This window comes from Oncorhynchus kisutch, linkage group LG14 (assembly GCF_002021735.2).
Source record: "Oncorhynchus kisutch isolate 150728-3 linkage group LG14, Okis_V2, whole genome shotgun sequence".
Classification (NCBI taxonomy): domain Eukaryota; kingdom Metazoa; phylum Chordata; class Actinopteri; order Salmoniformes; family Salmonidae; genus Oncorhynchus; species Oncorhynchus kisutch.
In genome coordinates, this window is record NC_034187.2 from 55,555,701 (window position 1) to 55,670,948 (window position 115,248).

At 43.9% G+C, this 115,248-nt stretch overlaps 2 protein-coding genes across 4 annotated transcripts; both read right to left on the bottom strand.

Moving 5' to 3' along the window:
- Positions 1-5,567: 5,567 nt before the first annotated feature.
- Positions 5,568-55,139, bottom strand: LOC109904450 (POU domain, class 2, transcription factor 2). Its single transcript, XM_031788561.1, has 15 exons — positions 53,951-55,139; positions 23,549-23,614; positions 22,806-22,840; positions 22,011-22,067; positions 19,319-19,432; positions 16,416-16,643; positions 15,922-16,030; positions 15,614-15,711; positions 15,189-15,383; positions 14,687-14,977; positions 14,226-14,417; positions 13,717-13,765; positions 13,211-13,358; positions 10,924-10,997; positions 5,568-9,778 (listed from the first exon to the last, which is right to left on the bottom strand). The coding sequence occupies exons 1-15, from the start codon at positions 54,048-54,050 to the stop codon at positions 9,480-9,482; spliced, it is 2,055 nt and encodes a 684-aa protein (XP_031644421.1). The 5' UTR covers positions 54,051-55,139; the 3' UTR covers positions 5,568-9,479.
- A 29,904-nt stretch (positions 55,140-85,043) lies between these two features.
- Positions 85,044-114,405, bottom strand: LOC109903622 (sodium/potassium-transporting ATPase subunit alpha-3). Of its 3 annotated transcripts, none has more exons than XM_031788564.1 (22): positions 114,137-114,405; positions 113,803-113,874; positions 104,518-104,649; positions 101,798-101,857; positions 101,383-101,586; positions 100,403-100,516; positions 98,459-98,593; positions 97,982-98,099; positions 95,930-96,198; positions 91,679-91,877; positions 90,996-91,240; positions 90,484-90,676; positions 90,060-90,372; positions 89,634-89,784; positions 89,303-89,471; positions 88,563-88,717; positions 88,210-88,333; positions 87,932-88,077; positions 87,410-87,540; positions 87,126-87,227; positions 86,805-86,896; positions 85,044-86,240 (listed from the first exon to the last, which is right to left on the bottom strand). In XM_031788564.1, the coding sequence occupies exons 2-22, from the start codon at positions 113,806-113,808 to the stop codon at positions 86,212-86,214; spliced, it is 3,087 nt and encodes a 1,028-aa protein (XP_031644424.1). In that variant the 5' UTR covers positions 113,809-113,874; positions 114,137-114,405; the 3' UTR covers positions 85,044-86,211. The 3 variants fall into 3 exon arrangements, with proteins under 3 accessions (XP_031644424.1, XP_031644423.1, XP_031644422.1); XM_031788563.1 differs by having other exon boundaries at positions 114,046-114,405; XM_031788562.1 differs by having other exon boundaries at positions 113,803-114,405.
- Between the last annotated feature and the right edge of the window lie 843 nt (positions 114,406-115,248).

The window sequence follows — 115,248 nt, forward strand, 5'->3', positions numbered from 1 at the left end:
TACGGGTTATGACACTGCCAGGACAGTTTAACAGTGATTTTGGGGAATAGCGTAGCATCCTGCCTGTCATTCTCAAGTCAGGAATGCAAGGTACTCAACTTCCAGTACATTTGTGTTCTTTGTCATTCTCATGGATTATTTTTTTGTACTCAGTTCTATATTGGTCTGAATAAAATACTCAGTAAGGTTGTCTTTGAATTAGGTCCTCTTCCAAAATTATACATGAAAAACACTTCCACGTTCAAACGGCAACATGGGAGACATGATTGGCTGTCTGACAATTCTAAAATGTAGCCTACACACAGGCCAGCCAGGCGTTTCTCAAATTATGTTTTCGCATTCTAGTGTATGTGTCCATCTAGTGGTGGCTGTGGTTAGCAGCACCAATGTATCAGATGCCAAGGCATTGGCCAATGACAACAGAATGTGTTGGGCCATGCCACACTCCATTATAAATAGGCCAGTGTGGGCATGGATGTGGCCTTTCGCTAAGCCCACACCAGTCTGTGTGGTGTCTGGTTGGGAATTTTATACATACCGGCAATAAACATTAGAAGAAAATTGCCAATAGCCTCAGCACGGTAATAAAAATGAATATGAGCCAGTCAAATTTGCCACAAAATTTGTTGTTCTTGTAATATCAAAATGTTGTTTCCATTATATTTCGCCCCTCCTTGTATTCAGCTCTGTGTGTCAGAATATGTTAAAGCGTGAACAGGGAGTGTTATTCATGGTCACTGAACATGAGGATGAAGTTAGGGTGTGTGTGTGTGTGTGAGAGGGAGGGAGGGTCGTGTGGGTGTTTTTCTCACCACACCAGGCAGTGGAACGTGTGTTAATGGCCGACACACACAGACACTCTGTGAAACAGCCCAGCAGGCTCTCCAATCATTACTAGGCCTTGATGGATTCTTTGGTTAACACATGTAGGATAAACAAGAGTTCCCAGAAGAGAGGAGGAAGGACTGGGCTGGGACTGACTGGAAAGATCCCTCGTCGCCCCCCCCCCCCCCCCTTCCTCCTGCTAGGCCACCCAGATCTACCACACCAGACCAAAAGCATCAGCAGTGTGTTACCCGCGGTAACGCTCAGACAGACACTACGCTGTCTTGTGAAAGGATGATTTAAGATGAGCATTGTCACTCGATTAAGATGACGCAAGTGTCCGTTTGGTTTTGGGTACTTGGTATCCAAGTAACCAAAACACACACACACACACACAATCTCACAGAGTGGGCTCTAGTCCTATTATTTTAATGTACCGAAGAGGATGATATTTTCTCATTCACGTCATGAGGGAGGCTACATCTCTTTACGAGTTTCTCATATGAACTGTTTGCTTATCAGAGACACTAAACATGGGCGTCTTTGACACTGACCCCGTTTCCTTTTATGATGACGTTTCCATTGGTTGAATGTGTGGCTGACGTACTAAATACGTTTTGACGGTAGATGTTTTACCGTGAGGCTTCTTCCAAGCTTCTGGAGAGCAGCAAGTCGAATCTCAATGAATGAATGCAGCAATCATGTAGGATGAGTATTGTAAATCACTTCAAGAGAAGGATCCGTAGAATATCCTTGATTTAAATCTTAACACTGTGTGGCCCACATTTGCCACCAACTAATTTACTAGAAAGTCTGACCAAACTCCAAACCACAGTGTGGTTATAGCATACTATAGCTGAGTTTGGGTTCATCATGACGATATTATAAAATGATACTATATCATCTTACACCCATTAAATTAACAGTAGCGTTTATGAGTGGAAACAGTGGAAAGCAGTTGAAAGTGTCTAGAGACAATGGACCTCTAACTTACTTTTCTTTGTGTACCTACTGTGCTGATCCCTCTTATCAAGGTCTCTATTTTGCATATAGACAGATAGTCTTGAGTTTACCAATGTAGGACTCTCTTGATCAAAACCGGTAATAGGGTTTCAGGGATAAGACATTCATGCATTGATAAGACAAAATACAATGCATTCAGAAATTATTCAGGCCCCTTTACTTTTTCCACATTTTGTTATGTTACATCCTTATTCGTAAATGGATGCAGTTATTTTTTCCTCATCAATCTACACACAATCCCCCATAATGACAAAGCAAAAATAGTTTTTTAGAAATGTATTAAAAATAAAAAAACAGAAATACCTTATTTACATGATTTGGAAAGGCACACATCTGTCTATATAAGGTCCCACTGTTGACAGTGCATGTCAGAGCAAAATCCAAGCCATGAGGTTGAAGGAATTGTCCTTAGAGCTCCGAGACAGGATTGTATCAAGGCACAGATCTGGGGAAGGGTACCAAAAAATGTCTGCAGCATTGAAGGCCCACAAGAACACATTGGCCTCCATCATTCTTAAATGCAAGAAGTTTGGAACCACCAAGACTGTTCCTAGAGCTGGCCCCCTGGCCAAACTGAGCAATCGGGGGAGAAAGGCCTTGGTCAGGTAGGTGACCAAGAACCCGATGGTGACTCTGACAGAGCTCCAAAGTTCCTCTGTGGAGATGGGAGAACCTTCCAGAAGGACAACCATCTCTGCAGCACTCCACTAATCAGGCCTTTATGGTAGAGTGGCCAGATGTAAGCCACTTCTCAGTAAAAAGCATATGGCAGCGACTTGGAGTTTGTCAAAAGGAACCTAAAGGACTCTCAGACCATGAGAAACTAGATTCTCTGGACTAATGAAACCACGATTGAACTATTTTGCCTGAATGCCAAGCTTCACATCTGGAGGAAACCTGGCACCATCCCTACGGTGAAGCATGGTGGCAAAGTACACCGAGATCCTTGATGAAAACCTGCTCCAGAGTGCTCAGGACCTTGGACTGGGGCGAAGGTTCAACTTCCAACAGGACAACGGCCCTAAGCACACAGCCAAGAAAATGCCAAGGGGCTTCGGGACAGGCCTCTGGATGTCCTTGAGTGGCCCAGCCAGAGCCCAGACTTGAACCCGATTGTACATCTCTGGAGAGACCTGAAAATAGGTGTGCAGCGGCGCTCCCCATTCAACCTGACACCGCTTGAGAGGATCTGCAGAGAGGAATGGGAGAAACTTCCCAAATACAGGTGTGCCAAGCTTGTAGCGTCATACTCAAAACGACACAAGGCTGTAATCGCTGCCAAAGTTGCATGAACAAAGTACTGAGTAAAGGGTCTGAATACTTATGTAAATGTATATTTTTCAGTTTTCTATTTTTTATAAATGAGCAAAAATGTCTAAACCTGTTTTTGCTTTGTCATTATCGTATATTGTGTGTAAATTGATGAGGAAAAAAACAATTGAATCCATTTTAGAATAAGGCTGTAACGTAACAAAATGTGGAAAAAGCCAAGGAGTCTGAATACTTTCCGAAGGCACTGTACTATATTCTTCCCTTGATGCCGAAATACCCATTTGTATCCTTTTTGGTCAATAAAACAATGTTAGCCGTGAATTATGATCAAACTCAGCTTAAAATGGAGTTCAAAATACGGCTTTAAATCTACATACTGGCACTGTAAATGCATCTCTTTAGTCAAATGCTTGATATTCAATCATTGGTTTTGATAGAATGAATACCTATTTGAAAACACAAAGAGGGCGAATAAATAGAAGACATAGAGAGATTGGTCTAAATTTGCACTTTATTCCTAACACTTACTGTTTCATTTGTCCCCCTCCCCCCAAACAACAGGCACACCGATAGCGATGAGTAAGGGGCAGTTTAACAGTTGGGAACAAAATAAAAAAAACATGTTACTAACTCAGAGAGAGCCTTGAGGTAAAAGCAGGTTACTCACAAACAGAAAGGAAATGGGCCGTAACAGATACAAAGTTACAGAGCAGTGTTTTAGTTATCATCAGCATCATAGTTATCATCATCATCAAACGTCGTTGTTTTAAAGAGAACTTTTGCCATTTTTATCGTCAAAAAGAAAAATGCAAAGTTTTGACTTGTAAAAGAAAGAATGTGTGGTGGAGCTCTTTGGTTTTCACTATTGAGGTTTTCATTAGTAAAATCTTTCTTTGCCATCCTCCATTAAATGACCTTTGGATTTAAGCTGTATTGTAGAAAAAAATGTTTAAAAAATAAACAAAGCATATGGGGAAAATTGACTTTGTTCTCTCTTTTACTATATCCACTTGATTTGGGCAAATTGAGTATGTTTGTTCTCTCTTTTACTATATCCTCTCTGATTTGATGTGACGTTCAGACATATTTGTGTTCTCAAGGCCAAAGAAATATCTTAGTTGATGGAGACCTATAAGTTGAGGACATTCTTAATAAGCACATAAAACAAACATTCATAGCCACTTATAACTACTGTATAAAATGGTCACAATTCAAGGCGCATAGCTTCATAGCATTAAGTGCTCTTGAAGACAGTAGTATGTCTTTTGATATCAATGAAGGGTAAATAAATACCATTATGTAGCATTTAGTCTTCATGAAGACTCCTGAATGTTTATATACACATGGATTAACTGTGTGTGTGTGTGTGTATGTGTGTGTGTTCTCCGTGTGTGTGTTGTGTGTGTCGGGTCTCACTGTGAGGGTTTAACTTTGGTATCATTCTCGGTCCACCACAGGAGAGCCCTTCACAGGCACACATACTGTACAGCATCATCATCACGCTAATACCCCACACACACCTTCTCAGAAGAGACATTGCCATAAACACCTCCAGTACCCTCACAGCATTGTCAACAGAAACCAAAGACCCACTTGAAGGAGAAGACGAGTGGTGCATCTATTTCTGAGGAGTGAGGTCATAGCACGTGTTACCTATAAAACCCAAGGAAACTGCTTACAAACTGTTATTTTAAAAAGTTTTGGAAAGTCTTGTTCATCAAACTCAATAGCCAGGCCAGTTATTGTATCCCTCTGCTGAACCAAGACGACCATGGTCACATTAAAGCTTCTGTCTATTTGGTTTTTCATCAAAGTACATGAGGTATATATGACGTCGCTCTCTTGAAATAAAAGACGGGATCAGAGAGCAAGAGAGAGAGCTGGAGATCGTATGAACATATAGAGGCATCTAGATGTGTTTGAACTCCTATTGGCACACACAGGTTTAAGTAGAAAAGTGAAAGGAGAAATTTCAGGGGCCACTATTACTCTAAAATGGACCCATTTCATGGATCTGTTTGAATCTCTCTCTCTCTCTCTCTCTCTCTCTCTCTCTCTCAGGTTAGGGCTTTTATCAGTTGAGACGGGCTCTGAGATGACACCCAGTACAAGAACAGTCTTTACATTTGGTTTTTGTTTTAAAGCTTGGCCTTTTGTCTTTGTGTTTTAAAGCATTTTGTCTTCTTGTCTTAATCCCAAGAACGCCTCTCTTCAAAATACAACCTCACAATCCCCAACTATTACAAAGGTCTGAATCCAGAAATAGAAAAAAAAGAATTTACATCATTGAAATAAATCAATAAACAAACAAGTGAGAGTTCGTAACATACAAATCTTTTGCAAAGAAACTCATCTTCCACCTCACATGAATAGATATACACCTTCAAAACAAAGATCCCCAGAGAGATAGTTTAAAGCTTTTGGTCTAAAATCAAGTCATCGTTATCATCAACATTTTTTTTTTATCAAGGATCATTTCACAGCCTTTTATACATTAGCAGTAGAAGATATAGCTTTTTTTCCTACAAAATCTATTGAAGCACTAACAGATACATTCCCTATAAAGGGTAGGTCAACTGGTTTTCAGTTGATTTCCCGCCCGCCCCTCCCCACAATATTATCATTGGTTGCCTTTAATATCTGCCTATATGTGCCCAAGTATGCCTCGTTTCACATGTGTAGTTTCATGTGTTTATCGAACAGTATTCTGTGGCACACTGGACAGAAGAGTGTGTACTGAATCTTTATGGTTTGGTTCATATATGCGAGAGAACAGCTCTTTCTACACACTCATTCGGTCTCTCTTTTGCTCTCCTGTCACATACACGCCATCCATATCTCACACACAGGTATGTGCGCAATCATGTATGGTAGCATGCCTGAATACACACACACACACACACACACACACACACACACACACACACACACACACACACACTCAACCAGTCTCTCTACATATCTGTCCAGAAAACCCTAGCACAAACACAGTTATCCAACTGTTCCTCTCCGACAATTGTGCATTGATTTGGTTGTTATTTGGTATGTCTGTGTGTCAAACAGTTTTGCTTTTGGTATTCAGTTTTGGCTTTTTCACAACATTCTTGCTCAAAGAAAAAAATTTGGAAGCCACATTTTCACAGTATTATTTCCAACCACCGAATGAAAAAAAAAAAAGCCAGAGCACGCCAATAATAGCCCAGACCAGATATGAAAATAGGCAATAAATGACCCCATCATCTCCATTACAAGTAGAAAGCAATGAGACAAAGTCATACAGCAATCGACAGACCAACCATAAAAAGCAAAAAAAAAGAAAAATATATATTCTTAAATTCAGTTCCGTGAGGTCATTAGCTGTTCCTCCATCCAGGAAAAGGGTGAACAAAGTGAGGTCACAAATGGAGGAGGGAGGAGAGAGTGAGAGAGGGAGCCTCTCAGGCTGTGACAGACTCTAAAGCCTCCTCCTCTTCCTTATCTTCCTCCTCCACTTCTTTGTCCACAACGTGTTGTATTTGGTTTTTGGTTTCTCATCTGTTCAGTTAAGTCGCTCATACGTAGGTTTTGGTAAGGTTATTTTTTGGTTTTGGTCCTTCGTTCCAGCTTTCTCCTCCGTTTTCCCCTGCAGTTTCCATCAGATCCTCTTTTTGCCTTTGACTCCTCTGGGCAGTCTTTTTGTTTTCTTCTCATCTTCTTTTTTTTGGCTCTTTGACCCCATCTTTCGAGGCTAAGGAGAGGGGCAGAAGGGGTGGAGGGCAGGGGGTTGGGGGCTCGGAGGGATGCTGTCCTTTTTTTTGGTTGGTGTGGAGTCGTCCTCTGTTATGGGGTGTTTGGTTTTTGACACGGCTGAGGTCTCTGTCTGAACACTTGTTTTCCCTGCTCTTCCGGCTGGGCGAAACAATGCTTTGGTATCCAAGAGTGACTGACTAGAAGTGACTGATATGATGTCAGTGGAATGATATGAAAAAAGAATTATATTGAGAGAAAAAAAAACAGGCAAACGAATATAATGAAAGGCATTAAAGATTATTTAGCTTCAACATCCCGATACATTCTAGAGTAGTGTGTGTGTGTGTGTGTGTGTCTGTGTGTGTGTGTGTGTGTGTGTGTGTGTGTGTGTATGCATGCGTGCGTGCTTGAAGCAACAGCCATTAGAGTACATTTTGGTGTTCATATATACATTGATAAAGATTAGCAAAAAATACAGTATAAAATAAATTATACAAATACTTTTTGTTTGCAAAATAAGTGGGGAAATTATATTATTTTATACTAATACAATTGCTCAGAGAAAAAGAAAGAAAGAAAAGATAAGGATCAGAATGATTCACACCCCGGGTTTTTAATACTCTAGCACCCTCCCCTTGCAAGGATAACTACACTGAGCCTTCAAACAACAGGTAGCCATTGCAAAATTGAGATTTTGTGGTCAATTACCCATTTCTTTGTGGATTTTGATTTGTGTTTGGGGTTATTGTCTTGCTGGGAGATCCACTTGTGGCCAACTGTCAGTCTCCTGGCAGATGCAACCAGGTTTTTGGTTAAAATGCCCGGTTGGGATTTGGTAAAGTTAATGACGCCGATGACCTTAAGAAGGGCCCCGGGATCCGTGGAAGCAAAATAGCCACATAATATCAAAGGTCCACAACCATATTTTAACATTGGCATGAGGTACTTTTATACATATTCTTCTGTTTTTCAAAACCAAACCCACCACTGGTGTGTGTGGCCAAAGAGCTCTATTTCCATGTCCTTTGACCATAGCACCCGGTTCCAATCTAAGTGCCAGTGCTGTTTATAAAACTCCAGACAGTGCTATGATCAGATGACATGAAAAATATATATATTTGGCCATGCACACGAGTGGTGGGTTTGCCGTTGAAATACAGAAGAATATGCAGAAATGTACCTCATTCTGGTAAAATATGGTGGTGGATCTTTGACATTATGGGGTTATTTTGCCACAAGTGAATCTTCCAGCAAGACAATAACTCCCAAGCACTAATCCAAATCCACAAAGAAAAGTTTCATTGGCCACAGAAATCAACATTTTGCAGTCTCCGGACTTGAACCCCCATTGTCGTTTGAATTGAAGAAGGAAGTCCATAAGGGCAGACAAAGGATCTGGAAATATTCTGCGTGGAGGTACGGTCTAACATCCCTCCCAGTGGGTTCTCTCCAATCTCATCAAACCTTTGAGAAAAAGGCCCAGTGCCCTTATCTTCGCAAGGGGAGGGTTAAGAAAGAAGAAGAGGTTAAGAAACAAAGGAGGTAACAAGATCTCATCATATTAAACAGATGTTGAAGTTAATAGCCCTTAATGACGAGGGTGGTTATTATGATGATCATGACAATGAGGATTCAATCAGCAAAATGTGAAATAAACAAAGGAAATGGAATAGGAAAACATACCACAAAATAAGTTGTAAAGCTACTAATTCGAGGTGACTGCTAAATCTACAACACGGCTTTGTACTGTAAATAAGTTGAAACTGTACAGCCACTAGAGGTAGGCAAAGATATGTGGGAGGACTGACACTACTAAGATATCTATATCAATAAAGATATCTATATCAAAGATATCAAAGATATCTATATCAAAGATATCTATATCAAATCATCAAATCATATAAAATACAAAAATAAGTGTTGAAAACGTTTTTTTTTTTATTAAATAAAAATAATAATAATATTACGATGAAATCATACATGCTTTTGAGTGTGGGTGATGTGCTGATCCTGAACAGATCAGAATCATAAGTCTTTTAAGTAAAGCTTTTCTCTCCGTTTTTTTTTTTTTGGTTTCAGTTTTTGGTATTTCGGTTTTGGAGATTTTGGCATGTTTGTCATTGTTTATCTTTGTGTGTTTTTCCCTTCTAGGTTTTTTAAAATGTGGTTTTCTTTCCATCCATCCACTGAAGCTTGTTGAAAGTCTTTCCTGTCCTTGCCACCCATCTCTCACACAAAGTCTTAGTTCAGTTGTCATCCCTGCCCTCTTTTCAGCTGTTTGTTTTTAGCTCATTTGTTCTTTTCCATAGAAAGGAGTAAATGTACATTAGCATTCACTGCCGACAAAACGTTCCACAATGCCACCTCTCCAACTGTATAGATCATTTTTTTTGGTTTAATTCTCCACCGTTCTCCTGTTCTCTCCTCCTCTCCATTCTTCCTCGCTCTCGTCTTCCTCTTTCAATCTGTGTATTTTTTGGCTTTGAAAGACTCCGGCAGAGAGAGCGAAGGCGACAAATGGAGGGAGAGAGAGATGGCTTTGGTTGAAAGGCGAGGTGTTTCTGTAAAGCTCCACTAAAACTCCTCCTCCTCCTCCACCTTCCGACAGGAACCTTTGGGTTGTGTCGTCGTCACTCGGCCATGGCCCCGCCAAGCGGCGGCGGTGAGGCTTCGCTGAACGAGCAGAAGGAGGCAGGGCTGGAGCAGGGAGAGGCGGAGCAGGAGTCGACGTCCATGCCACTGGCGCGGGGGGGCGGAGAGTCGCCCCTGGGACCGCCGACCAATCCCACACAGGCTTGGTGGGACGCCATAGGCAGGAGGGTGTGGCGGTTGAGGAATAGGGAGGGGCGAACCCCAGCCCCGCCCAGGATCATCTGACCTCCGGCCTCAAGACTGGAAATGGGCAGCTGCCCACCACTGGCAGCCAGAGCTGAACCATGATAGAGTTACAGGGGACGGGGTGAGAGAGGCAGGGGGAAGGGACGGGGTGAGAGAGGCAGGGGGAAGGGACGGGGTGAGAGAGGCAAGGGGAAGGGACGGGGTGAGAGAGGCAGGGGGAAGGGACGGGGTGAGAGAGGCAGGGGGAAGGGACGGGGTGAGAGAGGCAGGGGGAAGGGACGGGGTGAGAGGCAGGTGGAAGGGACGGGGTGAGAGAGACAGGGGGAAGGGACGGGGTGAGAGGGGCAGGGGGAAGGGACGGGGTGAGAGAGGCAGGGGGAAGGGACGGGGTGAGAGAGGCAGGGGGAAGGGACGGGGTGAGAGAGGCAGGGGGAAGGGACGGGGTGAGAGAGGCAGGGGGAAGGGACAGGGTGAGAGGCAGGTGGAAGGGACGGGGTGAGAGAGACAGGGGGAAGGGACGGGGTGAGAGAGGCAGGTGGAAGGGACGGGGTGAGAGAGGCAGGTGGAAGGGGCGGGTTGAGAGAGGCAGGTGGAAGGGAAGGGGTGAGAGAGGCAGGTGGAAGGGACAGGGTGAGAGACGCAGGGGGAAGGGGTGAGAGAGGCAGGTGGAAGGGACAGGGTGAGAGAGGCAGGTGGAAGGATTGGAAGGGGAAAAGAAAGGTAGAGGAGAAAGAATATAAGTTAATACACCTACCAGAGATACGTTGGCATCGATTTGGGTGACACTGTAACTGATTACACGGTGAGATGAAGGATGGCGATGACGAAGGTGAGATGACGGATGGCGATGACGATGGTGAGATATTGCAACAGATGAGAGAAAGTAGTGTGACTAAAGCAGGGAGAGCTTAGTCAGCCAGAGCTTGCAGGAAAGCTAACTCGTACTTGGCACAAACGCACAGACACACACAACACTCACAGTATCTACTTGGCGGCGATACGGATGGGATGGTGTGAAGACATGCAATTTCAATTGATTTGAAATCCCATGTTGAAATGATAGCAAACTGAGGCACATATTCCTTTCTGCCTTGAGATCTGCACGGTTAACTCAACATTTTCTCCTCTTGGCATCAGAGCTTGATGTAGGTGAGAGTCCGAGTTGCGCGCGCTTATTACAAATCAGAATACTAATCCATCATCTGGATAGACACTGATTTTGTCAGACTAACACACCTTGCATTGTGGCCAGGGGATTGCTGCTGATGAGAGCCTGGTTCATCCCTGTGCTTACTCCCATCATTGTGTTCCTGGAATATGTATGGATCCATATTCATCCATGTGCACATACACACACATTAAAATACACACACATTCAAACAGACACACACATGCAGAGATGGAGAAAGGACCAAGAGGGTTAATCGAGAAAGGACCAAGAGGGTTAAGTGAAAGCTCATTAATCAAACGGCCTCATTTATGTCTGATATGGAAGCACAATATGATTTGATTGTATGCATTGGCCTGTTTCTGAGTCTGGGTTGACTAGCACGTCTATGCCTGCAGACAAACACTGCCGTTCAAAAGTTTAGGGTCACTTAGAAATGTCCTTGTTTTTTGTCCATTAAAATAACATCAAATTGATCAAAAATACAGTGTAGACATTGTTAATGTTGTAAATGAATATTATAGCTGGAAATGGCAGATTTTTTTATGGAATATCTACATAGGCGTGCAGAGGTCCATTATCAGCAACCATCACTCCTGTGTTCCAATGGCACGTTGTGTTAGCTAATCCAAGTTTATCATTTTAAAAGGCTAATTGATCATTAGAAAACCCTTTTGCAATTATGTTAGCACAGCTGAAAAACTGTTGTCCTGATTAAAGAAGCAATAAAACTGGCCTTCTTTAGACTAGTTGAGTATCTGTGGCATCCGCATTGTTACCGGCTCAAAATGGCCAGAAACTTTCTTCTGAAACTCATCAGTCTATTGTTGTTCTGAGAAATGAAGGCTATTCCATGTGAGAAATTGCCAAGAAACTGAAGATCTCGTACAACACTGTGTACTACTCCCTTCACAGGACAGCGCAAACTGTCTCTAACCAGAATAGAAAGAGGAGTGGGAGGCCCCAGGGCACAACTGAGCAAGAGGACAAGTACATTACAGTGTCTAGTTTGAGAAACAGACGCCTCACAAGTCCTCAACTGACAGCTTCATTAAATAGTACCTGCAAAACACCCGTCTCAACGTCAACAGTGAAGAAGCGACTCCGGGATGCTGGCCTTCTAGGCGGAGTTGCAAAGAAAAAGCCATATCTCAGACTGGTCAATAAAAAGAAAAGATGATGGTCAAAAGAACACAGACACTGGACAGAGGAACTCAGACAGTTTGCGCTGTTCTGTGAAGGGAGTAGTACACAGCGTTGTACGAGATCTTCAGTTTCTTGGCAATTTCTCACATGGAATAGCCTTCATTTCTCAGAACAAGAATAGACTGACAAGTTTCAGAAGAAAGGTCTTCGTTTCTGGCCATTTTGAGTCGGAAATCAAACCCACAAATGCAGACGCTCAGATACTCAACTAGTCTAAAGAAGGCCAGTTTTATTGCTTCTTTAATCAGAACAACAGCTTTCAGCTGTGCTAAGATAATTGCAAAAGGGTTTTCTAATGATCAATTAGCCTTTTAAAATGATAAACTTGGATTAGTTAACACAATGTGCCATTGGAACACAGGAGTGATGGTTGCTGATAATGGGCCTCTGTACGCCTATGTAGATATTCCATAAAAACCTGCCGTTTCCAGCTACAATAGTAATTTACAACAACAATGTCTACACTGTATTTCTGATCAATTTGATGTTATTTTAATTGACAAAAAAAAACGTGGTTTTCTTTGAAAAACAAGGACATTTCTAAGTGACCCCAAACTTTTGAACAGTCTTGTAATTGCATGTTCCTTCATATGTGTGAGAACTTGCAGATTTGCTGCAAAACAGGTGGGGTAGCTTGACATACCACATGTCGTCGCATACCATGAATTCCCAGCAAGTCAGTAAATACCACCAATTCCTGTTTATTGTTTGCGTTCACAGTTTAGCAGATGTTATAGCAGATGCAGCGAAATGCTTGTAAGTCTCAGAATGTCAGTTCCGCTAGGTACTGTAGCTTGTCATTGCGTGCATTCTGCTGTTTATTTAATCAATCTATTCAACCTGAATCTAACTAGGTAGGTCCATTGGGAAATTATTCTAATTTGAAATGACAACCTGGCAAAGTGGTGAAACACAGAAAAGTGTGTTGAGGATTCAGTGTTTAGGAGTCAGTGTTAGATTGAGCACATGTGCAGTAGTCGTTGACTGTGCAAAGGGTAGAGAGAGGATAGAGGAGATCACAGGTTTTGAGTTATATAATCAGGGGACACTAACCCAGCATCTACTATCAAAGTGTATTTGTTTGAGTATGCGCGATTGTTCAGTGTTAGATTGAGTAAGTGTAGAGTAGTAGGAGAGAGAGAGACTCACCCAGCATTCAGGCTGTGGGCACTGAGGGTGGGAGGGGCGTTGCTGGCTGTGCTGTGTGGAGGCGGAGTCACAGAGGAGGCGGCGGAGCTCATAGTTGCAGAGCCACTGGGGGTCAGAGGGCAGGTTGCCGAGGGCGATGGGCTGGTCACTGAGAAAGAGAGAGAGAGAGAGAAACATCAGTAATATGAATGGTATACAGTACATTTGGTTACATTGATTACAGGAGGTTGGTGGTACCATTATTGGGGAGGACGGGCTTGTGTTAATGACTAGAGCGGAATCAGTGGAACGGTCTCAAATACAATCAAACACATATGGTCTCCATTATTATGAGCTGTTCTTCCCTCAGCAGCCTACTGTGGCATCGGTACGTTGTCCCAATGCCCATTGGTACTGGGTTTGAGAACCATCTGAACTCGCCTCTGTCTTAGTCCACTAAAGGGAATTTAGACCTCTGGCACTAGCGTCACAAAAACACAAATGTATCCAAAAATCAATTTCCTCACCGGTTGTGCTGAGGCTGGTGGCAGCCTGGTGCAGCCCCTGACTAGACATCTGGAGAGAGAGAGAGAAAGAAAGCAAGATAGAGAGAGAAAGAAAGAGAAAAAAAAGGCAGAAAGAGAAAGTGAGAGAGAGAGAGAGAGGTGGATAGGTTGTGAGCAGGAGAGAGACAGAAGAAACAGGCTCTCGTGGCGTAACTGTGATGACGGGTGGGTCGGGTGTGTAACGTATCACACCTCATACGACACTGTGTTTGCACGGCGCTGAGAGTGGAGCAGTGCTGGATGGGTTAGGCAACAGGGTCATACATGGGGTCGTGCAGAGGGAGGGGGGCATGTCCATAGATACAGAGAGTCAAAGATCTATTCCTCTCACGATGACAGGCTTGTATTTAGACAGAGTTTGTTTCCAAACTAAGGAACAGAGAGGCAAAGGACCAAAGGCCTGCCAATGACAGGCCTGGTGAGGGTTGGTGGGGAGGGTGGGAGGGGGTGAGGTGAGTGCGGGGTCATACCATGTGTGGGTTGTAGCAGGGGGGTTTGTGCGTCACAAGGGAGGACTGGCTGGGCAGGGGAGGGGTGGCACTGCAGGGGTTGATGCGTTTCTCTTTCTGGCGCCGGTTGCAGAACCAGACCCGGATCACCTCCTTCTCCATGTTGAGCTGCTTTCCCATCAGGAGGATCTCCTCTGAGTTAGGCTTCTGGTTCTGAAGGGAACACGGTCAGAAATCATGATCAAACATGTTGTCATGGGCCACAAACATTATATATCGCATAAATCAGACATGTTGTCAATGTTACTTTCAATAGTGGTATTTAGATAATGAAATGTTCATAAAAAAAGGGAAATAAACTTCATTAAACTGTTGTGGACAGAATCGTTGGTTTATGTACTCTACTGCGAGTGCAGTGTAGAGTACTATGTGATTTGAGTGGGTTCCCCAGGGGTCTGGTGTGGGACTTCTCTCTTTCTCACCGAGATGAAGTTGCGCTCTAAGGCCACGCGGACGTTGGTCTCAATGCTGGTGCGTTTCTTCCTGCGGCGCCCCGTCATGCCCTCAAACCCCATCATGGGGGAGGAGAGAGAGCTGGGGCTGGGAAGCATGTTGTCTATCGCCATGGTCTCTGCATCGTTTAGCCACTTCTCAAGCAGAGGCTTGAGCTTGCACATGTTCTTAAAGCTCAGGTTGAGGGCCTCGAAGCGAGAGATGGTGGTCTGGCTGAAGTCATTCCCATACAGTTTCCCCATTGCCATGCCAACGTCACCCTGGGGGGGGGAGATCATTTGTGTTAAACATTCATCTTCATTCAGGCGTCCAGCGCCTCCTGACCCCCGTCACTGCAAACACACACACTCCGACACCATGTGCCTAGCTTGATCAAATTGCTCACGCTCCTCTTGACCTCTATCACATTTCACATTTCATTACACACACACACACACACACACACACACACACACACACACACACACGTACCTGTGTGAAGCCCAGTTTGATGCGTCTCTGTTTGAAGGTGCGGGCGAACTGCTCCAGCTCCTCCAGGTCACTTGGCTCCTCGCCGTGCGGGCCAGAGGTCACCGAGGTCATGGGGGCGGCCGAGGCCCCGGAGGTCACACCGCCGTCCCCGCTCTTGTCCCTCTGTAACGACGTGAGGCCGTCACCGTGACGACGCTACAGTGCGTGAGACATAAACCTATATCATTGCTGTCGAATGGCAAAGGGTGGCTGGCACACCGACATTAGCTATTGACGGCTGATGAAAGATCTATGGCGAGGTTGTGAAGATGAATTTTCTTGACTTAATTTATTTACTTACAAGTATGTAGTACAAGTATGTTATAAAGTGTAGTCTCAACACACACACACACACACATTCGAGGTGATTTTCAATAATACTATACCTGTGCTTGCAGTCCCAGCCTGGGTGGAGTAGTTAGAAGACTCCCCTGGCTTTGCTGATGCTGAGGTAGCGAAATTAAATTTGGTGTCGAGAGCAAACCTGAGGAACACAACGGACAAGGAGTTAACACTATTGGTATTGTAATTATATGAACACTATTGTATTTTAACTGTATTCTAACACTTTATTCTAACTTGTTTTAGAACTAAGCAGTTAGATCATAATGCCAAGCTATACATTGTTTTGTGGAAAGAGTAAGTCACAGTGTTGATGATGGTGGTTCCCACTTACTTAGTAGGTCCCACTTACCCTGCTGCCCCTGTTGTCCCTGGGCCTGAGGCAGGAGGAACTGAGGAGACTGCAGGTGATGGCCGGGCATCAGGACTAACTGCTGCAGCTGCAACAGTTGCTGGATATCCTACAGGAGGGAGGGAGAGGGAGAGAAGGGGAGGGAGGGAGGGAGGGAGGGAGGGAGGGAGGGAGGGAGGGAGGGAGGGAGGGAGGGAGGGAGGGAGGGAGGGAGGGAGGGAGGGAGGGAGGGAGGGAGGGAGGGAGGGAGGGAGAGAAGGGGAGAGAAGGGGAGAGAGGGAGGGAAGGTCAACAAGTCTTGTATGATTTCTGAAAAGAGCAACACACACACCCTTGGAGGAAATATAATGCAAGGAAATGAGCAAAGCCCCAGCCTTTAAAGTAACATCACCCAAGAGTATATGGAGAAACCCTTCTGACATAGACAAGTGTTGGTTAGTGAGTTAAATTGGCTTAAAGCTGGTCATATCTGATCCGTGACTGGCCGCTCCTACCTGGGCGGTGAGCTGGATAGGTTGAGAGAGCGTGAGCTGAGGCTGGGCATGCTCTTGTTTGGTCAGCTGCTGCTGCTGTTGTTGCTGCTGCTGCTGATTGGCTTGGGCTGCTGCGTGGGCGGCATGAGCAGCGTGAGCCGCGTTGGACTGCTGCACGGCAGCGGCCAGGAGTTGAGCCTGGGCCTGCTGAAGCAACAGCTGCTGCTGCGCAGGCAAGAGGGCAGCCAGCTGAGGAACAGGGGGAAGGGAGGGGGAGGAAAGGGTAGGGTTTGCCCAAAGAGAGGAGGGGGAAAAAGCAAAAGAGGTAGAGAATAGTGTCATTCAGAGTTTGCGCAGGCAGGAAGAGGCAGAGGTGGGATCAATTCCATTTTAATTCAGTCAATTCAGGAATGAGGAAAATCTGAAGACAGAATTGAGTTGAAATGGAATTCGCCCCAACCTTGGTAAGACGCAAGCAAGAGCGAAGCAGAATAAGCCTACCCTAACCGCCTACACACTACACTCTTAGAAAAAAAGGTGCTATCTAGAACCTTAAATGGTTCTTTGCCTGTCCCCATAGAAGAACCCTTTGAAGAACCCTTTTGGGTTCCATGTAAAAGCCTTTCTACTAGAGGTCGGCCGATTAATCGGAATGGCCGATTAATTAGGGCCGATTTTCAAGTTTTCATAACAATCGGAAATCTGTAATTTTGGACACCGATTTGGCAGATTTTTTGAAAATTGTACTATTATTTTTTATTTTTTACACCTTTATTTAACTAGGCAAGTCAGTTAAGAACACATTCTTATTTTCAATGACGGCCTAGGAACGGTGGGTTAACTGCCTCGTTCAGGGGCAGAACGACAGGTTTTTAGCTTGTCAGCTCGGGGATTTAATCTTGCAACCTTACAGTTAACTAGTCCAACGCTCTAACCACCTGCCTCTCATTGCACTCCACGAGGAGCCTGCCTGTTACGCGAATGCATTAAGAAGCCAAGGTAAGTTGCTAGCTAGCATTAAACATATCTTATAAAAAACAATCAATCATAATCACTAGTTAACTGCACATGGTTGATGATATTATTAGTTTATCTAGCGTGTCCTGCGTTGCATATAATCGATGTGGTGCGCATTCGCGAAAAAGGACTGCCGTTGCTCCAACGTGTACCTAACCATAAACATCAATGCCTTTCTTAAAATCAATACACAGTCCTGCATATTTTGTTAATATTGCCTGCTAACATGAATTTATTTTAACTAGGGAAAATGTGTCACTTCTCTTGCAACAGAGTAAGGGTATATGCGGCAGTTTGGGCCGCCTGGCTCATTGCGAACTGTGTGAAGACTATTTCTTCCTAACAAAGACAGCCAACTTCGCCAAACGGGGGATGATTTAACAAAAGTGCATTTGCGAAAAAGCACAATCGTTGCACGTACCTAACCATAAACATCAATGCCTTTCTTGAAATCAATACACAGAAGTATATATTTTTAAACCTGCATATTTAGCTAAAATAAACCCAGGTTAGCAGGTAATATTAACCAGGTGAAATTGTGTCACTTCTCTTGCGTTCATTGCACGCAGTCAGGGTATTTGCAACAGTTTGGGCCGCCTGGCTCGTTGCGAACTAATTTGCCAGAATTTTACGTAATTATGACATAACATTGAAGGTTGTGCAATGTAACAGGAATATTTAGACTTATGGATGCCACCCGTTAGGTAAAATACGGAACGGTTCCGTATTTCACTGAATGAATAAACATTTTGTGAGATGATAGTTTCCGGTTTCGACCATATTAATGACCTAAGGCTCGTATTTCTGTGTGTTATTATGTTATAATTAAGTCTATGATTTGATAGAGCAGACTGACTGAGCGATGGTAGGCACCAGCAGGCTCGTAAGCATTCATTCAAACAGCACTTTAGTGCATTATGCCAGCAGCTCTTCGCAATGCTTCAAGCATTGCGCTGTTTATGACTTCAGCCCTATCAACTCCCGAGATGAGGCTGGTGTAACCAAAGTGAAATGGCTAGCTAGTTAGCGCGCGCTAATAGCATTTCAAACATCACTCGCTCTGAGACTTGGAGTAGTTGTTCCCCTTGCTCTGCAAGGGCCACGGCTTTTGTGGAGCGATGGGTAACGCTGCTTCGAGGGTGACTGTTGTCGATGTGTTCCTGGTTCGAGTCCAGGTAGGAGCAAGGAGAGGTACGGGAGCTATACTGTTACACTGGCAATACTAAAGTGCCTATAATGACATCCAATAGTCAAAGGTATATGAAATACAAATCGTATAGAGAGAAATAGTCCTATAATTCCTATAATAACTACAATCTAAAACTTCTTACCTGGGAATATTGAAGACTCATGTTAAAAGAAACCACCTGCTTTCATATGTTCTCATGTTCTGAGCAAGGAACTTAAACGTTAGCTTTCTTACATGGCACATATTGCACTTTTACTTTCTTCTCCAACACTTTGTTTTTACATTATTTAAACCAAATTGAACATGTTTCATTATTTATATGAGGCTAAATTGATTTTAGCGATGTATTATATTAAGTTAAAATAAGTGTTCATTCAGTATTGTTGTAATTGTCACTATTACAAATAAAATGAAAAAATTGTCCGACTAATTGGTACCGGCTTTTTTTGGGGGTCCTCCAAAAATCGGTATCGACTTTTTTTTGGTCCTGCAAAAATCGGTATCGGCTTTTTTTGGTCCTCCAATAATCGGTATCGGTATCGGCGTTGAAAAATCTAAATCGGTCAACCTCTACTTTCTACTATGGGTTCTACATGGAACCCAAAAGTATTCTGCCTGGAAACAAAAAGGCTTCTCCTATGGGGATAGCCGAAAATCCCTTTTGGAAAAAAAATTCTAAGTGTGTACATTCAGGTAGTGTGTCTGTGCCAGTGCTTACCCCTGCCAGCTGACTCCCTGCCAACATGAGTTGTGTGTGAGGGTGAGGTGTCTGCTGCTGGGAGGGAGGCGGCACATGGGTGGAGGTCATCTCAGGGCCAGCCTCACTTTTACTCTGCAGGGGGAATTATATCAAAACATTGAATAGGGTGAAAACTCTAACTCTAAACATGCAAAAATAATAATTGTGAAGATATATGTTTTTTTGGCATCTGGTACACAGGCCTCAGTCTAGTTGCCAAAATGGGTCCCTTAAATGGACAGAAATATGGTGCAAATGACCTGATTAGAGCAAAATTATATTTTTTTGCCTAAAACTAAGGATTTGGGTGGTTTCATGAGATAAAACATGGATTAATATCAGAGGATCATCTATATACTGTATGAACCATACAACCAACATTCAAGAAAAATTTTGACAAAGACAATTAGCAACTTCCACAATTGTTTACTGAATTACATATAGTTGAAGTCGGAAGTTTACATACACTTAGGTTGGAGTCAAAAATTTCTTGTTAACAAGACAAAACTATAGTTTTGGCAATCGGTTAGGCATCTACTTTGTGCATGACACAAATAATTTTTCCAACAATTGTTTACAGACAGATTATTTTCCTATAATTCACTGTATCACAATTCGAGTTGTTCAGAAGTTTACATACAGTACACTAAGTTGACTGTGCCTTTAAACAGCTCGGAAAATTCCAGAAAATTATGTCATGGCTTTAGAAGCTTCTGATCATTTGAGTCAATTGGAGGTGTACCTGTGGATGTATTTCCAGGCCTACCTTCAAACTCAGTGCCTCTTTGCTTGACATCATGGGAAAATCAAAAGAAATCAGCCAAGTCCTCAGAAAAAAATTGTAGACCTACACATGTCTGGTTCATCCTTGGGAGCAATTTCCAAACGCCTGAAGGTACCATGTTCATCTGTACAAACAATAGTACGCAAGTATAAACACCATGGGACCACGCAGCCGTCATACCACTCAGGAAGGAGACGCATTCTGTCTCCCAGAGATGAACGTGCTTTGGTGCGAAAAGTGCAAATCAATCCCAGAACAACAGCAAAGGACCTTATGAAGATGCTGGAGGAAACAGGTACAAAAGTATCTATATGAACAGTAAAACGAGTCCTAAATCGCCATAACCTGAAAGGCCGCTCAGCAAGGAAGAAGCCACTGCTCCAAAACCGCCATAAAAAAAGCCAGACTACGGTTTGGAACTGCACATGGGACAAAGATCATACTTTTTGGAGAAATGTTCTCTGGTCTGATGAAACAAAAATAGAACTGTTTGGCCATAATGACCATCGTTATGTTTGGAGGAAAAAGGGGGCGGCTTGCAAGCCGAAGAACACCATCCCAGACGTGAATCCCGGGGGTGGCAGCATCATGATGTGGGGGTGCTTTGCTGCAGGAGGGACTGGTGCACTTCACAAAATAGAGGGTATCATGAGGCGGGAAAATGATGTGGATATATTGAAGCAACATCTCAAGTTAAAGCTTGGTCGCAAATGGGTCTTCCAAATGGACGATGACCCCAAGCATACTTCCAAAGTTGTGGCACAATGGCCTAAGGACAACAAAGTCAAGGTATTGGAGTGGCCATCACAAAGCCCTGACCTCAATCCTATAGAAAATATGTGGGCAGAACTGAAAAAGTGTTTGCGAGCAAGGAGGCCTACAAACCTGACTCACCAGCTCTGTTATGGGGAATCTTATTGTCGGAAGCTTGTGGAAGGCTACCCGAAACGTTTGACCCAAGTTAAACAATTTAAAGGCAATTCTACCAAATACTAATTGAGTGTATGTAAACTTCTGACCCACTGGGAATGTGACAAAATAAATAAAAGCTGAAATAAATCATTCTCTATTATTCTATTATTCTGACATTTCACATTCTTAAAATAAAGTGGTGATCCTAACTGACCTAAGACAGGGAATTTTTACTAGGATTAAATGTCAGGAATTGTGAAAAACTGAGTTTAAATGTTTTTTATTTGGCTGAGGTGTATGTAAACTTCCAACTTCAACTGTACATGACTGATTTTCTATGCATACTGTATCACCAGTCACGCAATACTATACAACTACATCAAGAGTACTCTTGAATAAAGAAGTTAAAGTAAAAAATGTAACCTGCAATAAATCAAATTAGTCAACCGATTTTTTTTCAAGTCTCCTGCTCTTGTCAGTAAACGAGTCTAAACCCTAGATATATGAATTGGATCTCCATTTTAGGCCCTAATGGGGTCCCACAACATATAGTAAGAAATATATTACCATGCATGACATGTTGATCTCTGTTGTGTAAAAATCATTTTAAAATATTCCAAGTTGCCTGATGATTCCTGACCTGAGGAAGTTCCTATCCATCCATCTGCCCATAACTCTCTTTTTCCTCCATCTCGATATTCATGTCTATCGTCTCCCTTCTGCAGCATGTCTTTATAAAGTGAATTGTGCTCGTTCTTACGCTCTAGTTCTCAGGAGTTGATGGGCGTGTCAGCAGTCGTAATGGCCCAAACATCCTCATTTGCATATTGGCCAACGTCTATGCAGCACCTGAAGGTATGTCTGTGGGGTCTAAATAGATAAGCCACTCACACACACAAGCACACACTCTCTCTCTCTCTCTCTCTCTCTCTCTCTCTCTCTCTCTCTCTCATGTGAGTGCACTAATTCACTCACCTTGGTGTTGCTCAAGGAAGGAGAAAGACTGAAGGGACTCGTTTTCATTGGCTGAACCTGCGAGGAGACGAACGGCAACTAACTCTTTAAACAGACAACGGACACAGACCTTTAAATCTACTCATGTGCAAAGCCATTAGCACAGTTGCCATTCCAGGTTGATAGAACTCATCAGTTTAATCCACGTGTCTCCTAATCATTTTCATTTTTCAAACCTATCCAAAAAAAAAGTACCATTCTAGGACCTTAGAGATAGGACACCTTGGGGAATTGAGGTGGTCCTGAACACTGAAATATCAGTAACAGAAAAACATTTTGTCAGATACTGTAAATATCAGATATGTTTTTAGCAAATCTAACCAGCATTTATGTTTCTCTGTAGACTACAGAAGTTTTTTTTGCATGTAATAGGCCTACATGTCACAGGTTTAATATTGCCCTTTCGATGACCGGTTGCCCGAACTCTGACCTTCGGGTCTTTTAGGTTCTACCGGGGCGGCAGGGTAGCCTAGTGGTTAGAGCGTTGGACTAGTAACCGGAAGGTTGCAAGTTCAAACCCCTGAGCTGTCGTTCTGCCCCTGAACAGGCAGTTAACCCATTGTTCATAGGCTGTCATTGAAAATAAGAATTAGTTCTTAACTGACTTGCCTAGTAAAATAAATCAAATACACTTATTCAAATAATCATATTACAACCTTAGAGCAAACAACAAGAATACATCAAAAACAAATCACAGTAAATAAACAACAACAAACATCATTTTACGTTCAATGAAATTAAATTGAGATGACAAACCTGATCATTTGCATCGGGACTGTTCCTCTCTGAGTCTGGTGAGATAAAAAGAGAAAGACATGGGGTGAGAAAAGAGAGAGAAGAGAAAATGAAAAGTGCAAGATTGAATTCTAATAACCCCGCAATGATCTACTGCAAATGCCTCAGGCTGTAGTTTGAAATAGGTTACTTCAAATGTCAATTACTAGCATTCCGCATCCTAGCTGTCAGCTAAATCTACTTAGAAACATAGGTGTGCCACGATATGACTCTGAGCAGTGACCTATATGGAGCTATAGTGTCATGTGCATAAGTCATACAAACAGGCTGACTAAAACATTCTCATTTTCTGTTCGGAAAATGTGAGAAACGTGATCAAAGTAGAAGATTTGCGGTCTGTTATTGTGGGTGTTTTCTGTCATAGGGCGGCAGGTACCCTATAGCGGTTAAGAGCATTAGGCCAGTAACCAAAAGGTTGCTAGTTCGAATCCCAAAGCTGACTAGGTGAAAAATCTGTTGATGTGCCATTGAGCAAGGCACTTAACCTGTATTGCTGCTCTAAGTCGCTCTGGATAAGAGCATCCTCTAAATGACTTAAATATAAACACATCCAAAAACAATTCATCAGATTAGCCCACTCTTACCAATCAATACGAGAACAGAGACATATGTAGGTACAAACAACATACTTCGATTCAAACATTCATATAAAATGATGATAAATAATATCAAAGCAACACATAATGCAGTCTCAAAATGGTTACCTGTGCTCTCCCCTGGAAAGTCTGTCCCAGGCTTCTCATCCTCTGCTGGTTTTGACATCCTGATATCTGCAGGGGAGAGAGGGAGGCAGGTCAAATATAACATGTTTCCAACAGACGAACATCCCCAGCCCAGCGTATATGGAGGGATGAAGATGAGAGAGTCACTGGAAGAAAATCTCCCTCGTCCTTTTTTCCCCCTTCCCTCCCTCCCTCCATCCATCTCCTCTTCTCCTTGGCTCACACAGTGGCTTCCCGAGTCAAGAGTGTCACAGGGCCATGTTCAGTCTTACGCAGTAACGCATGCTATGCACCCAAGACGAGAGAGAGAGAGAGAGGCCAAAAACAACATTTCCATCCGACTGGATTAATGAACACAAATGAAATGGTTAGGAGACCTGGCACGAGGCTAGGTGGCACAGACAAGTCTATTCAAATCTCCCCACCATAAATCCAACTAATCTGTTTGTAATAAAAAATCAGCGTTGGTAACGGAATGTGATTTTCTGGAAGGTAAATTGCAGCATGAATAACAGTCATATGTTTTTACAGAATCGGACAAAATAAACGATTTCATGTCAAACATAAATGTGAAAGTGGTGTTCCAGATTTCCAAATATATTACACATAATAAATGCACAATACAAATGATAATAATACTTGTTTCACATAATTGGAGATAGGAAAACTTGAACTCATTTACTTTAGAATAGGTCTACATATGTGGGAATGTCTGTCAAAAACCTCGATCATTTAATTGTATGTCTAGGCAAATGATTACAACAAGTGATTTTTTTGTAGAACATACATACACGCTTTTAACAGAAATGGAGAATGCTCCAAAATTAGCCTTAACACCTTTAAATACATTTTAATTTTGTTTTAATCAAAACTATACTTCAAAATTTGTCTTGAATAGATGAAAAAACAAAGGTTTCGTTTGACCTACAATGAATGACACAACACTTGTTCAGGAATATTTGAATAATTATGTATGATGGAACGCATGCCATTTAACAAGCTAATAGGCTATGCTTTTTGCATGCATGTCTTCTAAGATGTAGTAATAGTCTATCTACACTTGTTTTAATTGCAGAATAGGCCTACCTATGTTATAACAGCTGCAGCAATTATGTTTCAAATAATCATTAATTTTAGACCTTATGAACCTGAAATGAACCTAGTTAGTGTCATGGAAACCAACTCTGAGATTTTCCATTCGATGTTTTTTACCTCTAATCTAAATATCTACATTTGAGTAGACAAACGTTTAACCTAGCTGTTACGAAAGCATAAAAACTTGAACAACAATGATACAATTGAAGAGTTACCTGGGTTATCGACAATTCATGAGAAAATACAAGTATTTATCGGAAGCTCTTGTATGGTAATGTCCTTCCTAACATCAAGTCATTGTTGTATATTTGCGCGACTCATTTTGCATACCTGCAGATATCCTCAAGCCCGTTGATTAATTTCTTGCCATTTATTGGGCCAAACAAGGAGCCTAAATTGTTTTCACAAGGCTAAAGTGAACGCACTGTTTCATTACATTTTCGGGACCCCAAAAAAAGCCTACTTAAATAGGAGGTCAAATAGATTGTCTACAGTAATAAGCCTCTATGCATATAAGCGAAACTTTGAGTATCATCCACCCACCCGTTCATTCTCTGTAGGCCTACCACTTCTAGGAGTTTTTTCTGGATGTCAACATTCTTCCACTCTCAACACTAACACCATGGTGAGTCACAGGTTTAGCCTTGTTACAATTCCAATGGCTCTAATTACAATTATAATAGACTTATAATTATACGAAGCAAAAGTTGAGCGTGCTGCTCTGAGAAAACACAATCAAACTGCAAAAGAATTCCAGTAGCCTAGCCTGAAATCGATCTCGCTGATTCCTCCCCATGTTTAAGTGGAAACAATTTATGGCAGTTGGGCAAATTGAGCCTACTCTGAAATGTTTATTTGACTGATAACAACCTAAAATAAATAAAAATCAGTAGGCCTACTTTCTGATTCCTCCCCTATCTGTAGGTGAAAGGCATGCAATAGGCATACTACTGTATATGGCTGCCTGTTAATAGCTCATTTACTTTTTTTGAGAATGTGACCAAAGCATAGTCCTGATTTGTGCTTTTACCATAATGTCAAGCCCTGCCTCTGACCTGCTGTGATTCAGTGTTATGGCATATCCTACTACTTGACATACTTGACTTTCCATCACTTGTCTTCATATTGTATTGCCTCAATCCCCAGAAAGAGAGGGGGTATTACAGAATATCACAAAGACATGCTAATACACACTGCCAAATACACAACGCCTAACAATGGTTATACACATCTAGAAGTAGCTGTGAAATGTTACCCTGGTAGCCTGTACATACATGAGTCTATGCTTTACGTGCGTATATATATATATACACACACACATACACACACACACACACACACACACACACACACACACACACACACACACACACACACACACACACACACACACACACACACACACACACACACTTTGGTCTTCCTCAAGAGAGACAAACTGACATTTCACTGCAACTATGAACGGCAGAGCTCGTTTTGATGTTCACTAATTAGCTGTGCTTGTTACTGACGGCAACGCTAATTAACTCCCAAAGCCTCCACCCCAGGAGAGACCATTAACCAGTAATTGGTACAAGATGAAGAGCGTAGTACTTACCTGGGAGTCAGACATTATTGTTCACCATAGCCACCATCTTACAGCACAAAAAGGATTCTTCTGTGCTGACCTCCCTGCTTGTGCTGACCTCCCTGCTTGTGCTGACCTCCCTGCTTGTGCTGACCTCCCTACTTGTGCTGACCTCCCTGCTTGTGCTGACCTCCCTGCTTGTGCTGACCTCCCTGCTTGTGCTGACCTCCCTGCTTGTGCTGACCTCCCTGCTTGTGCTGACCTCCCTGCTTGTGCTGACCTCCCTGCTTGTGCTGACCTCCCTGCTTGTGCTGACCTCCCTGCTTGTGCTGACCTCCCTGCTTGTGCTGATTCCCTGCTTGTGCTGACCTCCCTGCTTGTGCTGACCTCCCTGCTTGTGCTGACCTCCCTGCTTTTTGGGGTCTTTTTTCCACATTCACGCGAGGCCTAAGATGTAGCTCACACAAATCATGCAAATTGAGCATTTAAATCTATGGATATGAATATAGCTATAGCTGAGCTTGAATATTCAAATGGGAAAACAAATCAATTCTACATGTGAATATTAGGTCTCTTGGGGGGTCAGGTTTGAGCTCTAGTCTACATGCTAATATGTGAGTTTAAAAAGATGGTGATGATGAGCAGTACCTTATCACCGCACTCTTAATCCTCCCTCCTCCCACTAGGACTGCCTCCACCCTTTCACCCTCCCCCTCTTACACCTCCTTCCTCCTCCCCCCACATCCTTTAACATAGGTAGTGCATGAGCGAAGGAAAGAACACTAGAAAGAGAGGGGGATATTGGAAGAAATATGACAATGCAGGTTGAGTTTTGAGGGGGGAGCGGACAGGGAGGAGGAGGGCACATTGTTCGGATGTAAGTGGTATATTGCCAGAACTCTAATGACAAAACTCTAAACTGATAGAACTTGTAATGCCTCCTATCTTATGTCCAGAACCTTTGATTGTGCATTCATGGAGGGTTTCACACATCTTTCACCCTTGAGTCATTCATGGAGGGTTTCACACATCTTTCACCCTTGAGTCATTCATGGAGGGTTTCACACATCTTTCACCCTTGAGCCATTCATGGAGGGTTTCGCACATCTTTCACCCTTGAGTCATTCATGGAGGGTTTCACACATCTTTCACCCGTGAGTCATTCATGGAGAGTTTCACACATCTTTCACCCTTGAGTTATTCATGGAGGGTTTCACACATCTTTCACCCTTGAGTCATTCATGGAGGGTTTCACACATCTTTCACCCTTGATCCATTCATGGAGGGTTTCACACATCTTTCACCCTTGAGTCATTCATGGAGGGTTTCACACATCTTTCACCCGTGAGTCATTCATGCAAAATCAGTTTTCTGTGAAATAGCATGAGCACACAGGCTCATCATTTAGTCATTTTAATACCATTTAAATGAGAAGAAACCTGCACACTGTTCTTGCTAGTTTCACTGCTCTTTATTAAGCTCTGAGAAAGTCTTTGAGGCCGATACGTAAAAGCTTATTAAAGAGCAGTGATACTATCAAGAGCAGTGTAGGGGTTCCTTCTTCTTTCTCATCTTATTCAACTGTTACCATGCACCTGCAACAAAGATAGCTCAGATGTGCGAGTGCCTTTTGAATTGACCATTTAATCCAATAGCAAAAAACACAAGATACACATTTCAAAATTGTTCTTTTTGAATTGCAATAGAAAGAGTAGTAGATGGTAAATATAATTTTCCATCCAGTTCTTGACTATAACTTGACATTTTTTAAATAATTTCTATCCAAGGGCAGGTTGTAAGCATGTTGAGAAATCTGTCAGTCTAGCAGTTTCATTACCCTTATACGGTACATACGTAGGGCAAATAATCAGAAATAGGGGTATTGTAAAAGCTACTGTAACAATGTATCACGTTGTTGTATGCCATTTCTGCCCCGTGCAACATTTTACAAGATCAGCTTTTCTACCTGATTTTCTGATACAGTATCGCCTGTCTCTCTGCTTGAAATTCATCAGCTTACAATATATCAATGAAATTCAGGTAATGAAAATATTGTTATATACGAACCAGGTATTTCTGCAGTGCATTTTACACTACACTATAATTCCAAATTGTAGCATCATAGAGAGTGACTCTTTCCACCTTGTACTATTGAAGCACACTGGCTGACGGAGAATGAGGATGTCGTATTTACTGCCACATCCATACATGATTTGGTTGTACATTCCAACATAAATTGATGTCAAATTGATACAGTGTTCAGCAGCTATCAAACTACACACGTTAACGAGGCACTAGATCCTTTGTGTTCAGCAGTTTCGAGCAGTTTGATTAAGGGATAGTTCATTCCATAGTAAAGAAATGTCAAGAAGATCCTATAACAAATTTAAAGCAGGCGCCACAAAAAAAGATTGCCATTTTGAAACTGTAACTGTGGTATCGACTGTGGTATTTTCCGACGCAGTGATTGCAGAATAACTGCAGTGTACAGAATAACTGCACTTTAACTGCATTTATACTGCAATATTACTGCAGGGAAGAAGTGTGTTATTTTGGACACAGTATTTGCAGCCTACTGCAGTTATACTGTATTCTAACTACAGTTAGACTATAGTGTACTGCAGTTATACTGTATTCTAACTACAGTTAGACTATAGTGTACTGCAGTTATACTGAACTCTGACTGCAATCTTTTTCCGTATGAGGTTACTTACAGAGCATTCGGAAAGTATTCAGACCCCTTCCCTTTTTCCACATTTTGTTACATTACAGCCTTATTCTAAAATGGATTCAATATTTTTTTGCGTCATCACTCTACACACAATACCCCATGATGACAAAGCAAAAACAGGCACCCCAGCAAGCACAGTGGATCAGGACCGATTCCGGCTGAGAGTCGGGGCACTCGGCTGAGAGTCAGACTCGGCCGACATCATGTGGCCCGAGTCTGGGCTGCCTTCGGCAGTGTTACTTATGGCTAGGATGCGGGGATTGAGTTCGGGCCGATTCCGGTGTGAGTTATCTGGCCCAAATGTATTACTTGGGGCTCAGGCCGATTCCGGTGTGAGTTATCTGTCCCAAATGTATTACTTGGGGCTCGGCCGATTGGGGCTACTCTCTGCCAGATGATTTCACGGGCTGCTTTATATAATTAACATTTCATTTTTTTAAATCTCCAGATTTTCTCATTGTTTCTGTGATAAAAAAAAGTGCAATTGACATTTAAATGAAATTCTTTAAGAGTCCTGTGTAGTATTGTAGTATTTTGTTACCTTGTGCAAGGCAATTGATAAGCATTAAAAACTTTGTGGATGGAGCCTCCCGAGTGGCGCAGATATTGCATCGCAGTGCAAACTGCGTTGCTACAGATGCTGGTTCGAGACACGTGCCGGCCGGGACTGGGAGACCCATGAGGCGACGGACAATTGGCCCAGCGTCGTCCGAATTAGGGGAGGGTTTGGCCGGACGGGATGTACTTGTCCCATCGCGCCGTAGCGACTCCTGTGGCGGGCCAGGCGCATGCACACTGACATGGTCACCAGGTGTATGGTGTTTCCTACAACACAAAATGTTTTTTGTGAATGTGTATAATTTGTATGTATAAAATGTACAATAGTAATATTTAAAATTACTAAATCGGGTAATTTTGTATACATTTATTTAAATTTGCATCGGGCCGCTTCTGGGGGATTCTGGTAAGATGCTGGCAAAGTCGGCTGAATTCCAGTAGACGATTCAATCAGTTCCGCTCCCTTGTTCCGCCAAATTCTCATTACTAGCTGGGACAGATTTGGTGAAGGATGCAAAAAAAATCTGCAGCATTGAAGGTCCCCAAGAACACAGTGGCCTCCATCATTCTTAAATGGTGCAGCACTCCACCAATCAGGCCTTTATGGTAGAGTGGCCAGAGGGAAGACACTCCTCAGTAAAAGGCACATCACAGCCCGCGTGGAGTTTGCCAAAAGGCACCTAAAGGACTCTCAGACTATGAGAAACAAAATTCTCTGGTCTGATGAAACCAAGATTGAACTCTTTGGCCTGAATGCCAAGCATCACGTCTGTAGGAAACCTCGCACCATCCCTATGATGAAGCATGGTGGGGGCAGCATCATGCTGTGGGGGTGTTTTTTAACAGAAGGGACTGGGAGACTAGTCAGGATCGAGGGAAAGATGAACGGAGCAAAGTACAGAGAGATCCTTGATGAAAACCTGCTCCAGAGCGCTCAGGACCTCAGACTGGGGACGAAGGTTCACCTTCCAACAGGACAACGACCCTAAGCACACAGCCAAGACAATGCAGGAGTGACTTCGGGACAAGTCTCTGAATGTCCTTGAGTGACCCAGCCAGAGCCCGGACTTGAACCTGTTCGAAGATCTCTTGAGAGACCTGAAAATAGCGACGCTCTCCATCCAACCCGACAGAGCTTGAGAGGATCTGCAGTGAAGAATGGGAGAAACCCCCCAAATACAGGTGTGCCAAGCTTGTACGTCATATCCAAGAAGACTCAAGGCTGTAATCGCTGCCAAAGGTGCTTCAACAAAGTAAAGGGTCTGAATACTTATGTAAATGTGATATTTCAGTTGTTTTATCATTTTCATTTTTTTTTTACCTTTATTTAACTAGGCAAGTCTATGTTTATTTTTAATACATTTGCAAAAAATCTTAAAACCTGTTTTTGCTTTGTCATTATGGGGTATTGTGTGTAGATTGATGATAGGGAAAACAATTGAATCCATTTTAGAATAAGGCTGTAATGTAAGAAAATGTAGAAAACGTCAACAGGTCTGAATACTTTATGAAGGCACTGTTGATTAAATACGTATACAAATTAAAAGAGTGATTTGGTGCAGTGAACAATTGCCTTTGTGAATTAGTTTGTTGTACTCAGTCAATTGAAACTGCTTAGTTTTGAAACATGAGCCATTTTGATGATCTGTGTATATTTTTGTGCTTAGAGTTGTGAAAATGTACCACAAACTGTATTAGGGCCAGTATCAAGTTCAAGGTCTCAGAAGGAGGACGAAGGGAGAGGTGGTTTCAGAACGTACAGAGTGGGAGAAAGAAATTGAGAGGCTGGGCAGAAGAAGAGAAAACAGCAAGCCGAAAGAGGAAAAGGAAAGTGTCGCAGTTGGAAAGTGCTTGGGTGGCTGCTGGAAACTACTAGTCATACAATGAGAAATAGCCTGCCGCCCGCCTTCACTCACCATGCGCTCTTTCTCTCTAATTTTCCAATTTCTTACTCTCACAGTCGCCTATGTAGGCAGATATGTGTGTGTGTTTGAAATTTGGACCAGAAATTCAGTTTCGTTTGAGAATCTGTTGGATAAGATTAACAGGGCTTGAGGAAATTGCAGTAGCTAAAGACCGCCACATGGTGGCAGCACTAACCTGCTGATTCTGAGGAGGGGCTGAGTGACTGCTGTAGGCCTGCTGTGGTGCTTCACTCATCATCATCACACTATATTTTCTCATAACAGCAGCACATAAGCTCTCACCTTTCAACTACCTTAGATTAAGTTGTATTACATATACTCAATATTGCCTGCTTCTAGCATGGTAAGAGCCCGGACAGTCTGTAACTCTGAAACTCTCAAACACAGCAAAACACTGCTCACTGTTCAAAATCTATGATGCCAAGCATATGGTTCAAGTTCATTGCATCTCCACAAGATTTATATAAAAAGAGGAGATAGAAATACTGGAAGATGACAGATATAAAACTGCTTTCATGCACACTCACCATTCACACCTCATCCACATAATACATGAAAAGAGTCCACGTAAACAGTGTTTTTAACAGTCATACCCCATCATCACTCCTCTTGCCAGGGGTCCTAGTCCCCCCCCCCCCCCCCCAGCCCATCTCTATATACCTCGGCCAGCAGGCTGTGAGGGTCCCCAGTCTATCAGTGCTAATGGGAGTGGGGGGCCTCTCGGCAGATGATGTATCTGTCTTTGGGCAGTGCGGGGCTCTGACAGGGGACGAGGCAGGGGAGGAGAGGGATGCTCAGGGTCACTGTCAGGGAATTAGGAGGAGAGGGGGAGGGGATAGGAGGGAGGGTGGCTGTAGGGGGTCTTGCTCCATCTCGCTCACGCCTGTCAGGGGACAGACGGCGCGTGGGCTGTGTTTGTGGGGGTGGAGGGGGTCAGTGTGAGGGGGTTCAGGGGGGACTTTTTGGGGAGAGGAGGAGCCAGGCAGGCGTGTGGATGTCAAGAGGTCAGCCACATGGCCCCGACCAACAGCAAACACCCTATACCACCCGCGCCTCCTGCCTCGCTCGGCCCTGGCCCCAATCCCCCACCTCTCTCTCTCTCTCTCTCTCTCTCTCTCTCTCTCTCTCTCTCGCACACACTCGCGCACGCACACACACACACACACACACACACACAGGACTCATCTGGTGGACCCTCTGGGGGGCCCTGTGGTCTATGGGGCTCTAGAGACCACGCTCACTTGTGCCCTTCCCCCACAGGACCAAATGTTACTGCTAACTGCTATTCCCCATGTAAGCACTATCACTGTCCTGGGGACGTATAGAAAACTATAGGACCTGTGTGTGTTCTAAGAATTTCAACAGTCAGAGAGATCGGTAAATCAGTGTAGAGGCTTACTGAGTTGCATCTGAGCAGGCCCAATGAGGAGATGGAGAAAAAGACGTGACCGTTGCATTATCCACTGACAAGAACCTATACCGCTACTGCTGTACTGCCAAGCTGCCTCACACTGACACACACATGGCCAATGCAACTCGGTACATGTTTTTCTTTTCAAAGTCCCTCAAGGAGCTGGACCACTACCTGGTTATATGTTGACCTGGTTTACAGACAATGGAATGGAACAATGGCTGGTTTTGCAGTGGGGCGCTAAAGGTTTGAAATGAGACCGTAGTCTCTTCTCAAGACATACGGTCAACCACACAGACATACAGGGGGGAGTTGACCGTAAGTGGTCAGGTTTGTGAAGAGGTGTTGTTGGTGGTTGATGACCACACACGCACACATTCAACAATTTCTACTACTGCTTTTCACATCTTCAGCTGTAGGCAATTGCGGATGTTTTATATTCATTTCTGTACAAATGACGAATTTCTGTAAATAGATGAATCTCTGGAAAAAAATATACGAATTTCTGAGGATATACTACTGGACAAAGATTGATGCTGCATTAAGGCCACTTTGTTGCAGACTTGATAAAGTTAATCCAATCAGCTTGGATTGTAAAGCAACATGGACAGCTGCTCATGTTTCACTTTCTCCCCTCTCAATCTGCACCTATCACTGCTCTCCTCTGCTACGTTCTCTCTTTTATTATCTCTCGATCCCCATACCTCTTTCCATATCTCCTATTCATCCCTGGCACACATAACTAGAGGGTGCAGCATCTTTGGTCAGCAGCAGCGGTCATGACATCACTGGTCAGCAGCGGCGGTCATGACATCACTGGTCAGCAGCCGCGGTCCAATAGGACACATGGGCCCGTTGCCAGGCAACAGCAGTGAAAGATCACTGTGTATGCGTGCGCGCGCGCGTGTGTGTGTGTTAATCATTAAGTATAAGTATGTTTTTCCACCCTATAGCCCAACTCATTGAAAGGCTTGAATAGGAAGAAAACATAGTGCTGAAAGGCATAAATGTTGTTTAGACTTTCTGAGACCTTTGTAAGGTGTCGTCACATACTTGAATGGCATTGAACACGTCCTTAAGGACCAATACAGTTTTATCTACAGTTAAATAACTGCACCCTTCTTTTGTTTGCCTCTGACAGCAAAGTTGAATGTCTTTCAGAGTCTTTCAGTGGCCCTCAAGATTGAGTGTGTGCAGATAGGCAATTATTTGTGCAGATGTACGTTTGTATGTGTGTCTAAGTGTGTGTGTTTGTGTGTGTGTGCGTATACGAGTGTGTGTGTGTGCGAATGCTTCTCCGGAGTGTTTATTATATCCGATACAGTACCTCTTTCTCGCACCACATATGTCTGGGCCGATCGATCCCTCTGACTCCCGACAAGACAATAATCGCAGCTCCCTCCCTCACTCCGTCTCCACTGTTATTACTGATCTCCCCAGGGAGGGAGATGGAGGGATGCAGATAAACAAAGAAATGGAGGGAGAGGAGATGGGGGAAATAGCCACTGCGTGTTACTTTCCTCTCTTTATCCCTTCCTCCGTTGGGGTGGATGACTGGACGCAGAAAAAAGATAGAGGAAGATAGAGCGAGGAAGGAAGGCTGGTGTTGGGGCAGTGGCGGGGACAGAATGGAAGATAGAGCGAGGAAGGAAGGCTGGTGTTGGGGCAGTGGCGGGGACAGAATGGAAGATAGAGCGAGGAAGGAAGGCTGGTGTTGGGGCAGTGGCGGGGACAGAATGGAAGATAGAGCGAGGAAGGAAGGCTGGTGTTGGGGCAGTGGCGGGGACAGAATGGAAAGAGGGATGACCAGAGTATTAGAGAAAGAGAGAGAGAGAGAGAGACAAATAAAGAGAAAGAGAGAGAGAGAGCAGGGGACTTGGGATGAAGGGATAAAGGGACAAATTCATAAGGATGGAGGGGTCTATGGAAAATGGAGGAGAGGAAGAGATGGAAAGGACAGTAGTGGAAGTAGTGCATTGGCCTTTTCCAATAAAAGGTGGAATGACAAAAGGAAGAGGGAGTGACAATGAGAGTAACAAAGACACAGTGCCTCTTCCGAATAGAGAGGGAACAGATAGGACTCAAGAGAATAAAACGACAAGACAGACAGACCGACGGACATACAGTCCAGAGACAGCGAGGGAGGGAGAAAAAGAGATCTGGATATGGCCAAAATGAAAGCCTAAAGGCTTTAGGTACAAGAATGTCTCGTGAACTTGAACAACACGGAACATAAACTTAGACATAGAAGGGCCAGAATGAATAGAACACATTCCATTTCTATGGACATAAACCGGGCTAAACGGCTGTGAATATCCATCTGAATGAAAAGTGTGAATGAAAGCGCGGACAGACAGACAGCCATTCGACATGACAGCGCCTCCTCACTAACCAAACAACGTTCTCTACAGTATATGCGTTATGGTCGGCGTGAGATTGCTCGCTTTACAGGTCTATCGATTAGCCTAGACTTAAATTGGCTCTCAATTAAAGAGAGCGGTTATTTGACCTCTTTATCCCTCCTGCCTTCCTCTCTTCCTGTCCTGTTAAATATTCCCCCTTTCCGCCCTCCTCCCTCCCTCCATCCATCGGCACATCCATCTCTATCAGTGTAATACCAATTTCCTCCCTTCCCCCTTCCTCTACGACCATCACTCTATCCCCTCTCTTCTTTCTTCATACACCTCCCTTTAAAACCTCTCATCTCTCTTCGCTCTCTCTCCTTCCCTCCGTCCCTATTTTCCCTCTGCGTTTCACCTTTCCTTTGGGCCCACACTTCCTCCGTTCCTCTCCTTCTTCCTCTTAATCAATCTCTTTAAAATAACAATGATGAATTGTTGAGTCTATTTATTCCAACGCCATTAATGATATAATACGGGATGTAAGGTGCACTTGAAGAGCCGTGGAAGAAAACAGAGGGGAATGGAAGGGTCTGAAAGAAAGAGTGAGAGAGAGAGAAGAAGGTGGTGGTTTGTGGTTGGGGTTAAAGGGGAGAGGGGAGGGATGGGGGGTTAGGAAATTGGTCTGGCTAGCGGAACAGCTTTTCACCCCTCTCACCCCTCCCTCCCTCCCTCCCTCCCTCCCTCCCTCCCTCCCTCCCTCCCTCCCTCCCTCCCTCCCTCCCTCCCTCCCTCCCTCCCTCCCTCCCTCCCTTCCTTCCCCATTCTGCTTTGTATTCTGTGGAGATGACAGGGAGAAAGCTTTATTGCTCTGAGTTTGTATCGATCGGGGCCCCTCACAGGGGTTGCACCGACCCGCACGCTCCAGAGGCACTTTCGCAATGGCCGATGCCTCCGCTCTGCACCCCCCCCCCCCTTTCTTCCCCTCACCCGTCTCTCCTCTCCTCTCCTCTCCTCTCTCTTTGGCTCGGCTCGCTGGGGGATTCAAATTCGCGTCTCCCTACTTTCAGAGGTTAAGAGGCAGAGCGCCCAGCTTTTTATTTACCTAACCGCACTCCAAACACTACGCCCGAGTCACACACATGAACCTCAGACGCCAGAGAATATAAATGTGAATGAAAACACGAGTATAAGTCTCCAGATATTCCCCCCACTGGTCTCCCATATTCTCTCTGTTCCGTCCCTCCAGTCAGATTGTTGATAGTCTACCAAGTGCCAGTAAAAAAGAGCCCCAGCAAAAGCACCAAAAATATATAGAAAATAGAAAAGTTAGTTCTAACACTAAATACATATTTTTTATTTTATTTTGTGTATATTTTTTTTTTTTGTGTAAACAGATACACAGATTCGACCAGTCGCAACAACACAACACACAACTGGCATCCTGACGAGAAATTCAGCAGAAATCCCTGAGCTTGAAGCGTGACCACTCACGGTTGGACAAGGGATAAGAGGAGCAGATTCTGAATTTGGGGATAAGAGGGGATTCAATCGGCGGTCCAACAAATTCCCTGGGGAGTGTGATTAGACGATTGGGCCTCTTGCAATGTCGCCGTGTGCCCTTGGGCCTGGGATTTGGACCCACGGTTCCCTGAGGCAGACTCTAGCCCGAGTTACGCAGACTACACCGTCTCGTCGTTCAGTTAACAAACTCCATTTTGTGGAAGGTGAGGGTGGGGGTTGGCGGGATGGCTGTTTCTGAGGGCCATACTTCCATTTGTGGCTGTGACAGTTGCTGCCCCCCCCCCCCCAGGCAAATATGGCTCTTATCTCTCTATTTTTACCTTCTCTCCATCAGTGGACCCTCTGACCGTCTCGTGACCACTTATGTTCCCTCACCAAATGACACACGCAAAAAGGCCCTTCTCCCCTTAGATGGTGAATGTCGTGTTGCCATGTCGGCGCTGTATGGTCGTCAAGCACAGCAATTTTTAGCCAAGGACAAAAACAATGCGTCTGAGTGTGCGTGAGTGTGTGTCAGCTCGGATTCCAGATCCTATGGAAAATACACTGCTTTGTTCCATTTGGTCAAATCCTCAGACTGGCAAATTGTTTAGAGAGCAGGCTTGTGTACTTCTTAAGTTTTGACCATATTAATACTTACGAGGTCAAATGCAAATGTATCAGACAAACCAAAAAAATCTGTTTGAATTATCAAATATAATTGATTCAATTATTTCTGTCGATTCAGGCTCTTACAGAGCCACCTAATAAGCACGATTATATAGTTACAGATGTAGGATCTTAATTGGATCACTCTGTGGAGAAGAACATTCCTGCAATTCAGGAAATGTTCTCAACTTGTCGTGTATTTGAGGTTTAAAAAGGCTTCTGAAGTTTGTAATTTCCACTTGATTTTCCGTTTCAAAAACTGTATCAACTCCTACAAAAATGTCCATGAATTATAATCCACATAATAATTCCCATTTCCTTTTGCTTCAGGATTATTTTTCTGCTGTAGCAAACGGTCTCAAATTAACATCCTATATCTGCAATGACTCATGCAATAGGAGAGGATGTAGGAATAATCTAGCTAAATTCCCAGATGATGTAAACAATTACTAGTTATAGCTTGAAACAACGACAAAGACATGTTTGAAGCATTACTATAAAGGCTTCAACACGCTTACGAGATATAAACATTATACCCGCAGGCTAAGGTAAGGTAAGTAAAAGTGTTACCATGGTTTTTCAAACATATCGATGCATGTATTTTCATCTCTTCAATTCACATCCCTGGAAATCCATTTTGTCAGGAAGAGAAATTGTCAAAGTGGAACATAATTGTGTAAGAATGAAGCAACTGCCCATTTGAGCAATCATACAATCGTACAATTACCGATTGTGCGACTCAAAAAAGGTTTCCTTATATACCGGTAGTCTGTGTACTGCTGCAGCAATTGTGTGTGTGTGTGTTGGTCTTTTGTACTAGTTGAAACCGCAGGGGAGACTATAACAGTGATAACGTTGATGGAAAAAAGAAAAAACAACATCATATATAAGACAGAGGATTGCACTTTTTATAAAACAACAGCGGGGGGAGGGACCATATACAATACAGGAGTATAGAGGATTGAAAGATCTGTGTGTGTTTGTGTTTGTGCTTGCGTTCATGTGTGTCTCCTGCCCATGTGCCGCGGCTCTAGGCATGCTGGACCAGCACAGTGTCATGTTCATCTAGGACCATTTAAACACCGCTGCAATGAGGCCCGAGTGGCTGGAGAGTCCTTCGCGTCCCCGCCTGACCGCCATTTCACACCACTGACCAGTATAAATTGGATCAGGGTTCCGTTCACATCGCAAGGCGGCAAAACAAGAGAAACAAAATGGCCGCAGTCGTTCTCCATCGGGTCTCTCTGTTTCTCTTCACTCAAGTTGTTGAGCGGAGTGAGAAGAAGCAGAGATCACAACAGCTGGGGGAGAGAGAACAGGATAGGCTTTGGATTTGAAATTGTGTACAGGAAGTACAACCTGCAAAAATGCGTGTACAGACATATCTACAGTACGTAAATAGATTCCACTCTATAATGTTCCCTGAGGTAGTTCTTTTCCATTCATGCATTTGTGGATATAGCTGCATAGTTGTAGTTCCATATGACATTTCTATAGGCCCATTCAAACCAAATATGCTAATAGGTTGGCGCGTAGATTTGTCACATTTTCCACTGTGCGTTCATATGTGCTCTCGCTCTGTATATTTTGGTCTCGCATGCCATACCTAATGTATGTTTGGAATGTCCATAGCCTTTCACATTCTGTACAGACGCCCGTTGCATGCTATTGGTTTCAGGGTTTTGTACGTATGCGTGCTGGATCACATCACTGCCCAGTGTGGAGTCTAGCTCTTTTGACATGATTTGAGGCGCTTTGTGTAGAAACCATGTAATTACAGTGTGGCCTTGCCCCTACTGTATAAAGCCAGCTAGGTAATCCTTCTAGTGCATGATTGGGCCCACGCTAGTCGGTGTATTATGCGCATTTAGTCGTACTTGCAACACAGCACGTGTCTTGCCTTTGTCAATGTGAGCAAAGAATACATCAATTCGATCATTTTTTTTTAGGACTTATATAAGATATTATTGAATTGTAATGCAACTTGTTCAGTGAATATGTGTGTAGCTGACAGGGAAACGTTTATTGAAGGGCACAATGCCGAGCCAAGTCCGATGAAAGAAAAGTCAACAGTACACATGCGAATCACGGCAGAGTCCATTGACACGTACCAAAGCAGTCACGTAGTCTATTAACATGTTCTAGGTTTGCCGGGGGGCAAGCGTGCAGAGTAACGGCCGGGGCGGCGTCATGGGTGTGTGTGTGTGTCCACGTGTGTGTTTGTACTCACAAAAGCCACGTGTTCGTTGTGTTTACATTCGTAGAAGGGGCACACGGGGCAATATCTCACGCCGATCAATGAACGAGGGAGCCGGGGGGGGAGAAAATCGGTAAGGAAAGCAGGTTATCTCCTGTCATTAATGGAGGGATTCCCAGGCGAAGGGAGGGGGAGGGAGGGGTGCGGAGGGGAAAGACCTGGATTCATTGAGAAAAAACACAGACTGTTTGGCATCGGGAGAAAGCAGACAATTATCTGTATTGATTAAAGCCAGCCAGCCAGCACAGTGAAGACGGAAAACTATGACTAGATCAATAGAGAGAGGGGGGAGGGAGGGAGGGAGGGAGGGAGAGCGAGGGGGAGGGAGGGAGGGAGAGAGGGGGGGGGGAGGGAGGGAGAGGGGAGAGAGAGGGGGGGGTGGGAGAGGAGAGGAGAGAGAGAGGGGAGGGAGGGAGGGAGGGAGAGGGGGAGGGAGAAAGAGGGGGAGGGAGGGGGGAGGGGAGAGAGGAGAGAGAGAGAGAGGGGGAGGGAGGGAGAGAGGAGAGAGAGAGAGAGAGACAGGACAGGGGAGTCGGAAACAGGGAAGGTTGAGAGTTTGAGGCGCAACAGTTGCGTCGGCAGAGGGAGAACAAGTTGAAATGGGAGCAAAAGAGGGGAGGGCACAGGGGGAAACAGTGTCAGAGTTTGTAAAGCTGATCCAACACGGATAATGTTGTCCTATTTCCACTCCTCGACTCCACCCCTGTTGATGGTAAATATACAAGACCCATCCCAACACAGCGAATCAGAAAGCAGTGAACTTAACACATTGAGGTCTTTTTTTCGGGTAGTAAGAGAAAAAGAACACGGCAACGGCCCAGGGTGAGGCTGATGTACTACAGTACCCATAATGCTCTGACAACGTATCCGTTGTTATCGTAGTAAAGATGAAGCTGGAATGAACGGAGTCCTGTCTGCTAAGAGGTGGGATGATCTTCCTACCAATATGCAGTGAAATGCCTACTGAGGACCCTGGAAAGGAAGTGCAAAACAAACACTATCGTAGTAAAATAAATAGCAATAAACACATTGATAATGGAGAACGTGACCAAAATGAATCCTCTTTACACTTACAAATATTTAGCACTCAGAAAACAATTATTTTGTGCTGAGTTGATGTTCGGGGGTTATGTGGTTATGAGACGGACCACTGTAAGCTGGAAAGGAGGCTGAGCACCGAAGCAGAGGGATACAGGTTGGTAGGGATGAAGTGGCAGTAACTACAGGTGTATAGTTATGCATGCCTGAAATCACAAGTCTCCTCCTCTGGCAGTCACTAAGGGAACAGACGGGCCTGAGAGCAAGTTGTAAGAGTGTGTGTGTGTGTGTGTGTGTGTGTGTGTGGTGGTGGGGGGTGGGGGGGGGGTGTTATCGAGGATGAAATTAAAAGACACATAGAAACCTCATGAGTGTGTGGGGTGTGTGATGTGCTTGTGTGTTCCCATAAACTACAGATTAACACACAGTACGTATATATTATTTTGCATAACGAGACAGTTCTATCCACGCAATTCATGACTTGCATTCACACCCACACACACACACACACACACACACAGACACAGAGCCATCCCCTGCAGTATAGTGTTAAGACAGGCCGTGCTGTACACCTCCATGGTTCTAATTGGGCAGTGTGTCACAGGGAAGAGCTGTAGGGCCTGAGAGAAATGGACCTTAAATGGCTCTCACTGGCTCTCAAACTTCAGTTGGCTTTACTGATGCCTTGGCCCGCTGCCAACCAGACACATTTCCACTTCAAACGGCCCCCCCCCCCCCCATTCACCAACATGCATGCTGCACCTGCGTGGATTGGACGTCTACTTATTGGCTTAGTACACTCTGCATTCTCAGGGACGTATGTGGACCCTACTCTGCTATTGACATTATCTAGCTGTGGATACCGTCCTCCCAATGTGGTGAACACACAGCTGCGCACCACATGCACACTTGCAGTCCCACCACATACATACTATATGACATTACACTCGCTCCAACTCCCAAGTGTCCTAGAAATTCATACGTCCAACCTTCACTCAAATATTCCTCTCTTACGATGTTCAAGAAGTGTACGCACAACAACTCTCTCTCTCACACACACACACACACACACACACACACACACACACACACACACACACACACACACACACACACACACACACACACACACACACACACACAGACACGCACACACACACGCACACACACACACACAGACACGCACACACACACACACACAGACACGCACACACACACACACGCACACACACACACACGCACACACACACACACACACACACACACACACAGACACGCACACACACACACACACACGCACACACACACACACAGACACGCACACACACACACACACACACACACACACACACACGACACACACGGTCATATTGAGTTAGCTGGCTCATCCATATTCTGACTGAATATCCGGTTCATTTCTTCAGTTGATGCTGGCACCTGAGTGTGAAGAGAGAGGGGCTATACATGAACCCAACCCAGAACACACCACCACATGGGCAAAAATATCTAATAACGATCAATTATTGATTCAAAATGTATAAATACTGTTACTGTAAGTTAATCATTAAAGAAAAAAAGAAAAAAAGAGAAAGATGTAAAAATATATATATATTTTCCAGCTTTTGTATGAAATGTTCCAACGGGTAAATATTTGACATTTTCTAAATATTATGCATATGCCCTTCCAGTTGCTTTGGGATCCAATTCATGAGTGACTGAACTTAATAAACTCTTATCTACTCTAGTTGACTTGTTGAGGAAATTTCGAATGCAAACGTATGTAAATGCAAAACACACGTGTGTGTGTGCAGAGACGATCCTTATGAAAAATACATTTTCAAAAAAGCCAATATTACCCAACATGCCAGAGGTGCACCCGTTGCATTTCAATGTGGATCGGCTCCCTCCATTATTTATGACGGTTTACGCCTCAAAACCACTGGCCCTAGCTCACACCTATCGCCATAGTAACCACCGATCCTCATCCTATATATATATATATATATATATATATACGCAGCGGAGATCTTCCCTCTAGCTCACCACTACCACCACTACAGTACAGCAAGGAATGCATATATACGCTCCTCTGTCAGGGTTGCGGGTTCCAATGGAGGGTGGCTGGATTTTTTTCCGGTGTGTGTGGGTGCTATTTTGGTGTGTGTGTGGGTCCCCTGATGCTTGGACAATAGGGCCCGCTGTGCATCCAACACTGTTGGTCAGACTTAATGAACCCTTGGTCTCCCTCCCCCACCATTGTCCAGCCCTATTTTTACCTTGGCCTGCAGTGGCTGTGTCACTGGTAATATTGACGACCCCACCCACCCTCCCCCTCCCTCCACCCCTCTCTCCCTCCCTCCCTGGCCCGCAACCACTGTTGTCCACTGTTCACCTCATCCATAGTAGACAGTATTGATTTTCAGCACAGAAAATAAAAAAGGCTATGAATTTTAATGCCTTCTGTCTGTCCCCCCTCATCCGACCCATCCCTCCACCTCTCTCTTCTCTCCACTTCTCTCTTTCTTTCCTGGGGGAAGGATAAAGGAGAGGAGTGTTGGAGAGGGGGGTGTTTGGGGGGGGGGGGGTGTTAGGGGTATGAGGTTGGGTCATTTCTCATTTCCTAGCCTGGTCTCCTACCTACACCCCCTGTTAACTACAGTGTGTGCAAGAAATGTACAATTTGTCTACGGAAAATGTATGATAATAATTATGTACATGCATGTGAAAAACCTAATTCTCCGTAGTCAATAAATATATAGTGATAAGATGGAAGAGTAAAGGCAAACTGCATACTATTAGTCTTAGTGAAAGACTATTAGTCTATTACAGTCATTTCAGCACCCTGTCTCTCTAGTCATTTCAGCACCTTGTCTATCTAGTCATTTCAGCACCCTGTCTCTCTGGTCATTTCAGCACCGTCTCTCTAGTCAGTTCAGCACCCTGTCTATCTAGTCATTTCAATACCCTGTCTATCTAGTCATTTCAGCACCCTGTCTATCTAGTCATTTCAATACCCTGTCTATCTAGTCATTTCAATACCCTGTCTATCTAGTCATTTCAATACCCTGTCTATCTAGTCATTTCAATACCCTGTCTATCTAGTCATTTCAATACCCTGTCTATCTAGTCATTTCAATACCCTGTCTATCTAGTCATTTCAATACCCTGTCTATCTAGTCATTTCAATACCCTGTCTATCTAGTCATTTCAATACCCTGTCTATCTAGTCATTTCAATACCCTGTCTATCTAGTCATTTCAATATCCTGTCTATCTAGTCATTTCAATACCCTGTCTATCTAGTCATTTCAATACCCTGTCTATCTAGTCATTTCAATACCCTGTCTATCTAGTCATTTCAATACCCTGTCTATCTAGTCATTTCAGCACCCTGTCTATCTAGTCATTTCAATATCCTGTCTATCTAGTCATTTCAATACCCTGTCTCTCTAGTCATTTCAGCACCCTGTCTATCTAGTCATTTCAGCACCCTGTCTATCTAGTAATTTCAGCACCCTGTCTCTCTAGTCATTTAGCACCCTGTCTATCTAGTCATTTCAGCACCCTGTCTCTCTAGTCATTTCAGCGCCCTGTCTCTCTAGTCATTTCAGCACCCTGTCTCTCTAGTCATTTCAGCACCCTGTCTCTCTAGTCATTTAGCACCCTGTCTCTCTAGTCATTTCAGCACCCTGTCTCTCTAGTCATTTCAGCACCCTGTCTATCTAGTCATTTCAGCACACAGTCTTTCTAGTCGTTTCATGCAACCCAGTGGTGGGAGTTTGATCCCCGCTTACACCTTCTCTCTCTACTGTAGTCTATCACCCCCCTTTAGTAATTCACAATAAAGCATCTAAAAGATGTGTAAAAAATATATATATATAAAATACAGTCGTATTGTCGGCCAGAGACGTTGCGGACACCAGGCTTTGTGGGATTTGTAGGATACGGTGCAATACTTCCACCACGAATGGAAGCTCTTGAACACGGACCGACTGCAGTCATACAGCAGGAGCACAACCTCGAGGTTACCTTAATAATCATTCAATTATGTCGCTTCTAAAAGAAAATGGCGCTCGGCGCTCCATTATGACCAGGAATGCCATGAACACAGTCATTTGCTGACGCTCGGAGGGGCCACAAATTGCTTCCCGCAGTGCATTCAGACGGGCATCCTTGGGAGTTGTGCAGCTGAAATGTCTGCAAAGAATGCACAATGTGGTTTTACACAATGTGAAGCTTTTAACCAATGGCCATTTCCTTGGACTTATTCTACCTGCGTGGGTATAACGGTGTGGTTCCACAATAGAGGCGTTTCCTCAGATTGGTTTTATGTTTAGGCCTCACGTTATGTTCAATGACAATGAGAGCTACCTTTCATAGAAGCACTTGCGTTGGCAATGGGGTGTGCGTGATGCGTGTGTGTGCGGGCGTGTGTGCGTTTGTGTACGCATGCATGTACACGAGTGTGTGTGTGCACAAGCGCTTGTATGAGTTTGTATGAGCTTGAATGAGCTTGTATGAGTTTGTATGAGCTTGTATGAGCTTGTATGAGTTTGTATGAGCTTGTATGAGCTTGTATGAGCTTGTATGAGTTTGTATGAGCTTGTATGAGCTTGTATGAGCTTGTATGAGTTTGTATGAGCTTGTATGAGCTTGTATGAGCTTGTATGAGCTTGTATGAGCTTGAGCTTGTATGAGCTTGTATGAGTTTGTATGAGCTTGTATGAGCTTGTATGAGTTTGTATGAGCTTGTATGAGTTTGTATGAGCTTGTATGAGCTTGCATGTAAAACATTGTCAAATCTAATAAAGAAATGACCAAACTAACCATTTGACTGAGAATTGTATCCCAAGACAGACAAAATAGCCTGAGTAGGTATCCAACCGATCTGGATCATATCTGATCCATCTGTTCAGAAAGCATTTTCAACATCTAGTACATTTTTATTTCATTTTAGGGGAGGCAGGTAGCCTAGAGGTTAAGCCCGTTGGGCCATTAAGTGAAAGGTCGCTGGCTCGAATCCCCGAGGAGACTAGGTGAAACAAATCTGACGATGTGCCCTTGAGCAAGGTACTTAACACCGAATTGCTCCTGCAAGTCGCTCTGGATACGAGTGTCTACTAAAATGTAAATAACAAAAATGGAATTTCGAGGCCCCCTTACACAAAGATCACAGCTTTTAACCCCACTGTCTAAATATCTTTGTCAGGGTCTTTAATATACAGAGTAACCAGGTAATCCACTTAATGTCATGGCCAGTCTGGCCCAGCTACCCCAGAGCTCCGGGCCTTGAACTTGAGACGTGACACAACAGATAGGCCAGGCCATGGACAGATGAAAGAGAAGAATAGAATGGGGTTGATGGGCCGGCTGCATATGAATTAGCAGAAGGGGGAACAACAGAGGGAGGGCAGTGAGGAAGGATAAAGGTCAGGGGTCACCCCCCCCCCCTTGCACACCTCACGGCGAGACAAAGGAGAGCAGAGGGGTAAGGGCCACGGATTGTGCTCCAAGAGGGGGGCTGGTAAAAGCCTATTTCATCCGAAGACATACTCACACCTCAGCTCACATAAATGAGGCACATAACATTTGAGGATATTGGCATTAATATTTTAGCATAGCTGCATTTAAATGCTGACATTTGTGCATATTTAACATGGTGCAGTGGGTGGGTATTGAAGCATATTTAGGGGACATCTATATGGATACAATTGATTTCTCCATTAAACATTTAGCATGTTTAGCACAATCAAATATGAATTCAGATATATCATGTATATAGACTCATTATATATTGTAGGGAGACATTTTCAAATAGACCCACCTATAAAATGTAAAGTGTGAGTGGTCAATAATTTGATACTCAAATCTAATTCCAGCGGATATGTTGAGAATGCAAAAGATCTCTTTAAAATCAAGCCTGACCGCAGTCTTTGGCCTTTACAAGGATGGGTCGTAAAAACCTCTGAGCTACACAACCACACATGGTTCATCACAGATAATTTACTGCCTTAGGGCCAAGCGGCTAAACGTACCTTGCTACAGCTAGCTATCTACACAGAGGCGTAGGGAGGGGGAACGACGGCTGACAGAAAGCCATGCATGGACTGAAGAAGATAGCACTTCTGGGTAGTAGGTGAACACTGGGCCATCCAACATCAGCCTTAGCTTTTGAGTGCTCGGCTCTGTGTTCTATTCTGTGTGCAACACCTAGACAGACAGACAGACAGACAGACAGACAGACAGACAGACAGACAGACAGACAGACAGACAGACAGACAGACAGACAGACAGACAGACAGACAGATAGATAGATAGATAGCCCCCAGAAAAAAAAGGAGAAGGGAGAGCTAGCCTAAATATCAGATTCTCCTTCGGGAAATCCCCCTTAGGAATACCGGTATACTAGGACCCATTTTCTATAGAGAATTATGCCACTGAGCGGACTGGATTTACCATATTCATACAGTGGATGAATGGTGGGGGAGGATTCAGCTTCACCTGTCCTACCTCAGCACTATGTGTGCAGGCTTGCACTCCTAAATCCCTGAGGGGTGCCATTAGGGAGAAGGGAGAAGTAGCTCTCTCCCGGTTCTTTATGTAATGCAGGCTCCTCGCCATTCAATACACTCCTCTTAATAAGGGCTAGGTTCAACAAAGGACACAGCCCAAATAGGCAACAACAAAAAGAAGTGTGGAGGAAAAAGGGCCTCTAAATATCTCCATGCTAGGGGCCTTCAACACGATGCAGCCTTTAAAACATGTTGCTGCTGCATTGGTGAGGCACACAGATTCATAATAATGTGTTTGATTGACCCCCCCAGAGAAAGCGACAGAGGACGGTTTGTCGGTGTGTCAAATGTGTCTGTCTGTCTGTCTGTCTGTCTGTCTGTCTGTCTGTCTGTCTGTCTGTCTGTCTGTCTGTCTGTCTGTCTGTCTGTCTGTCTGTCTGTCTGTCTGTCTGTCTGTCTGTCTGTCTGTCTGTCTGTCTGTCTGTGTGTGTGTGTGTTTGTGTGTGTGTGTGTGTGTGTGTGTGTGTGTGTGTGTGCGCATATATGTGTGTGTGTGGATTAGGGCAGGGAAGTGTTGCTGCGAGAGTGAGGCTGGCTAACAGATTCACATCCAATATGGAGAGGTTAAAGTGACGACTTCAATTCTCCCCATAGTGCAAAGAGAGAATGAGATTGAGCTGGGGGTAGGGGGAGAGGAGGAGGGGGCAGGGGGGGGGGGGTACTACAACAGATTAATTTCATTTTAGGACGGAGCACTCCTCTCCTGGAACAAAACGAGAGGATGAAAAAGAACAGAGGGAGACGGTGATAAGGAGGTGAGCATGGAAAATAAAAATATATTTTCCCCCTCTGATAGGCAAATGTTAAAGGGGGGATACCCTTGTAATGTGTGTCTATTGTGAGCACACACAGTAGGGTTTAAAACTCCTCAGTGGTCCATGGAGATGTGTACTGGTATCTGATTATTCATACACTTGGGTTTGGTGAACCTGTACCATCTGTGTGTCTGTACTCTTGTCTATAGCCTGCAGGCACTTTGGTTCAACCCAATGTTAATAAATCCCTGTGTACGTACATACATACATACTGAATGTGTGAATGCAAATGTTTGAGTGTGTGTAAAGTGCATGTATGTATTTGAGAAGGGGGGGGGGGGGGTTGGATAGGGGGCAGGTGGGGGTTGAAGCGCCCGAGCACTCAGATATATTAAAAGCCGGACCCCGAGCATCCGCTGGCCCCCGAGCCGCTCCATTGTTGTCACGTTACTTCTGTCTGCTGCACGCACACATTTGTGGGTGCATGATATTACATTTTTCACTCGAACCCCTGGCAGTCACCCCTTGCACTCACAACGGCAGGAGGGAGGAAGGAGGGAGGCAGGAGGAAGGAGGGAGGAAGGACAGAGTGTCCCTGAGGTATATAAGGGAACCCCCCCCTCCCCACACACACACACCTCCCATCTCATCCTTTCATTATCATAACTCCCATCCGCTAAATTAAATTGGGGGGGGGGGGGGGCTAAATCTCTCCCAAAACTGCACTAGCCTACAACCAGTTGAGGGAGATGGGAGAGGGGGGCAAAATTCAACCAAACAGGACCAAGTTGTATTATCCCATTTTATTGCTTAAATGTATCAACACACACACACACACACACACACACACGTGAAATGGCCACACAAAGGACACGTTTCTGGTGTCTAGTTAATCCAACTACATGGCTTGTTGTTGCCAACACATCTCTATGTGTGTAGGGGAGTGGGATTACATTGCACACACACACACAAACGCACACACACACACACACACACACACACACACACACAATGTGCATCGTTCTCTTTCCCTTTAATCTCACCTCGACTAAAGTTACATTCAACAGCAAGGGGCTTTAGCCCGGCGCTACTATCTTACTAAAATAGAAAAAAAGTCACACATTCTTCCTCGTTATGATAAGCCCCCCCCGAAATCAAAAGAGCGGGTCCTTTTTTCTCCAGGGCGCTTTCCCCTTCTTTTCCCTCGTTTCATACCAGGCCTCATTGAGAAGCACACAAAAGAGGGGATGGGATAACAGCCTGGCGTGTGTCACAAAAGGCCAAAGCGCCGCCGCTCCTTCCCTCCCCTTGCTCCCTGTGTTATGTTGCTGTACAGTGTGAAATCAAATTATTCTGCTTAATTAAGAGGTGGCTAACCTTGACCCCAGATCAGCAGCTAATCAGCAGAGAAGCCTGCAGGCTTTCCACTACTGGCGTAGCAGGCGGGGCTAGCTCGCTATAGGCTATTCATCTCCGTGTGCTATTGCAGGGCCAAGGTAATGTATTGTGGGAGGAAGTGGGGAATGTAGTAGGAGCTGTATGTATAGACATTGCTTGCTCCCCCTACGACGTGCCTGCTTGTACGCTATTTGTTTGTTCATTTGAGAAAAGGGGCCCGTGGCTAAGTGCATTCGATTAGGGGTTGAGAATGAGTTCCATTCCAGGGGTGTGCAGACACTGCCCATTGAGCACTGAGAGGTTTGTGCATTGGAGAAGGAGGCCCTGCTGTGCTTGGAGTCATCATTTGGGTGATGTGCGATGGACACTGGCACATGCACACTCACACACTCACAAAGATTCCACATACACTCGCGCGCGCAAAGATGTACAAAGACACACGCACAGACACATATACAGAGACACACAAAGATGTACAAGGGCATGCATACACACACACACACACACACACCAATACACACACTCACTCAGGCCAGTCAAATAGAGCATTGTGTCCTGAATACGGCCAATTTGGCTCCTAATGGTCTTTGTGACCATCAAGGCTCCGAAGGTAAGCTGAGTGGAGGACAGAGAGAGAGAAGAGAGAAAGTGTTTACCTGTATAACTATATGTGTCTAATGGCCTATGGATGTCTCCATGGTAACATGGGCAGTAGGTGGCGAGCTAGGGAGCAGGCGGGCGGTGAGGCCGAGCCGAAATCTGCCCTCCATATTTAGTTCTATTCGAGAGGACCATTTATAGTTCTCATCGCTACAGCTCGGCTACATCAGTGGTCTGCAATGAGTTCATTATCGGCGGACCAAAAAAAGAAGCGGCTGTGTTTAAGTGTCCAAGAGAAAAGGGAGCGAGAGAGGCAGAGAGAGGCAGAGAGAGGCAGAGAGAGGCAGAGAGAGGCAGATAGAGTGGGTCGGTGTTAGGGGCAGGGATGGGAGAGGTGGCTTAATGCAATAAAGCATGTTGTATTGACACCTCTGTTGTGTCTATTGATTCCTCATTATGTCCCTAACAAACCTTGGTGGACATATTGTCATTCGCAATCATGTTAGCACTGGGACTCGCTAACGCTCCCCCTTAAATTCGATCTATACACTCACTCACACACACACACACACACACACATTCCCTCACAAACACACGCTACGTACATACTGCACACACATACACACACACTAGACACACAGGCGGAGAGTATTCAATGAAACCTGATCAATATCAGAGCGAGGTTGAAACCACTCTGACAGTATGTACCTGTGAATTCATACTGGTTCAGATAAGATACATACACAGATCTATAATTGACCTCAATGTGCAATTATCGAGTATACAACCTGTCCGCCCTCTCTCGCAGACCTGAGCTGTCACACACGCAGGCACACACGCACACACACACACACACGCACATACACACACACACACACACATAACTGCTAGCCAATTAATCCAGGCCTCCAAGCCTTCACCCATCTACCCCCACCTCACTCCCCTCGCCAAGTCCAGGTACACAGCCTCATCCTGGGCAGAGAGGTGAGGAGTTGGGGTGTGGGCTGAAGGCAGTTATCAAGCAGCATGGAGGCAACAGTGTGTGGAGGTGGAGTGGTTAGGGAGCTGGACCAGAAAACTGCCTGTTAGATACTGTACCGCTGCCATTGAAACGTTGAACTAACGTGGAATAGACGTTGAAATGATATCAGTGCCCAGTGGGTAGTCCATAGATTTTTGTCAAGTATGTCATTGTTGAGCACTTTATCAGAGTTATCTTACCATGCTGTAACGAAAGTAAATACCAACCTTTGGTTGTGTTAAAATACAATGAGGAATCTGAATCTGGTGAATTAAAAACTCTTAAGTTTTGCCTGGATAGTCAAAACATGCAGTATACTTGGTAGCATGACCGCAAGTACCAACACAGCCTCAAACATTCACAGTCCCTCACCAGACAGAGTGCCGACTCACTCTGAATTTGTTAGCTTTTTATGTGCAAAAAGAAGATTTTAAAGCCAAATAAAACATGTATTTTTGAAATGATTTGTTCTGGCTGCGACCAATGTCAAAGCCTAAGGCGCTAACGGGGTAATGGCAGGTCCCAATACACTCAAGTACCTGAGTAAAGAAACGTTTTGCAGACTTATTCCTGACGAAACCATCCATTTCAACGGGACTTCAGTAACATACCTTTCCCTCACCTTTCTATAGAGATAACAACATATGTTATTACTATTAATATGGTATTACTTGCTTCTACTATTAATACTGCAGATATACCTCTAATACTATACTTCACCTTCTTTTCTCAACTTGGAAACGGAACCTGAAAACCATTTCCAAATGTATCTCAAACCATGTCTGAACCCTTGAGCCAATCCCATTTAGCCTAATGCCGTGTTTGCTGACTGGCCATGCACATCCAGACAGAAAAATCCAAGGTAATTTTACAAACCGCCATCAAAACGGTGGCCGGAAAAACCCCTTCATGGGGTTAGTGGGTTTGCCACAACACCATGGTCAACCTAACACATAAGCTCTTAGCTTAGATCCACTTGGTAGCCCAATAGCCCATCTTTGCTGACGTATGCTGTTTGTACTCTCTCTCTCTCTCTCCCTCCTTCTCTCGTTCTTTCCCTCCTTAACACCCTCACTTTAGCCTCTATCTCTCTCTCCCTCTAAGCATGCTGGGATTGAACCCCCCAGCAGCCCCCTCTCTCTCTCTCTCTGTCCATCATCTGGACCTTAGATCAGAAGGGGAAGTGTGGGTAACAGACTTAGCTAAACAGGCTTATGGGCCAGACCAAAACACCAGGAAAATCCAATTGAAAACCCACCCGGGCCCAAAGGGAACACAAGAAAGACAGACAGAATGAGAAAGAGAGAAAGAGAAAGAGAGAGATACTTCTATGTTAGATGCTCTTTATTGGCTGACCGACCATCTGTGTCTTTATGTTGTTACCCAATTCCTCAAGGGACATGGAGGAATGAAAGTAGAGAGAAGAAAAGAAGGGGGTATATTCACTTTTCTACCATTGATGTTTCATACCAGTATTGACTTATACCCTTCTATTCAAGCCTGCATATGGGAGTATGTTCACTTTATAGGCTACTCACTCACACCTCTATACTGGCATAGACTAGTAGGTGTGTTACCCTGGGATATAGGTGTGTTACCCGGGGATGTAGGTGTGTTACCCAGGGATGTAGGTGGGTCAACCTTGAACATTAGGGGTAAATAGGTGGGTAAACCCGTATGCAAATAAATTATTATCTAGCATTATAAGTGGATAACCCCTTTTCACAAAATAAAAAGGTGTAAACTGAGTTTACTTTAGTTAACCCTCAACTACATCACGAATGTTATACTTTGTTTATCCCATTTTAAACATTTTCCAAAATGTGTTCATTATCATTCACTCGTAACCTATACTTTACCTTCATTTCATTCAGTGACCCACCTATAACGTTTGTCCCCTCTTCCCACCCCTCTCTGTCACAACAAAAGCAATGGGCATACGTGCCCTGTCAACACGTCCTCCTGCATGGCTACCACAACCAGCGCTCATTAAAAATTTCAACCGTTCTTCTCCTGGTGACATGTAGTTAAGTAGATAGCCTGCATTATCATCACAGGCCTGGAGAGGAGCATATATTCGGCCCCATCTGTCATTTGAATTTTCCACTTGGATGGAGACAGGGACAGCATCATCTTCCCGCCCCCTTCCCTCTCTCCTAGTTGTTAGATAAAACCACCTCCACCAAAAAGTGACAAAGATCGTAAAAGACAAGATAGTTCATATACTCCACAGGTTGTTGCAACACTACAGTCACCAATCATTTCTCATTTAATTCATTGATAATTACCTAACCTGACCAGGCCTATCAACTTTACGCATCAACACTTTGACTGAGAATATGACAAAAGTAGAATGGCTTGTAATTCGTTCAATCTTTTCCACTCCCCACTCCCAGCCTTGTCGCAAGGTTTCTCACTCTCTATCCCTCTCTTTTTTCCGCGGCCCCGGGATCGATCTCCGCTGGGTCGATAAATTACCATGAATATTCCCTTAACCGTCCATGAGACGAAAGCGGGAGAGACGGGTGCATAGACAGAGGCAGACGGAGCGGAGAAGACAGATGGGGATGGAAGTGAGGAGAGAAAACGGTCTGGGAACAGCATGGGATACAGCACATAGGCAAATGTTTAAAGGATGTAAATAATGAACCACATTTTCTTGACAACATTTTGGGGATAAGATGTTGTTTTTTACACTTTGGATTTTTATACAAATATTCTAATGTTTTTTGGGGGAAAATTCGACTCGGAGAGAAATGTAACCTGTGTCTATAAACAATTCAAGCTAAATGTTCTCATCCTTTTTGAGAAATCAAGAGGTGGTCTAAGGACTTGCCAGTGCAGTGGACAGGTATTAGCTGACTGACTAAGTTTTTTTCATGTATGTGAAAATGTAGAGGAGCATGGCCAATGAAACAGCTATGGCGGGATAAGTAAAGGTCTTACCGGAGCTGGAACGTAGAGCCAGCGGGGACTTGAGACGCCAGGCGCTGAAGTCGGAAGCAGTTCTCTGAAAGACGAACGGCACCGGCAAGGGAACAAACATGATCCGCTGTCGTTCTTGGTTTTTATTTGCAGTTTTCTTCGAATTGCGCTTGTCTTCTCTTCTTTGTTGCCTTTCTTCGTATGCTTTCCAGGTAGACGTTTCAAAATATGTTTGGTAGTAAGAATATTTGGTTGAGTTTGTGTCTAGCCTATGCTACGTTCACATTTTTGGTTTTGTGCCTCTATCTATGTCATATCGATGTGGATATATGGTCCCTTAGTAGTTCAGTGAACGGTGCTCACTTGAGACTAACACACAGACGGATAGTCGGGATACCGGATACACAACGCCAGCTATGTAAAATAGGCTTCTGTTGATATGAGTCATTAACAGAATTAATAGACATTGAGTAACTCTCTAACGCTGGTATTCTCTCATTGGTAAAAGTTAGGCCTGTATGTGGCTACAAAATAGCCTAGATATGAACTGTATGGAATATTCTTTTTTTGATATATTCTTGAAGGTATTCCCATATGTTTTGCTTATCACGACAGGTGTGCGACTCTTCCCGTCACAGTGGCTTCTTTTACCTCGATCGGTTTTGCTTTGGTTTACACTTGTAAATAAATATCTCTCCAGTTTTACTTCGATGAAAAACTATTCTTTCTCGCTGTCTGTTGTAGCAGGTGTATGGTCGGATCAGAAAAGGTTAGCAGCTGCTGGTGTTATGTTGTTATTTTTGGTTCTCTATATTTGGTTATAAGCAGAAATGGCTATGGTCAGCTCACGAATACATGCACACAAGAAGCATTATGATAAAATATACAATTCAAATATTTGAAACATTTAAATAATCAAATAATAAGTAAGGCTACACAGGGACGCCTCTGGTTTTCGCTCCTCCCCCTCTCTGTCACAGGCCGGTAATTAAAACGCAATCAATCGATAAACAAAAGATAAATAAATAAACCAGCTTTTTTTTTTTTTTACTAAATGAAAGCTAAACGATAAACATAAACACGGTACCCGTTATGCGGTATCTTTTCTTTGGCTCTGTCCCGCCATCCGTCTGTGTGTCTGTCTCTATGTTCCCGTTATTTGGGAACCCCAGTTCGTTCGGTCCGACTCCCTCCAGTCTGAAAGCGCTCTGACAACGCTGCTCGCAACATTGAGGCGAGAGAGCACCCGCCGTATAGCCTACAGTCCCCCACCCCCTTTCTCCCCCTCTTTATTTTCCTCCCCCCGCTTCCTTCCACCCCTGCTCTCTCCCCTTTTCTTACTAATCCCATATAAAATGACCTATACTCTGCATTGATCTCTTGATTAAACTTAATTCACAATGATGCCAATAATCGTGGTGGTCTCCTAATCGATTGGTTTACACAATAGACACGTATTCAGTGTTGGTGTTTGGTGTATTTTTGTGCAGGTGATTTTTCGCATCGCTCCCTCTACATTTACCTTGGCTAAATCTATGCATTGCAAGGTCATAGGCAGCATTGCCAGCGTAGTAATACAGTAGTCTTATGGTATGAGTAATTGAGCTAGTTATATAGATACTAAATTGGTGTATTGGGGGCATTTGGACATCATTGTGTTGTGTGCGTAAAAAGCCCGTAACTGCAGGTGTTTTGGTCCGTTTGTGAGCTTCTACAGCTGTAGCCTAGCATGTGCACATCTTAGGATAGTCATCCATTCCTACACCTACACCCACGCCCCCTCCCATCCCTCCGCCGATACATTTTGTGCTGTCAGTTATAAAGCCACAATCTGTGCCGCGCACTTACACTCAAGATTATTGCCGACATAGATTTTTTAAATAGAAAAATCTATACGCTAAACATCGCAGTCAATATGGGAAAATCGAAAGCGCTGAGCCTGATCTCTCTCTCTATACCTCTGCCTCTCACTGCTTCTGTGGTGTTGTTAATGAGTTATCGATAAATTATGGGCCTATGTCATAAAAAGCCAGAGGCATTGACAATGCCAATAACCAAACTGGAGGGTGAAAAAAGTCATACAATAAATATCACCTCAGTTGTGGATAAACCATCATTAATATTGTTCAACATATCGGTTACCAAGTCTATTCTAACAATGGAGACTGGAATCTGTTCTGGACGTGCTTTTGATTTCAGCTTCGCATAGACACCACAATGGTGCGGTGAGGTTTATTGTCCCCGGTCTCCCCCTCTCCCCCCGCTTACGCCCCTCTCCATTTGACAGATGACATCCGCATGTCCAACGAACGAGAGAGAGGGACAGAAAAAAAGCGAAGCGACTAGTTGTCCTTCAGGAACCCCCCTCGCAGGAGAGGGCACGCGCTGAGAACCCCCCCCCCCCCCCCAAACTCCTTCCAGACAAAAGCAATTATTTATTGTAGAATATAGTGTGTTTTGCGCGACTGAGGAAGGAAGGTGTGTGGATTAGAAGGAGAGGAGAGGAAGATAGTGGTAGACCCATCATCACAGGCTTCCTTTCATTTTATAACAAGCATGCGGTTTGCCACCATGTTGATCTCCTGACCATGATCACACATGAGCACACAATGAAAAAATGGGCAAACATAGGCTACACAAACAGTACCCGCACACAATTACGCACTCACGCACACGAGTACACACACTCACACAATGAGCAAGGCAAACAAACATTGGCGCACATAATAGAGAACATTCCACACACACAGGCCTGAACAGACTAGTCTCATAGACTACACTTAACATAGTAAACATACATCCGAGACACTCAAATTAAGCGTTGTGAACAGAGTGCCCCATGGTGGCTGGTGAGGCTATGGTATGGGCAGGCATAAGCTACGGACAACGAACACTATTGTATTCTATCGATGGCAATTTGAATGCACAGAGATACAGTGACGAGATCCTGAGGCCCATTGTTGTGCCATTGGTCCGCCTCCATCACCTCGTGTTTCAGCATGATAATGCACTGCACCATGTGGCAAGGATCTGTACACAATTCCTGGAAGCTGAAAAAGGCCCAGTTCTTCCATGGCCTGCATACTCACCTGACATGTCACCCGTTGTGCATGTTTGGTATGCTCTGGATCGACGTGTCCGACAGCGTGTTCCAGTTCCCGCAAATATCCAGCAACTTCACACAGCCATTGAAGAGGAGTGGGACAACATTCCACAGGCAACAATCACCAGCCTGATCAACTCTATGCAAAGGAGATGTGTTGCACAGCATGAGTCAAATGGTGTTCACACCAGATACTGACTGGTTTTCTGATCCACACCCCTACCTTTAAAAAAAAAGTATCTGTGACCAACAGATGCATATCTGTATTCCCAGTCATGTGAAATCCATTGATTAGGGCCTAATGAATTTATTTCAATTGACTGATTTCCTTATATGAACTGTAACTCAGTAAAATCTTGTAAATTGTTGCATGTTGCATTTATATTTTTGTTCAGTGTAGTATGATATGTTATGTTTGGTATGGTTATATAAGATGGAAGGTTACTTTAGACGAAATCAAAAGTAATTTGTAACATATAGTATGTTGGGTTAATACTTACGCAACATAACATATCATACTAAATGAAGTGCCTCAGATGTACTTACAGAATAATCCGATATGCTCTGAGACCACGTTGGCCTGAAAGTGGTTCCATTGATTTCCGGTAATACTGGCATACGTGCATATCACGTCAACAGAGTCAACATCATCGGGAACAAAAGTAGGTTGAACCAATGACGGGCAGATATACACAGCCTACTGTAGTGTAGGGGACTATATTGCCTGCCTTCAGCCTTCAGCGCTTCCTTCACACAATCCCAGAGCTGGCTAGCTGGCGCACGTTCACTAACGCTGGTTGCTTGCACGGCTTGCAGGGAAACCGGCTGCTTTTGCGGTGGATCGTTTTCACATCACTAAAGAAAGAGCTTGGTAAACACAGACATTCCATGTTATTGTAAAAAGTTATTGGAGGGTGAACACCTAGGCATGTGTAGCCCATCATCATCATTTGACTCTTCTTCTCCATAATGTATTTCTTTGAAATCAAATCAAGATGACAGTATGACACTGAACCCCAATATGCAATGATAAGTATTATTATTGAAATTATAATAAACTATTGTTTATCCTAAAAATCTGTGAATCCATATTTTGGCACAGTTAAAACATGCTGGTATTTTTGCAGCAATGTTATATACATTTAGCATTTGTATAGCTTTGTTAGTCTTGTGAGAATGTAATGATAATGTGTGTGAGTGTGTGTAGGTGTGTGTGTGTGTGTGTGTGTGTGCGTGCGTGCGTGCATGCTTGCGTGCGAGCGAGATAAAGTTCATTGTTAAATGGCAATGTCATGTTGACAAACGAGTTGGTTGAATTAAATTCTCTCTCGTCAATAACAAGGCGCCCCAATCAATACCAGCTTACAATTATATCACCACCTCATTCGCCGCTCTAACAAGCCCCTAATACAGAGAAACAGAGCTCCACTGTCCCTGACACACACACACACACACACACACACTTTCTATTTAATACAATTCAATTATCACTCTCTCAAGCTCTTGTAATTTCCTTATTATCTGTCCTTTTGACATTTGATCTACCATGATGTCTCTCTCTCTCTCTCTCTCTCTCTCTCTCTCTGTCTCTCTGTCTCTCTCTCTCTGTCTCTCTCTCTCTCTCTCTCTCTCTCTCTCCTCTCTCTCTCTCTCTCTCTGTCTCTCTTCTCTCTCTGTCTCTGCTCTCTTCTCTGTCTCTCTCCTCTCATCTCTCTCCTCTCTCCTCTCCTCTCTCTCTCTCTCTCTCTCCTCTCTCTCTCCTTGCAGCTTGACTAAATGATCAATGCTGACACATTGTCAATAGCCCATCCGGCCCCTGCCAATAGTCACCCGACATGTCCATTATTATACTCACACCGGCGGGAGGCAGATAAAGATGGCCGTAAAACGTTAGCAGTCAATACGGCACAAATAAGATGATCATTGCCGCAGCAATGCCATGAGCACATCAGCATCAATACTTACAGTTTACAAGCTCAGCTGATCCCATGGAATACGTGGCAAAGTAAGAACATCTACCAAATGTGGGCTTTGACTCGGGAATTCATTTCACACATAGCCTCCGACTCTTCTTATCCTCCAAGTGCTGTACATTTCATAAATTATCTGAACACATCCGTATTTCACAGTCACACACACGCATTCTTATTCCTATTGAGCCTGTTTTCTTTCCGCTGTCTACATTTCACACATATTCTGCATCCTATTTCATCCTTGTACTGGGGTGTAATGGATTGAAGACATGTAAAGGGACTTTCCATTGCCACATCGGGTGGAGTCTTTATGCTGCCGGAGCCTATGTCTAGCCCTGTGAGCTGGGTTTCCAAATAGCTTAGCTTAGTGCTAACGCAGCATCAAGGCTCCATTTAATGCAATGACATGGAGGAGGCTATCCGGCTATCCGACCAGTGCAGACTGGCCTGCACAGGGAGTAGATCCCCCCTCCCTCCATCACAGCCATGGTGGGTGGGGGTATGTGAGCCTTAGCTACGCTCAGGGGATAAGAGCCACTACTGCCCGATCTGGTGGGAGACCGTGGCTATGTGTGTGTGTGTGTGTGTGTGTGTGTGTGTGCACTAGTTCACCAGCAGCACAGTGGCTCTCTATTACACACATTCTCGATACCATTGACCATATCATAACAAAGAAGACATCCAACTTAACATGACCAGAAACCCCCATAGCATGACGGACTAAAACCAAGCCGTGTCAAGTTATTTTGCCCTGAAAACGTTCTCTCGTATACACTCTTGCCTCGTTCAAGATTCTCAAATTTGGTAACATTCATTTACTTTAAACACGGACACGTTATTTTTTATTCCACTGTACTAATAGGATCAACTACTCTCTAACCTTTCTCCTCTGTCTCTTGTACTCCCTCTGTTTTGTCCTCTTTCCCCCTCTCGCTCTCGCTCCCCCTCCATCTCTCATTCACTCTGTGCTGTGGCCACGTGCACTGAGACTGTGTGTGTGGGTAGATTTAGAACCGGGATCAATAACAAATGTAGAAATCAATGCACTTAGCACGGGGAAATCAATGCACCCTAATCAGGATGCCAATGGCACAAGTCAAAACAATTAAGAGAGAAGAAAAATGTTTAACAACCTCTCTTGCTTACACGACGGAGGGAGAGAGAGAGGGGGGGGAAGACAAGAGAGAGAGAGACGGAGGGGGAGAGATAAGAGGAGAGTACTGTGGGGAATCGGTGAGAGTGAAAGGAGAGAGGAAGGACGTGTTGAGCGAGGAACGAAGGAGCGGGGAATAGAGTGATGCAGAGAAGAAGAGAAAGATCCATGTGAGAGAAACGAGGAAACTGTCAATAAAAGACACATCTTTTAGACGTAAGAGTAGGAATTTACTCTAAATATTTCACAATATATGGCAGTTGTTTGGCTTTCAAACGAACAGGAAAACAAAGAAACACTATACTGCTGCTCAAGGTGATTTTCAGAGAAAAATAACCAAAATGGTGGTCATTCACTCCTTTCATTTATGGTCACTGTGTGAATAACGTGCTTCTGTCTGCGTGTTGGTTGGTCAGCATGGCCAGTTGGCGCAACGGTCCATCAGACGGCCAAATGAAGGGTCACTCGTTCACGTGTGATTATGTAAGTCCACCTGTCAATCAATTCGTCCAACTAATACAATACAATTATTACACCCCAAATCCTATGGCTGACCAATTGTGTTCTGGCTTTCCACCATGATATCTAATAGTATCCAATCAGGAAAGAAGAGAGAGGTGCTGCGGGATAGGTGAGAGGGGCGTGCAGGGTTTATTTGAGGTCGATCAATAGTTGCACAGCCTCCCCGACCCCCAGCTTTTCCTGGCATTACTTGTGGTGCAAAAATCAATGGTGAGGCCAATAACTCCTCACTTGTGTGTGGATTAGTGAACTAGCAACTAATCAGGGAGTTACTGAATCTGACACCGGGGCTATTAACCTATCGATATGACACTTGCACCCATACACACACTTGCATACTCACACAGACGCTCACGTACATACCATCAAACCCAAAGGTATTTTCCTACGTCATATCCACACACACACACACACACACACACATACACAAACAACACACACACACACGCACACAGAGAGAGAGAGAGAGAGAGAGGAGAGAGAGAGAGAGAGAGAGAGAGAGAGAGAGAAAGAGAAGAGAGGGAGAGAGAGAGAGAGAGAGAAGAGAGAGAGAGAGAGAGAGAGAGAGAGAAAGAGAAAGAGAGAGAGAGAGAGAGAGAGAGAAAGAGAGAGAGGAGAGAGAGAGAGAGAGAGAGAGAGAGAGAGAGAATAAAGATACAAACACAAACACTTGAGCAAAAGGATCAATAAGAACTATAGAAATCATTGCATAAAAACACTGCACCTTGGGCAGGACTATACATTCTATTTACAATTGAAAAAAAAACTATTTGTAGGTATAATACAAATGTATATAAGTTGAGTTTAGCCCGTTAAGGATGTTTTCACTTGGTTCAACATTTTATTCTTTAGATGTCACATTTTCTATGGAATCCTGATACTGACAACTAACTGACAATGTCCAAAATGTATCCAGCCAGTTCAATAAAATGGCATGAACCCCCTTTATATTGTTTATAATATGTTATGTCTGTCTATGTCATCGTTATGTGATGAACAAAACATTATAGGGGCTAATTAAGTCTTACAATAACAACATTGTAACATATTATATAGGCTTTCAATAAAATGTTACCAGAATGTATATTGCTTGTTATACATAGGCACATTGCTTGTTATACATAGGCACATTGCTTGTTATACATAGGCACATTGCTTGTTATACATAGGCACATTGCTTGTTATACATAGGCACATTGCTTGTTATACATAGGCACATTGCTTGTTATACATAGGCACATTGCTTGTTATACATAGGTACATTCATGTATAACAGACACAAATAGGTGAACATCATTCGAGGCCTTAAAAGGGGAAAGGGCCACAGTCCAGTTTCTCCACACTGTCAGCATCCCACTGTAGAAATAAATGCACTCAGCATCGAACACTCTCTCCCTTGTTCAGCGAGAAAATGGGGTGCAATTGCATAGATGAACACCCTCTACCTCCGAATGGTAGTCTCAGGCCATTACCACTGGACATTGGATGAAGAGACATCCACTCAACATGACGTAATGGCCCTGCTGAGCCGCCGTAGCATCATCATTTACTATTGGACGAGGGCGATAATTAGAAAGCAAGCGGGTATTTTATGAGTGTTGGGCGAGAGGCAGTACACCATCCGGGTAAAGGGACATGGTGTACGTTAAAAATGGGAAGACTTATTGTGCAATGAAAGAGCGAATCGCGGTATTATGTATTCTGGTCTTTTCTGTTCGCCTTCGATAGGGAGAGATCCTTTCCAAGTAAAGTCCATTGACGAGGGCTTTAAAATGAACATGACTTGATGTGTTCGAACAACGTTTGACAAAAGATATGGGAATTCTATTCAACAAAGGGAAAGTACAGAGGAGGGGATAAAGTGTGTGTGCAGTGTGTGCGTGTGTGAACCCTGAGCCAGTGTGTACGTACGTGCTCTAGGAACCGCAAAAAAAAAATGGTGAGAAAGAGAGAGAGAAAAAAATAGAAAGAGAGAGATGAAGAGGTGCTGGTGAGGAATGGGGAGAGGCGTGGAGAGGGCATGCTGAGAGTGTTGGGCAGTGATAAGAGAGAGAGCCAGAGTCCAGCCCAGAGAGGAATCAACGGAGGTTACGGCATTACAGGCACAAAGATGGGGGACTGGGGGCCCCCGCATATTCGGGATTAGGGAACATATGCAGGGGAGTAAAGAGGGATTAGGGGCAAAAGGGAGGTAGAGAAGAGAGAGAGGGATGTTTTGGGAGGGAGAGGGGAGGTATCGAGATACAAGTGCTTGGTGAGGCGTATTTCCACCCTCCTTTCATCTTTGGCTGGCTCCCCCCAAATCACCCCCCTCACCTTTCTCTTTGAACCCCTGGGCTGGTGAGATTGGTGGGGAAGTTAGGAAGGAGAGGCAGCCACTCGCTGGCGCCATCCGTTGACTGTGGTCTCTCACTGCACTGAAATCCCAGTGCCAAGATAATGAGCTCCACAAGTATATTGATATATAGCAACAACTAATTCTTGTGATTAGGAGGGAAAGGAACCCCTAGTATTATACTACAGAGATGTGGGCATGCCAGAGGGAGGAACCTCTAGTATTATACTACAGAGATGTGGGCGTGCCAGAGGGAGGAACCTCTAGTATTATACTACAGAGATGTGGGCGTGCCAGAGGGAGGAACCTCTAGTGTTATACTACAGAGATGTGGGCATGCCAGAGGGAGGAACCTCTAGTATTATACTACAGAGGTGTGGGCGTGCCAGAGGGAGGAACCTCTAGTGTTATACTACAGAGATGTGGGCGTGCCAGAGGGAGGAACCTCTAGTATTATACTACAGAGATGTGGGCGTGCCAGAGGGAGGAACCTCTAGTATTATACTACAGAGATGTGGGCGTGCCAGAGGGAATAATTAACAAATTAGAGTGAACCCGTTTGACTAAACTCAATGTACATTTGATTAGATTTGACAGTTTTTCAGTAAAAGGAGTAAATTGCGAACTTAAATTAAAGCGTTTTATTTATTTTTTGGGTCTCAAAAGGAGAATTTAACAACAGTTTGCAAACTATATAATTGTGTGTTTTTACATTATTCAATTATTGTCATAGAATCAAAATTCCTTAGCTGATGACTAACAAATGTAGAAGTCTGAAGAGGGTCTGTGTGTTTCTGTGAGTGTGTTTACTGCAGAGTGAACGTGTGTCATCAAGACAGAGTGCATGTATTAAAGCAGTGGTGGCTGATTGGTGAGGGGTGTGGAGTGTGAGGAGGGTCAGGGGCTGAGGGATGAGGGGTGTGGAGTGTGAGGAGTGTCAGGGGCTGAGGGATGAGGGGTGTGGAGTGTGAGGAGGGTCAGGGGCTGAGGAATGAGGGGTGTGGAGTGTGAGGATGAGGATGATCAGGGGCTGAGGGATGAGGGGTTGGGAGTGTGAGGAGGGTCAAGGGCTGAGGGGTGTGGAGTGTGAGGAGGGTCAGGGGCTGAGGGATGAGGGGTGTGGAGTGTGAGGAGGGTCAGGGGCTGAGGGGTGTGGAGTGTGAGGTGGGTCAGGGGCTGAGGGGTGTGGAGTGTGAGGAGGGTTAGGGGCTGAGGGATGAGGGGTGTGGAGCGTGAGGAGGGTCAGGGGCTGAGGGATGAGGGGTGTGGAGTGTGAGGAGGATTAGGGAGTGAGGGATGAGGGGTGTGGAGTGTGAAGAGGGTCAGGACCTGAGGGGTGTGGAGTGTGAGGAGGGTTAGGGGCTGAGGGGTGTGGAGTGTGAGGTGGGTCAGGGGCTGAGGGGTGTGGAGTGTGAGGAGGATTAGTGGCTGAGGGATGAGGGGTGTGGAGCGTGTGGAGGGTCAGGGGCTGAGGGATGAGGGGTGTGGAGTGTGAGGAGGTTCAGGGGTCGAGGGGGTAGGCCGGGGTACACCAGTCAAGGTCAAGTGTTAATTAGCCACACGGCGAGGGGAGGAGAGATGTAGGGAGAGTGGACTGAACGAGGGGGGAGAGGTTGGGGTGACCACCACCACACCAGTGGCTGAGGGACAGGAGCAGGACATTCCAGGGGGAGCAAGTTCGATGTTCACCCCCTCCCTCCTCTGTCTACCTCTCTCCCTCTCTACTCCACATCCCCCACCAGCAGCAGCTTGACCACAGGGGTCAGCCTCAGTCGAATGAGGTCAGCCGTCTGGGATGAAATTGACCCTTGGCCCCCTCTGCTTGATGCCTGCTTGCATCCCAATCACCTGGACAATGAACCCGCAGACAGTAGTGGTTATGGGTTTGAGATTGTGCGACTGTGTGTGTATGTGTGTACAAGATGCTACAATATTTATTCACCACTTTGTATAGACTGGTTAAAATCATGTTTAACACAAAATTGACTTTCCGTTTCTTGTTTGGAATTATTTCCTCACTGCGGACTGTCAGCGGCAGCCATTTTGTTTGATCAGAAGTAATATCTTGTTCATCACTATTACCCTCTGGCTACTAATACTAATAATCAGTACATAGGGACATTGATTACTCCCTGTGGCATGCTATCGCATTTCCAGTCCATTCGTGGTCTGACTACCAATGCCCATGCCTGCGTAAATCTATCGGGTTAAACCTTTCTCTGACTTTGCTCTTGATAGTGTTTTCACAATTTATTGAGTAATGTTAGCCAAATTCAGAACCATTGAGTATATGGGGTGGCAGGGTAGCCTAGTGGTTAGAGTGTTGGACTAGTAACTGAAAGGTTTCATGTTTAAATCCCAGAGCTGACAAGGTACAAATCTGTCATTCTGCCCCTGAACAGGTAGTTAACCCACTGTTCCTAGGCCTTCATTAAAAATAAGAATTTGTTCTTAACTGACTTGCCTAGTTAAATAAAGGTAAAATTAAATATGCATACTTCAGGGAATTAAGGCTATTTGTAGATGTTAAGGGAGCTTAAACACATAACTCCCAATGTGTTATCAAGAAAATACAGCATCCATATTGCATATGAGAGATAAAATGCCGAAATTGCATAAAATAAATAACGATGCAAATTCAGCAGAATTGATTGATAAAAGCGAACACATTTGCTTTGTAGACTAACATATATTTTGGATGCCGGTTTGCTGCATATTCCTCTTCACAGAAGAGCAAAAGTTTTCCTCAAAAAACTTTATTCACGTGTGAACAAAGGTCAATATTTATATTCGTTTGTGGTGTTGATAGTGTCCACCGTAACGACGTCGTTATAGCAGGAGGAGCTGATGCGATGCAGGATATAGGCTGCCTACTTTGCAGTTGAGGTCTGTCGTCATTCGCGAGAGTGACCACCTGCCCTTTGACACCGGGTCGTTCTAATGGGCTGGGTCTGGCGGCGGTGGGTGACAGAAGCTCTCCAAAAATTGATGAAAAAGGCAATACTAAAACCACCCTCTTTCGGTAATAATAATACATGTCTACCGTGACAAGTTATATATTTAGTGTGTTCCTGCAAGCGTTAAGACTTTTGTAAAATTAGAGAAATGGTTTCAGTAATTATTTACAGGTTTGGTTTTGATGTTTGCTAGTGTAATTGTAGGACCACTATTTATGCGGTTATATTGCAATGGATAGGCTTTTATCTCGATACGTGTATTAGGTTTTTAGGATCTGTCTAAATCAGGTGCTCTCCAACTCAGTTCCTGGAGAGCTACCGTCCTGTAGGTTTTCGCTCCAACCCTAATCTAGCACACCTGATTCGAATAATTAGCTGGTTGATAAACTGAATCAGGTTAGTTACAATTTGGGTTGAAAGGCAGCTCTCCAGGAACAGGGTTGGAGAGCCCTGGTCTAAGTTATTCTGCGGCACAGTCGTACTCGTGAAACCTTGACTTCTGGAACAATAGGTTGGCCTACATTCAGTAGAGGTGTTGGCTACTATGTTGTATAAAGGGCTGGCACGTTATTTTCATGCATGTTAAAACTAGAAATGAAATGTCCATAACGCATTTATTATGTTAATTTAAATAACATCATTATATTATTCTTGAATCATATTTATATTATTAGGATTATTAGGATGTTGATTGTTTTTATTATTACTCATCGGTTACTATGCATTTGACACAGTTGTTTATTGGGAAATCAGTGGATAATAATGAAACATTTGTCAATTCATTCCGACCTTTACAACACTAAAGAAGACGACGGAAGTAGCGACCATACAAATACATTATATTAAAATGCAATGTTCAGAGGGAATAATAATATTCATATGGAAATAATTAGGCCTAGCTATGTAAATAAAATTCGAAAATCCTTTGACGGTAATTTCCTACTAAATCCAATGATGTTTTACATTTTCCCACGTAAAACCTCGTTAAATGAATGTCAAAACATGGAGCAACTATACTTGTTGCTTTATAAAAAGAGGAACATACTAATTCGCTTTCTATGTCCATCTAACTGAGTCGTCAAGGACCTTCTCGTTATAGACATTACCCAAACTCTGCCCAAATGAAGCCGCATTTGTCAAGATCATTCAAATCGCTTACTTGATCAATGCATTGATTAGAATGAATACATGATGCCAAATAACCTATTGCCTACATCATCACTGTACTGCATTTAAATAAAATAAGATTCGGAATTAATCTACAATTTACAGGAATAAAAAAATAATAATAATTCACATTGCTTGGGGAAAGCAAACTTCATACAGTTAATCATTATTTAAATAAAATCCTATCGCCTTTATACTTTGGTAGAGAACGGTAATAATTATTTCATTGGGCATAGATTAATTGCATATGAGCATATGTACATTTCAGTAGCGTACAATATGAATATGAATATTTCATATTAACATAATTTGGCATATCTAGCCTACTTGAGAGGCATTTTAAATGCCAAAACATGTAAATGTTTATATCCAATATTGGTTTAGCAGCCCAAATACATGAAGTAGGCTAACTTCCAATAAGGTTTCGTAAAAAAAAAAAAATTTAACGCTCACATTAGTTTGATTGTATACATGATATCAAACCGAGTGCACATATAACACATTTGATCTTAACACTTATAATAATACATTATAAAGGCCCATATAAAGAATAAACCATTATTACCTTCACGCTTTTAAGAAAGTAAAGAGTTCCCATTAGTAGTACTCACTTTTAGCTCATGTTACATGGTTGTAGATTCATCGACTTTGGACCTAATTGACATACTTTGCTTTGATCTCTGATGTATCCGTTTTCATCCATAGCCTACCAACACAGTGGGATTTACAGCGAGTTTGTAAGGCTATTCTATAGAAATGAGAAAAAGCTGACGTAAGTGCACTTGGTTTCATATCATGTGAGTACAATCAAACTAATATGAGTCAATTCTTTAAATTATGTAAATTAGGTCCACAGTTGATTCATCTACAACAATGTAACATGAGTTGAAAGGCTAAAATATGTTACGTCTTCAACATTTCAACTGACCATTTTGTTTTGTGGGGGGGGGGGGGGGGGTAATAATACTATTAATAATAATAACAATAGAAACAAAAACGGCCTGAGGAATTTGTGAAGTCGTGAGCGAGAGGGAGAAAAAATGTAAAGTGCAAATGTGTTTCTGGCTCATCGTTAACCCAGTCTCTAACTAGGGGTGAAATCACATTGACGTTGTGGGGCACACCCTTGACCGATAGGATTTTCTATTTATTTATCAGCCTATAGCTTCTGCTTGAAAGGAAATGATTCTGAAATGTGTAGTGACCACAAACCACTGCCATGTGTTCTACCTGATATGTGTTATTATCATGAACGCTTTGATGTCAGAGAGACTGTATTTAAGTCTGTAATGACTGTGCGTATGTGTGTGTGTTTGTGTTTATGTGTATGTGTCTCTTTCTCTCTCTGTGTGTGTGTGTGAGAGAGAGAGAGAGAGAGAGAGAAGAGAGTAGAGAGATTATAATGAAGTTCACATTGCCAGCAAATTAACACGAAGCGATTGGCATGAAACAAAGCAACAACAACCAAACATACCATGAACAAGTTTAATTAGGTTTCAATCAACTGCCAAGTGCCTGCCATACAACAGAAACACAGGATTCCCATTGGCCTCCCATTGTGCCTCGCTTGGCCGAAATAAAATGTATCAGGTGCTCGGGTGAGAAAGATACAGGAGCATAGAACTGCACGCCGACAGCCGAGCCAAGTGAGTCGCTTCCTCTCCTTAATCTCTGACAATTTATAAATGGCAGTGCGCTCTTTAAAGGGACAATTCCCTCCTCTTAATTGATTTCTCATAATTAACTCAGTCTGTTCATCGATTTTCCCATGACAGCGTATCGGCCTTGGATATACGCTAACACACTGGTCTGCTCATAGAGCCTTATTATTTTCCTGTTTACCGAAGTCATCTGGAGTGCCCCGGAATAAATATTGACCACATTCGATAATAATTACGGTTCAACAGCAGTAAATAATCAAAGTTCAGGAACAAAGGCACCTCGACCGGAAGTGCGACTATGAGGTCGTCATTATAGCTTATCACTCGAATCTCCCTGTAAAAACTGCATCAATTTAAATCACATTTTGATCATCATGTAGGTAGCATCAATTTAAATCACATTTTGATCATCATGTAGGTAGCCTACAACTAAGTCCCTCGCGAAATATCAAGCTTCACAACAAAAATGTTGCTGTGAGGAAGGAGTGTGCTCTCTCCCCGGTGGCGTGGAGCACCTGAAGGTCAAAGCCTATGGCGTGGGCAGTGTCCAAATGAGTGGCCTACAGCGGCAGTTTACCCCCAACATTATGGCTGACCGAACATCTTGTGTGCGTTGTCATGGGTCACAAGTCTGCTCAAAGTGGCAGAATTGTAACACGAGGATAAACATATAGTTATAATTGCCCACAAACTGTGATAAACTGCAGTAATTAATTTATACATGTTGTATTGTTAATCTTGTTTGCAAAATTGATGAATAGCAGTAGATGGAAATGTTGATGAAATTGCTGAAACATCAAGCATGTTCTGTTTCATAGGAATGTCATTTCCAAGTAATTGGACTTTACACGTGTAACTGGAACTTGTTGGTGTAGTGCAGCCTATTTCATATGGTAAAAATATATTTTTTCAACTCTAATTAAATGCTCCTATTGACATATCACAATTCTCAGAGGTCTCTGGATGCTGTGGATTCAGCTGGAAACCGCTGAATGTCGATAAAATCGAATCCATAACAAATACGGGAAAACATTCTGTCGTTTTTCATTCACGTAGTTTGCTGTGTAGCAGCTAACCCTCATCTTAAACTATATAACCTGCATACATAAACGGAGCTGAATGCAATAGGTTAATTGATCGAACCACGACATGTGTTGACAAAAATAGAGCACCAAAATCTTACAAATAGGTTTAAAAATAGATCTTATTAAGAAGTTATTCCGTTACAACAGCAATAAAATAAGAGCTTCACTTTGGGAGGGAGTATAGATAGGTAGCTAGTAACTTTACTTTTAGTTTTGGGTTGCCAGATTGCAATCCAATGTTGGTAGGGAGGGATACATCTAGAACCCCCCTCACAATCACCCTCCTCCCTCAGCTAACAGCATGGTGAATCAGTGATTGTTAGAGCCTTTTGCACTGCCAAAGGGGTGAGATAAAGAGAGCAAGAATGCAATAGTGTGTGTGCGTGTGTGTGTGTCTGTAAGAGAGTGAGAGAGAGAGGATTGTTGGGGCCTCCCTTGTAAGGAAGGGTGGGGGGGTCTGTCTCATGAATTTAACGCTTTAAGGTATTCTGTCTGAGGCACGCGCATAAGGCCCCTTGTGAATAAAAGGGCCTCTGTCCATCTGGCTTTTTCAGAGAGAGAACGATGAACAGAGGGAGAGAAAGCAGGTGAGAGAGGAAAGTGGTGAAACTAATAGTTAAGGCAGCAGTGCAAAGGTGTGTAAGGGGGTTTGAGTGAGAGAGAGAGAGAGAGAGAGGCAGCCTTGAGGGAAAATCGAGTGTGGGGGCGCAACCACTGAGGTAGTTTCACTGAACAGCCACAGTTTAAGACCTGGTGGGTTAAAAGAGGCCCGTCACATACACAAGTAGCGTTAAAAAACACTCACCTTTAATCTGTACATGTCCTTCAGCCACATTTTCTATACCTCTTGTGCTCCATCTCTCCCTCATCCTCCCTCTCTCTCCTACTCCGCATCTTGGCTGTTTCCATGACAACTGAATTGCCGGCTCTACAGAGAGAAAGGGGGAAAGGGGGCACGTGTGTGTGTGTGTGTATGTATGTGTGTGTGTGTGTGTGTATGTGTGTGTGTGTGTGTATGTGTGTGTGTGTGTGTGTGTGTGTATGCGTGTGTGTGTGTGTATGTGTGTGTGTATGTGTATGTGTGTGTGTGTATGTGTGTGTGTCTGTGTGTGTGTGTGTGTGTGTGTGTGTGTGTGTGTATGTGTGTGTGTGTGTGTGTACAGAGGGAGATTAAAGCCGGGGCAGCAGGTGATGGCCATCAGCTCATGGCCCAACCACCATGTGTGCCTAAGCTTTTAAAGGAAGAAGTTATTCAACAGTAACCGTTGTTCTTTCATAATTATATTCAAGAGGGGAATATAATGTGAATGTCAATACAGTACTTTCTATTTATTTATTTTGAATTCATTTAATCAGATAAGCAAATTATTACAGCCAAAGAGTATGAGACAGTGACAACTGAATCTATGGCATTCACACATTATGTTTCTTGTTTAATTTCAGTGGATCATAAACTCAATATCAAAAAGATTGGGAAGGCCTACTGAACATGGATTAGGAAGCCTGATATAGGAAATAACCTTGTTAATTGCTGCCATGTGCAGGTTCATGAGAGGTACAATTGTACATTCCATTAATATGAAAAAGATAGAAGTTTCAACTCAGCAGATAACCTGCCCTAGGCCACACCTGTGATCTTCTCGAACCCCAGAACCAAATTCTCGCGTGAAGGCTGGCCTCTGGCCTGCTAATGGGTTTATGGATGTTAGTAGACAGACTACATCTGTGGGCAGAAAACATTGAGGAAAGATGGCAGATGGCGAGATGACACAAGGCAGAAAGAAAGGCACGAGGTACGAGCCTTACAAACCGACGTCTGTGAAATACAAGCCTAGTACTTTCTCATTTGAGTCAATTACAGCAGGAGAGATAATGACATGTTCCTCTCTTGAAAACCCTGAGCAGTCGACGGATAGTGAAATCTCAAAAATCGATGACTCTGGCCCAGTTGAAAGTGGATCCATGCCATTTGGCCGATCGGTTTGTGGTGTCAGGCTGGGTGAGGAAGGAGATGGGTTCTGTCAGTTCAGTCAAGGTATTCAGAGGTGGACTGGTGTAGGATTGTCTGTGTCTGCTGCCCAGAGGGACAGGGCGAAAGTGTTTCGCGTCTCCGAGACGAGAGCTGTGTCCTGCTTTGCTCTCCGGAACAGAGCGCCGCTGAAAGGAGTGATAACTGGGGTGGCGTTGAGTATTGAGGTGGATTGACTGAAGTTGAGGATCCCCATTGTCTGTTAATGCACGCGGTTTGGTGCGGCAGACCCGATGGCGAGTACGAGACTGAGGAGACCCTGTCTGTCCTTCTGAGTTTTGATGCAGAGTGTTTGCTGGATAAAGTCACGCTAGGGTATATAGGTTATCCTGTGAGAGCTTTTGCTTCGAACCCAATACGGTGTTTCAGGTGCCAAGTTTATGGTCATGTTGCAGGAGTATGTAGAAGGGAGATTCCGAGGTGTGAGGATTGTGCAGGAGGGCATGGGGCAAAAGAATGTGTCATTTCTGTGAAACAAATAGGTGTTTCAATTGTGGGGGTGGTCATGTTGCTGGGGATCAGAAATGTCCTGTGCGAGTGAGACATGTTGAAGTTTCCGGGGTGAGAGCAGTGCAGAAAGTGTCATATGCTGAGGCAATGGGGAAAGTAGAGGATTGGGGGCTAAGGGTGAGGGAGCCTGAGAGGATCCAGTACAGAGTGACCCCAACAGTTTGTGCTTTAGTAAGGTTGGCTTCTTGAAGTTTATTGCCATGGTCATTAAGTGTCCCACACAGATGGAAAGGAAATCCCAGAAGATTGCATTGGTGGTAGGAGCAATAGAGCATTTATGGGGTCTCAGAGATTTTAGTGCAGAAGAACTAGAGGGTGGGCTCTAGCCTCCCAGGCCCATGGCCTGGTGTAGAATCTGTTGGGGCCCAAGTAGTGGGAAGGGGTGGTGGGTTTTGTTGGGGATGGTGGTATATACACAGTATATAGGGTTAGATGGTGGTATATATACAGGTTAGATGATGGTATATATATACATACAGTATATATATATGTATATATAGGGTTTGATGGTGGTATACATACAGTATATAGGGTTAGAGGGTGGTATATATATATAGGGTTAGATTTGTTTATTTATTCATTATTTTACCAGGTAAGTTGCCTGAGAACATGTTCTCATTTGCAGCAACAACCTGGGGAACAGTTACAGGGGAGAGGAGGGGGATGAATGAGCCAATTGTAAACTGGGAATTATTAGGTGACCGTGATGGTTTGAGGGCCAGATTGGGAATTTAGCCAGGACACCGGGGTTAACACCCCTACGATAAGTGCCATGGGATCTTTAATGACCTCAGAGAGTCAGGACACCTGTTTAACATCCCATCCGAAAGACGGCACCCTACACAGGGCAGTGTCCCCAATCACTGCCTTGGGGCATTGGGATATTTTTTTTAGACCAGAGGAAAGAGTGCCTCCTACTGGCCGTCCAACACCACTTCCAGCAGCATCTGGTCTCCCATCCAGGAACTGACCAGTACCAACCCTTCTTAGCTTCAGAAGCAAGCTAGCAGTGGTATGCAGGGTAGTAGATGGTGGTATATATACAGTATATAGGGTTAGATGGTGGAATATATACAGTATATAGGGTTATATGGTGGCATATATACAGTATATATATAGGCTTAGATGGTGGTATATATACAGTATATATAGGGTTAGATGGTGGTATATATAGGGTTAGATGGTGGTATATATACAGTATATATAGGGTTAGATTGTGGTATATATACAGTATATATAGGGTTAGATGGTGGTATATATACAGTATATATAGGGTTAGATGGTGGTATATATACAGTATATATAGGGTTAGATGGTGGTATATATACAGTATATAGGGTTAGATGGTGGTATATATACAGTATATATAGGGTTAGATGGTGGTATATATACAGTATATAGGGTTAGATGGTGGTATATATACAGTATATAAATAGGGTTAGATGGTGGTATATATACAGTATATACAGGGTTAGCTATAAGCTTCCGGCTCCTTGAATGCGGCAGCTCTACCCTTAAGCTCAGTGCGAATGTTGCCTGTAATCCATGGCTTCTGGTCTTGGTATGTACATACAGTCACTGTGGGGGGGACGTCCTCGATGCACTTATTGATAAAGCCAGTGACTGATGTGGTGTACTCCTCAATGCCTTCGGAAGAATCCCGGAACATATTCCAGTCTGTGCTAGCAAAACAGTCCTGTAGTTTAGCATCTGTTTCATCTGACCACTTTATTATAGACCTTGTCACTGGTGCTTCCTGCATAAATTTTTTGCTTGTAAGCAGGAATCAGGAGAATAGAATTATGGTCAGATTGCCAAATGGATGGTGAGGGAGAGCTTTGTACGCCTCTCTGTGTGTGGAGTAAAGGTGGTCTATAATTTTTTCCCCTCTGGTTGCACATTTAACATGCTCATAGAATTGAGGTAAAACTGATTTAAGTTTCCCTGCATTAAAGTCTCCGGCCACTAGGAGCGCCACCTCACGTTTGTTTTTGGAGGTTTAAGTGCCAGCCTCGGTCTGTGGTGGTATGTAGACAGCTACGAAAAATACAGATGAAAACTCTCTAGGTAGATAGTGTGGTCTACAGCTTATCATGATATACTCTACCTCAGGCAAGCAAAACCTTGAGACTTCCGTAGATATCGTGCACCAGCTATTGTTTACAAATATGTATAGACCCCCGCACCGTGTCTTACCAGAGGCTGCTGTTCTATCCTGCCGATAGAGTGTATAACCCGCCAGCTGTATGTTCTTAAAGTTATCGTTCAGCCATGACTCGGTGAAACACAAGATATTACAGTTTGTAATGTCCCGTTGGTAGTATATACGTGCTTTCAGTTCATCCCATTTATTTTCCAGCAATTGAAAGTAAGCTAGAAGAACGGAAGGCAAAGGCAGATTAGGCACTCGTCTCCTGATCCTCCTCCTGATCTCTTTCAGCGAAACCTACCTTTCCTTTTCCAGCGAATCACGGGGATCTGGGCCTGGTCGGGTGTCTGTAGTATTTCCCTTGTGTCCGAATAATTGAAGAAGAACTACACATCCAATTTGAGGTGAGTAATCCCAGTTCTGATGTCCAAAAGCTCTTTTCAGTCATAAGAGACTGTAGCAGCAACATTATGTACAAAACAAGTTACGAACAATGCGAAAAAACAAACAAAATAGCATGGTTGGTTAAGAGCTGATAAGACGGCAGCCCTCTCCTCCGGTGCATTCTTGATGGTGGTATATATAGGGTTAGATGGTGGTATATATACAGTATATATATATATAGGTTAGATGGTGATATATATATATATATATATATATATATATATATATATATATATATAGTATATATAGAGTTAGATGGTGGTATATATACAGTATATAGGGTTAGATGGTGGTATATATACAGTATATATAGGGTTAGATGGTGGTATATATACAGTATATAGGGTTAGATGGTGGTATATATACAGTATATAAATAGGGTTAGATGGTGGTATATATACAGTATATACAGGGTTAGCTATAAGCTTCCGGCTCCTTGAATGCGGCAGCTCTACCCTTAAGCTCAGTGCGAATGTTGCCTGTAATCCATGGCTTCTGGTCTTGGTATGTACATACAGTCACTGTGGGGGGGACGTCCTCGATGCACTTATTGATAAAGCCAGTGACTGATGTGGTGTACTCCTCAATGCCTTCGGAAGAATCCCGGAACATATTCCAGTCTGTGCTAGCAAAACAGTCCTGTAGTTTAGCATCTGTTTCATCTGACCACTTTATTATAGACCTTGTCACTGGTGCTTCCTGCATAAATTTTTTGCTTGTAAGCAGGAATCAGGAGAATAGAATTATGGTCAGATTGCCAAATGGATGGTGAGGGAGAGCTTTGTACGCCTCTCTGTGTGTGGAGTAAAGGTGGTCTATAATTTTTTCCCCTCTGGTTGCACATTTAACATGCTCATAGAATTGAGGTAAAACTGATTTAAGTTTCCCTGCATTAAAGTCTCCGGCCACTAGGAGCGCCACCTCACGTTTGTTTTTGGAGGTTTAAGTGCCAGCCTCGGTCTGTGGTGGTATGTAGACAGCTACGAAAAATACAGATGAAAACTCTCTAGGTAGATAGTGTGGTCTACAGCTTATCATGATATACTCTACCTCAGGCAAGCAAAACCTTGAGACTTCCGTAGATATCGTGCACCAGCTATTGTTTACAAATATGTATAGACCCCCGCACCGTGTCTTACCAGAGGCTGCTGTTCTATCCTGCCGATAGAGTGTATAACCCGCCAGCTGTATGTTCTTAAAGTTATCGTTCAGCCATGACTCGGTGAAACATAAGATATTACAGTTTGTAATGTCCCGTTGGTAGTATATACGTGCTTTCAGTTCATCCCATTTATTTTCCAGCAATTGAAAGTAAGCTAGAAGAACGGAAGGCAAAGGCAGATTAGGCACTCGTCTCCTGATCCTCCTCCTGATCTCTTTCAGCGAAACCTACCTTTCCTTTTCCAGCGAATCACGGGGATCTGGGCCTGGTCGGGTGTCTGTAGTATTTCCCTTGTGTCCGAATAATTGAAGAAGAACTACACATCCAATTTGAGGTGAGTAATCCCAGTTCTGATGTCCAAAAGCTCTTTTCAGTCATAAGAGACTGTAGCAGCAACATTATGTACAAAACAAGTTACGAACAATGCGAAAAAACAAACAAAATAGCATGGTTGGTTAAGAGCTGATAAGACGGCAGCCCTCTCCTCCGGCGCATTCTTGATGGTGGTATATATAGGGTTAGATGGTGGTATATATACAGTATATATATATATAGGTTAGATGGTGATATATATATATATATATATATATAGTATATATAGAGTTAGATGGTGGTATATGTACAGTATATATAGGGTTAGATGGTGGTATATACACAGTATATAGGGTTAGATGGTGGTATATGTACAGTATATATTGGTTTAGATGGTGGTATTTATACAGTATATACAGTGGGGCAAAAAAATATTTATTCAGCCACCAACTGTGCAAGTTCTCCCACTTAAAAAGATGAGAGAGGCCTGTAATTTTCATCATAGGTACACTTCAACTATGACAGACAAAATGAGAAAAAAAATCCAGAAAATCACATTGTAGGATTTTTTATGAATTTATTAGCAAATTATGGTGAAAAATAAGTATTTGGTCAATAACAAAAGTTTATCTCAATACTTTGTTATATACCCTTTGTTGGCAATGACAGAGGTCAAACGTTTTCTGTAAGTCTTCACAAGGTTTTCACACACTGTTGTGGCCCATTCCTCCATGCAGATCTCCTCTAGAGCAGTGATGTTTTGGGGCTGTTGCTGGGCAACACGGACTTTCAACTCCCTCCAAAGATTTTCTATGGGGTTGAGATCTGGAGACTGGCTAGGCCACTCCAGGACCTTGAAATGCTTCTTACGAAGCCACTCCTTCATTGCCCGGGCGGTGTGTTTGGGATCATTGTCATGCTGAAAGACCCAGCCACGTTTCATCTTCTACTCAGCAAACTGGATGCAGTCTATCACAGTGCCATCCGTTTCCTCACTAAAGCACCTTATACCACCCACCACTGTGACTTGTATGCTCTAGTCGGCTGGCCCTCGCTACATATTCGTCGCCAGACCCACTGGCTCCAGGTCATCTAGAAGTCCATGCTAGGTAAAGCTCCGCCTTATCTCAGCTCACTGGTCACGATGGCAACACCCATCCGTAGCACGCGCTCCAGCAGGTGTATCTCACTGATCATCCCTAAAGCCAACACCTCATTTGGCCGCCTTTCGTTCCAGTACTCTGCTGCCTGTGACTGGAACGAATTGCAAAAATCGCTGAAGTTGGAGACTTTTATCTCCCTCACCAACTTCAAACATCAGCTATCTGAGCGGCTAACCGATCGCTGCAGCTGTACATAGTCTATTGGTAAATAGCCCACCCTTTTTCACCTACCTCATCCCCATACTGTTTTTATTTATTTACTTTTCTGCTCTTTTGCACACCAATATCTCTACCTGTACATGACCATCTGATCATTCATCACTCCAGTGTTAATCTGCAAAATTGTAATTATTTGCCTACCTCCTCATGCCTTTTGCACACATTGTATATAGACTCCCCATTTGTTTTCTACTGTGTTATTGACTTGTTAATTGTTTACTCCATGTGTAACTCTTTGTTGTCTGCTCACACTGCTATGCTTTATCTTGGCCAGGTCGCAGTTGCAAATGAGAACTTGTTCTCAACTAGCCTACCTGGTTAAATAAAGGTGAAATAAAAATAAAAAAAATAAAAAATGCCCTTGCTGATGGAAGGAGGTTTTCACTCAAAATCTCACGATACATGGTCCCATTCATTCTTTCCTTTACACGGATCAGTCGTCCTGGTCCCTTTGCAGAAAAACAGCCCCAAAGCATGATGTTTCCACCCCCATGCTTCACAGTAGGTATGGTGTTCTTTGGATGCAACTCAGCACTCCAAACACAACGAGTTGAGTTTTTACCAAAAAGTTATATTTTTGTTTCATCTGACTCTGATTCTCCCAATCTTCTTCTGGATCATCCAAATGCTCTCTAGCAAACTTCAGACGGGCCTGGACATGTACAGGCTTAAGCAGGGGGACACGTCTGGCACTGCAGGATTTGAGTGCCTGGCTGTCACGCCCTGGTCTTAGTATTTTGTGTTTATATATTTATTTTGGTCAGGCCAGGGTGTGACATGGGTTTATTTTGTGTTGTGTTTTTGTATTGGGGTTTTAGTAGGTATTGGGATTGTGGCTGAGTAGGGGTGTCTAGCATAGTCTATGGCTGCCTGAGGCGGTTCTCAATCAGAGTCAGGTGATTCTCGTTGATTATCAGTGGTCTTGTATGTCTTCCATTTCCTAATAATTGCTCCCACAGTTGATTTCTTCAAACCAAGCTGCTTACCTATTGCAGATTCAGTCTTCCCAGCCTGGTGCAGGTCTACAATTTTATTTCTGGTGTCCTTTGACAGCTCTTTGGTCTTGGCCATAGTGGAGTTTGGAGTGTGACTGTTTGAGGTTGTGGACAGGTGTCTTTTATACTGATAACAAGTTCAAACAGGTGCCATAAATACAGGTAACGAGTGGAGGACAGAGGAGCCTCTTAAAGAAGAAGTTACAGGTCTGTGAGAGCCAGAAATTTTGCTTGTTTGTAGGTGACCAAATACTTATTTTCCACCATAATTTGCAAATAAATTCATTAAAAATCCTACAATGTGATTTTCTGGATTTTTTCTCTCTCATTTTGTCTGTCATAGTTGAAGTGTACCTATGATGAAAATTACAGGCCTCTCTCATCTTTTTAAGTGGGAGAACTTGCACAGTTGGTGGCTGAATAAATATTTTTTTGCCCCACTGTATATAGGTTAGATGGTGGTATATATATATATAGTACATATAGGGTGTAAGGGTTTTCTGACGAAGAGGACAGTATATATAGGGTTAGATGGTGGTATATACTGTATATATAGGGTTAGATGGTGGTATATATACAGTATATATATATATATATATATATATATATATATATATATATAGGGTTAGATGGTGGTATACATACATTATATATAGGGTTAGGTGGTGGTATATATGCAGTATATATAGGGTTAGGTGGTGGTATATATACAGTATATATAGGGTTAGATGGTGGTATACATACATTATATATAGGGTTAGGTGGTGGTATATATGCAGTATATATAGGGTTAGGTGGTGGTATATATACAGTATATATAGGGTTAGATGGTGGTAAAATGTCCTTTTTCCCCATTTTCCATTTCCCTATTTTGTGAACCAATTTGCAGTGCACTTTCCAAACAGTGAAGGCAGTAATACATAACAAAGTGTCTAGTCTGCTGGAAAACCAGCAGAAGAAGAAGACTACACCTGTGATTGCCTGATTAGGAGCATACCTGGAGACATAAATACGGCACACAATTTAAAATGGAGACATATGAAATCATTTTAGGCTAGGCTACCATCACAACTGAGAGAAAAGTTTAAATGTATCCCTAAGGTCTGTTGTGTAAATTGAGGGGGAAACCAAGCCTTTGTTAGAGCAGATTGCCTGCGATAGCCTAGGGGGGAAATCTTTTTAAATATCTGGTGGTTCATTTGGCAAACACGATAACTGTCATGACCAGAACACAAAGAACACTAAACGTGTGGCAACGTTATCTTTCTTCACATTTTGTAAAATGAAGACATTTTACACAATGTCTTCAAAACTACTAGCAGTCGTTCACCTTGCAAAATGTTTTCAAGTGAAGCTCTGCATGCTCAAGACATTTAAATATATGTTATATCTGGAGCAACCAGCCTGGTATTGGCCACGTTCCCCTGCTCAGACTTCGCATGCATCAACCTATGGTTACGTGCCAGGTCATCGATTGTGCCATCGGGCGACCAGATTGCCATAACATGATGTGGTTAGCTGATACGCAAAATACCTATCCAGGCGTTGTAAGATCTGGCAGGCGTCAGCAACGCCTGGGCAAAGGAAACGCGCCCATTGTTTTCAATGCAGATATTGGGCACGTTCCTCTGCCCAGGCGTTGCTGACACGTATGCTATAATAATCTGTCAGTCGATGACTTGGCACGCAACCATTGGTTGATGCATGCAACGTCTGAGCAGGGGAACACAACCAATGAATGAATGATGGCTTTTGTTGGGTAGGCTCTGCGACGTTAATATGTTTATTATAAAAAATATCTATACTTTCTTTGTTGCTTTCACAGCTCAAATAACCTTACTTTAGACCTGTTCATCTTATTACGTTTCTGTCTTGGTTGCCTGATTTGTGGAGAAGCTATTAGAATGTATTTCTTACTAGATTCAATTTTGTATATCAAAATGTAGGGCCTTATAATAAGTCACTCAGAGGAATACCTTGTATAATTTCTCTGTAATAAGTCAATATTTGTACAATGATTACAGAGCAATTATGCTGCACTTATAGCCAACATTAGTCTATTTTCTGGGGAAAAACATAGTTACCAGTCATTCGTGTCCTACTATATAACTCCCTGTATTTTCCCCTGTTACGATGTAGTTGTGTCAAGGACTTCTCTGTTATTACCCCGGAACAATGAATAATGTAAAGTGCTGCCCTTTTCTTTGGGGAGGGGGGGGGGGGACTGAGAATGTCCAGGTGATGTTCAGACTTCTTACTAGGCGTCTCAAAGCAAGAGGAGTCATGGGAGTCATACTGCCAGTGCCATCTTCTGGCTGCAGACCCACTCTGCAATCTGACTGGATGAATCCAAGAGCTTATTAGATGCTTGGCATCGTGATCATTAGGATGCTAGAGAAACTTGACACTTTTCATGACTTATTACCTGTTCTTACTCTTATATCTTTTAATGAATAAGTTCCTAGTCATGAATTGCAATTGTTTGGGGTTTATTTGTATGACAATAGATTCATTGTCATTTCCTCATGCATGGATTGGATTATCTCTCTCTATCTTCCTATCTCATAGGTTCAGTTACCCAACACGGCTGCCAGCAATAGTGAGTGCTTTTATTTATCCTGTCCGTCAAAAGTCTACAAAAAGTGCTCTTCAATCTTAAATGTCATCCAAGAAAATATAGCTGTCCAGGGTTCTGCCTGTTGCAGTTTACATGATTTGAATACATTTTCAGAGAGCTTTTCAGAGAACAATGCTAAAACCTAAACTCTGCTGTGTCTAAGCCAATTATATGTTATGTCAGTCTATGGTCTGAGCTTTAGAGAGACAACAAGTTTAAATAATTATTGTACATCCTCAGGGTCATTATTCTGTTTTGGCCACTAACTGTGCAGCTATGGATAGGTAATCATGCGTTTCACCATGTTAGAGGTCTAAGGCACTGCATCTCAGTGCAAGAGGCGTCACTACAGTCCCTGCTTCGAATACAGGCTGTATCACATCCGGCCGTGATTAGGAGTCTCATAGGGCGGCGCACAAATGACCCAGCGTCGTCCGGGTTTGGCCGGGGTAGGCCATCATTGTAAACAAGAATTTGTTCTTAACTGACTTGCCTAGTTAAATAAAGGTTCAATAAAAAATATTTTTAAATATTTAAAAAAAACATGATCCCCTAGCAGCCCCAATTCCTTTTATACCTACTGTCCAAATGATGGGTTCCTGTCTTACTCATCAGACCACCTACGATCCTGATTTTGTAAACCTACATAAAACTAAAAGTGTTGCAAACCCTTATCTCATGTCAGGATTGAACCACTTTGAGTATCCACATTTGATCTCTCTCCTGTTGACTCCTGTCTCTTTCCCATCCCCAAACTGTGCTTTTACCCTTACTTGGATCCCATTTTGCAGTGGTTGCGCTGTGCTGTGCTCACTATAGAGCAGAGCAGGATCATCCCTCATAAATGGAAGAAGTCACAGTGAAGACCGTGAACTTTGACCTTTCTGTCTAAAAATGGTCCTAACACCCTGATGAAGGCTCTTTAGCCAAAATCCACAGCAAGGAGAGGTATGTGTGACTTCATTTTTCATTTATATAGATTATAATTCATTAGCCAGCTCCTTACCTAAGGATACATGTTCTTTATGTCACTGAAAATGGTCCCTTCCCAGAAGCTTGTGCTTAACATTTTTAGATATCTAAAGTTGTATTTTTTTCAGTCGGTGCACGTAAATAAAGTTGTATTACTACATTGTGAATTTAAAAATATATATTTGTACACTGTTCAGGTGCTTGCTCTAGACGCATTTACTGTAAATCATGTGGCTATTGTCTTTTCTCGTTATATGGTTTACACCTGTAAAATATGCTGACTATATAGTAGGATCTAAATTTGATCAACCTGTAGCGGGACAACTTTCCTGCAATGCAGGAAAATTACAAATGATTGTGTATTTGAGGTTTAAAAAAGCTTCTGAAGTTTGTAATTTTCACTTGTAAATGTCGGATTCGATTTTCCCTTACGAAAAATGAATCAACCCTTACAAAAGGGCCCATTCATTATAATCCACATAGTAATTCACATATTCTGTGGATGCAGGATTATTTTCCTGCTGTAGCAAACTGGCTCACATGTCCTGTTTATATATTCCTGTGTGTGTGTTTGTGTGTGTTTTTGTGTTTGTGTGAAAGAAAGGCCTGTAAAATGTATATGACGATGTCACACCCTGTATCCACACAGTCATTACTGACACTCCATTATTGCAGGAGCTCTCCCCACCCCCAACCCCCCTTACCCATTAAGCGACACCCAAACAGATTTGGCCAACACACTGACCCCTCCCCCACCACCTGACCCCGGCGACCTAGGAGCCATGGCAACCCTCTGACCCATCCTCCTGTTGCCAAGGAAACAACCTTGGAGCATGTCTGACCATACCCTCCCTTCTCCCCCCTCAATGACGCGCTGAGACGAGCGATCGATATTCTATCACACAGAACAGTGGAGCGCGAGAGAGGGGGGCACGGTGCGGGGAGATTACAGAGTGGAGGGGAGAGGACGGCTGACAAAGAGAGCCCCTGTGTGTGTGTGTGTGTTCGTGTGTGTGTGTGTGCGCGCATCATAATGAGCAGACATATTTGTGCTGTGCTAGAGGTACAGTAGCTAGCTTCAAGGTATGTTTTTCTATGCTAAGAAGCAGATGCTACTGTTTGTGTTTGTGAATTGTGTTTAATATGAAGAAATAGTATGAGCTCGACATTTAAAGATGTGTTGTGCATTTCAGAGGCTCACAAAGGCCCCTGGCTCCAGGAGCTGCTTTAGTCATTTATGTGCTGCAACAATGAGGGGTTATATGTGCCTCATTTAGGTGAAACTGGTTTCTAGTAATTGACAGACAATGAAGAGAGATCAGAAGACTGTCTCATGAGAGAGAAGGTCTAGAAAGCTGGATCCAGTGCAAATGGGGTGACCTATATCCCCAGGATATAGGTGTGTGTGTGTGTGTGTCTATTTGTGTGTATTTGTGTGCGACAAATGGGCAAGCCATCATTGGCTCCCTCAGCCCTGTAATAGTATTCATGAAACACAAACTCTCCTCCTCTCTCTCTCTCTCTCTCACACACACACACACACACACACACACACACACACACACACACACACACACGGTCAGAGAACCATTACTAGAGCAAACAAACACGCACACACCATTCGCCGTAAACCTATGAGATAAACAGTTAAAACCTTCAGAAATGCAGGCCCCCAACACTGCCCTAAAGGCTTACATTATAAGGCATACATGTTCAAATTTCATTTTTAAAATAAACATTAAGGTAATAAATCTCAACCACAATAGGTCATTATGATTACTGGTTTATGAATACTAATAAATGTCTGTTTCAAATCAGGTGTGGGGTCTACGATATCAAGGGACCTTCCTATACCCATTCAGGTAAAGGGAAGTATGACGGAGTTGTGTGAGGAACTCATTATTGAACATGCTAGAATCAAGCTCTTGATCTTCCATGGTTCCTTAAGTATTCATCTCGCGTAGTATATTGCAAAGTACGTTGTTAGAATTTAAATGTATTTTTCAAAAGTGTTCACTTTGTGTTTTCAGGACTTTCATATATGGATATATCTAAGGACTTAATATTCACAAATATATATATGTGTGTGTGTGTTTTCAGGACTAGTGTATATTTTCCTCAGGACTTATATGGCTTTCATTGCACTAGCAGTGTATCAGAGGATGTGAGCATCTTCATTTATGCCCAGATGAATTCTGCAGAGGTGGTGACTGGATACCTATATTATTCATTAGCATATTTCCATGATTTTATTTTTCTTTATGGCCTTTAAAAATATATATATATTTGATTTGCCCAATCACAATGAGTGAGTGGGTAGAGCAGCATAATTGTGTGCTGTGTGAAAATAAGTGTAGTAAGAAGTGTTGCTCACTCACTATCGGCGCTCCCAACGCACCTCATTGCAGACAACCCTTCAATCCCCCTGGTATGTAAGTCGAGACATTCTGTCTGCCTTAAAGTGGTATCAGGAGCATTGATAGTATGAAAGATGTATTTACAGTCTTGTCTTTCTCTGCCAAACCCCACATACTAAACAACTAACTGCGACCAAACTGAAAAACAAGGGGGGGATCCTTGTTTTTTATAAATAGTTTTGCTGCTGTTTTGCATGTACGGTACAATGCTTAATTGCATTTTTCACTTATTTAAATAATGAAATTGGAGAGAAATCTCTTTCTCCTAGGACACAGAAAGAATGTTATATTTTTTTCAAAAGGGGTGAGTTGGGGGGAGTGAGGGGGGGGGTTTACAAGGACAGGGGAGGTCGCACAGTTCTCACAGACAAGTAGCTCTCAGAGCCGCTGCTAGCATTAAAAAAAAAGAAACACCAGAAATGTTATGAAATATTGTTTTAAAAAAAAACACTCAGTCTTCTAATATTAAACAACAACATTGGCAAAACAGGAGGAAGAGGGAGGGGAGGGGAACAGGAAGGAGGAGGGACATTTTTTCCCCCTGTAGAGGGAGGGAGTGTTCCACGTTTACGGGAGTGGCGGCAGGGGAACGTTAAGTCGAAGATTGGTGGAAGGAGTGAGAGTGTCAAGAGGGGACGTCAGGGTAGAACGGGTGACAACGACGCCACAGCGCTCCACCGTGGGATCTAGATGCAGCCGCCATTTTGTTATTGATAGAGACGAGTTACACCGGCATTTTGTTATTGATAGAGACGAGTTACACCGGCATTTTGTTATTGATAGAGACGAGTTACACCGGCATTTTGTTATTGATAGAGACGAGTTACACCGGCATTTTGTTATTGATAGAGACGAGTTACACCGGCATTTTGTTATTGATAGAGACGAGTTACACCGGCATTTTGTTATTGATAGAGACGAGTTACACCGGCATTTTGTTATTGATAGAGACGAGTTACACCGGCATTTTGTTATTGATAGAGACGAGTTACACCGGCATTTTGTACATTAGTGTATTAGCACATTTATGAACAGTGTTATTATAACAGTATAGTAAACAGTATTGACTATGCTGTGGTCTTTGGGTAGAAAAAAAAGTCAGCGAGACAGAGAGGGGCGCAGGGATTTGGCGTGATCATCCCGTTTCTCTCCTTCTCTGTAGTTGGTTCTTTGTTCCTCAAGGCGATGTTGGAGGAACATACAGGATGGGGAACGGAGGAGTTTTCAGATGTGGTTTCTCGTGTGGTTGGTATGTGATTAGAGGGATGGGTAGGGAGGAGAGGAAGAGGGGAATGCATTTTAGGGGAGGAAGGGGGAGAGAAGAATGGTTTGATGATTTAATAGTATGTCTCTTTTTCCACCCAGCCTGGAGAGAGAGGGAACAGAATAGAAAGGGAACAGAATAGAAAGGGAACAAAATAGAAAGGGAACAGAGAGAAAGAAAGAAATCATTTTTTAAATTGAAATAGAAAACATTTGTATCAAAGGAAACTTGAATTCCCCTAAGATGGTTTTAGTGCAGGGCTCTCCAATCCTGTTCCTGGAGAGCACCGTCCAATAGGTTTTTGCTCCAAACCTAATCTAGAACACCCGATTCCAATAATTAGCTGGTTGATAAACTAAATCAGTGTAGTTACAACTGGGGTTGGAGCGAAAACCTACAGGAGGGTAGCTCTCCCGGAACAGGGTTGGAGAACCCTGGTTTAGTGTATGCAAACGTGCATGTCTTTTCTACATGTTTGTATGTGAGTTTGCGTGAGTTTGCGTGGGTTTGTGCATGTAGGATTTTGTAGCATGATGTACAACAGTACCCACAATGCTCTGTAAAAGATATCTGGTTCTATCTTAGTAAATGTTATTATGGGTACTGTAGTACATTGTGCTATAGATTTGTGTGAGTACACTAAGTGTGTTTGTGAGAGAGTAGTACCTCCGGGGTTCCGACGCAGGATGAGTTTTCGGATCTCATCATAAACGAAGATGAGGAAACTGTACGGGAACGCACAGAACCACCAGCTGGGCCTGAGAGAGAAAGAGACGGGTAGAGAGAACATAGTAGAAAAATACACGTTTTAGTTACATCCAGAGTGCCATTCAGTTGAACCCCACCCCCCCCATTCATGGATCGACATAATATCCAGTCCACACATTGGTACATTACTGTTAAGTAACTGCTATATAAACATCACTCAGTAGAGGGTGCTGTTGCTGTGTGGGAATGAGGGCAGAGAGGCTGGTGTACAGTACTGACTTGAGGGGGTACATCCTGAGAGCCACGTCCATGCCTGGGGTGTAGGACAGGAAGGCAGCCAGAGCTGTCTCCTCAAACAGCCCAAATATCAGGATCTTATTCCTGTAAACAAACAAATAATTAATCTCAACATTTATCCTAGCTATGAGAGACATAACGTAGAGGGGCTTCATGACCCTACAAAACACATAGTTTACCTAAATGGAGAAAAGAAGAGGTCTGTTATTTAGTCATGCTAAAGTTTGTGTCATTAGATGACAGACGCAAAGATAAAGGGTTCTGACCTCATGCCCTGCTGGAAGACAGAGTTGCGCCTCGTCTTGCAGATGATGACATCAGCCCACTGTACCACCACAATACTGACAAAGAAGGCTGTGTGACAGGTGTACTCCACTATCTTCCTCTGTTCATAGGTCTGGCATGGGAGGGAGAGAAAATCACAACGGAGGAGAGTTAAAGAGTGAACGAGAGCAAAGGTAGAGATGACGAAGTGGAAAGTGGTGGTGATGACTAAGTGGAAAGTGGTGGTGATGACTAAGTGGAAAGTGGTGGTGATGACTAAGTGGAAAGTTGTCGTGATGACTAAGTGGAAAGTGGTGGTGATGACTAAGTGGAAAGTTGTCGTGATGACTAAGAAAGCAATTCATTTTATAAGACTAATAAGGACTGGATGAAAGAAAATAAGATGAAAGAGTGGTAAAAGTGAACGAGTAAAGACGAGCGAGCAAAGAAAAAAGAGAGAAAGAAAGAAACTGGAAGAGAAAAAAACATGAAAACGGAGAAAAAAAAGAGGCAATCTAGCGTACCCATTGCTGTCCGTAGCTGTCCTCTAGGTCGTTGTTCGAACGGTCGTCCCAGTTTAGCCTGATGCCCACCAATAAAGAGGGAAGGAAACCGTTCTCCGCCAGGATCACAAAATAGGAGAAGAACCCTCCCAGAGCCTGGATCATCCCTACAGAGGCAGAGGGAGGAGAGGAAGATGTGTTAGCTTTATCCACTATGCCCATAGAATTAGAATTAGGCCGGGAATCAATCCAACACAGACTGACGACCTGAACACAGAGATAGACTTTTAAAGACCCACCAATCTGTCCGTAGGCGATACTGATCAGCCTCTCGTTAACCAGTTTGTCCCTGGCTGGGTTCCTGGGCTGTCTCTTCATGATGTCACTCTCTGCTGCCTCGTAGGCCAGAGAGATCGCTGGCACCTGTAGACATAAATTAGGGTTAGGAGACAGTGGATATCAATACACTGCCTCACATTGTGGTGCAAAGGACAACAGACCAAACCACACAAACCACACACTTGGATAAGACGACCTTCATTTCAAATTGTATTTTTAATCTTCATATTGTATGAATTGAACAAACTACAATTTGCCTGTGTGTTCGTGAGCCATGCATGTGTGTGTGTGTGTGTGTGTGTGTGTATCTCACCATGTCGGTTCCCAGGTCGATACAGAGGATGGTGATGGTCCCTAAGGGGAGTGGGATGTTGACCAGGATGAAGAAGAGGAAGGGGGTGATCTCAGGGATGTTACTGGTCAGGGTGTAGGCAATGGACTTCTTCAGGTTGTCAAAGATCAGACGGCCTGGAGGGACACAAGAGAAAGGGCTTGTATAGGCTACCCCAGGACGACATCATTATATATTTTATTTTCAAACAATGGGCTCATATTACAGATAAGTTACCTTTCTAACCAGTACCTTTTCTTTCATCTCCCAATATTCCATTACCCCTCCTTCCTCTCCTCTCGCTGACCTTTTTTAACTCTCTCCATCCTACCTGTCATTCATACCACCCTCTTTCTCTCCTTTGTTTTCTTCCTCCCTACAGATGTAGGATCTTAATTTGAGCCAGTTTGATACAGCAGGAAAATAATCCTGCAGTCACAGGAAAACATAAAACATTTTGTATTGGATGATACATTTTTCGTAAAGGAAAATCAAGTCTGAAATGTAAAACCTCAGAAGCCTTTTTAAAACCTCAAATACATTACAAGTTTTACAATTCCTGTATTGCATGAAAGTTCTCCTGCCACAGGGTGATCTAATTAAGATTCAACATATGTATACCTCTATCCGCCCCTACCCTTTTTCCTCCCTGCTAATAACCACTTTTTACCCTCCCTCCCTTTCTTCTTCCCTCACTCCTTCCCTCCCTCCATCTCTCTCACCCTCTTCCACTCCGGTGACGATGGAGGCAAAGTTGTCGTCCAGCAGGATCATGTCAGCGGCTTGTTTGGACACGTCTGAGCCGGAGATCCCCATGGCGACGCCGATGTCAGCCTTCTTCAGGGCGGGAGAGTCATTCACACCATCACCAGTCACAGCCACAATGGCACCCTAAGAGGCAGGAAGGGGGGGGGGGGGGGGAGTGAATATTGTGAAAAGCCTCCTCTTTATCTACTACTGTATAACAGAATATGTAGGAAGTGTGTACGTGTGTGTGTGTGTGTGTGTGCGTGCGTGTTCGTACGTGTGTACGTGCGTGTGCGTGTGCCTCACCTGTCTCTGGCAACCCTCCACGATGATGAGTTTCTGCTGGGGGGAGGTCCTGGCGAACACAATCTCAGTGTGGTTCCTCAGGATCTCATCCATCTGATCCTGAGACAGATCCTTCAGGTCTGTTCCGTGGATCACACACGCCTTGGCATCCCTGGAAAACACACACGCAGGAAGACGGTGAGTGAGAGAACGTATGTTTGCTATCACTGATACACACACAAACACACACACACACACACACACACACACAGAAATGCAGAAAGTGACTGACTGACGGAGTGACTGACTGACTGTGTGAAAGAGTGACTGACTTTGTGAAAGAGTGACTGACTGTGTGAAAGAGTGACTGACTTGTGTGAAAGAGACATATTCCATACAGTATGTGTTGGTACACACCCATACACACTCTGTCCTCATATCTCTTACCTGGGGTTGACCTGGCTGACGGGGATATTGAGACGGGAGGCGATGTCCTCCACTGTCTCGTTGCCCTCGGAGATGATGCCCACGCCCTTAGCGATAGCCTTGGCTGTGATTGGATGATCGCCGGTCACCATGATGACTTTGATGCCAGCGGAGCGACATTTACCCACGGCGTCAGGCACGGCGGCACGAGGAGGGTCAATCATGGACATGAGGCCCACGAAGCACAGGTTCTCTGTGGTGTAGTTGACATCGTCACAGTCAAAGGCAAAGCCCTTGGGGTACTGGTCCTCAGGCATTAGCAGGTGGCAGAAACCTGGGGAGGGACAGTATGAGATTGGTATTATTATTCGTATATGCGCTCTGAAATGCCTCTTTAGGTTCCCATTTCTTACTCTCTTCTCATCTGTCCCACCCTCTCTCTCACCGAGTACTCTCTCTCCCAGTCCTCCCAGCTCCATGTAGGCGTTCTGGAAGGCCTCCTTCATCTCCTCCTCCATGGGCTGCTCCTTGCCCTGGATCAAGATGGTGGAGCAGCGGTCCAGGATCCTCTCTGGCGCTCCCTTCATCACCAGCAGGTAGCGGTTGTCGTTCTCATCCTCCGTCTCATGTACAGAGAGCTGATGGTTGGTGGTGGGGGGTGGAGGAGGAGGCACAATCACACACTTGTGTTCAGCCTCTTATATAAACCCTTGTTTTCCCTAAACCTAGGTTCATGCCTACACCCCGGCTAAACCCTAACCCTCAACCCTAACCCAGACCCAGGTCAGACCCACCTCTAGAACTGGGGCCGTATGTATCAAGCTGATTCAGGATCAGTTTAGCCCTTTATACCACAATGAATAAGATCACATAGATAGGTGGAATCTGTTCCACTATGAGATGTTTGACACCTACAGGATCCAGGGTGTACGCTTGTGCTCCATGTTGCTCACTCACCTGGTACTTGTTGGTGGAGTTGAAGGGGATCTCGGCCACCTTCTTGTTCTTCTCCCTCATCTGTCTGACGCTGCCGCAGGACAGCTCGATACATTTCAGCAGCGCGGACTCGGAGGCGTCACCCGCCACGTCCCTCTTCAGGATGGGCAGCTGGTCTTGAGCTGCCTTGAACTGCGCCCGGTTACACAGGGCCGCCACCCGCGCCAGTGCCAACCACGTCTCCGAGCTCTTGTCGAAGGAGGCGCCTGGGGAGAAGAGGGGGGGGGGGGGGTTCTTAGTGACAGACACATGGTTGTTGCGTTCATGTGCCCACAGGCAGCCTTGAAGCCTTCAACTAGGCCTGCATAAGTAAACTTACTCTCATTAACAATGCAAAGCCTTTGGTACAAGACGTTACAAACAACATAAGGCCAATCTTTGATGGCCTAGTTATTCACTAACACAGTGGTCAAAACTTCTGGCTCGGGTGCCTCAGCAGGCCAAACATTATGCCGGTTTGCAAAATGATATCTAATTCCAGTCAGTTCCAAGGAGGGAACAATCAATATACAAGACTATCTAAATCACCTTAACCGTTGCAACCATCTCAATAACTGTGATCACGATATGCAAAGCCAAGATATATTTACTTTATATAGTAAGGACATAAATGAGTTCAGTGAACTTAAACCCGTCTCTCTTACCAGACTGGTCCTCTGTGGTGTCGGCCTCGTGGATCTGGTTGTCGAACCACATGTGGGCCACGGTCATCCTGTTCTGGGTCAGGGTACCAGTCTTATCAGAGCAGATGGTGGAGGTGGAGCCCAGGGTCTCCACAGCCTCAAGGTTCTTCACCAGGCAGTTCTTACGAGCCATACGCTTAGCGGTCAGGGTCAGACATACCTGAGAGAGAGAGAGAGAGAGAGAGAGAGAGAGAGAGAGAGAGAGAGAGAGAGACAGAGAGAGAGAGAGAGAGAATGCAACAGGGATTGGGAAAAGAAGACAGGGTGACAAAGTAGGAGAGAGAGAATTGGAGAGAATAAAATAAAATATTAGTACCAAGTCAGAAAAGTAAAGTCATGGGGCGCACAACTCCAGGGGTGGACGTCCTATACCAGGGCTGCCCAACCCTCTTCCTGGAGTTCTACCGTCCTGTGGGTTTTCAGTCCAACCTTCTTCCTGGAGATCTACCGTCCTGTGGGTTTTCAGTCCAACCCTCTTCCTGGAGATCTACCATCCTGTGGGTTTTCAGTCCAACCCTCTTCCTGGAGATCTACCGTCCTGTGGGTTTTCAGTCCAACCCTCTTCCTGGAGATCTACCGTCCTGTGGGTTTTCAGTCCAACCCTCTTCCTGGAGATCTACCGTCCTGTGGGTTCAGTCCAACCCTCTTCCTGGAGATCTACCGTCCTGTGGGTTCAGTCCAACCCTCTTCCTGGAGATCTACCGTCCTGTGGGTTTTCAGTCCAACCCTAATGTAACACACCTGATTCTACTAATTAGCTGCTCAACAAGACCTTCACTAGCTGAATGAGATATGCTAAATTAGGTTTGGACTGAAAACCCACAGGACAGTAGATCTCCAGGAAGAGGATTGGGCAGCCCTGCCCTAGACCCTCAAACCAATCAACAACTTACTTGTGTCTACAGATAAGTAAAACCATGACAAATCAATACAAGAAAGCTAAACGTCTACCCTTGAGACCTGGAGTTGTGTAAACCCCTGTCAGTCCACATCCCCACCTCTCCACTACATTCAAATGTGCTAGAGTCAAATAAAATACTCAAATATATTTCACAGCCCAGGGCTGAAATGCAGAAAGATAGAAAGAGTAGGAAAGCCAAGCAGAGCAAAACCAGCGAAAAGGCGGGCGCCGGTGTATCATGCTACTTTCAAAATATCATGGCCGACACAGGCAACTAGCCAAGCAGTGAGAGTGGCAACAGCCCAGCATTTATATTAACATTAGCCCAGCATTTATATTAACATTAGCCTAGCATTTATATTAACATTAGCCTAGCATATATATTAACATTAGCCTAGCATTTATATTAACATTAGCCCAGCATATATATTAACATTAGCCTAGCATATATATTAACATTAGCCTAGCATTTATATTAACATTAGCCCAGCATTTATATTAACATTAGCCTAGCATTTACATTAACATTAGCCTAGCATATATATTAACATTAGCCTAGCATATATATTAACATTATCCTAGCATATATATTAACATTAGCCTAGCATATATATTAACATTAGCCTAGCATTTATATTAACATTAGCCCAGCATTTATATTAACATTAGCCTAGCATTTACATTAACATTAGCCTAGCATATATATTAACATTAGCCTAGCATATATATTAACATTATCCTAGCATATATATTAACATTAGCCTAGCATATATATTAACATTAGCCTAGCATATATATTAACATTAGCCTAGCATATATATTAACATTAGCCTAGCATATGTCAATTTCTCTTAACAGTTGTCATAGAAGACAACTAACCAGGGGGTGTCACTGACCGAGGCGCAAAGACAGCCTGAAAAAGAGAGACAAACACAAAGAGGGAAGGAGAGAAAAAAGAAACAGCCTGAAAAAGAGAGAGAGGGAAGGAGAGAAAAAAGAAAGATACAGGTACACAAAACACAATGGGCTGCCTTTTATGGAGAGAAAGAGAACAAGAGTGAGATACGATACACCACCACAACCATCACAAAAGACAGATCGAGAGATGCATAATTCCACAACGATACCGGGACACAGGGAAATACTAACACAGAGATAGAACACACAGAGTAAGAGCCAATGACAGACAGACAGACAGACAGACAGACAGACAGACAGACAGACAGACAGACAGACAGACAGACAGACAGACAGACAGACAGACAGACAGACAGACAGACAGACAGACAGACAGACAGACAGACAGACAGACAGACAGACAGACAGACAGACAGACAGACAGACAGACAGACAGACAGACAGACAGACAGACAGACAGACAGACAGACAGACAGACAGACAGACAGACAGACAGACAGACAGACAGACAGACAGACAGACAGACAGACAGACAGACAGACAGACAGACAGACAGACAGACAGACAGACAGACAGACAGACAGACAGACAGACAGACAGACAGACAGACAGACAGACAGACAGACAGACAGACAACAGACAGACAGACAGACAGACAGACAGACAGACAGACAGACAGACAGACAGACAGACAGACAGACAGACAGACAGACAGACAGACAGACAGACAGACAGACAGACAGACAGACAGACAGACAGACAGACAGACAGACAGACAGACAGACAGACAGACAGACAGACAGACAGACAGACAGACAGACAGACAGACAGACAGACAGACAGACAGACAGACAGACAGACAGACAGACAGACAGACAGACAGACAGACAGACAGACAGACAGACAGACAGACAGACAGACAGACAGACAGACAGACAGACAGACAGACAGACAGACAGACAGACAGACAGACAGACAGACAGACAGACAGACAGACAGACAGACAGACAGACAGACAGACAGACAGACAGACAGACAGACAGACAGACAGACAGACAGACAGACAGACAGACAGACAGACAGACAGACAGACAGACAGACAGACAGACAGACAGACAGACAGACAGACAGACAGACAGACAGACAGACAGACAGACAGACAGACAGACAGACAGACAGACAGACAGACAGACAGACAGACAGACAGACAGACAGACAGACAGACAGACAGACAGACAGACAGACAGACAGACAGACAGACAGACAGACAGACAGACAGACAGACAGACAGACAGACAGACAGACAGACAGACAGACAGACAGACAGACAGACAGACAGACAGACAGACAGACAGACAGACAGACAGACAGACAGACAGACAGACAGACAGACAGACAGACAGACAGACAGACAGACAGACAGACAGACAGACAGACAGACAGACAGACAGACAGACAGACAGACAGACAGACAGACAGACAGACAGACAGACAGACAGACAGACAGACAGACAGACAGACAGACAGACAGACAGACAGGACAGACAGACAGACAGACAGACAGACAGACAGACAGACAGACAGACAGACAGACAGACAGACAGACAGACAGACAGACAGACAGACAGACAGACAGACAGACAGACAGACAGACAGACAGACAGACAGACAGACAGACAGACAGACTAAGAGACAATGACAGACAGACTAAGAGACAATGACAGACAGACAGAGATGGAACACACAGAGTAATAGACACACAGTCACACACACCTCTCCTCACTACACATACACTGCTCCTCACTGCACACACACAAACATCTTTCCTCACTATACACACACAAACACACCTCTCCGCACATCACACAGACCTCTCCTCACTGCACACACACACACCTCTCCTCACTACACACACCTCTCCTCACTACACCCCCCCCCCCCCCTCCACACACACACACACACACACCTCTCCTCACTACACAAACAGTTTTGTACAGCTAACCTTGTGGGGACACACAATTCAGTCCCATTCAAAAACCTATTTTCCCTAACCTCTAACCCTAAACCTAACCCGTACTCTTACCCTTTACCTAACCCTAACCTTAACCCAAAAACCTAACCCTAGCTCCTAACCCTAACCCTATCCCTTAAGCCTAAACCCCCCAGAAATAACATTAACCCCAGTTGTTTGTTTACTATTCTTGTGAGTAGTTAAACACGTCTGTACACACACACACACACACACACACACACACACACACACACACACACACACACACACACACACACACACACACACACACACTCCACTCCTCACTACCCTCAACTACCCCTTCCAAACCCACATCACACAACACCACACAACATAAAAATCCACCAAAATATCCCCTCACAGTGACCGTAGCCAGCAGGCCCTCGGGCACGTTGGCCACGATGATGCCGATGAGGAAGATGACGGCCTCCAGCCAGGTGTAGCCCAGGCAGACGGCCAGGATGAAGAAGGTGATGCCCAGGAACACGGCCACGCCTGTGATCAGGTGAATGAAGTGCTCGATCTCCTTGGCGATGGGGGTCTTGCCCGACTCCAGGCCGGAGGTGAGGGTGGCGATACGGCCCATGACGGTACGGTCACCGGTGCACACCACAATGCCACGCGCCGTGCCTGGTGACGGTGAGGACGAGAGAAGGAAGTTAGATGACTTGACTTACATGTTACAGTATATTATATTTGTAATACCATTTGTGGTATCATGGCAAGTAAAATGATGGTGCGTTACCCCCATTCAGTGTAAAGAACTGAGTTTGAGTGCAAATCATGTTTTTTTGTAATCATTTTTGTTGCCGTCATTTCTTCCCCAATTTCATGATTACATTCTTGTCTCATTCCTGCAACTCCCCAACAGGCTCGGGAGAGGCGAAGGTCCAGTCATGCATCCCCCGAAACATGACCCGCTAAACCGCACTTCTTAACACCCGCCCGCTTAACCCGAAAGCCAGACCCACCAATGTGTCGGAGGAAACATCTTTCAACTGACAACTGAAGTAGGCCTGCAGGCGCCCAACCCGCCACAAGGAGTCGCTAGAGCGCAATGAGCCAAGTAAAGCACCCGGCCAAACCCTCCCCTAACTCGGGTGACGCTGGGGCAATTGTGCGTCACCCTATGGGACTTCCGGTCACGGCAGTGCCTTAGACCGCTGCGCCACTCGGCATGCCATTAAATCATACGTTTTTAAGAAGAATTTGTCTAACACTCCTTTATAATGAATAGTCCTGAAGTAATCATAAAAAAAAAAAATCTAATAGGGAATTGCTGAAGTGTTCTTCACTCAAATACCACTGACGTTTTCTTGTTGCCACCAATTCAGGTGCAATACACCATCCCGGCCACATGGGGGCAGCATATACCTTTCTATGAGGTGAAATATATTTGGGGCCTACAGGTAACCAGAGGCCTTAGCTTCATCAGACAACGATGGCCTAGATTCAATCAGATTAGCGTTAACCTGCCGGAACCAAAAACATAGCATATTATTGTTTTTTGTTTCGGCGATGATGTCAGAGGTGTAACTGCGTTGGAACTGTCAAAATCGGTGAGCAGCTGCCCTTGTGGTCATTGTCACGAAGCCACACCCATCCCACCCGTGTCAGAAGTTTACAAGGAGAAAGTGTAGGCTATAAAGAAATAATGACACTCACATTGAAAAATCATGAAACAAAATAATAAGGATTTATATCAGACTAATCCAGGTGTAGATCACAATGTAAGACGGCTGCATGGGATTTCTACTAATGACCCTCGGAGCGCCCAATGGCAATGTCCGGAGCAGGTATGACGATGGGGCCGCTTGTGGATTCGACAGCTCCAACACAGTTACAACTCCGACGCCGCCTAAACGAAAAACAAAGGCTATGATAGGCTATGCCGTTGCCGGCTGCCGCGGGTTAACGCAGATCTGATTGAATCTAGACCGTAGCCGTTTATGTATGTCGTCCTGTATTGACACTACCACTAGACCAGCTGAGCCGTAGGGAAAGGATGAGGTAATATTGACACCAGATGGAGTGTTCGCAAAGATGAAAAGATGCGGACAGATGGGAAGGAAAAGGCACCTGGGGAATTGAAAGAAGCGAGAGGAAAAGAGAGGGTGTAAAGAAAGCAGGAGAGAGAGAGACAGAGTGTGTGTGGGCGCTGGGTAGGGTGCTTGTTAAAATGGTGGGTGCCTTGTTGCTATGGCAGCCACAATGTTCCCCTCCTACCTGTTCAGGGGATAAAGAGAAAGGGAGGGAAGGAAAGAGAGAAAACAGTAGAGCGACGGGGGGGATGCCGGTTATGACGACGACAGCGAGGATGAGGATTATGGCGATGGCAACGAGAAAAGGGGAAGGGGTCAAGAGGAAGAGGAGGATGGAGATGAGGAGGATGCAGTTGCCAAGACGATTGTACCTTCGACACAGTTGGTGGAGAAGAAGGCGACGTTGCGGGTCTCCAGGGGGTTGTCATGGGTACAGTCAGGTGACCTGCTCTGGGGTTCTGATTCGCCTGTCAGGGAGGAGTTATCCACCTATAGGAAAAGGACAAAATCCAGGGAACTTGTTTACAATTTTAAAAAGCTTATATGTCAAATGTGTAGTTGTGTGAGTGTGTGCTATATTTTAATGTGAGCTGTGTGTGTGTGTGTGTGGGGGGGGGGTCCCCCGAAGACAAAGGGTATTTTAGGCTTAGGGGTTAGGTTTACAATTAGGGTCATGGTTAGAATTAGGGTTAGGAGATAGGGCTTTAAATGTAAATACATTTTAGGTCCCCACAACAATAGTAAAACATATGCTGTGTGTGTGTGTGTGTGTGTGTGTGTGTGTGTGTGTGTGTGTGTGTGTGTGTGTGTGTGTGTGTGTGTGTGTGTGTGTGTGTGTGTGCGTTTACCTTGCAGCCGTGAGCAGAGACGATCCTGAGGTCAGCGGGGATCCTGTCTCCTCCCTTCACCTCTACCAGATCGCCAGCCACCACCTCCTCAGCGTTGATCTGCATCTTCTCACCCTCACGGATCACCAGCGCTTGCTGCAGACAGAGGAACCCCAATGGTAAAGCAGGAACCATAAGCCAACCATTAGCTGGCTATAAATACAGGTGTAACACTGGGGCAACAGTAAAACTCACTAGCAACCACAGACTGATCACAGACAAACGACACACTATCACTGACCATAAACTAACCAGTAATGATGGGTTATTATGTTATAACTATGCAATTGCATAGAGATTGGCAGATGAATAATAGACTAAAGTAACCGACTAACCATTGACAATGACCATAGACGGACTGCGGATAGACAAGACGAATGAACTGCATACAGACTGATCATATGAGACAATGTCTGTGTGGCTACTAACTCACCACTGAATGACAACATGCATCCTATTCACTCGCGAAGATGCAGAATAGACTAATCCCTAACTGACCGTGGATACAATGGCCACAACAATGTCGGCTATGTGTGTTTTGAGAGGGGGGGGGGACATCTGGATTAGGGTCACAGGTTATTTTGAGTCACTGCCACAACTACCCCACCCATAGTCATCTAGGAAAATCAAGTTAGGATTAAGATTTGTAAAACACTTATGATGGGACTAACAGGATTGGAATTAGGATTATAGACGCTGAGCCCTATGGTCAGGGCCGCGGACCGATTTTTTTCTTGAGCGGAGGGTCAGGAGCATAATTACAAATCATTTGTAGACCGCAAGAAGCCCAAACAGATGACTAAAACGTAAAAATGTCAAACCTTGCTTACATTTGTATATACGTTAACATATATATCTCTATATTACATGTGGGAATACTTTGGAACAGATTTCCATGATCTAAATCACTTGGAGCTGATTTGCTGGTGTTTTTACAGTCTTTTATGTCCAACAAAAAACAAACAAAAAATTATTTATTTGTTTTTGATTCAGAAAACTCGGCAAATCACCAGAGGGCCAAATTGGTATTGGTGGTGGTATTGTAGGATATGGGGTGGTAAGGAGATCTAACATGTTGACCAAACAGGACACCTGTGTGTGTCGTCATCACCCGCATGTTGATTTTGTACCCCCTACACCAGACATGATCAGGACACGCAGGTTGAAATATCAAAACAAACAACCAATTATATTCATTTGGGGACAGGTTGAAAAGCGTTAAACATTTACAGCAATTTAGCCTTGCTGCTGCTAGCTAATTTGCCCTGGGATATAATCATTGGGTTGTTATTTTACCTGAAATGCACAAGGTCCTCTACTCCGACAATTAATCCACAGATGAGAAAGGAATTTGATTTACCGTTTTGTCATCTCTCCTCCTTCCTCAGGCTTCTTATTTACTTCTCTGGACTTTATATGGTGGTTGGCAACCAACTTTACGGTGCATTACTACATCCGACTGGAGCGTGGAACTCAGTTTATCTTTCAAATCACTCACGTAGGTATATGCTCCTAAACACCAACGAAGAGATGGGAGAGGCCGGACTTACAGCTCGTTGAGCGTCACAAATAGAACCTATTTCTATTTTAGCACCTGGCCACACAGACGCTCGCTGAGGCGTGCGAGCATTGTGGGTGCAATGATTGAATAACATGTATGTGTACATTTATTTTGAAACGCTCGCGGACGTACGAAGAGCAGTGCTTGACTTGGGCAGGAGCTCACCGGAGCTGAGTACTGGCACCTCAAATGTTCTACTGCTTGAGTGCCTGTTCCCTTTATAGAATATTAGCTCAAAAGTATTGTAGAGCTCCTATACATAATTATAATTAGTACCAGCAACCAAAATGAGAACTGTATTTTATTTCAGTCCAAGCCATGCACTAAAGAAGAGGTTTGTTTACCTGCGGCACCATGTTCTTGAAGGACTCCATGATTTTGGAGCTCTTGGCCTCCTGGAAGTAGGAGAAACAGCCGGTGATGATGACCACAGCCGAGAGAACGATACCCAGGTACAACTGAAGAGAGAGAACCCAGCAAACAATGTAAAAAACAAACCGTATTGGAACATTTTAACAAACGTTCTTACAACCATTACATTCTACTAATGTTTATCAAATAACATTTGACCAGCATTCATGAGGTGTTGTCATGCTATGTTATCTGAAAACCAAATTAGGGCTCAATTGGAAAATTATTTAACATTGTAGGAACTCTCACTGTTTTTTGCTGGGGGAAAAAAAATCGAACTTAATTGTTTAATTGTGTTATTATGGTGCCTAGCTTTTTAATTCATTTAGGATTGGTTGAAGCATATAGCTTCATCTAAAATACCACATGCCATGCAGGGTTGAGGTCAATTCAGAATTGAATTGAGAATAGCTGATGAATTCCAATTCAGTTCTTGAATTGAAATAGTAAACGGGATGCAGAATTATTTGAATTTGAATTAATGGAAATATATAGGATAGGAAATAAATCATTGATACATTCATTGAAATTCAAATGCCTCATTTAGTATTACCCAGGTACAACTGGAGAGAGAGAGCAAGGAGAGAGAGACATAAATATTGTTTAACCATTTATCATTTCAGACAGTGCCTATATTTCCCATTCATTTGGGGTTGGTTGAGGCATATAGCTGGATCTAAGAAACACATTGGACATTGACTCATATCAACAGTAGACCACTAGACACTTAATTGAGTTTGACAAATCTTTTAGTGCCAAGTAGGAATCAGCCACAACCCCACAAGTTGAATCTTAATGCTACATTTGGGAAACACTACATTAAGCTGAACCAAAAAGGTCATGTATACCCTTGCATCCCTTTATCCCCAGCCAAGTGATGATGGTGGCCATTTTGTGTGTGTCTGTCACTCACATTGTCTCCGGCGGGCTCATCCTCGGTGGCGGCTTGGATGGCGTAGGCCAAGAAACAGAGGATGGCGCCAGTCCACAGCAGGATGGAGAAGCCACCGAACAGCTGACGACAGAACTTGACCCACTCTGGGGTGGTGGGGGGAGGTGTGAGGGCGTTGGGACCGTCTCGAGCCAGGTACTCAGCGGCCTTAGCGTTGGTCAGACCCTGAGGAGGGGGGCGGGAAAGGAGGGAGAGGGAGAGAGAAAGGAGAGGGATTGCTGTTAAAAGGGTACAACCTTGTGCATCATTTGTGTTGTGGATGTTGGCTAGCTAGATATTTTGTGTGATAACTGATATTACCATTAAGGTTACAATATATTTCATTTTAAAAGCCCCAACACAGGTTTTGAGAAAACTCTTGAGGTGATGAACTTACCTGGACTATATCAGTGGCGTACTTCTGACATACCTCCTCGATGGACATCTTGTGTTCCGTCTAAAAGAAAAAAGTTAAAAACATTGAATAAAACTCTAGTTTTAACGAAATATTTGCAAATACATAGTGAATAGAGCTTGGGGACATTTTACGGGATATTCATATTCTCATGGTTTGGCCATATGCCTCATGTCACGTTTACTCCCGCTCCCCCTCTCCGGCGCTCAACGTCGCCAGTTGTCTCATCATTACCTGCCACCATCGTTACGCGCACCTGCACCTCATGACACTCACCTGGACTCCATCACCTTCCTGATTACCTCCCCTATATCTGTCACTCCCCTTGGTTCTTTCCTCAGGTGTTATTGACTCTGTTTCTGTTTTGTACTATGTTCGATTTATTATTAAGGTTGCACTCCCTGTACGTGCTTCCCAACTCCCCGCGTACACGTTATAGAATAACGCTTAACTAAGAGAAAGCAACAGGGATTTTTGGTTTTACTGGTGATGTCAGATCCAAGTGCCGCTGCCGTAGCAACCGGAGATGCCTCAGCTGGATCATCAGGCTTCCATGCCTCAGCTGGATCATCAGGCTACTATGCCTCAGCTGGATCATCAGGCTTCCATGCCTCAGCTGGATCATCAGGCTTCCATGCCTCAGCTGGATCATCAGGCTTCCATGCCTCGGCTGGCTCAACAGGTTCTCAAGCCTCAGTTGGTTCGGCAGGCTCCCCATGCCTCAGCAGGCTCGTCAGGCTCCCGTGCCTCAGTAGAAACAACCGGCCTGCTCCTGGTCCTCTGGACCGTCCCTCTGGTCAGGGTCGTCTGGCGGCTAGAGACGCGCGTCAGTGAGGGGGAGGGGGTACTGTCACGTTTACTCCTTCTCCGGTGCTCAACGTCGCCAGTTGTCTCATTACGCACACCTGCTACCATCGTTACGCGCACCTGCGCTGTCACGCCCTGACCATAGAGAGCCTAGGGGGGGGGGGGGTGTTCTAGTCAGTTATTTTCTATGTTGCTGATTGGAATGGATTTTTTTTGGGGGGGGGGGCACGAGGGGTGGTCGGCGGAGCAGTGGAGAGTGAAAGAGCAGGTCATAAGTCCGGTGCCATCTGTGCCAGCTCCCCGTACTCACCCTGAAGAGCCAGAGACCATCAGGGAGACGATGGAGAAGTTGGGAGAGAGAGAGATGAGAGAGATGTTGATCAAGTGTGTTCTGCTCAACATTCGACCTGAAGAGCCTGTCAGCAGTCTGGTGAAGTCTGTGCCGGCTTCATGCATCTGGCCTTCCCAGTCCGGTACGCCATGTGCCAGCTCCCCGCACTCGACCCCTGAAGTGCGTGTCCCTGAAGTGCGTGTCACCAGTCCGGTGCCACCTGTGCTGGCTCCACGCACCAGTCCGCCAGTGTGTCTCCCCAGCCCGGTACGTCCTGTGCCAGCTCCACGCACCAGGCCTCCAGTGTGCCTCACCAGTCCCGCTCCTAGGCCATAGCCTTCCTCGGCGCCGGTGCCCAGTCCAAGCACGGCGTCCTGTCCCGCTCCAGGGCAGGAGCCTTCCTCTGTGCCGATGCCCAATCCAGGCACGGCGCACAGGCCCCCTCCAAGGCCGGAGCCTTTCTCTGCGCCGGTGCCCAGTCCAGACACGGCGTCCAGTCCCATCAGTTATTTTCTATGTTGCTGATTGGCATGGTTCCCAATTAGAGGCAGCTGGTAATCGTTGCCTCTAATTGGGGATCATATTTAGGAAGCCCTTTCTCCCACCTGCTTTGTGGGATATTGTTTTGAGTGAGTGCATGTAGCACTGCGGTACTTCACGGTTGTTGTTTGTTTCTTGGTTTGTTTAAGTTTCACTAAAATAAAGATGTGGAACTCCAATCACGCTGCGCCTTGGTCCGTTTCTCCTCACGACCGTGACATGCGCCTCACGACACTCACCTGGACTCCATCGCCTTACTGATTCCCTCCCCTATAATCTGTCACTCCCCTTGGTTCTTTCCTCAGGCATTATTGACTCTGTTTCATGTCTGTACGCATTTCGTGTTTCTTGTTTTGTGCTATGTTCGATATATTATTACATTTGCACTCCCTGTACTTGCTTCCCGACTTCCAGGGTACACGTTATACCTCATAACAGAGTAAATTCTCTTCAAACAGGATTAGTTTACATTGGCATCGCCTCTAAACACAAACTATTCAAACAAACAAAAAAATCCTTTGTTTGACACCCATGAGAATCACTTACTGCCACCAATAAAAAAGATTTTCAGGAATACATGCTACCAAAATCCTTAGTCCAATCATTTGAGAAGTTATCTTTTTGTTGTCGCAAACAGAATACACAAAGACTGCCCAGTTTTTTTATTTAACGAGGCAAGTCAGTTAAGAACAAATTCTTATTTACAATGACAGCCTAGGAACAGTGGGTTAACTGCCTTGTTCAGGGGCAGAATGACAGATTTTTTGTTTTTACCTTGGCAGCTCGGGGATTCAATCTCGCAACCTTTCGGTTACTGGCCCAACACTCTAACCACTAGGCTACCCGCCGCCCAGTGGGTGCTCTAGAATATTGTTTCTCAACCTTTTATTATACCAGGGTAATTCCTCCTTAGATTAGCACTTTGGACTAAAATTGGTCTCCAATTAGCAACATTCCAGGACACACTGCTCTAGGGCACTGTGCATGGACAGGAAACAGGAAGTAGGAATTATGCACTACATACCAAGGGAACTTCCTTCTTCAGTTCATCCATGTCCTTGGTCTTCTTGTCCGCCTTGGAGTCCGCCTTCTTGGGGGACTCCTTCTCTTCCTTCTCCGTTGTGGTGGCCACACGGTAGCTGTCTGACCGTCCATACTGAAAGACAAACACAGAGAGAAAACAGATCCCCGACCAGTCCATATTTTATATAGAAAAAGGTTGGGTTAATTAGCTGTGGGTCAGCTAATCCTAAATCCACAATTTTAGGCTTTGAACGTGTCAATGCTGCCCTAGTAACTTTGAGTTTTGCTAAGCCACAACTAGATAGGAATTCATGCACTCAGATAATATCAATGTTAGCTACTTGAGTGGATGCCACAATCAAACAAGCAAACAGAGAATTAAGTGCAAGGCTGCCGTAATTATATGGTTGGGAAAAGCTCCCTAAATATTTGCCACTCTAGCTTTGTATATTCCACATGAAAATGCTGAAAATTATAACAGCCAGGAAATGTATAACATGGTCCAGAATGGAAGGTTTTTCAAATCAAGATCTATTGATTATGGTTTATAACTAGGCTACTTTACTTCACTAGGTGTCTCCTATATGTAGTGAGCTCTCCAAATTGCCACAATTTGAGAGTGTTTTATTTCCCCCAATTTAATGTTTCCCAACATTCAAATGTGTTTCATTTTGACATGGTATGGTCCAAGGAGGGACCAAGTGTACAGTATTGACAGTAAACGCCCATTTGGGGATTTTCTTGTCAGATCGGTTTTGGTATCGCAACAGGAAGTCTGCATTCGAGTCAGGTATATCCCACCTGTCTTTTGTGGTATAGACAGTTTATTTTGACCTGATTGAAGGCTTTTTATTTTAAACATTGAATGTTGAAGTCTGAGCTTTGTAAATATGTACAGTGATAAACATCGCTTTGGAACATTAGCTCAATTTTGTAAATAAATCAAACCCCCTCTACCCGCCCGCCTGCCTCCTGCTGCTTACCCTTAAGACTCCTACAAGGTCCCTATTTTACAGCCAGTGGTATGTCAGTGATTGCCTACATAATGCAAAGGCACCCAAACATGGTTCCTTCCTCTACCCTTCCCTCTCTCAATTACTCCCTCCACACCCAACCTCTCTTTCACTCTTTCTGTCTCTCCTTTCATCTCTCTCTCTCCCACACTCTCTTTAAATGTCTCCCTCTTTCTCTCGTCATGGACAATACAAGCCTTGTGAGAGTACAGTGCCACAGTGAGAGGGACCTCACATGGTCGTTTCTATGAAAAGCACATGACGGTGGCCCTGTGGCCCCAGGTGCCGTGATGGTCAGAGAGACCACAGACCACAGCAAGTCCTGAAAACGTCCTTAGAGGAGAAATGGTCCATGAAACCTAAATGTGTTATACTATGTGCCTGTATGTGTTTATATGCCTCTTATAATGTATGTCTAAATACTGTACAATGAGTATACAAAACATTAAGAACACCTGCTCTTTCCATGACAGACTGACCAGGGGAATCTAGGTGAAAGCTATATTCCCATATTGAGGTCACTTGTTAAATCTACTTCAATCAGTGTAGATGGGGCCTCCCGGGTGGAGCAGTGGTTAAGAGACTCTGGGTTTGCGCCCAGGCTCTGTCATAACTGGCCGCGACCGGGAGGTCCGTGGGGCGACGCACAATTGGCCTAGCATCGTCCGGGTTAGGGAGGGCTTGGCCGGTAGGGATGTCCTTGTCTCATCGCGCACCAGCGACTCCTGTGGCGGGCTGGGCGCAGTGTGCACTAACCAAGGTGGCCAGGTGCACGGTGTTTCCTCCGACACATTGGTGCGGCTGGCTTCCGGGTTGGATGCGCGCTGTGTTAAGAAGCAGTGCGGCTTGGTTGGGTTGTGTATCGGAGGACGCATGACTTTCAACCTTCGTCTCTCCCGAGCCCGTACGGGAGTTGTAGCGATGAGACAAGATAGTAGCTACTACAACAATTGGATACCACAAAATTGGGGAGAATTTTTTTTTTTAAACAACAACAATCAGTGTAGATGAAGGCAAGAAGGATTTTTTAAGCCTTGAGACAATTGAGACATGGATTGTGTATGTGTCACCTTAATGTGGGCGAACGGGCTCGTGTTAATAGCTGGAGCATAATAAGTGGAATGGTATCAAATACATCAATGCCATTCCATTCGCTCCGTTCCAGGCATTATTATGAACCGTCCTCCCCTCAGCAGCCTCCACTGGTATGTGTGCCATTCAGAGGGTCAATGGGCAAATTTGAGTGCCTTTGAACTGGGTATGGTAGTAGGTGCCAGGCGCACCGGTTTGTGTCAAGAACAGCAACGCTGCTGGGGTTTTCACGCTCAACCGTTTCCCGTGTGTATCAAGAATGGTCCACCGCCCAAAGGACATCCAGCCAATTTGACACAACTGTGGGAAGCATTGGAGTCAACATTGGCCGCATCCCTGTGGAATGCTTTCGACACCTTGTAGAGTCCATGACCCGACGAATTGAAGCTGTTCTGAGGGCAAAAGTGGGAGTGCAACTCAATATTAGGAAGGTGTTCTTAATGTTTTGTATACTCAGTGTACGTGCCTGTGTTTACGGCCCTAAAACACACAAAAGGCAATTTATCGTCTGAACTTTAATCACAGTAAGACAGTAAAAGACACTATGAGCAGACTTTGGGTTTGGTCACTGATACATTCCTGTTGTATCCATCTAGTCTACAAGGTAATCACATTTCATGGTTGAATTAGTCTTCATCGCTTGATCAAAGACTAGACATTGCCACTGGGGGAGATTCAAAGGAACACTGGGGAAGATTCAAAGAGACACTGGGAGGGATTCAGATACATTGACAGGGATTCAGATACATTGACAGAGATTCAAAGATACATTGAGAGAGATTCAAAGATACATTGAGAGAGATTCAAAGATACATTGAGAGAGATTCAAAGATACACTGGGAGAGATTCAAGGAGACACTGGGAGAGATTCAAAGAGACACTGGGAGAGATTCAAAGAGACACTGGGAGAGATTCAAAGAGACAATGAAAGAGATTTAAAGATACATTGGAGAGATTTAAAGATACATTGGAGAGATTTAAAGATACATTGGTAGAGACTCAACGAGATATTGGGAGAGATTCAAAAGATAGAGATACAGAACCTGTCCTATCAGACAACTCAAAATCATTTTCCTACTGCATCTCCTTCTGTTTCCCATCATGTAACACACACAAACCAGGAAGTACCTCTGAGTCATCCACAGGAGAGCCAAAATGTCATCCACTAAACACCACTGGTTGACTATGCTAATAGTCCCCTTAAGTCCACTTTCTCTCAAATTAATTACAAAAAAGCCATAGGGAAGGCGGTCGGGATGGGACATTTGGGGGTGCTCTTACCTGGTATTACTGTAGACCAGGGGAGGCTCCTCAGAGGAGGAAGGGGAGGACCATAGTAAAACGTAAAAAAATATTTATCCTTTTTGGATAAAACAATACTAAATATATTCAAGTCACCAAATAATTGATTAAAACACACTGTTTTGAAATACAGTAGCCTCAACAGCACTCTGCAGGGTAGCACCATAGTGTAGCCCAGGCCTGGGCAACTCCAGTCCTCAGGGGCCTGATTGGTGTCACACTTTTGCCCCAGCCCCAGCTAACACACCCGACTCCAATAATCAACTAATCACGATCTTCAGTTAAAAATGCAATTCGTTTAAATCAGATGTGTTTGCTAGGGATGGGGGAAAATTGTGACACCAATCAGGCCCCTGAGGACTGGAATTGCCCAGGCCTGGTGTAGCCGGAGGACAGCTAGTTTCCAACCTCCTCTGGGTACATTGACTTCAATACAAAACCTAGGGGGCTCATGGTTCTTACCTCCTTCCATAGATTACACAGTAATTATGACGACTTCCGGAGGACGTCCTCCAACCTATCAGAACTCTTGCAGCATGAACTGACATGTGGTCCACCCAATCAAAGGATCAGAGAATGAATCTAATACTGAAAGCATAAGCTACAGCTATTTAGCACTGTAGTGCATAAAATATGGTGAGTAGTTGACTCAAAGAGAAAGACAATAGTTGAACACATTCCTTTAAAAAATGAAGGAGAAGCAAGAGGGAGAGAGCACTATCTATATTTTGTTGTATTTTTTAACTTTAACTTCATTTTCACCTAGCTAGTGAATGCAGCTAGCTAGTTTATCCTACTCAAACACCCGGCTCAAACAGAGAGGGATGCTATGTTAACGCTGGAACTCTTCCAAGTCAAGGTAAGATTTGGGTTTTATACATTTCTTGCCCCTGGGGCCCGCTGCTAAACTGCTTGCTGACTGTACACTGTACTGCATATTGTAGTAGGTTTACAAACGCTTTAGTTCCAGTAGCTATGTTGACTAGCTATGGCGTAAGCTAATATGGTGACACTGATGTAGGCTGTGTGTAGCAGTTAGAGGTTATGATACGAAGGTTTGGAAAGGTTTTTTTCACCTGGAATATGAATGACAGTAATCCAATACACTGTAATAGAAATAGTCCCTTTGTAGTCCATGATTGTCTGTAGATCCTGCCACATACGTCTTGTGTCTGAGCCGTTGAATTGCGACTCCACTTTGTCTCTATACTGACGTTGTGCCTTTTTGACAACTACACTGTTGGTATTCGGCCATATTCCCAGTCAACTTGCCATGGTTAAATGCGGTGGTGCGCGCTTTCAGTTTTGCTCTAATGCTGCCATCTATCTACAGTTTCTGGTTCATTTTAATAAAAAGTTTAAATGTAACCTTTACTTAACTAGGCAAGACAGTTAAGAACAAATTATTATTTACAATGACGGCCAGAACCGTACGACGCTGGGCCGATTGTGCGCCGCCCTATGGTTAGGGTAGGTTTTAATAGTCACAGTGGGTACAACAACCCATATACACTTCCTGATAGACAAATACACTGGTGACTGAGTTTGTTATTCTCGGAGGCTACTCAGAACATATCCCAGTCCGCGTAATCAAAACAATTTTGAAGCGTGGATTCCGATTAGTCAGACCAGCGGTGAATAGTCCTTAGCACAGGTACTTCCTGTTGGAGTTTCTGCCTATAGGAAGGGAGGAGCAAAATGGGGTCGTTATCAGATTTCCCTCAGGGAGGGCAGTGGAGGGCTTTGTAGGCACCCCGGAAGTTGGAGGAGCAGTGGTCGAGTGTTTTAGCAGGGCGAGTACTATAGAACTTCGGTAGTGTTTTCCTCAAATTTGCATTGTAAAAATCCCCAGATACAATAAATGCGGCCTCAGGATATGTGGTTTCCAGTTGGCATAAAGTCCAGTGAAGTTCTTTGAGGGCCATTGTGGTATCGGCTTGAGGGGGGAATATACACGGCTGTGACTATAACTAAAGAGAATTCTCTTGGGAGGTAATACGGTCTGCATTTGACTGTGAGGTATTCTAGGTCCGGTTGAACAAAAGGACTTGAGTTCCTGTATATTATCACAATCAAACCATGAGTAGTTAATCATGAAACATACACCCCCGCCTTTCTTCTTCCCGGAGAGATATTTATTCCTGTAGAGGTGATTTGATGATGTTGAAATGATCAAGTTGAAATGGTGCTGGAATAGTGAAGGCAGCTCCTGTATTCTTTGCGACTTGCAGTAACTCTCTTTGGTTATAAATCAATAGTTGTTTCCATAGGGTGGCGCACAATATGCCCAGTGTAGTTCGGGTTTGGCTGGACTAGGCCGTCATTGTAAGTAAAAAATGTGTTCTTAATTGACATGCCTAGTTAAATAAATAAAATTTAAAAAATGTGTTTAGAGGGCCAAAAATGTTGGCAACATTAACTTGCTTGACCATGCTGTAGGTCATGTAACTGTCTGTTACATGCAATATGCTTTGTGGACTTCAATGGACAGAGGTTGCTATCCTGTTTTGTAATAAAACAAAGGTGTGGTTGAATTGTCTCGGCCTTTAGGCCTATGTATCACGGTCACAAGGCATATGAATGAACTTATAGAGCAAACAACACACTGCTACTGCTGATGAAAGGCCTACTACGCATCCCGTGAGATCAACTGTTGACCCAAATTAGGGCCGACTAAAGGAATAACTGTATTGGCCAGTGCCAATCATTTCATTGGCCAGTGCTATTCGTAATCCTTGAGATGTCACTTCCCTTACCCTAAACTTAACCATGAACATAACCTTTTAAATGTCAACTTCAAAGGGGGGTAGGGACGTCCCAAGGGTACAGGATAGCACAGACCTAATTTCATCACAAACCATGAATCATGACATCATGGGCTTAAGGAAGGATACAGTGCATTCGGAAGGTATACAGACCTCTTGACTTTTTCCACATTTTATTACGTTACAGGCTTATTCTAAAATGGATTCAAAAAATGTATTTCCTCACTAATCTATACACAATACCCCAAATTGACAAAGCGAAAACAGGTTTTTAGATTCTTTCAAATTTATGACAAATATAAAACTAAAATACCTTATTTACATAAGTATTCAGACGCTTTGCTAGGAGACTCAAAATTGAGCTCAGGTGCATCCTGTTTCCATTGATCATCCTTGAGATGTTTCCACAACTTGATTGGAGACCACCTGTGGTAAATTCAATTGATTGGACATGATTGGGAAAGGCACACACCTGTCTATATAAGGTCCCACAGTCAACAGTGCATGTCAGAGCTCCGAGATAGGATTGTGTTGAGGCACAGATCTGGGGAAGGGTACCAAAAAATGGACGAGGTGGGAGGTGAACAAGAACCAGAGGGTCGGTCCTCAAGAACACAGTGGCCTCCATCATTCTTAAATGGAAGACGCTTGGAACCACCAAGATTCTTCCTAGAGCTGGCAATCAGGGGAGAAGGGCCTTAGTCAGGGAGGTGACCAAGAACACGATGGTCACTCTAAGTTCCTCTGTGGAGATGGGAGAAGCTTCCAGAAGGACAACCATCTCTGCAGCACTCCACCAACCAGGCCTGTATGGTAGAGTGGCCAGATGGAAGCCACTCCTCAGTAAAAGGCACATGACAGCATGCTTAGAGTTGGCCAAAAGGCACCTAAAGTCTCACAGATTATGAGAAATATGATTCTCTGGTTTGATGAAACCAAGACTGAACTCTTTGGCCTGAATGCCAAGAGTCACTTCTGGAGGAAACCTGGCACAATCCATAAGGTGAAGCAAGATGGTGGCAACATCATGCTGAGGGGATATTTTTCAGCGGCAGGGACTAGGAGACTAGTCAGGATTGAGGGAAAGATGAATGGAGCAAAGTACAGAGGTCCTTGACGAAAGCCTGCTCCAGAGCGCTCAGGACCTCAGACTGGGGCAAAGGTTCACTTTCCAACAGGACAACGACCCTAAGCACACAGCTAAGACAACGCAGGAATGGCTTCGGGACAAATCTCTGGATGTCCTTGAGTGGCCCAGCCAGAGCCTGGATTTGAACCAGATCGAACAACTTTGGAGAGACCTGAAAATAGCTGTGCAGCGACACTCCCCATCCAACCTGACAGGGCTTGAGAGGATCTGCAGAGAAGAATGTGAGATACTACCAAAATACAGGTGTGCCACGCATGTAGCGTCATACCCAAGAAGACTTGAGGCTGTAATCGCAGCCAAAGGTGCTTCAACAAAGTACAGTAAAGGGTCTGACTACTTGTTAACTTTCAGGTACTTTTCCAAAACGTTCTAAAAATCGTTTTTTGCTTAGTCATTATGGGGTATTGTGTGTAGATGGATAACTTTTTTGGGTGTTTTTAAAATACATTACAGCCTTATTCTAAAATGGAACAAAATAGTGAAAAATCAAGGGGTCTGAATACTTTCCGAACGCACTGTATACAACGATGCCATGCCTAATCAACAGGGTTTTGGCAGTCTGTGTCATCACTACACCGAGTCAAAATGGAAGATAGAAATAAGCAAGATTTTCTGTTACAACAGCTTGATTATTAGGCTATGACAACCTCCCTAACCCATATCAACATGGGGGAACTGGGCATCCATTTTGGCGCAACTGTCTGCGTTGATTGGTACCCCAACTGAACCTTTCCAATAATTCCCTATCTGAATATCCATAACCAATGACTCTCACAGTTTCAGTGACTTAATATATAACTCTGTAGGATGGGTATAAAACAAGTGGTGGACAACAATTCCAATATTCCAATTCCGACATCTGGTATCCCACCCCCACCCTCTGAACGTGTCCCTGTGGCCTCCTTATCAATTACAAATGTCAGTCATGGAGGTCAAGGGGTCAAAACGTGAAACAATATTATGACAACTAGGCTAATAATGTAATGAAATTAGGCCTATTAATAGATCATCCGATTTAGAGGATGGATAAGGCATCCTTCCTGCATCCACATTGCCTTTCTTCTGTAGCCTAACCTAAATATTCCTAAATATTGTAATTATTCTTGACAATTTGTCTATGTGCCATTCAAATTCAATGGAGTATATACCAAAAAAGTAGAGAATGGACAAAAAAACATCTGGCTAATTTGGGATTTAGGTTTGGCGAACAGCTTGTTTTCAATTTGTCACGAGGAACAGATTGCGCGACTTTGCCACACCGGCGACACATTCCTTAATCGCCCAACAGAGTTCATCCCTCGGTAGCCTACATATGTTTAGTGATATAATTAAGCAATAAGGCCAATATACCACTGCTAAGGGCTGTGTCCAGGCACTCCGCGTGGCTATTATAAATCGGTTACCAACATAAATACATGTTTTGTCATACCCGTGGAATACCACGGCTGTCAGCCAATCAGCATTCAGGGCTCGAACCACCCAGTTTATAATAAATATTTGGGACCAGATTCTCCTCTCCCAATAACTAAATTATGACGCACCCGCTGACGGCTGGAGAGGAGAAGAGTGGAAGTGCGCAGCGAATCGGTTCGAGCGCAATTCGGAAAACGGTGCAGATAGCAGATTAGAACAATGTCAGTAATGTTTCTATTTAACACAGACATGGAAAATGTGATTTAACAGAAGAATAGACAGCGATGAAATGTATTGAACTGTAATTCGTCCAATTGCATTGAATCAACATAGAAATAGATACCCTTCATGCGTTTAACTGTCATGCAAGTAAAGTCACAGCAATTTGCAATAGTTTCACAAGCCATCGAAATCCAATAGTGGTTACTGTCATTCCAATATGATGTTTCTTCCACATTTGAACCCTTTGAGGTGAGTTACACATGTCTCATATGCTACTACAGCTATCCATTCATAAACGCATTTTTACACACAATAGAAATAACTCTTACCCCCATCTCGGCGCAGTCAGTCGGGTATCCACAGCAGATGAAAAGGGTTGAGGCTGGATTCCACCAGAGTAGCTGATAGTATAGTGTAGAAACAGAAGCGAGAACTGTAACTGTACAATTTAAGAAGAAAAAATGCTCTTCTTCCAGACGCTGTTGGCTATTGTTCTAATAATACATGATCAGATCTCATTCATAAGAGGAACGGCACAGAAATACATGAGAAGGCAACGTTTCATTGAATACCTTTTTTAAAAGGGGCCGTTTTAGGTGTAAAATTATCAAATTAAAGGCAGTTTAGCAATAAGCGTTGCTCTGTATCATGCGAAAATTATACCCGGTAAAATTGAAGAGCCGCTTGTTTACGGTATTCGATTCTGTCTGAAAACGTTCTCAAGTTGTAGTTTTCTTGACAGTTCGCCTCCCTCGCGCATGAAACTGCAATGTCTTGAGAGATGACAGATTTAACAATGCATCAATGATGTTGTGAATCTCTTCTGCAGCTATAAATACAAAGGCTCCGCTCAAGTCTGTCATCCGTATTTCTGGAACATATGAATAGGCTATTCAATGTTCCTCCCCAATGACCAATCTGTCTCAACACTGTAGTGTTCCTCTGAGTCCCCTCCGCCCAAAACTCCTACTGTCAAGTGTGGTCTCCATGGAGATTTGATAAGCATCTCTTATCACTCCACACCAAAGTTAGTGGTTGCACCTTGCATGTAAATGCCATGCGAGCATTCCAGAGAGAACACACACTCAATCATCTGATATCATTGTATTGTTCAACGCACTTGAATGCATACGTCTCTGGCTTTACAAGTGTATTTTTCAATCCAACAACTGCTGTTGAGTAGCCTGGGCACCAGTCTCTGTAGCTAACATTCCACTTCTTGCCACTCCGTGCCACTCCTTGCCTTTGGCAAATAATAGGAGTGGCAAGGAGTGGAATGAATGTTAACTAAAACGACTGGTACCCAGACTAGCTGTTGAGAGTTCAAGTTTCGTTTTTGGAACCTTCAAACTGGGTGAATATCTGGAGTGTCTTGCCACTGGAAAGAACAAAGGGATTTGTGTTTTGTGATTATTTGTGCACAAGCGTGTGTGTGTGTGTGTGTATGTGTATGTGCATGTGTATGTGTGTGTGTGTGTGTATGTGTGTATGTATGTGTGTATGTGTGTGTGTGTAACTCTTTGTGTGTGTAATAGGGAATATTTAAGATGAATAAAGTTAATATCCAGTTAAGAGTAATTAACACAATGCTTAGCATATCTATATGTTTTCCCTTTATGTAATAAACATGATTCCAAGTGTTTTATTTGTGACAGTCATTTATTTGTGTCACGGGTTGATGGTCATTATACTTGTTAATGAATGCTATGGATTGTTCTCATATCGTTTGATAGTGATTGACGTCAGAGGTACAGGGATTGAGGACATACTAACAT

What these genes read in the sequence shown, in the direction of transcription:
- LOC109904450 (XM_031788561.1), bottom strand. Translation starts at nt 54,050, where the DNA reads ATGTTTGTTCCCTTGCCGGTGCCGTTCGTCTTTCAGAGAACTGCTTCC. An exon ending in CTTCCTTGAGCAACACCAAG is followed by an intron (nt 19,433 to 22,010) that starts GTGAGTGAATTA and finishes TTCCCCCTGCAG; the next exon opens with AGTAAAAGTGAGGCTGGCCC. An exon ending in GGGACAACAGGGGCAGCAGG is followed by an intron (nt 15,712 to 15,921) that starts GTAAGTGGGACC and finishes TGTGTTCCTCAG; the next exon opens with GTTTGCTCTCGACACCAAAT.
- LOC109903622 (XM_031788564.1), bottom strand. An exon ending in ACTCCACCAACAAGTACCAG is followed by an intron (nt 90,677 to 90,995) that starts GTGAGTGAGCAA and finishes ACCAACCATCAG; the next exon opens with CTCTCTGTACATGAGACGGA. An exon ending in CCTGCGTCGGAACCCCGGAG is followed by an intron (nt 86,241 to 86,804) that starts GTACTACTCTCT and finishes CTCTCTCTCCAG; the next exon opens with GCTGGGTGGAAAAAGAGACA.